Here is a 105,564-nt window from a genome sequence, read left to right on the forward strand (position 1 = left end):
CTCTGTAAACAAAATTCTGAGGATTTAATACCATTAACTACAACACATGCTATTGGTGTGACATATAACAATCTGACCATGTCTATAAAGCCCCTGCCCAAGCCAAATTTCTCCATCACAGCAAACATATAAAAAGCATCAAAAGCCTTTTCCGCATCAAGTGACACAACAAGTCATTGAGTTTTGTTTACACTGGAGTGTTTATAATATTCAGTAATTTTCTCATGTTTGCAAATGATACTCTGTTCTTAAAAAAGCCCGTCTGATCTGCCTTAATAAGCTTAGGTATATAATTCTCTAGTCTGTTAGACAGTATTTTGGACAAAATTTTGCTATCTACATTTATTAAACTAATTGGACAGTAGGAAGCACATTGATCAGCTGGTTTGTCCTTCTTATGGAATAGTGATATGCTTGCAGAGTACAGTGTATTGGGAACGACTTCCCCTTTTAATAGAATGCAGATACATGTTTAAGAGGGGTATAGCTACTTGATCCTGAAAGACTTTATAGAAGTCTGGAGCAAAGCCATCTGGCCAGGGGCTTTCCCTCCTTGAAGAGATTTAATTGCTGCCAGCACTTCTTCTTGTGTTATTTGTTCACCAAGAAGAACTCGATCGCCTTCAGACAAAGTTGGTAAATTAAGTTTATGTAAAATTGTTTGGGGCATTACTTAATGTGGTGTATTTTCAGATGTGTAAAATTGTTTGTAGAAATTTTCCATTAGTTTAACCAGCTTATTATTTTCATAAAGGTTCTGCCTTCTTTCATCTTTTAATGACATTATAGCATGGGATTCTAGTTTCCCAGCGGCCAGACGTGCCAATAGGCACCCAGGCTTATCTGCCATCTCAAACAGCCTATGCTTACCATAAAATATACTGGCCTCTGCTTTTTGAGTCAGAAGTTGATTCAGAGCTGATCTAGTGGCTTCTGTTTTTTTTTCAGTACGTCAGGTGAAAAATGTATTTTAAGTGAGTATTCTAAATTTGCTACTTTTTTTCTAGGTCCAATTGTTGTTTTAAAGATTCTTTCTTTTTCGCTATACAATATGAAATTATAACACCACCTAAGTATGCCTTCATTGTCTCCCAGAGGGTAGAAGGATTTGTGTTTTCATTATCATTTGTCCGTAAAAAAGTTCAAACATAGAATTATTTAACAATGATGGATTTAATCGCCAATTACGTGTAGTTGCGTGAGCTTGAGGCGGTGAGATATTTAAATGAACATCTGCATGATCAGACAGTATGCGCATGCCTATATCACAAACTCTAACTCTATCAAGGACCTCCCTCGAGACAAGGAAATAATCAATACAGGAGAAACTATTATGTGGATTTGAATAAAAAATATAATCTTTTTCACCTGGATGGAGAGTTCTCCATATATCTACCAGCTGCAAGTCAGAACACATCCCCTTGATAGCTTCCCGCATTCTGGATACTGAGTTTTTGGGTGGTGGATTTTGATCCATTTCTGGGTCTAAGGTGCAATTGAAATCATCACAAGAACTCAATTCTGTGTGGACATTTTGTCCACACAGAAATCAGTACCAGGAAGACTGGATAACTGGACTACAAACTTTGTACAGATGTCCTTGAATGTAGCAAATTTATGCTCTAGTTTCTTGGTTGTCAAATGCCATCTGACAACCAAAATTGTTGTCAGAAATAGTTAGGTTGTTAGATGTTAATTGTCGGACTAGACTGCAATACAGTGATTACAAGTACTATCTCATGAAGAGATTAAATGAGACGGTGTGTCTTGGCATTCTTTGGATGAGCTTCATGAGGTAGTCACCTTAAATGATTTTCCAACAGTCTTGAAGGAGTTCCCAGAGATCCTGAGCACTTGTTATTAATCAACGAAAGACCAAGACAGACTTTTAATTCATTTGAAAGCCTGATGCTTAGCCTTGTCCACCCCAGCTGTGAAACTCAGAAACCAGTCTTACTTGTTATCATCTATCGTCCACCTGGGCCTAACACAGAGTTTCTCTCTGATTTCTCAGACTTTTTATCTGATTTAGTTCTCAGCTCAGATAAAATAATTATTGTGGGTGATTCTAACATCCATATAGATGCTAAAAATGACAGCCTCAACATGGCATTTAATCTGTTATTAGACTCAATTGGCTTCTCTCAAAATGTAAAAGAACCCACCACCACTTTAATCACACTCTAGATCTTGTTTTAACATATGGCATAGAAACTGAAAATTTAACAGTGTTTCCTGAAAACCCTCTCCTGCAAGAACACAGGAGAAGCCACGTTTCAAAATATGTAATAGCATTCACTCCTTCCACACCTTCCTTGACACCAAATATGCGGAGATCATCTCTTCTACTTCGAGCTTCTTGATCATCCAGCCGGTTCGAGAACGTGCGCATCTTACTTTCTATACGAGTCAGCCTGGCTTCCATGTCGGCAATTATATCCTCCGCATTCGATATACAGGTTTCGGCTTCATCACGCCTTGATGAAGCGTCTTGCCGTGTTGCCGTCAAGGGTTGCCTGAATAGCATCAATTTTGTTTTTAATAACATCCATCTTCCCTTCTACAATCACACCAACCACATCTGTTATTTTTGCAGTTAAGATATCATAATCGAAGGGGTAGCTTGGGTTAGCTTCAGCAATGCTTTTGTTAATAGCTTCAAGGTTAGCCTCCGGGCTGGCCTGGCTTCAAAGTTGCAAATTAGGCTTTGGAGGTCTTTTCTCTGCGTTCTCTATTTTATCTTTTTTAGCTGGCATAATGTCCGTTAGTCAGTGACCTGTTTTGCGCGCAATGGTGACACAATTTATAAGCAAAACATTAAAGTTCCGGAAGTCTTATCAAGAGCTCATGACCCTTGATCCTCTCAGTATGACGTCATCAGTTGGTAATCTTTAAGAGAACATTTTAAGAGCAGGAAAAGATTAAGACTGCTTTTCACATGAATAAAGACCTTTAAAGGAATTTAGGAATTTCTGGTTCGAGGGTGCAGGTTAGAAATATGTACAGGTTAAGTTTAGTGTCTAGGCTGTAAGAATGGGAATTGAGTTCTTGTAGAAAACTGGTTCCCAGTAGTCTAGTTCCTCTGAATTGTTAGTGTGCCTGCGTATCGATCTCCCTTGTTGGTTCTTGCACTCCCGCTATAATCAGCTAAGTTCAGTTAACATGTCAGAGGAGGAAAATAATGTAAAGTAATGTAATGAGTAGTGTAACAAATTACTTTTTTAGAGCAATTAAGTGATGTACTGCATTACTGAACTAACTGAAAATGTTTTATGTTATTATCTATGCTGTTAGAATTGGGACTGTCAGTGCTTACGTGGAACCAACACAGGCCCAAAAATGGAAATAGAAAGCATATTAGACACCAACCACTGGTGGGTAGATTCAATGAGAACATCTTATATGCATTTAGAATAAAACAGAATTCATAATTTTTATGGACAGGACTTCTAGGCGCAGCCAAGTGGCGGAGAGCTTTCACTTCGGTGGCCTCAGAATCTCGTCTCTGCTTTTCGCGGATGATGTGGTTCTGTTGGCTCATTGGGTGATGGCCTCCAGCTCTCACTGGAATGGTTCGCAGCCGAGTGTGAAGCAGCGGGAATGAGGATCAGTACCTCCAAATCTGAGACCATGGTTCTCAGCCGGAAAAGGGTGAAGTGCCCACTCCGGGTCGGGCGATGAGTTCCTGCCCCAAGTGGAGGAGTTCAAGTATTTCGGGGTCTTGTTCGCGAGTGATGGGAGAAGGGAGCTGGAGATCGACAGACGGATTGGTGCTGCGGCCGCAGTGATGCGGACGCTGCACCGGTCCGTTGTGGTGAAGAGCTGAGTGTAAAAGCAAAGCTCTCAATTTACCAGTTGATCTACGTCCCTGCCCTCACTTATGGCCTCAAGCTGTGGGTAGTGACCGAAAGAACGAGATCGCGGATACAAGTGGCGGAAATGAGCTTCCTCCGAAGGGCGACTGGCCTCTCCCTTAGAGATAGGGTGAGAGCAATCCGGGAGGGGCTCAGAGTAGAGCTGCTACTCCTCCACATCGAAAGGAGCCAGCTGAGGTGGTTCAGGCATCTGACAAGGATGCCTCCTGGGCACCTCCTGGGTGAGGTGTTCCGGGCATGTCCCACCGGGAGGAGGCCCCAGGGCAGACCCAGGACTCCCTGGAGAGATTATATCTCTCAGCTGGCCTGGGAATGCCTTGGTGTTCCCCTGGATAAGCTAGAGGAGGTGGCTGGGGAGAGGGAGGTCTGGGCTTCTCTGCTTGGGCTGCTGCCCCCGCGACCCAGCCCCAGATAAAGCGGAAGAAGATGGATGGATGGATGGATAGAATAAAACATGTAATATTTTAGGGTGAATAATGGTGCTACTGGTCGATGTGTCCATTTCAAACTGTCTCCTTCCACTGCTTATGATGTTATTCCCACTTCTGATTCCAAGAAAATAAAATATCCGCTTAAATTATCTGAAAATTATTACCTGCCATTTAACCTGTTCGTTTTTCTCCGGTTGGTGCCATTACATTTAACCCATCAGCCCTCATCCTCATTGTCATCATCCTCCTCCTGCTCTTTGCGGCCACCCACCCTTCCTTCCATCCCCATTTTCACCTCGCCTCACCTCTGCCTTTGCGGTTCCCATAGATTTAACTTCCTGCATCGATTAACTGGTAACAATAAATGTGATGTGTTTCCCCTTTCATATTTTAACCATGAGCCAATCAATACAGCAAGGCCTCACAGCAAGGACACACACTCACCTACAGGCAAAGGGCCCAGGCTGTGTGTGGTTAAGACTGTGTAATGCATGGACCACTACTAATATGAGCCTACATGTGCAGAAATACAATCACACACGGCTTGATATTTAAAAAGTCCAATATTCTTTTAATAACATCTACTTATAAAATTGAGTTACTGAACCCTTAACTGACAAAATAATCCTACATTTTGTCCACACAGAAATCAGTACCAGGAAGACTGGATAACTGGACTACAAACTTTGTACAGATGTCCTTGAATGTAGCAAATTTATGCTCTAGTTTCTTGGTTGTCAAATGCCATCTGACAACCAAAATTGTTGTCAGAAATAGTTAGGTTGTTAGATGTTAATTGTCGGACTAGACTGCAATACAGTGATTACAAGTACTATCTCATGAAGAGATTAAATGAGACGGTGTGTCTTGGCATTCTTTGGATGAGCTTCATGAGGTAGTCACCTTAAATGATTTTCCAACAGTCTTGAAGGAGTTCCCAGAGATCCTGAGCACTTGTTATTAATCAACGAAAGACCAAGACAGACTTTTAATTCATTTGAAAGCCTGATGCTTAGCCTTGTCCACCCCAGCTGTGAAACTCAGAAACCAGTCTTACTTGTTATCATCTATCGTCCACCTGGGCCTAACACAGAGTTTCTCTCTGATTTCTCAGACTTTTTATCTGATTTAGTTCTCAGCTCAGATAAAATAATTATTGTGGGTGATTCTAACATCCATATAGATGCTAAAAATGACAGCCTCAACATGGCATTTAATCTGTTATTAGACTCAATTGGCTTCTCTCAAAATGTAAAAGAACCCACCCACCACTTTAATCACACTCTAGATCTTGTTTTAACATATGGCATAGAAACTGAACATTTAACAGTGTTTCCTGAAAACCCTCTCCTGTCTGATCATTTCCTGATAACATTTACATTTACAATAATTGATTACGCAGCAGTGGAGAGTAGACTTTATCACAGTAGATGTCTTTCTGAAACTGCTGTAACTAAATTTAAGAATATAATCCACCCACTGTTATCATCTTCAATGCCCTGTACCAACATAGAGCAGAGCAGTTACCTGAACGCTACTCCAACAGAGGTCGATTATCTTGTTAATAATTACCTCCTCACTACGTGTGACTCTGGATACTGTAGCTCCGGTGAAGACTAAGGTCTCAAATCAGAAGTACCTGACTCCGTGGTATAATTCTCAAACATGTAGCCTAAAGCAGATGACTCGTAATCTGGAGAGGAAATGGCGTGTCACAAATTTAGAGGATCATCATTTAGCCTGGAGAAATAGTTTGTTGCTTTATAAGAAAGCCCTCCGCAAAGCCAGAACATCTTACTATTCATCACTGATTGAAGAAAATAAGAACAACCCCAGGTTTCTCTTCAGCACTGTAGCCAGGCTGACAAAAAGTCAGAGCTCTGTTGAGCCAACCATCCCTTTAACGTTAACTAGTAATGACTTCATGAACTTCTTCACAAATAAAATTTTAATTATTAGAGAAGAAATTAACAATAATCATCTCACAGATGTAATATTATCTACAGCTACTCTTAGTACCATTGATGTTAAGTTAGACTATTTTTCTCCAATTGATCTTTCTGAGTTAACTTCAATAATTACTTCCTCCAAACCATCAACGTGTCTTTTAGACCCCATCCTGAAAAGTCTTCAGTTAATCCAAAATGCTGCAGCAAGAGTCCTGACAGGGACTAGAAAGAGAGAGCAGATTTCTCCTGTTTTGGCTTCCTGTTAAATCCAGAATTGAATTCAAAATCCTGCTCCTCACATACAAGGTCTTAAATAATCAGGCCCCATCTTATCTTAATGACCTTGTAGTACCATATCACCCTATTAGAGCACTTCGCTCTCACACTGCAGAACTACTTGTTGTTCCTAGAGTATTTAAAAGTAGAATGGGAGGCAGAGCCTTCAGTTTTCAGGCCCCTCTTCTGTGGAACCAGCTTCCAGTTTGGATTTGGGAGACAGACACTATCTCTACTTTCAAGATTAGGCTTCAAACTTTCCTTTTTGCTAAAGCATATAGTTAGGGCTGGACCAGGTGACCCTGAATCCTCCCTTAGTTATGCTGCAATAGATGTAGGCTGCCGGGGGATTCCCATGATGCATTGAGTTTTTCCTTTCCAGTCAAATTTCTCGCTCACTATGTATTAACAGACCTCTCTGCATTGAATCATATCTGTTATTAATCTCTGTCTCTCTTCCACAGCATGTCTTTATCCTGTCTTCCTTCTCTCACCCCAACTGGTCGCAGCAGATGGCCCCGCCCCTCCCTGAGCCTGGTTCTGCCGGAGGTTTCTTCCTGTTAAAAGGGAGATTTTCCTTCCCACTGTCGCCAAAGTGCTTGCTCATAGGGGGTCATATGATTGTTGGGTTTTTCTCTGTACTGTCCAATATAAAGCACCTTGAGGCCACTGTTGTTGTGATTTGACGTTATATATAAATAAAAAATTGAATTGAATTGAATTGAATTGAATTACTGGCTCTTTTGCTTTCACTCTGTGGTCCATCTCATCCCAAACTATCTCCATTGGGTTTAGGTCAGGTGACTGTGGAGGCCAGGCCTCCATCACTCTCTTTCTTGGTCAAATAGTTCTTACACAGCCTGGAGGTGTGTTTGGAATCATTGTCCTGTTGAAGAATAATTGATGGTCCAACTAAACCCAAACTGGATGAGATGGCATGCCGCTGCAGGATGCTGTGGTAGCCATGCTGGTTCAGTGTGTCTTCAATTTTGAATAAATCACCCAACAGTGTCACTAGCAAAGCAGCCCCAAAACCATCACATCTCCTCCCCCATGCTTCACGGTGGGAACCATGCATGTAGAGACCATCCTTTCACCTTTTCTGTGTCGCACAAAGACACGGCAGGTGGAACCAAAGATCCCACATTTGGACTCGTCAGACCAAAACAGATTTCCACTGGTCTAATGTTCATTCCATGTTTTTCTTGGCCCAAACAAATCTCTTCTGATTGTTGCTTTTTCTTAGTTGTGGTTTCTTAACAGCTATTCGACATAAAGGTCTGATTCACACAGTCTCCTCTGAGCAGTTGTTGTGGAGATATGTCTGCTACTGGAACTCTGTGTGACATTTATCTGGGCTGATCTGAGGTGCTGTTAACTTGAGATTTCTGAGGCTGTTGACTCGGACAAATTTATCCTCAGTAGCAGAGGTGACTCTTGGTCTTCCTTTCCTGGGGCGGTCTTCGTGTGATCCAGTTTCATTGTAGCGCTTGATGGTTTTTGCAACTGCAGTCAGGACACATTCAAAGTTTTTGCAATTTTCCAGACTGTCTGACCTTCAATTCTTAAAGTAACAATGGAGTGTCATTTTTCTTTACTTAGAATTCATATTATGGCAAGATGCTAACAGGTTTCAAATGTGTACCAACCTGACTTCTGCCCAACACAACTGATGGTCTCAACCCCATTAAGAAGGCAAGAAATTCCACAAATGAACCCTGACAGTGCACAGCTGTGAAGTGAAACCATTTCAGGTAACTTTTGTCATGTAATGCTGTGGCAGGCAGGATGAGGTCCCAAAAGCCGCACTCACAGACACAGATGGATGAACTTAAGGAGGTAGCTTTATTGCTGTATATCCATACAAAAACCTCAAGAAAGCTATAAACTAAAAACACAGAACTCAAACTAGGAAACTAAACTGGAACTAGGACATTATCAGGAGCACGGAAGAAACACACAGCAAAGAGGATACAACATCACAACAGACAGAGGAAAACACAGGGCTTAAATACACAAAGGGATAATGAGGGAATGAGACACAGGTGAAAACACAGCTGGGAGAAATCACACATAACGAGATGTGGAGGAAGCAAAACTGAAAACAATGAGCACGGGACACAAGACTTTCAAAGTAAAACGGGAACTAAGAGACATTTACAAAGCCGAGACTTGACACTGAGACATGGAGACATAACTGACTGAGGAGACAGAGGGAACATGGAGACAAGAGTGATTAGATAGTAACAAAGTAACAGAAACCTAATGCCTAGGAACTAAGAATATAACACCAGCAGAAAAACAATAAAAAGAACAAAAACCATGAAGAACAACAAATCCAAGACTTTAACTAGAATTACACCTACTGGGTCTCAAACCCAGTACTGTGACAACTACATGATGAAGCTCACTGAGAAAAGGCCAAGGGTTTGCAGTGCTGTCAACAAAGCAAAGTGTGGCTACTTTCAGGAATCTAGAATATAAAACATATTTAGAGTTATTTTTTTATTTTTTCTTTGCTACATAATTCCATATATCTTGCTGCATATATTTGACATGTTCAGTATCTATCTACAAAATAAAGAAAAAATGTTAAATGAGAAGCTGTGTCCAAACTTTTTCCAATATCCTTGTCACAGCACCATCTGTTGTTACCTCCTACACAGTCCAAAAGTCCATTTACTGCTCTTTATCTTTATGAAGTTGCTTTTAAGCAACTACTTCATATTTTTCAGTATATTCAGCACATAGACTCTTTATTCTTGACAGTATTTATTTATTTTTTTATGTATTTGTTGCCATTTATAATGTAAAAACGTAATATGCTCAAGTCCTTACACAATAATTTAATATTGTAGTTGAGATATGTGTTAAATTTATTTTTCTGAGTCAAATAGCATAAAACATTTTATTTATTAACCTTGTTTTTTGTGATGGTTAGCAGCTGCTTTTCTGCTTTTCTGCTGACAGATACTGCAAATGTAAGTTGACAGAATAATGGATAGACAGAGGCTTAACATTAAGGTTTAATGTAAGTGTGCACGCTCAATAAAATCCAGCATTTATGAAAGCATATTTTTTTGTCAGCTGTATTCTATATGCGTTGATGTCACTGTCGAAGCTGTCTCATAACCCTACAAAAATGGATTATAGCTCAGAACATAGGCATCAAATATTTGAACAGTGTAAAATAAAAGTTTGGTGCACACAGACCATTTATAGTTTATGGTCCCACACTGCTCGCTTGCGTCAGTTGACCAGCAGGTTTTAGTGCCTGTTGTTCTAGACTGGACAGGCTTTCTCAGTTGTAGCTCCTAAACTCTGGAACGGCGTCCCTCAACAGATCTGGTCACCTACCTGACAACAGCACCACCCCGCTGAAAACACAGCACCCCTGCTTGGCCTTTTCAGGTTAGGATTTGGTGCAAAACACAGATATATCCAAGACTTACCCAAGTGTATCTTTGAAAAAATATGTTTGTTTGTTTTTTTACAATGATTTTTCATTTTTACTATAATGCTTTAATGGCCTCTCAGGTCAACATTTGACTATGCTGAATACTTACAGCAGATTTTACAGTATCTTGATACTGAATTCCGTTAAAATGGAGCTTACATGATTCATTGTCCCCTCATTTGTTGAGCCTGAGTAAATACACTTTGGATGTAGAACATTAGTTTATCTGACAATTCTCTTGGAATTAAAAGTGCAATATATATTATAGCTGAAAATGTTGTGCAAGTAGAAACTTAAACTATCACAAAATGTAAACTGCATCTCAAAACTAAGTATTGGCTCTGATACATGCCCTACATATCCCCACATTCAAATAATAAAATCTAAACTGAAATGAGAAAACCATTCTGGAAACTCATTGAAACTTAAATGAATTAAAAAAAGGTTAAAACTTAATTTAAAAATTAGAATATACAAAACTAGAATAACCGAGTGGTAGAAAAAAGGTCTTTCTCACACACTCATTTCTTTTAAGATAATCTAGTAAAGGGAAGTTAGGGAATGGCAGTGGGCCAAACCGCTGTAAGTGAATTGTTCAGTGATTAAAATGTACTGTTTAAATTTACTCCATTACCAAACTGTTATGGGACAGGCAAATCTCCGAAAGCCCTTATATGGGGGCAAGGGAAGCCACGATTAAAATCATTTCCTTTAACTCTATACCCTCCTCCTGGTGGAAGGAGGCTCGCGCATGACAAGTAGGGGGAGCTCGTGCGCAGCTGGTGTCTCTCACCAACCAGAAAGAGAGCGAGAGAGAGAGGAGAGAGAGAGGCCGTCGGGTACAGAGTGGGGGTTACCACAGGACACTCGTGTACCGCTGCTGGACCTCAGCTACTAGCAACAAGCAGCGCTCCTGACTGACTCGGATTATCTCTCCAGCTTTCCTCACCTCTGGATATTCTGCTCTTTGCATATACAGCAGCAACTTCAAAGTCCCACACCGCTCACATTTGCAGAATTAATGTGTCGGCTCTGGGCTTTTTTTTTGCGTATTTTTGCTTTTAATGCGTGCACTCTCTGAACCGGAGCGAGCGAAGCACCAACCGACCGGACCGATTTACTTTAAGGCTTTGGTTACATTCATTGACAGCGTGCGTGGATTTAAGGACAGAGTGTACTGGCTGTGACATTACGGAGCACAATGTCGGTGAAAAAGACTTCACCTGGGTGGCTTCAGGGGCAAGTTGTATGACACGATATATTTAGCCGATTAGAAAATAGGAGCTGTGGATCAGCGGACGCAGGCGGCAGCCCACACTCACTATGAAGTAAAACATGACACACGACTGTGTGACGGTGCGAGAGGTGACTGGAGCGACAGTGTTTCTCTCCCATGGTTTTTAGTCTTTTCGTCTTTTCAGGGCTTCGAGGTAGCAGCGGCACTTGGGTTGTTAGCACTTGTAGCATTTGGACTGTAGCGATGTTTAATTTGTGAAGGAGACACAAAAGAATAAATGAATAACATCACAAAAGACTGCAAAGTTTGACTGTTAACTGCGTTTGTCCGAAGCCTGAAAGGTCACCGGGAATCCGCCTCCTCCTCCTCTGGCTCCTATCAGTCTGTTATGAAGATGTGAACTCTTCCTTCCCTCCGCTCCTCTTTCTCTCATCGCCGTCCAGGACGCTTTGATCTTCCCCCCTCCCTCTATTTACCACACAGAGACCACATCCCGACTCCCGCCTCTCGGAGATGTACGAAAGCGTGGATGTTGTGGGTTTAAGCCCAAGCCCCAGCAGCCCAAGCACGGGCTCTTTTCTAAGCATGGACTACTACCACAGACCCCCAGGGCTCGGGCCGGAGAAGGGACTCTTGTCCGTTGTAGGAGGACTCCAGCGCCCCTTTGGAGGGTCTCTGCTGACCGGCAGGCACTGGAGCGGATCCAGCCACTGTGAGTGAGACAAAGATTATTTGTCATGTTGGAGTTTTACACAGAGCGCTGCATCATCGGCCATAGATCTGTAGTAGTACTTAAATGAGTTAAAACAAGTACCAGGGGAGCGCAGGATAATCCAGCGCTCATGCTGGAGTATTCTTGTCAGCTGAAGGGAATGAGTACATCCGTTAGCTGAGGCCAGCTGGGACACATGCCAGCATCCTCTTCGAGCTGCCACGGTTTGTTTTTAGCCTGCTGAATGACAAGTGAGGACACAGCTACACCATTTAGCTGTTTTTAGCTAGTGTCCTTAATTAATAACGCGCTTTAAAGTCTTTACAGCTTTTGTGAGCTTTTGGTTACAGTAGCCACCTCTGTGTCAGGAGGGTTTGGACAACAATATAAAGACATATAAACTGGTCCCAGCTGTTTCACTTTGTCATCGCGTTTCCTCTTTTTCAATTGTAATTGACACATGCTGTGTGTCATCTTGGGCTTTAGCTAATTTTGATCAGTACATTTTCACCACTTTCAGACATTTCGTAAGCCAAACTTTGAGTTATGAATTAAGAATGCGTTTAATCTACCGATTAAAATTGTGGTTTGTCGCAAGTGTCCATATTATAAACTTACATTTCTCTAAAGTGTTCATATAATCGTACATTTATTTATTTAGTTACCAATGAACTATTGGACCCACACACCTGAAACTGAAACAAACGCAGGTTGTAAATAAAACTGGGATTAATGTTTCCGGTAACAACTAAGGCCCGTAGAGATCTTTTATTGGTATTATTTGTTCATTTTGGTTATATTGTTTTTTTTTTTTTTCCCTTTTCAGCCCAGGACAAAATCTTTGTTATTGAAGTTAAAAGTCTTTAGTGATTTAAAGTCTTTCAGCCCATTGTCACAAAATTGCTACATTGATCTGACACAACAGACAAACCATGGTAACTGACATCATTACGTGACTGATATTTGCGTTCATGGTGCCATCAGCCAGTTAACCTCGGTGTGTCTGAACTGTAAAGATATGAATGACTGATAAAGAATATTCCAGTTTATGATAATGACTATCCTCTGAGTTTGAGTATCATGATGACGGCGTCATTTTGGTGCATAATGGCAAAACCACACATGTATGAGATGTGAGTGTGCATGAATGTCTCTGTGTGTTAGCCCTGTGACAGACCAGCGACCTGTCCAGGGTGTACCCTGCCTCTCACCCTAAGCTATCAGTGTGTATGTATATATATATCTACATGTGTGTATATATATGTACACACACATACATAGTATGCATAAGAATTTTGCTTTAAAAAGTAATCGGGGGAGGTGATGGCGCACTGTTTGGCCTCAGTTGTGGAATAATCTTTGCTTCTTACCTTATAAGGTGCATAAATTTACCATCCAGACACTTTGATGCTTCGATGAGGTATGATATGTATGCAGAATATCAGTTTCAGCCATTATGTGCCCTGCTGACTGATCTCAGGGAATAAGATGTGATTTACAGTGGCCAGTATTCATCTGTTGTGTCACCTCTGTTTTGCACTGGTTATATGTTCAGTGATGTTTGATATTAATAGCGCTGCTGCTTTCACTTCCTCCTTGGTACAAAAAGGGGGACGAAAAACAAACTCAAACTGTAGAGACATCCGCTGTTGGCCAAATATTGACCGCAAATGGGTCAGGTAATTGAAACAGATTGGCAAGTAAATAGCAACAACAACTAGAAATAAAATCTCGGTATCTACTATCTACTAATGCAAATTGTTGATTTGAAACACTGTTATTTACCCAGAATTTCACAACTGGTGCATCCCAGTTGTGGGAGGGTTGTTAAAGCCCGCTAAAGGTCGGATTCACTCGGGATGGGCTGCGCATGTGTCACAGGACTAACACGAGAATATATTAATACATAACTTCATTGATATGATTCGACAGTGTCGCCCCACCCCACTGTGACATGGCTGAAGCACTAAGCCTGAGAGTCAGACTGTAACCCTGTGGTGATGCGGCAGTGATGTCACAGCTTGCACAACTGAGTAAAAGCAATAAAGAGGAAAAGTGCAAAGTGGACTCTGGTCAGCTGGTGAGAGGAGAGGGGGGGCATATAGGAACAAGAGAGGAGCGCTCGTAAATCCAGGCTGTAAAGATGGGGATGGTTGCCGTGTGTGTGTGTGTGTGTGTGTGTGTGTGTGTGTGTGTGTGTGTGTGTGTCTTTGCGTGACTGGAATGAAGAGTGTCAAACAAGTTCAAAGGCCAAAGGCTATACACAGACCCAGGCACACATATTCAGCAACAACACAGAAGCTGTGTGTGTGTGTTTGTGTGTGTGTGTGTCCCTCTTCTTGAATGTTTGTTGGGTGTGATCCAGAGCAATGACTCACTGACAATTGGGAAGTGACCTACATCTCTCCCTCCCTTTATTCCTGCTTCTATCTAACTCTTTCTTTCCTGTGTCAGCTGCCCAGTCATCATTTCTCTGCACTGGATGACCTCTCTTTCTGTCTGTTGGAGACAGTGATACACACACACACACACACACACACACACACACACACACACACACACACACACACACACACACACAGTCACATTCACAGTTTGTCTGGGAATGCAAGGGTATGCTGGCCAAGTTTAACTGAAGTGTGCAAAAAAAGAGAAAAGAAAAAAAAGAAGGTGTTTTTTGTATTCCTGTGTGTCGGTGTGTATCCTATCATACAAATGTTAAAGAGTAGTCATGGAAACCTACTTATTAATTGATTTGCTTGAGACACAGTCCTCTGCTATACAAAATCTTGGTGTACAGTTCACATCTTCATGTCCTGGTCTCATCACTGGATGCATGAGAAAGAATGAAATGTAAACCAGCCACAGGATTAATCAAACAAACACTTTGTTGTTGTTTCATATTTGTAACATGCTAATTATCGCTCATATCCACTGACTGTATATCAAAGATGGACATGGCTACTGATTTTGGACTCTGCATTTTTAAGCCTGAAGGTCAGTGCTTTAGAGCTGCGACTACAGTCGAGGCCAAAATGTTGGCGAAACTTTGACTTGTATAGTTTCCAAATGCCTTGCATTTGGAAACTATACAAGTTTAGTTTAGTTTTAGTTTAGTTTTAGTTTAAACTATACACTGCATTCATGCATTTCATGCCAAAAGATTGTCACTTGCTGAAATTTAGTCATTGCAAACTGTTGAGTAAGTTTTAAAAATGTAAACTAGATAAGCTTTCATTTAGTCATTTATTTCTATTTTTTGTTTTTCTGAGAAAATGTTAACTGCCAACAAGTTAAGTTTCTGTTGTGGCGATTAGGGCTGCCACGATTAGTCAACTAGTCACGATTACCTCGACTATCAGAATCGTCGACGACTGATTTAATAGTCGACGCGTCGTTTGAAGCTTTGTAAGATCACAAATGACGCAGGAATACGTAGTAGGATTTAAGAGTGTAATAACGGACTGAAACAGAAGATGGCAGCACTGCATGTACAAGGATGCCAGCTGCCGTTAAACCCCGAAGAAGAAGAAGCTGTCCCAGAATTCATAGCGCAGCCCAGCTCAGTTTCCAACAATGGCGGCAGCTAGTTAGTTTTAATATTACTTTTATTATTCTTTCTGGGTCACAAAATAAACGTTTAACATATTTTCAGGCGAGAATGTAGCTGTGTAAACCTCAAATATCTGCTCAGTTTATCAAGACACCACATATTTTCAAAAGTGCTCCGACGTTTTCAGAGACGTCTGTTACCCACTAGCTCGATAGTTAGCCGGGGGCGAGGCTCACTAGAGCCGTGAGAACACCGGACTCCCGGCTAATCATTTTCAAACCCACCACCGTCTTTCGCTACTCAGGTTAAACATGATATATAAGTCACTTAGATAACTTAAAAATGTTATTGTTTGGCTTTTTGTAGTATTTTATTTGTTCCTGAGTAAATCGGTTTGGCTGAGATTAAAGTTATAGTTTTTACACAGCTGAATAAACGTCAAGCAGACAACTGATTATCAGAAGTGTGAGATGCTCGAGAATATACTCCAGTGTCCTGTTATATTTTAGATAGCAAGGAGTTTATTAAACTTCACCGAAACAATCTGCAAATTTCATTAAAATTTAATAAACTATCATCTTGTCTTTATTTTTAGTTAGCACTTACCTTAAACACTTAAAGCTGTAAGCTAATGATAGTTATATAAGAGCAGATGCATGCTGGTGCAATAAGCTGTACGCTGTACATCCAGTGGATGATGATCTGATTAGTCGACTAATCACAAAAATAATCGGTGACTAGTCGACTATCAAAATAATCGTTTGTGGCAGCCCTAGTGGCGATCCACAGCTGGATCCTTGCAGAGGATCTCCTGAAGGACATAGTTGAGCTTGGACCGCACCTGGAGACAGAAGTCCTTGTTCCGCTCTGGAGAACTACTGCGAGCTGTGTCACTCTAACCTGGATCTGCAGAAAGAGGAGAACTGGTTGACGTGCTGCCACAGCTCATTGGAGCTGCAGTGCAAGACATTGGAGCAAGAGTTCATTCACAGAGCCAGCAGAGAAGAAGTTGTTAGTGCTGTTACGCCTGAAAGTAGTGCCTGTGCCAGCCTCCGTACATATTTCAGGATGTCAGTGGGACAGTTTGAGCTCTTGTTGGCAGAGTTGGGGCCACATTTGAGGAGCCACATAGATCATGTCAGAGATCCGATTGACCGGGATATGTTCAATACCGCTGAGCGTACCGCAAGCTACAAACGCACTTGTTGCTAAATGCAGTGTTCTGATTGGTCAGTCTGTCCTTTGATCTGTTATTTACATTAAAAAAAATAATAATAAATGCAGCATAAAATCAGCTTAACAAACTATGAAATATGAATCTTACGCATAAAATTCAACCGTAAGGCCTTTTATAGTTCAATGTGGCAAGTGTGTGTAATACAAGCTGTCCTTGTGGTTGCGTTATGTTATTAGGTCAGAGTGAGCACATCATTGTGTAGTCACTGCTTTTTGGCAATACTGGATTTACAGGATTGTTGATAGTTATGAAATAACTTGATTTTATCATTATTACACAATGTAATAAGCCAAACACGAACATCCTCATCCCATTCAATGCAGTACTTTCAGCTGCTGCCTTACAGCAGGTAGTTCTGCATGTTTGGTTGATGCCTTCCTGAAGCAGCCCCCGACGGGTTTGTCTCTCATTCAGGAATCAAACCAGGGAGCGTTCACTTGTTAGACAATCGTGTAAGCCAGCGGTCCCCAAGCTTTTTTGCACCACGGACCGGTCAGAAAATGCGAGACAATATTTTCACCGGCCTTTAAGGTGTGGCAGATAAATGCAACAAAATAAAATGACAGGACCAAGACAAAAACTGTTGTATTTTGTAAATATAATAATAAACGCAAATTCACTGTGTAATTGTGTAACTTTAACCTCCTCTCTGCCCCTTAACGCTCTCTGGTCACTATAGTAACACGTAAATATTTCTTTCAAAATAAAACACACAAGTTAATGCTAAAAACCCTGAAAACCATAAATTTCACCCCAAACCTCAAGTCTCGCGGCTCTGTACCAAACGACTCACAAACCGGTATCGGTCCGTGGCCCCGGGGGTTTGGGACCGCTGGTGTAAGCCACGTCACTGCTGATTTCAGCTGCAATGAGCTTTTCAGTACAGCTCATTATCATTGTGATATGGAACAAGATGATGGGGGGAATTTCATCCATATTGCTCGATTAGAGGTGAAACGAGCTAGTGTCTAACCAAGAAAATTCTTCTAACGTAATAAAGATGGTATGAAAGTCAAGGTTAAGAACTTCCTGGTTGTCGTCTCTCTGTGTTTCTGGTCTCTAAGCTGGCAGACCACACTCTCTATTCAGCAGAGGCTTGCTGGCACCATGCCATGACTGCCTGGGGCTCCCATTTAACAATATTTTACATCAGATTGGTTAAACGGCTCAGCCCAGCACTGGCTAACATTTCATGCTGCTGCTGCTGGTCGTGAGCTAAGCTGACCCCAGGACACAGTTTGGCTGAGCACACCAGACTCTGAAGGCTTTAACCATTTGTTGACCTGAGTAAACCTCAAGGCTCAAATTAATACGGGCTTTACTAGGTAGCTGCAGGTGTTAAACTAACTTTTGGATAAAGTTTTATTTCGTATGTGTGCACAGTGCAGCTAGAAAAGCATTTCATTGTGTGCCTCTGTACTGCATCGGGACAGTAAAGCTGGTTCAGGTTGGAAAAACTTAACCAGAGGATCCTGATAAGAAACAGAAGAGGTGATGACTAACTAAAGGGCTGATAAACTGAACACACAGCCCAGCTGGCCTCTCTCATCTTATTGAGACAAAAGCTCTTATCTCATGACCATAGACTTTAAAAGACGATCTTTTCTCTTCCTTAAAGGTACAACTTTAGTTTGTGCCTTTTTAAAGCAAACCAAATGTATACTGATACTCCACCCAAATCACTCCAGCTGAAACCACCGATCTATTTTTGCAGCAACCGTTAAAGGAAACTAAATAATCCTATTTATAGGAATCATTTCAAAAAGTAAAAGAGGAAAAAAATGTGTACTTTATAGCTTCTCAATGGAAAGATTTTTGTCTGTCTGTCATGATCACTTATGAAAGTATTTGTAATGTAGTGCCATGTGTGGTTACAGGGCCATAACCTCACTTCAGATTGTACTTGAGAGGCCACCTGATTCTATTTTGCAGGTCATTTGAACATTTATTATTTTTCACATTGGTTGAATAGATGGATACTAAAAAGTCAAAAAGTCACAAAACAAAACAATCAAATTTACACTGTATGTATATCAAAGTGCCATTTTAAGCCTTTATTCACATTTCTTATTAAATACATCATATTTAAAGTGTTTATGAAACACTGACGAAGGTCACACAGGCTGAAACGTTGTAACTGAATAAAATATTATGGTAAGCAGGACTGTCTGCCGAGGTGCTACTGTATATTTTCCTCTCTGCACCTGTCACTGACTCAGTTGTGCAGAGTTTCCTAAAAAGAAAGTATTTATAAAATGAAACGAGGCACTTGGTGACATATTGCATGCGAGATGTCAGATCAGATTGCCGTGTGCGGCTAACGCTGGCGGCAGCAGTCTTCATGTAGGTTAAAGTCCACATGCTGGTGCAGAATGTGGTCACTCTCTGGTCGAGTGGTTATTCTTCAGCTCTCTGTGACACGTACATTCTGCTGTTCGTTTTCTACATCAAAGCCGTGCAGGTTTGCTGGTTAGCACAGCTTACTTTGCACCCACAGCTCTGAGGGCGAGGGCAGCAGCTTTTCCACGTCTGGCCGTCCAAGTCACGCATATCCCCAAACAATGTGCCTGATAGGAAAAACTCATTTCACTTCTCTTTATAGAGGAACTTGAGAGTGTTTGATACAATCGGGTCTTTAGAAAGAGTTCTCGAGTTTTTGCACATGGGTGGCAAAATGACGCAGTGATTACCTCACTGCATGAAGGTACTGTGTCCAAGTTTCCTCTCAGCTTTTTTATAAGCCTCCTATAGTCACAGGCTTAAAAGGAGTGAAAAACTGTGATTAGTTGTAATTATTGGGATTATTCTTTGTAAAAATGAGCTAAAAATCCTTTGCGGTCAGTAAGTGTGTGAAGACAGTATCCATGGAGGTCACCAGATGCTGAAGTTTCCCTTCTTGAGAAACTTGGCCCAACATTTACGGCAGCTGTCTCCAGTTGTTGGTTCCAAAATTCCTAAAGTTTTGATTTCAGGAAATTAAAAGTCTTTAATATGTTTAATAAGTTTATTTTTTAAATTGAAATCCAAACCCCCAAAACACCATGACATAAAAAGATCTGTTTACTTAAATCTTTGTCTTATTGTTTGTTTGCTTTTTTGTAGAATTATTTCAAAGGAATAACTGTAGATGTGCTCAAAACTGATCAAAACACTAGCATCTGTTCCTAAATCAAGTTGTCTTTGGAGATGCCCTCTTACTCGCTTATACAGTAAAGACCTTTGCCCTCGTTTGGAGCCACAGCTCCAGCGCTGCAGTGTGTGTGTGTGTGTGTGTGTGTGTGTGTGTGGACACACTGCTGCCTGTGGCCGTCATGTCCGACACACTGAAGCAGAAGTGGAAAGCAATAGGAAGAGATTAACAAACACAAAGATGAAAACAGAAAAACAGGCACTTGGTAAGCAGAGGGGAGGGAACGCATGGCGAGGGGCGGGTCTGAGTGAGAAGTTTAAAAGAGGTCAGACGGTGCTTCAGGGAACGCATGGCTAGAGTGTCAGTGAGAAGAGACAAAGGCAAATAGAGGAAAGATGAAGTGAGGAGAAGATGGAGGAATGGTATGATTCGGCAGAGGAGGAGGATCTCTTCCTTCTCTCTGTGTAAACAGAAGCACAGCAGAGTGGAGGGGAGTTGAATCTCCTCCATAGAGGAATGTCTGGTATGGCTACTAAAGGGGGAGGGTGGACGTGTGTGTGTGTGTGTGTGTGTGTGTGTGTGTGTGTGTGTGTGTGCGAGAGAGAGAGAATGTGTTAGGTCAGAGGAGGCAAAGTGGGAGAGGGAGTAGGGTTTGTTAATCTGAAGGGCCGAGACCTCCAAAGTAAATCACCGTCGAAGTTTACCTTTGAACAAAACAAGGCGTCAGCTTTGACAGAGACTCAGGAGCAGAGCAGCACTTAGTGCTAACACACAGCAGCTCTGATCAGCAGGCTGATGTGATCCAGCTTTGTCGGGCCAAGTGTGTCCGGTGCTGGATGGTGTGATGGTTGAGCTGATTACTGTGAGTTTGCTCGGCTAACATCATCTCAGAAGTTCCCTTAAATATAAATTATAATAAATATTAGGGGTGCAACGATACACAAAATTCATGGTTCGGTTCAGTTCGATACTTTGGTGTCACGGTTTGATATTTTTTTCTATACAACAAAAATGTTCATGCCTTTTTAATTTGTCATTTATTAAAATTATATATATATTTTTTAACTCAAACGCACATTTTTTAAATTTAATGTTGCTGAAACAACAAAGTAATAAAAAAATTAATCTATCTGATCGAGAAATCACTCATCTTTGGAAAAGAGAGTTTATTACAGAGAAATGGCTCTTTCCAAAATAAAAGCTATACTATACGCTTCTTCTGGGCTATATTCTCAGCAGTTTGTACTGTTTTACTTTAGTCCATGACACGCTTACCTTCAGGGTCATACGTCACATGAAAACCAAAATAGTTCCAAACGCCAGATCTGAATGAGGGTGGGGGAGGTTCAGTTTGCCATGTTGCAACGACAGCTTAACTTCTGTCTGCTAGCTTGCCCTGCGCTCAGTGAATCTGCGTTCGACTACTCCGCCTAGGCTGCACTGTCGAGCGCAGATCCACTGAGCGCTCAACACAGACAGCATCGTCAGAAGGAAAGTTGATAAAATAAATAAAAAAATTTGTTCGATACATATGCGTACCGAACCGAAAGCACTGTATCGAACAGTTCAATATCGATACGAATATTGTTGCACCCCTAATAAATATCCATATTAGTTTGTTTTGTTTTTTGTTTTTTCTGTTATTTGTTTGCCCACACCAACCAGATACCCATGGCCTTTCACTATCTCACATTTAGGGGTGAGGAATGTACCTCAAAACGTTTTCTGTAATACCGATGCTGATATAGAAAAAGGAAAAACTACTGAACACATTTTCTTGGTGATTGCAGCAGCTGCTGTTGTGGCAGCAACAACAGCATTACAGTGCGAGACTACAGTGATAGCCAATAACTGAGGGAAGTTATCCCTGTAACTGTTCAGGGCATGCACAATGTCGTCGCATTGAAATGAAATATTATTTCGTACCTTTAAGCCCTCCTCTAACACTGCATCAGTAATTTCCATCCACAGGTAGAGTATGACTAGCGAGTACTCCAGTGATATCTCCTCCTCACTTGCTTTCATAGCCTGATTGTACTTGACGATGTATTTTTGAGTGTCCAAAAAGGAACCAGGTGAGGGATGAGTTACTATCCCAGTTGAGTAGTTTTTAGCCATGAGCTCTGGGGAATCCCCGAAAGAACGAGATGTTTCCTTCAAAGGGTGGCTGAGCTCTCCCTTAGAGATAGCGTGAGGAGCTCGGTCATTCGAGAGGAAGCTGGTTGAGTTGAATTAGGCGTCTGACTAGGATGCCTTTAGGACACCTTGTAGGCGAGGTGTTCCGAGCAAAACCTACTGGGAGGAGGTCCCGGATCAGACCCGGGACCTGCTGGAGGGAGCATATATGTTGGCCGGTTTGGGAACAACTCAGTGTGCTCCCAGCCCTGGATGAGCTGGAAGAGGTGACAAAGGAGAAGGAAGTTTGGGCTGCTGCCCTGTGATCTGAACCCAGACAAGGAACATTGGATGAAAAACACTGATGGATGATGGACGGGGTGGCTGTAGCTCAGGAGGTAGAGCAAGTCATCTGCAGATCAGAAGGTGGTTTGATTCCTGGCTCCCTCAGTCTCCATGCCAAATATCCTTGAGCAAGATAGTAACCCCCACTTGCTCTCTGATGCATACATCAGAGTATGTATGTTAGCTAAAGCACTGACAAAGCATAGAGTGCTTGTGTGTATGGGTGAATGAGGCATGTTGTATACAGCACTTTGAGTCCTCCAGGAGAGTAGAAAAGCACTATATAAGAATAAAAATCAGTCCAAAAAGGCCACATTGTCAATAATAAATACATGTGTGTCATAAACGAGTCCACTCAGTCACTTGAAGGTTAAAGAAAAGTCTCCTTTCAAACAGGCAGAGCTCCAGGATGACATAAATGAGGATTATTTGCTCTTTGTAAATTGTAGCCTGATTGCATGTAAATCTCTCTTGCAGCCATAGAGACCGAGAGCACGAGCTCAGGGGAGGACCTGCTTGTCCCCAGTCCTCCCTCACCTCCTCCACCACCTCGTATCTACAAACCCTGCTTTGTCTGCCAGGACAAATCATCAGGATACCATTATGGAGTCAGCGCCTGCGAAGGCTGCAAGGTAGGCAGCGAAACATAAGCACTTGAGTTTGGAAAACATGCACACTAAGCCACAGTGCTCCTTCTGGACCATAAAACTTCAGCTACAGTTTGAAAGCCGACTTAAAAGGGCAGCATGTAGAGCAAGAGACCTCGGAGTATTTGCAGAAAGTGTCAGCAAAGAGGTCACGACCTTTATGCCACCCGAGGATCTCTAAGCTTCTTGGCTTCATCTAATCCTGTAGAGACACACAAAGGATCTGTCTGTGCAATTAGTGTCTGCTTTGATATAGCTGTGTGTGTGCTTTGATGTGCTTGTGGTCAGACTCATGTTCTGTTAGACCTCCGCCCAGCAGCCCATCAGCTGAATGAGTCACTTCAGGATTACACTTGTTACAGTTGAAATAATTCTGCACTTTTCATTCCAGTTCCAGCTCCTGCACACGCTCACAGCGCTTTCTGTTACCCTTTTTCTCAACATCTGTTTCTCTCTGTCAGGGTTTCTTTCGGAGGAGCATCCAGAAGAACATGGTGTACACGTGCCACCGGGACAAAGTCTGTGTCATCAACAAAGTGACGAGGAACCGGTGTCAGTCATGTCGACTGCAGAAGTGCCTGGATGTGGGCATGTCTAAAGAGCGTGAGTACGGGCGCAGGTTGATTTTTGTGGGTGTGTGGAAGAAAGGGAGCTTCTTAAGCAGGCAAATGCTTTAAGTTGCTTAGAGGTCTTGTAGTTTTACTCTTTGGGGTGGCTGTGACTGATGAGGTAGAGTTGGTCAGCTACTAATCAGAAGGTCGGTGCTTCAATCCCTGCATTTCAGACTTATGTGAATATTAGATAGGAAGCACTTACACAGGGTACAGGGGAGGTTGTGTTTATGGGGAAAGACTTTTCCTGACTTCTGGGCCTCAGTGCTGTATTCTAACCTTGTTGTTTGTCTCCCTCTGGTGGTCGTTCCTAGTTAACACATGCTTTAGTGCTCCTGCATGTCTATGCTGGCTGCTTTTTCATATCATTTCATAATGCACAGCCTGTGAACCAAGAATCAAGTCAGTATGAATGTAGTAGATGTGATTATACTCATTTATTTCATGAAGAGGAAAACTTTCCCTTACCCTGGTCTGGAACAGATGCTGTTTGGCAGATTTTGCTTCCTGTTAAAAAAGAGAGTGGTATTAACTGTAAGCAGCAGTTTGAGACATGAACCCCCGTTTAGTGTTGAGTCAATCTGCAAATAAAAATAAACTTAATACTTTAGGACTTTTAGGGCTAATTCGTGAAACAGTCTCCAGGCTAGTTGTTTCCAGTCCATGTGCTAAGTGAAGTGGCTGCAGGCTTCAGTCTTATATTAAACGGGGAAGGATTTCAGATGTCCGATGTCTCACGGGTGATTGCAGATTCTTCATGGGGCTGAATGTTCTCAGTTAAATCCTCTCATCTTCATTTCCATTCCAAGTGGTGCGAAATGACCGAACAAAGAAGAAGAAGGAAGAGAAGAAGCAGCCCGACACAGAGCTCTACGTCCTGTCAGCAGACACGGAGCAGATGATCGAACGAGTTCGCCGGGCCCATCAGGATACATTCCCCTCCCTCTGTCAGCTGGGAAAATACACCACGGTACTCACACACACACACACACACAGACACACACAGACGAGCGTATGTGAGTTCAAAAACTGAAGGTCAAAAACTGATTTTTATTCAATCGGCCTTTGGTTTCTCTTCTATCCTGCAGAGCAACAGCTCGGAGCAGCGCGTGGCTCTGGATGTGAGTCTCTGGGACAAGTTCAGCGAACTGTCTACCAAATGCATTATTAAGACAGTGGAGTTTGCTAAGCAGCTCCCAGGCTTCACCACCCTAACCATCGCTGATCAGATCACGCTGCTCAAAGCCGCATGCCTCGACATACTGGTGAGGATTTCCTGCAAGCTGCAATAAACAATTTCTCACAAACAGACGTGGCGGATGGAAACCGAACGCCTCTGACACGTCGGCCTCCGTTATAACAAAGAGTTACTAAACAGATAATGAATCCTTTTCCTAGATTCTGAGGATCTGCACCCGCTACACTCCAGACCAGGACACCATGACCTTCTCCGACGGCCTCACCCTCAATCGTACTCAGATGCACAACGCCGGGTTCGGACCGCTCACAGACCTGGTGTTCGCCTTTGCTAACCAGCTGCTCCCGCTGGAAATGGACGATGCAGAAACGGGGTTACTCAGTGCCATCTGCCTGCTCTGTGGAGGTACTGCACTGTGTGTCGCAGCAGTATGAGTGAAAGGAAAGACAAAGGAGACATACTGACACTGAAGCGATGCTTTGTCTTTGTTATTTGTTTTTCACAGATCGTCAGGATCTGGAGGAATCAGAGAAGGTGGATATTCTTCAGGAGCCGATGCTCGAAGCTTTGAAGGTTAGACACAAGTTATTACTCGACTTCCATTCTTGAGCATAAACTTTGCTGTACAAAACTAACGTGTGCAGTTGAACAGATGTGCGTATCTGTGTCTCTGTGCTCTAAGCACAGTACGTCTTTACTGAAGGCACAAAGCTTTAAAAGGAGTTATCTTAATAAAGTGACATTTGGCGCTCATGTTCATGTTAATCAGGACACACGCCACTTCACGCGGCAGTGTGACTCACTGATGCGCACTGATGGAGGAGGAGGAGGGAGAGAGTGTGTTCAGCTGACAGGATAGAGATTAGTAGCTGCCCACGTTAATGACATCTAACATCAGGTGGCTTCCTCCTGCTTGTGTTGGAACGTGTGTTGAACTAGTTTTAGTGGAGAACAATGATTGGTCATGAAGAGCAAGAGAGGAATCCTGGATTTTACTTGTTGTAGTCAAGTAATCAGTTACTTCAATGCTACTGTATAACCCTAAATAACATTCTTTCCATTTATTTAAATACTTATTCCATCGATGGATGAATATTTTACTCCATGAAGACTTGTCCGTAGTGTAAACTGCTCTTTGCATTTCTTGTGTTTGGAGAGTTTTAAGCGTACATCAGTGTTCATTAGAAAACAGTTGATGGTTAACTGCTGATGCACATTCTTAAACACTAATCTCAGGAGTGCTCTGACCGGCATCATTCAAGCAGCTCCTGTTTGAATATCAAAGAAAATGTTGAGATGCTGCTTATATTCAATTCAATTCAATACAATTCAATTTTATTTATATAGCGACAAATCACTACAAAAGTCGCCTCAAGGCGCTTCATAGATACAGAGAAAAACCCAACAATCATATGACCCCCTATGAGCAAGCACTTTGGCAACAGTGGGAAGGAAAAACTCCCTTTTAACAGGAAGAAACCTCCAGCAGAACCAGGCTCAGGGAGGGGCGGGGCCATCTGCTGCGACCGGTTGGGGTGAAAGAAGGAAGACAGGATAAAGACATGCTGTGGAAGAGAGACAGAGGTTAATAACAGATATGATTCAATGCAGAGAGGTCTGTTAACACATAGTGAGTGAGGAAGGTGTCTGGAAAGGAAAAACTCAATGCATCATGGGAATCCCCCGGCAGCCTACGTCTATTGCAGCATAACTAAGGAAGGATTCAGGGTCACCTGGTCCAGCCCTAACTATATGCTTTAGCAAAAAGGAAAGTTTTAGTTATTCAGTTCACTTCATTTCAATTCAGTTCAGCTGTGTTTCTATTGCACCGAATCACCACAACAGTTACCAGTGAAAATAAAGATGCAACACTAACCCCACCAATCAGAGACCGGGCCTATCCTGATGTGCACATTGGTTCGCCGTTCTGGGTTATGGGGCATTACGGTTAATCGGTTGTATGTAAATACTTCAGTGTGTTACAGCGTGTATGAGTTTCATTCAATTGTTCCTACTAAACGTGGTGATATAGCCTCAAAATGATGTCTCAGTATTTGAAGAATATATCGACAACACAAAATACTGAAAAACATTTTCTTGATACTTGGAGTCTGCAGGCATCAGCAGTAAAGCTAAACGAAGGGCTTTTTCCAGTCAATCGCTCACTGTCATTGATGATGTGCTGGCAGCAGCAGCATTATAGTAGAAGTGTAGTGACACATACGTAAGCACAAATAGAGCTAAAATGTGTTTTCCACGGAAAGTCACTAAAAACGTGTAGAGTGGTCCCTCGCTACAACGCGGTTCACCTTTTGCGGCCTCGCTGTTTCGCTGATTTTTTTTGTGCCATTTTGCTTTTCTTTTTTCTCTTTTTTTTAACAGCACATTGTGTTCTGCGTCCTGATTGGCTGTCAATCACTCTCGTGCTGTCTCCTGTCCAGTACAGAATGCGTTCAGCTGTCAAATGTACATAAATCTTTCATTGCTAGCATTGAAGTCCTGCACTGTATGTTTGTAAGTTTCCCCCCCCAAAAAAACAGCAATGTCAACTAAACATTTTGCACCATCAAAGGCACCTGCGGGTTTGGTTTCATTCTATAATACTGGGCTTATTTTTCTACGAAGGTTTGAGTGTTAAACAAGAGAGAAAAGTGTGAATGTGTGAGGAGTTTTACAGCCTTAAAACATCTATAATAATTGTAAGAAATAAAGCTGACTACTTCACGGATTTATTTTTAGAACGTAACTCCCGCGATAAACGAGGGACCACTGTACATGGGTATTATCGTGGATGATAACACCTCTTCCTAAAAACACGCGAGCTTTCAGTAACTGTTATGAAAAACGGCGTCATAAAAGAATATGTTCATCACCTGTGTCTGTAGCTCTATGTGAGGAGGAGGCGGCCTGACAAACCCTGCATGTTCCCCAAGATACTGATGAAGATTACTGACCTCAGGAGCATCAGTGTTAAAGGTAACACATTTACGCACACACACATTAACTGGCAAATACTAATCACTTGTGTTTGAAACAAACATTGTTAGAGCTACAGCTGGACTCATAAACTTTCTTATCTAAAATGTAATGGTGGTTTCCCAGCAGTGCATTATCCTTCATTAATATCTAAATTAAAAGTAAATGAATTTTAAAGTTTAAGAATTCATTCCTCCTGTGATGTTTTATTCCACCAAAGCCGTTATGCTGACCGTCTCTCTGAAACGTTTTCTCTTAGGAGCAGAGCGAGTGATCACACTGAAAATGGAGATCCCTGGCTCCATGCCTCCTCTCATTCAGGAGATGCTGGAGAACTCTGAGGGACTGGAGGGGCACGGAGCAGGGGGAGGAAAAGGAAGAGGAGGAGCCAGGAGGGAGGTGGAAGAAGAACCGGGAAGCTGCCGTTCGAGTCCGATGCACAAACCGGTCAATTTTCCCAGCCCGAGCCCCGTTCCCCGCTCCCCCTCCTCTCCTTCCCCTCCCTCCACCTGAGGCGCCACACTCTGCAAACAGCAATAGGGGAACTTGAGCAGAGCATCTTGCTCCATGAACTTTCTGAGTGACCTGCTTGGACTGCTTGTGTTGACAAATCATGGTTCTTGATGTTAAATGCAAAAAAAGCCAACACATTTCTTTTTAATGATGTATAAAAAGCAGATGACATGGACAGACCGAACAGAATTCCTCGTGAATCAGATTTCCTTCAGTGCAAAAAGTCACGTGCTGTATAGTTGGGAGAATTATTGTGTGTAATATAGTGTATATATCAAAGGCTGTGAAAAAAGAAGAAGCTGAGACTGAGACAGGCTGATACAAGAGGTTATTTTCCTAACTGTACATATGTAAATACTGTATTTTTCCCAGCACAGCTAACCAGCCTTCACCTCACCAACACAAATACACTTCACCATCATCATCAACTTTGGATTATTTTCAGATTCAAGTCCAGCAACTTAAAGTAGCTTCAACAAACTGTGAAACACATGAAATTAGTTTTATATAATAATAACCTGTCTTCCCTGTTGGTGGACATTATCAACCAAAGCAGAGTTGATAGACGTGTCATCAGTGACATCACTAACATCTAAATGTTCAAGCTGTGTTTTGAGGCTGCAGTGGTGCCCTTGAAACATTGTTACAACTGAATTCATTTTCAGTGGTCACCGTATGTACAGAATCACCAGTCAGATTAACTGTTTAAGAGGGTTACCATCTTTATGACAAAATAAAGCTTTAATTTAATTTAGTTTTTCCCCTGGGAAGCTCTGCTTCGAACACCATGTTTGCCACTGCAGAATTCCCCCTATCTGCAGCTGGAGTCTGTGGCAGCATGTGGAAATATGGTATACAAAAAGCTGCCAAACAAATGTTCCATGTATGTAGGGAGGGCACTGGCCACTCTGTAAAATTTGCTGCCCCCCCCCCTCCCCCCCAGTGGCCCCTCCCCCTGGCAAGAGTGTGTTATGTTGGTAATAATTCTAAAAAATGTGAGCACAAGAGAGGAAGACACCCTACAGTGGGTTTAAACATTAACTCAGGCGCTCCTGGTTTGTATGCCAAACTTTGTTCATGGACTTTCTGGAACCTATCAAAAGAAAATATCATTTGTTCTGTAGAGGGCACTGCAGTAGAAACATGTTTCTGTCTATCAGTGCCCGGCTCCCTCACTGCTTTTTGCTCAGTTGTTTTTTTTTTATTGTGTGCACCTCTTGATGCCACCGTCTGTTTACACAGTGTTACTGCCTCAATACAACTTCCCTGCTGTCAGGTACAATTCATCTCTATTTCAGTGTTGTCCCCTTTACTGTCTGGTGAGGCAACACTGGAAAGTCTCACATACAGAGCGTTCAATAAAGAAGCGTCACTCTCTTATAAATTGTGAAAATATGTGTTTTTGTGGTGCAAAATGCTAGCAGGCAGGGTGTAGATGGAACGCTATAACCAAGTGGCCGGCATAGCATACACTGTGCTTAGTTTGGCCTGAAAGTCCTCAGGTCAAAATGGGCGCCGCCCCCTAGGATTGGTCAAGAATGATGAAGCTAAGATACTGTGGGACTTAGAGATACAGACAGGCAAACTGGTGATGGCTAACCAACCTGACAGTAGTGATGGATAAGCAGAGGAAGCTGTATTGATAGATGTAGCTATACCAAGTGATAGCAACATCAGGAAGAAGGAACATGAAGCTGGAGAAATACCAAGGGCCGAAAGAGGAGCTCAAGAAGATGTGAAGGCAACAGTGGTCCCAGTGCAATTGGAGCACTCAGGGCAGTGACTCCAAACTGGGCGAGTGGCTCCAGCATATTGCAGGAACAACATCCGAGGTCTCTGTCCAGAAGAGCTCAGGCTGTGGCTCAGGCGGTAGAGCAGATCAGCTACTGGAAGGTTGGTGGTTCGATTCCTGGCTTCCCCAGTCTGCATGCCAAATGTCTTTGGGCAAGATATTAACCCCAAATTACCCTCCGATGCGTTCATCGGAGTGTGAATGTGTGTGAATGTTTATTAGTTGTACTTGAGTTTAGAAGTGCTTGTATGAGTGCGTGTGAATGAGGCATGTTGTATAGAGCGCTTTGAGTACTCCGGGAGAGTAGAAAAGCGCTATATAAGAATCAGTCCATTTACCATTTACCAAAATCTAATTAGTTCCCAGAACTCAAAATTGAGGAAACTCATCGCCTCAAAAAAATTGAGTAAAGCTTAGCTAAAAATGACTAAATTAGGACAACTTATTTATTTTGAGTACTCCGTACAAGCTCATTTGTTCCCAGAACTCAAAAAAAATTGGATCAAGTTTACGTAAGATGACCAAGTTAGGGCAACTTACTCATTTTGAGTACACAGTACAGCCTTGTTAGTTCCCAGAACTCAAAAAAATTAAGGAAACTCGTTGCCTCAAAAAAACTAAGTAAAGTTTACTTAAGATGACTGTTAGGACAACGTATTCATTGCAAGTCTGCAGTATTAAGAATAACTTGATATTTCTGACTGCACAATACTAATTGTTTACCTACTGACAAACATTTCAAGTTCAACTAAATGAAAAAACTATTTGTGGTAACCTGAATATGATTAAAAATAATTAACAACACTTTTTGTAATGATGTTAAAATCAGCCCAACTTTTATTTTCAAACACAACAAAGTATAACAGCCAACATACTGGACACTGTTCTGCTGAACAATTATATTGCCATCACTGTTATAATCTCACAATGAAACAAAGTCTCAGATGTAATTATTCTGAAAATAAGTTTAGGCCTACCACAAGTTTGTTTTGTACTTACATTACTTATATAATCAAAATAAAATATTTGTTGTTCTGTCACAAGTGCAGTCTCTGATTTAAACAACACATTTGTTTTTCATTACAACACATGAGCTGGAATGTTGTATTATTTTAAGGATGGCTTGTTTTCAGTCCAGGCATTACTGCCTGAATGACTGTCATGGATCGAGGTGATCCAAATGTAGGTGCAGAAGAAAGTCTTTAACTTCCCTTAAGTACAGTGGCAGTGGATGTGGGTTGGAGATGCAATGAGCTTGAACCTGCAGGCGACCATCTTCACTGACCACACCATCTGTGATGGAGGACTCATCTCTCCTGTTGTCCTGCAAGCAAACAAATATTTTTTGGAACATGAACTTAATTGCTTTCTTCAAACATTTTTTTCTGCATTTGGTATAAAACAGACTCCAATTTAGACAATCTCAGGCTCCCTCCCCACCGAGAGGTGACATTCAATGTCCCAATTGTCAGTCTGGATAGCCGTGACCACCACCCAACATACAATAATGTCATGAAAGCATCATTTTAAAAAAGGGCTATGCAAACATGGCCAATAACTTTCATTCTAATGATGTGCAAAATGATTTTGGCACAAAACAAATTTTACTGTTTGAAAACTTGCAGACTTCACTATATACAGTGTGTGAATGGGTGAATGACTGAATGTAGTGTGAAGCGCTTTGGGGTCCTTAGGGACTCAAAGACAGTAAGAAGCAAGCAGAGGGAGAAAAAGCAGAACATTTTTCAGAAACTGATTTGATCCTTAATGGCTGTGCAATCATTGTGACATAGAGTTTGCTTATGTTGTTAAATAAAGGCTAGATTTGACATTAATAGATGCCACAGATGTTCAAAAGCTGCCACAAAGCATGAAAAAAAGGACGTCTCTGAAAACTTCGGTGCATTTTTGCAAATATGTGATGTCTTGATAAATCGAGCAGATATCTGAACTTTACACAGCTACATTCTCGCCTGAAAATATCTTAAAAGTTTATTTTGTGACCCAGAAAAAGTAATAACTTTTTTTAGCCGCGCTCCTCCGCCATTGCCGCGCTTACAAGTAGCACAGGCTCCGACAACCTGTCGACAAATGCATCCTCCTTTTCCCCAGACTACCCTTTCTGGGTCACAAAATAACCTTTTAAGATATTTTCAGCCGAGAATGTAGCTGTGTAATGCTCAAATATCTACTTAATTTATCAAAATATCACATATTTGCAAAAGTGCTTCCACGTTTTTAGAGAGCTCTGTTATCCACCAGCGCCATAGCTGACCGGGAGGTCAAGGCTCGATAGAGTCCGGGAGCACAGCTAACTCCTGGCTTATTGTTTTCATCCCCCCCTGCGGTCTTTTGCTACTCAGGTTAAACATGATATATATATAATTAGTTAGTTAGTTAGTTATGACTGTGGATTGAAAATACCCCCCATACCCCACCCCTAACGGCTGCACCTCCCGAAGATTTTCGTCTGGGCTCTTATTTCACTTTTTTATTTCAAACAATCAACAGAAACTTTCACAGACATAGTTTTATGTAAGGTTTTTAAGGCTGTGGTGTTAATTTTTAAGTAACATGAGCCCAGCGGCAGCAGCAACGCTAGGCTAACATTAACTAGCTAGCAAGATTATAAACCTGGTGCTAAACTAAGAGAAGCCACAAAATCAGTTTGAATAAGAGTAAACATTTACTCACCAAGTCAGTGTATCAGGTAAAGATTCACAGCAATGACAACAATAATATCTTGAGCTTTTCCAGGTTTGCTCAACATATTCCATAACAAATGCACCATGAACATGCGGACTGATCCGAGAGGGAGGAGGACGGTAGTGACGGGGCTTTTTCAAAACACATCTTTCTTCCTTCCGCACTGAGAAGCTAAGAGAACTTCCATCTTACTTAGTTTTTCTAAGTTAAGACAACTCAAATAAATTGAGTTTATCAGCGTTTTGCATAAAAAGTACTGGTAACTTATTTAAATCACTCAGGACCTGTCATGGTCCTGCCACATCAACACCCTGGTTAAGAAAGCCCATCAGTGTCTCTTCTTCCTCAGAAGACTTAGAGACTTCCATCTGCCACTGAAGGTGCTCAAGAACCTCTACTGCTGCACCATCGAGAGCGTCCTGACGGCAAACATCTGCACCTGGTTTGGGAACAGCACCAAGCAGGACAGACGAGATCTGCAAAGAGTGGTGCGCTCAGCCGAACGCATCATTCAATCAGAGCTCCCTGACCTGCTGTCCATCTACACCAAGCGGTGCAAGTCCAAAGCCAGGAAGATTATGATGGACCCCTCCCATCCCAACAATGGACTCTTCTCACTGTTGAGGTCTGGGAAGTGCATCCGCTCCCTTAAGGCCAAAACAGAGAGAATGAGGAGGAGCTTCTTCCCCCAGGCTATTCGGGCCCTGAACCAGGTGTAGGACTGGACTCTCCCACACACATCACCACACGCACCACCACACATTTCCTATAATCCTATAATTCCTATAATTTATAATCTTGATAATCTCTTTCTGCTATTTGCACATTTTTTACTTTAAATTCCTAAGTTAATTTGTAAATTTTATAGTAACCTGTAAATTGTAAATACTGTAAAACTTTTTTTGTCTGTCATTTAATGGTCGGGCATTGTACAGCTACAAACATTTCACCCCTATGTCATACTGTGTATGGTTGTGTGTGTGTGACAAATAAAATTTGAATTTGAATTTGAATTTGAATTTGAAAATCGAGTTCTAATAACAAATTGATAAAAAACTGAGTTCAGCCTATTTAATATTTTTAATTAAACACAATATTAAATTTTACAGTGCTCAAGCTCCCAAGCCTCTGGTAGAGGACCCGAGTTTGCAAGATAAAGACTGGCCACAACTCGAGTGGGAAATTTATTAGACTAAATAACATCACTGCTTCTTTAAATAAATAAAATAAAATAAATCTCAACATAATAAATAATTTATAAGCAACATGGAGTCGTGTCGTGTTCATGTCTGAACTTTGTCTGAGGCACAATTTAAAAACTTATATTCGTATTAATAAATATTTTAGAAAAAGAGGATAGGAAATTGGTATATCTGTCAAGATTAAATTCAGAGGTTTTTTAAAATTTAAAAAACAAACATCAGTCAATTTTAACAGAAGGGGGCAGCATTTCATCACAGTGCCTATCTAAACGTTTTCAGGTTTTCTGACTTTTAATGTTTCTTTTTAGCGCCATTTTATAGCCAGTATAAATAAAAATGTCAATTTAAGTCAGTTTTATTTATGTAGCACAATATAATAATAGGAGATGACCAAACATGCTTCCAAAGTAAACACATTTACATTGCAGGTCTACAAAAACCCAATTTCAGACCACAACAGTCACAAGAGAACCGGTTCTCTACAAGAACTAGTTCTCAATTCTCATCTCTACTAGTAAGAAATTAATAAGACAAATGTTCACAGTAGACGTAACAAAACCATGAAGCCTCAGATGTGAATAAAAGCAAGTGAAAACAGGTAACGGGTCTTTATAAAGCTATTTCTCAGTTGTTTGACAAGTTTTTATTGGTATTGCAGTCAATTCTAGACACTGGGGGCAATAACAGCAAAGGACAAGGTGCCTTTAGCTTTTAGGTGAGAATGGGAAACTGTTAGAAGATGCTACGAGGATGGTCTGAGTTATCTGAGGCAAAAATCTGTAGTTAAAAAATTGTGATAAATTGTATAGCTGAACCATAGAGGGGGTCTATAAACAAATTATATAATTTTGAATTCAATCGAAATTTCACAGGTAGCCAGTGCAATTGAGCTTAAATGGGAGTGGTGTGTTTTACTTTGTACCACGCAACGGGGTTTCGAACCATCTTCAATCAAAAAAGAGTGAAACTGGGCAATCCTGAGTTATAGTAGAGGTAACAAAGGTATGGATCATTTTTATAATGCCTTTAGTGCTAAAGTTTACTTTAATTTAGTGATGGTTTCAGATTGGGGGCAGCAACCCTCCACAAAACTACTGGTTTAATTGTTAAAAAGCAAGTAACTGTCCAAAAAAACTCCAACATTTTCTTGTTTTGCTGTCTGGGTGGTTAACATTATTGTCTCACAGCAAGAAGGATATAAACCATACTGCCATCTAAGGTCATCTGGGTGCTTCAGCTTCCTCCCACTGTCCACAAATATGCATGTTAGATCAACTGGTGGTTGTCTGCCCTGTGTGTAAGATCAGTGCTTTGTTCAATGAGGTGCTCTGCCTGTTGCAGGGCCCATGCCTGACAGGGGCTCCAGACAAGAGTAGAAGATTCAGTTTTGTTTTTTGTGTGAATATTATTGCCCTGTCAGCATAAAATAATGTTTACATTAAAACGTGTTTGTTTTCTAGCATTTTTCGTTTGTTTTTGGAAACAAAGAATAAAATCCAGTCAGCCTCTGACCCCACCCTTCCTTATTTCATGTTTTGGTTTGGTCCACGTGCCGATTCAGAGCACTAGAGCAGATAAAGCTGTTTGACTTTCCCACTATTAGAAAAGAAAATAACGTGTTTATGTTTTTTAGCGAACATGTAATTGATCACAGATCAAACCTCTGGCTCAGGGCTAGATGTGCCACTGCCATCACCCCACACCCACACTCTTGACAGTTAACCAGCCGCACCGATATCTGAAGATGTAGGCGAGTTCTTTTCTGTCTAAAATCTGACTGATTGCTGGATGCCCTGTGGGAAGTTTTCATTTGTCTTCTATGCACATAATATATTATCATTATAACCCACATAAACAAAGAATTTTTGGACAAGTGTGTATTTCACAATGTAATACTTTTAGGCTTTAGGTATGTCTTTCAATATTAAAGTGGTCGTGCCCACGGTGATATTTTTCACACAGAATAATAGTGAACAACATGTATCAGGTAAAGACAGGTAGAGTTATCTGGTTGGTGAGAGTGGGTTCTAACTTTGTAATAGAGAAAATAGTGGAAAATTTGACCCTGCAAACCAACTTCGTGCTCCAGACAGGATGTGTTCTGTTGGTTAAATAAAGGTTAAACTGAATACTTTATTAATGCCTAAGGAAATTATGTGGTTACAGTTGCTCCAAGACATTAATAGTAACAGACTGAACTAAATTAAATAATTCAATATACTACAAAGCTCAGAGAACACAAAAGAAATAGCTCTAATATATACAAATAGCTCAATTACACTTAAATACTATATTTTGGGGGGAAAACATTGCGCTGTTGTATTTACATTGTACTGTTCTTCATAAAACCACATCCACTCTCACATAGTCCGAGTTCAGAAAGTTCTGGGAACCTTATAGTAATGCTCATCTCAGATCACTCCCTGGAAGTGCTGTTCTACCCACTTGCACATCTGCAGTGTGGGTTGGATCTCAAACACTGAATTATAAAACTGCACTTGAATTTGAATTTCACTTCACTGTAGGAAGGGAAAGGGGAGAAGTTAAAAGGAGCCGAATCTGGCGAGCAGAGCCGGTGGTGAGCAATAATAACACTGGTGTGGTGTATTAGTGTCTGCCATGATGATGGTGATATATTTGAATTCGACATTAGTCAAAAAATATTTTCATTTAGGCTTGTTTAATTTTTTTCCCTGTTTAGTGTCAATTTCTGGAGTGAGTATCTTTTCAGTTTGAAAATGGGGAACGTCATCTCAGTTTTTATAGGTTTCATATTTAATTTTGTTTTTATTGTAATATTTATGGAATTATGTTTTTGTACACAAAGTACACAAAGTACATAAAGCACCCAAAAGCACCTTGCTTGATGTGCATCACTGTATCACATGTCTGAAAATGACTGAATAAGTCAAACATGAATGGAGCATTTCTTCATCAAGTTAGAACGACAGTAGCATGATGAACCATTTCTTAAAGCAATATGCAGATGAGTTCTTTGCTGACTTTTCAAGCTTTCATCTAGAAAGAAGAAGTTGATCTCTACAAGCAGCTTATTTTGCACATTTGTCTTCTTGATAATTAGCTGTTCTGCATTTTTTGACAGAATTGCAGAACAGAAAGAAAAACTGATGACCCTGCTGCTGATGCCCCATTTAAGATGGTACTTTTTCAGTACTATTAGGGTATTGTTGACTATGCTAAACTCATAAACTGAACTGATGAAGTTGTCATTGTCATGGTCCTGAGTCTGCCGACTCAGTGTTTTGTGTTTCTTTGTGCTTTTGTTATTCTGAGTATGTATTCTGTTATGATTTGCCATTTGTTAGGGTTCTGTTCTGTGCCTGCCCTGGTCCCACTTCTTTGTTCTGTCTGTCTATGGTGTCACACTGTCTGCGTGTGAATCTGTCTAAGTTCAGTGTCTCGTCTAGTTTTCTGTGTCTGTGAGTTTCCTGTGTTATTCTGAAGGTCCCCGTCTCATGTGAGTGTGTTCAGTTTCGTTTCCCCTGTCCCGTCGGTTCTGATTTCTCCCAGGTGTGTTGCCCTCCTGTCTCTCATCTCCTAATTACCTGGTGTGTATTTATACTGCGTGTCTGCCTGTGGTCCTGGTCGCGTCGTCTGTGTTTCTCTGTGAACCTCCCGTGTAGTCTACATTATTCCATGTTTCTTCGTGTCTCTCTGCTCCTCGCTCCATGTCCTCCATTTTGTATTAGTTTTCCCAGTTTAGGTTTATGTTCGGTTCTGCCCACACCTTGGTTTTGTGCACTGTAAATAAAACCCACTTGCACCTCCGCCATTTTCTACTATTGGATCCTCCTTTCTCACCCTCCACACGACTGCCGCCCCAGCCGTAACAATCATTATCTTCAGTAATCAGTTATCATTGTGGGTTTTGTTGATTTAAAAAGAAATGGATTATATTATGGATTACTTGTTACTTTTAAGGGGGGGAAATGTCCCAGCTGGCCAAAAATAAATAGATAGAAATTTAGGAGTAACATGGCCTTACAAACCCAGCAGTGTGATCTTAAGAGATCCACAGCCTACGGCTCTTCAATGGGGTGTCACAGGGTCCCCGGGGAAAAAAATTGTAAATGTAAAATAATAAAATAAATATTCTTCTGTAGCAATAACAAAGTATAACATAAATTATTCTGAAGCAATTACACAAGAATATCCAGTAATGTCCCTGCCTACAATTAAACACATTCACTTACCGAAAATCGGGGGCATCTGCTGTGGCAAACGGGTGCAAGCCTTTTACCACAAACTTAGTCACTGCTCGGTGACATTCGTCTATCCTGGCCTGAGACGCTACCGGTAGACTGCAGCGACAACTGCCAGCATCTGAGCCAGCCAGACTCTGTCTGTCTCTCTCTTCATGGTCACCTAAATGCACAGTAATGGCAGGTTTTGTAATAAGGCAGATCGCGCTAACATAATATGTACTGTTAGTTGATTATTTACCTGCCGCATTGACGGGAGAGGACGTGCAAACATTACCGCTGCTGCTGGGTTAAGATTCACGAGTCCGGAGCGGAATTAAAATCACGACATTCATTTAAGGTTATCACGTGTTCTGTGAGCAAATGCTTTTGCATATTTGTAGTGTTTCCTCCCTTAAATGAAATATCTACTTTGCAAGTATTGCAAGTTGCCCTGTTGTCATCCGTTCTCGTAAAGTATAATCAAACTTTTTAGTGTTTGAGCCGCTTAGGCGCCGTGTTTCCTGCCAGGTAGATGACGCTCTGCAACGTGGTGACGTCATTCGGGGCGACTGGAATCGATAAGGGAATCGTTTGCAAAAATGGCAAACAATTCCAAGGAATTGAAACAGTGGGGACCGGTTCTCAACAAGAACCGGTTTTCGATACCCATCCCTACTCATGAAATAGGCTACTAGTAGCTGCTAGCACTGTAAGACAGTTTTTAGCCTGTTTTGTTTACACTGTGGCATATTGGAAATAGCAGCTATTGGCGGATTCTGTTATATATTCATCAACCTAAAATATCCTTGTGTTACTTTGATACTGAAGAAAATATTAAAGCTGTCCAATATTCAGGTAAGTATCTGTTTTACATTGAGCTTATTTAAGTTTATTTTGGACCGATGATTCATAAGACATACCATTATCTTTTGAGTGAGTCAATATGACCCTCTGTCTCACTCTAATATTGGTATATGTTGTATACTATGGTAGCTTTACTGTTTCTCCTGATGTTCATCACTGCTCATGGAGCTTCAGATTGGTGATTGGTCATGTCTAAAGAAGCAGCAGCTACTTTCAGCTGCTCACTTATCCACAAAGGGTCACCACAGCAGGTAGCTCAGCGTATTTATGAACTGGATCCCCCTTTTTGCACAGCACCAAAAGGAATTTTTTTAGATAACGCTTCTGGAAACGTGGAGAAATTGTGAAAGTGAAACTGAAATTCTTTTTTTTTTTTAAACCATTTCTAATGTAGAATTTTACATGGACAAAATAGAAATGCAGTCATGGTCTCAGTCATTCATTGCAAAACAATTGTAACTATTTATTGCTTTACGGTGTGTTCACACCGAACGCGATAGAGGCGGACAGAGCATCAGGTTTACATGTAAAGTCAATGGAAAAGCGCGATGACACGCGATTGCGGCTCCCGCGAAAATTCGGAAGCAGATTTGCGTCGCCAAAACGCCAAAACGCGTGAAACGCGCGAAACGCGCATCAGTGTAGCACGTCTGGCACGTTTGACTCGCGAAAAAAAAAACGCGCGTGAGTTTTTGTGTTGCATTTTGTGCATACACGCATTTCGCGTCAACCGCTCGAGTTGGAAAAATCTGAACTCCAGCGTCAAATCGCGCCGCGACAACCAATCAGGAGCCTGGTGACGTGGCTGTGACCTAGGTCAAAGGGGCAGATCCAGCCAAATAGTGATGGGTCGGTCGCGAACAAACGCGAGCCGGCTCCTTATCGCGAGCCGTGGTTTTTTTTTTTTCTTTCTCTCACCCTCTCTCTCGCACTTTTTTCCGCTTCACTCCGCATGCGAGCCTTGTGCTTTACGCTGGGAAGAGGGAGGAGGGGTGGTAGTTACATTCAGTAGCACAGGAACAGAGCAGGAGGGAGAGAGAGAGAGAAAGAGAGCCAGGGACAACAACCCACATTAAAAAGGTATAGTAATCATCCACAACTATTTTCAGTTGCAGATGATAAAGGATTCAGAAAGTTTATTCATGCAGGTCAATATGACAGAGAATATGCATGTTCTTTTTGTTTTCATATTATAATTTATATTTAATTGTGTTGTGGTTTGCAGTGTTTTGTGTTGTTTCACTTTAAATTTGTAAAAGGAAAAAGCTGAAAATGTAAATAGTTAAAAGTTGAAATGTGAATCGTTAATTTTTGTATTATATGATTTATTTATTACATTTTATGTGGAGTGAATAAATAAAAGTATATTTACGGTGGCCCCTAGAGACAAAGCACATACAAACTTCAAATCACGTACGAACCCTGAAGCACGTACAAGCCCTGAAGCACGTACAAACTCCAAAACACGTACAAACTCCAAAACACGTAAAAACACGTAAAAACTCCACCCTGCGGTGGGGAGAAGCAGACCGCCCCGACTCCGCAGCAGCAGGGAGGCCCCACATTTCAGACCCCAGTCGGATGGCCAACTCCTTCTCCTAGCCCCCCCGCTCCAGCAGGCCGCAGAGAACGGGGGTGAGAGAAGACTCCAAGCCTCCCTCCACTCGCTCATTGTAGTGTTGATGTATGTGTGTTCTAAGGTGCATTTAAAACCCAGGAGGGCATGGAGCTACCTGCCAGAGAGCAGCAGGTAAGCACATAGCCCTCAATGTCTACGTGTATTTAAAATTGAGAGGTGGGCAACGACGCCAGGGGTGAGCTGTACACCCTGATGGTAATTTCGATTCCGTGTAGCGTGCCCACCCCCAAGATCCTATATGTATGTGTAATGAGAGTGTGAGTAATGTGAATGTCTAAGTTGTGGGATAAAATTGAGGCAGAGGCAGCCAGAAGGGGAAAGGGGGGTGCCTCCTCTGCACCCTGGTGACACACCCCTACTCCAAGGCCCTGCATGTGTGGGTGGTTGTGGTGGAACGGGAAGAGGGAGGCAGCTGGAGATGGGGAGGGAAGGAAGGGAGGGGCAAGTGACCCCTCCCTGGGGCCAGCTCCCCCGCTGACCCCAGTAGGCACCCCCATACTCCGCGATCCGCCAGGGAAAGGGGGCCCAGGCCCATCCAGACTGGGGCCCAGTGCAGCAGCGCCACCCGGCCCCACAGAGCCCGGGACAGTCCACCCAACCCCACCAGAGAAAACTGCACCCACCCCATCATCCACTCATCTTCCAGACTACACAAGACAATAGACGCCCAGGCTGAGATCTTCCTCCACCTCTCCTGTATCTCCCCCTCCTGCAGAGAGAGTTCCTGAAGAGAGGAAAGCTCCTGCAAGATGTGACACCCATCAGTTGAAGAGCCTCCCAGGTGGCTCGATGCACCGGCGGCACCCTGCGCTAGGGCTGGGCCCCCATACACCCACCCGCCCAAAACCCCGGCAACACACCAACCAGGACTCAAGCCCCCGAGGCCTGGCCAGGGCCCCAGCCCAGAGCCGGAGCGCCCCCAGAACCTCACGCCCGTCCCGGACCAACCCAGGGGCAGCCAGGCTACCATGTCAGTAACCCACGTCCGTCAGCACAGACCCTCCCCTAGCCCCGCTGCACGCAGCCACGAGGAAACCGTCACCTAACAGCCAACAGAGCCCTTAATAGGCCATGACCGCTACCCCGGGTTGACCCCCCCAAGGAAGATGCTCCTGGGGAACCCCCCGACACCCTAAGCATGTCCCTACCCCCACACCAATCACAACAGTGAAGGTGGGACCAAACTTTGACCCCCCACCCCCACTAGGTGATGGAGCCGATCAAATGAGCCCAGAGCAATTGATCTGATGTGGTGGCAGAGGCTGTATTGAGACTAATGTAATCTAATAGATAATTTCTATATTGGTCAGAATTAAGATTATTTTTATTTTTCCAGTTCATGAGGACTGTTTTCTTGGCTATGCATAGGGCAGTGAAAACCATATGGGTTATATTCTTTTCTGAAGTGACATTATCTAAGCTGCTCAACAAACACACTAAGAGGGAAGTTGGAATGTTACATTTCAGACACTTTGATAAGTCTTCACATATCTCGCGCCAAAACTTCTGAACTGGTGGACAGAACCAAAGAGCGTGGGTATAATTGTCCGGTGAATTGGTTTGGCAGTGTGAGCAGTTGTTGGTAGACATAAAGCCCATCTTGAACATCCGATGACCTGTATAGTGCACTCTATGTAGTATTTTGTATTGAATTAATTGAAGACCGGGATTTCTAATTAAATTAAAGGTTTTTAAGCAAATCTGAGACCAGAAGTTTTGGTCTAAGTTAACTGATAAATCCGCTTCCCATTTGGCAATAGGAAGTGATATTGATTCATCTGTTTTAGAAAGCATTCTGTATATTTTGGATAGTAATTTGGGGGTTTTAAGAGTAAGAAATTGAACCACACTTGTTGGTGTTTGTAGTTCAACTTGACCCGGTTTAAATTTCTTTTTTTATTGTGGATTTAATTTGTTGATATTCTAAAAATCTTTTCTTGTTGATCCCATATTGTGTAACTAGTCTGTCAAATGAAATAAATTCTGTTCCTTCTAGTATATGTTCTACATATTTGATTCCTTTACCACTCCGATCTGAAAAGTTTATCATATTATTGTTTTGTAATATGTCAGGGTTGTTCCAGATAGGTGTACGTTTGCATGGGATTAATGAAGACTCTGTCAACTTCAGAAACTCCCACCATGCTGTCAGAGAAGAGCTGATGTTGACGCTTTTGAAGCATTCATGTCGTTGGATGTTTGAGCTGATAAATGGTAGATCTGAAATCTCTAGATTATTGCAAAGTGCTTGTTCTACATCTAGCCAAGGTTCATCTAAGAGGGTATGTTTTAGCCATCCTGAGATAAACTGAAGCCTGTTGGCTAAGAAGTAGTGCTGAAAGTTAGGTAGTTCTAATCCTCCTTTATCCTTGGTCTTTTGTAGTGTTTTTAAGCTTATACGTGGGGGCTTATTTTTCCAAAGGAATTTGGACATATATGAATCTAGAGATCTGAACCAATCTTGTGGCGGTTTAGTTGGGATCATTGAGAATAAATAATTTATTTTTGGTAATACCATCATTTTTATAGCAGCAACCCTTCCCATGAGTGATATGGGTAGACATTTCCACCTAGCCAGATCACCTTCTACTTTCTTTAAAAGTGGGATATGGTTTAATTTAGTTAGATCTGCAAGCTTGGGAGAAATATTAACACCTAAATATTTTATATTTCCCGATTGCAGTTGAGTAGAAGAGGAATTATGGAAGGAGCAATTAATCGGAAGGACTGTAGATTTTGACCAGTTAATTGAGTAATCTGATATTCTTGCAAAAGAGTTTATCAATTCAATCACCCCAGAGATATTGGTTTGTGAATTTTGGAGAAAGAGTAACACATCATCCGCATAAAGGCTGATTTTATGTTCCACGTTCTTGCATTTTATGCCCTTAATTGCTGAATTCTGTCTAATTGCTGCTGCTAGTGGTTCAATAAAAATTGCAAACAGTGAAGGGGAGAGTGGGCATCCCTGCCTGGTGCCCCTCAGGAGACAGAAGCTGGAGGATGTCTGGTCATTTGTTCTGACACAAGCTGTTGGGGAATTATATAATATTTTTAACCAGTTGATGAAAGAAGATCCAAAACCAAATTTGTGTAGTTGCAAATAGAAATGTCCAGTTAACTCTGTCAAACGCTTTTTCTGCATCTAAAGAAAATATTGTAGTTTCAAGGTTTTTACTGTATGAGTAGTCTATCAAATTAAGTAATCTACGTGTATTTGTTGATGAGTGCCTACCTTTCATGAAACCAGTTTGGTCAGGATGAATTAAGAGGGGGGTTATTTTCCTCTAGTCTCTTTGAGAGAGCTTTGCAGATTATTTTGAGGTCTACATTTATAAGGGATATTGGACGATAGCTTGAGGGATATACAGGGTCTTTGCCTGGTTTTAGCAGGAGATTAATGTTTGCAGAATTCATATTTGATGGAAGTCTGCCCTTTTCTTTGATTTCTAACAGCGTTCTGTAAAAAACTGGTGCTAGAATCGTCCAGAATTCTTTGTTGAATTCTGCAGGAAAGCTGTCTGGACCTGGAGCCTTATTATTGGGCATACTTATCAGGGCTTCCTGGAGTTCACCTGATGTCAGTGGCGAATCCAGTGCCATTGCTTGAGAGTCTAATAATTTTGGGAGAGTTATGTTGTCTAAAAACTGATCAATTTTCTTTTTAGATGGGTTTATTTGTGGTGAATACAACGTTTTATAGAAATCCCTGCAAATGTTGTTTATTTGTTTCGGTTCATATATTGTGTTCCCAGATTAATCTTGAACAGCACATATAGTTGTTTTTTCTTTCTTTATTTTTAGCTGGTTTGCTAGAAATTGACCGGATTTATTACTATGTTCATAATTTTGTAAGTGTAGTCTTTGTACTAAGAATTTTGTTTTTTGTTTTTTTTATCAATTATCTCATTTAATTCTAGTTTTGTTTTGCGTATTTTGTTCAAGGTTTCTTGATCTTGGTGGGACGCGTATGCTTCTTCTAGTGATTTGATGGTTTTTTCTAATTCCTGAATATTTTTGTTTTCTTTTTATGTGATGAGAAAGAAATTATTTTACCTCTCATCACAGCTTTCCCTGCTTCCCATAAAACAGAAGCTGATGTTCCAGGAGTGTCATTAAAGTCTAAATATGAAGTCCACTCTTTTTTAAAATATTTAATAAAGTCTTCATCTTTAAGCAGTGATGTATTAAATCTCCAGTTTTTACTTACGTAGTATTATTCTTGTGCATTAGTGTTAAAGATACAGGAGCATGATCGCTGACAACTATAGGGTGAATCTCAGTGTCTGAAATGTCACTCAGAAGTGAGCTGCTGACCAAAAAATAATTCAGACGAGAGTAGGAGTGATGGACATGTGAGAAAAAAGTATATTCCTTACTGGTGGGGTGAAGGGAGCGCCATGCATCGCAAAGACCAAAGTCGCTCATATACTGTTTGATTATATTTGGGGACTGCCAATTACGCTGAGTTTCTGCTGTATTGAGCCTATCCATTTCTTCATTTAGTCCAAGGTTGAGGTCGCCTCCAAGAACAAGTGTGCCATCTAAGTGTTCAGAGAGTGCACTGAAAAAACCGTGAAAGAATGAGGGATCATCAACATTTGGACCATATACACTTACAATACATAGCTTTTTATCAAGTATAGATATTTTAATGATTAAGAATCTGCCCTCTGGATCTATAACTGTATCGAGTACTGTAAAATTATTTTTTTTATGGATTAAAATTGCTACTCCCCTTTGTCTAGAATTATAACAAGCTGAGAACACATTAGGAAACTCAGGTGTTTTAAGTTCATTCGAACCTCTAAGAGGTCTGTGGGTCTCTTGTAAAAGGACAACATCTGCCTGTAGTTTTTTGAGTTGGTTAAATATTTTTAACCTCTTTTCTCTGGAGCCAGCTCCATTTATATTCCATGTAACAAACCTTAGTGCACCCATAGATGTCTGTGCATAACTAGGGGTGTACTCTGTGTGTGTCGCTTAGACAGGTGGAGAGAATACATCACTTGTTCATAAATAAAGACAGGGAGAGAGAGAAAAAATGTGTGGCGAGATGCTCCCTGAGTCTGACTATGTGTTTGCATATTTACTAATATGAGTACGCTTGGCTTAAGTGTGTGTATCCTGTAGGTCTGTGTGCGCTGTCTGACTGATGTAAATGTGCTGCCGTTGAGCGCATGATTGTGCGTGATCATGCTGTGCCTATGTGTCAAAATAAAGGATGATGTTTGTGGATGAGTGTGGAAGCAGGTGATCGAAGTAGTGAACAAAAATAAAGAAAGAAACCAAGGACAAGGGTGAGCAGCATAAAAACAAGAGGGGGAAAAGAGAGAAGAAAAAACGAGAAGAAAAAAAACAAACAAAAAAAACCCCCGGAAACATTCCAATCAAACCACTGACGGAGAGTGACAGTATTAATTCTGCTATGATATCACACTTAAGATGCGATTTGATACTAGTGAGTTAAACAGATGTTAATGCAAGTTAGTGTGAGTGGATGGGGAAAGGGTGTAGCGGATTCCTATCTGGTGTGAAGTTAATACAGCCACAGAGTGATGTTGGGGTCGCGGTGGAGCTGTCCGTCCATGTACAGCCGGTCCACAGCGATGACAGTGCGGGAGCCCTTCTGGATGAAGCCGCATCGGATTGGGAAGAGGACCCTGCGCCGTTCCAGGATCTCTTTGGGGAACTGGTCGTTCACGCTGAAGTCCGTTCCTTTTAATTCCCTGCCGCGGCTTTTCACATGTTCCTTTTGTTTGAAGTGGCCGAATTTGGCCACGATAGGACGTGGTCTCCCGGCCGCAGCCCGCATGGGGCCGAGGCGATGCACCCTATCGAAGACGATGTTCTTCACCGTGTCCTCCGGCAGCTTCAGGTGGGTTTTGATGAAGCTTTTTACTGTAGTCTCCGCGTCCTCTCCAGCGGCTTCTGGAATACCAGAAAATACCAGATTATCACGCATGCTACGAACTTGTAGATCAATAACTGTTTCTTTTATTTTTTTATTTTCTCTATTGAGCTGGGTAACATTTTCTGTGAGACATTTCACCGACTCCCTTAGCGTGGCATTTTCAGCAGCGAGCGTTTCCACCTGCTGCTGGCTGAACTCCAGGGATTCTCGCAAGCATTTAAATTCCCGGTGAAGAATCTCCACCAAGGACAGCCTTGCGTCGTAACTGGACAATCGCTTGTCGATTGACTCCAGTATGTCGGCAATATCTTTGCCAGCTGGCGATGTTGTGACGGGGGAATCTGCCTGTCAACATCTTTTCGACAACGGCGTCTCAGATTTGGCCGGGCAAGCTGCACACTGGGCCTTCTTCATCACGAGATCCTGAAAGCACTGATCAATATAATCTTGGAGAGCCTCTAAACTCTCCCCGTTGTTCTCCAGGGTGTTGGAGATTATTTAGACAAATATTGTTAGTTATAAGACAATTGATAAGTGTATTTGGTAATACTGAAGCTTAAAGGAATTTGTTCAAATCTAAACTACCATTTGCTTTAACTTTCCGCCAAAATCTCCGGCGTCTGACATCAGTTACAACATGAGTCGCTTACCTTGTCCGTCACTTCCGCTTACCTGTCTCCTCCAGGTATGTAATTGTAGCATCAGATGTACAGCAAGCACTGATAGCTTTTTACTCTGTGGGATTCCCTTGTGATCACCTTTACTAAATATCTACAACCAATCTGATTAGATCCTGTTTTTGTTTGTTTTTTCGATGTTGAAATTAAAATCTAGTAGCAGCCTTCTCATTTCTTTGTGTTTTGTGCTGTTTTACAGGCCCACAGAGGAGGACAGCTCCAAGGCAGATGAGGGACGGGTCCCAGGACGGTCCATCGGCGGTGGAGCTGGCCATCCTGGTGTCCCTGAAGAGGCCACACCAGTCTCCAATGGAGCATTTCTGCCTCAGCCTTGTTCCTGCTCTGGAGAGCAGCTGGGTCCTTTTTATTCCTGTCTCTCTGTAAATACCTATATTTTATATATTTATGTTTAATGTTTTTCTGTTTGAGAATTTTAATATTATTTCAAATAAATTTTTATAATGACTAATGTCTCAGTTCTACTACACAGCAAATGTTGGCACACGACTTGACACATGTAGAATTTATTTCATATTATACTAATAACAAAATATACTGATACAGTGGGATGCAAAAGTTTGGGCAACCTTGTTAATAGCCACTATTTTCCTTTATAAATCGTTGGTTGTTACAATAAAAAATGTCAGTTAAATATATCATATAGGAGACACACAGTGATACTTGAGAAGTAAAAAGAAGTTTACTGGATTTACTGAAAGTGTGCAATAATTGTTTAAACAAAGTCAAGCAGGTGTATAAATTTGGGCACCACAAAAAAAAGAAATGGAATAAATATTTATTGTATATCAATGTGTGTGTCTCCTATATGATATATGGGGTGCCTTTATCTGTACGTGCTTCCCATCCAGAGCTCCACAGCAGAGAGGGAAGTTTCAGCGCTCCTGGAATCCCTCTGTGATGGACCGCCAGTCTCCAGGTGAAGGCACAGCCATGGAGTCGTCCACTAGACAGTCCCAGATGACCTGGGGGGTGATCTGGCACACCGTGGACACACTGACTCTGAAACTGAACACGATGGTCCTGAAGGAGTCCCCGGTGGCAAGGAACCTGGACAAAATTGTTCAAAATTAGTATTATGTGTACTGCAGTTACAAAATACATTATTCAAATTCCAAAATACTTTTGTGATGTCAGATTTAAATTACAAAACATAAATCTTACATAAAACATTTTGTAATTATAAGGATAATTACATAATATATATTAGATATAATATAAAACAGTCAGTTGTGTTTTGTTTTAACTTTAACATATCATAATTTGATTGGTAGCAACTTTTACCCCTACAGTGAGCCAATCACTCATAATTCCTAAACATGTCAATCAGGTAGGAATGAAGTAAGACATTAATAGAAATAAAAAGTTGTATGTTGACATGTAGCCCTTTCCTTGCTTAAATCATTGTTAATATTTTTGAAATAGTAACCTGTGATAAGACAGCTTATCAAGATAGAATATGCTAGATAGAACCATATAACTAAAGATGAACCAAACTGTTCACAATTTTATCTAACTCTCAGTTTTAAGAAAGGCTCGTGACTTGATGAGACCTTTCGAGTATCACTAGAAATATTATAAACAGTCGTCTCCATACCACAGTTTGATATCAGTAAACACCGACGGCATTCACTGATAGCATAGCACATCCATGTTAGCAATCTATAAACGATAGTTTAGCATATATTAGCACAGGTATCAATAAAGGACTACCGTATTAAACACTTTTACTAACCTCAGGCAGACGGACAGGCGCTCTGCAGGTGGGATTGAGCGCCTGTAGTTGGTATCTAGGCGGGCGATGGTTGGACCAACGCGGGACAGCAGGTCCTCAAACTGGGCGAGGGAAAGACGACGATATCGCTGTCCAGGCGCAGCTCCTGGAGCAAGTGTTGAAACTCACCAAACTGCTCACGCGTCTGGAGGACCTGATGGACCCAGGTACGGCGAGGACGGCCTTAACGCCGCTGCTCTGCTCTCCACAGTAAATAGAGAAGGGAGACTCTCTCGACTAGCTCGACAGCTGCCATCTAGCAAAGATACCAGTCTGGCACAACTTCCTCCCACATCCCTCCCACATTTCCGGTTCACGCGCGTCAAAATATGCAATTTTGAGGCGCGATGGATTTTTCTTGGACAGAAAAAGGTGCGAATGTGCACGGGTCAAATTAGGGGCGTTTGGGGCATTTTCGCTCGCGTCTATTGCGTTCGGTGTGAACACACCGTTACACTGAAAACAACATGTGCTTTAATACATTCTCTGTTAACACACTGATGCATAGTTTTGATTCTTCCCTCTAGTCTCTTTTCTCTTCATGACATCTTCACCTGTTGCAGGTTGATCCATTCTCCCATGTAGCAAATTCCTGTTTTTGTTCTGTGGGAAATATTTGGATTTTGAATCTTTGTTATATCTCTCTGACAGATAGTCTGTTCAGACTAGCTGCGTCTGGGTCAATAATGTGGCCTGTTCAGGAACTGAAAGCTCTCTAACCGAGTGTCGACACAGAGCATTTAGGACACATAACTGTGGACATGGTGAAGATGCTGGTGTCACATGTTCAAGTAAGACAACCCACCATGAAGCATTAGCATCTCCTAAATAACTTGTTTAGCTTGTTATGTAATTTTCTTCCTTCCCCAACAGGCTTACATAAGCCAATGAATCAGACTTATTACAAGCCAAACCAATACAAAGGTGTACTACGATGTCAGGTGGTCAGCTTATGACCGCTTGTTCAATCTCAACAGGTGGAACATTGACTCTGCAGCAGACCTGAGGCTCATCCAGGAAAAAACAAATATCGACTACAAACTCTGTTACCTTTAATATCCCTCAAGTGATTTTGTCACTTGAGGGATATTAATGAGGAGGATATTAATGAGAAGGAGCCTGCAACCTTGCTGCTCCGGCCACAGGCTCCTTCTCATCACTCACCCAACATGGAAACACACTGAAATGAACGCAGTACACACAATTTATAACCCAGCACGAGCACCCCAGGAGAGGGAATCTGCCCCAAGACCCAGGAGATGGTTTAAAAAGTTAGTAAAAAGTTAGTGTTTAAAAAGTTTACCATCTTTATGATAAAATAAAACTTCAGTTCTGCTTCTAACACCATGTTTGCTACTGCAGAATTCTTCCTATCTGCAGCTGGAGTCTATGGCAGCACGTGGAAATATGCTATACAAAAAGCTGCCAAACAGGAAGCAAATGTTCCACAGACTCAGCATCATTTTGTGGGACTGTTCTAAAGAAAATAATATCATTTGTCCTGTAGAGGGCACTGCAGTAAGTAGAAACATGTCTATCAGTGCTCCTTTCTGCTCAGTTGTTTTTTATTGTGTGCACCTCTTGATGTCACCATCTGTTTACACAGTGTTACTGCCTCACTACAACTTCCCTGCTGTCAGGTACAATTCATCTCTATTTCAGTGTTGTCCCCTTTACTGTCTGGTGAGGCAACACTGGAAAGTCTCAAATACAGGATGTTCAATAAAGAAGCGTCGCTCTCTTATACATTGTGAAAATATGTGTTTTTGTCTTTGGTAAATTCTGCTTTTCACAGTGATTTTATAAATATCTTTAGGCTGATACCAGTACAGGGCTTTCAAAATCAGTACTGGGTGGTGGTCAGAGGTGTAGGAGAAGAAAATCTTTAAGTGGAAATAAACCAAATTCATTTAAGGTATGTTTTGGATTTATGGAAGGACTACCATTTTACTGATTTGCAGTAATTACTGATAGGTGTAAAGAGACCAGTTTTTAGTCATTCAGCAGTATGTTGTGTGAGCTTAGTTTGTATGGAGCATCAGCCTTTTCCATCTATCCAACCAGTTTCTTCCATTTATCCAGTTCAGGGTAGGTGGTTGGAATCTATCCCGGCTGTCATAGTGTGAGAGGTGGGGTACCCCTTGTTTACTCTTTGGGCAAACAGGGTCAACTATAACCACAGCAACAAAAGAAGTTGAAGTATGAAAATTTTCTTCAGTTCATTGAACTGAACTGAATTTAAGAAGCTTCTCGGATGAGATGTGAAACATCTTCAAGAAACTTGAAGAAGTCAAGACACTTTTCTTTCCAAGCTCCTTAGAATATGATGACCTGTTGAAGTTGAAGTACATTTATTTGACATTTAAATGCAAAGTATGATCACAAGTATGGGAAGCTAAAAACTCAAAAACTTTAACTGAGTTAAATTTGGTGCATTCAACCTCATCTCTTCTCGGAGAGGTACTAGTACAGCTTTAACCTCACTTCATCCAAGACATGTAGTGCCCTTTTGTACGTTGTTCAACTATGACCTCTCCCTGGAAGTCCACTTCTGACCACTTGCACTTTTTCAGTGTGGGATGGGTCTTGAACACAGCAATAAAAAGCTGAATCTTCAACTTAAATTTCACTTCACTGCAGAAAGAAGAAGAGGAAAACCTCACATCAAGGGAACTTAATCTGGGGAGTAAAACTGGTGGTAAGCAATAATAATACTATTAATAACCCTGTTAATGCCTACCATGGTTATTATAGCATTTAATCTTACATTAAAAACATCATTTAGACGTCCTTAATTAGATTTTTGTGTTAGTGTCAGTTACTAGAGCGAGCTCGCTTTTTTCATTTTAGTTCTTAGTTGTTAGGTTTTAGTTTTAGAATATTTATGATATTAAAAAAGGTCCAAACAGATATTACAACTTTCAAACAACACACACGGACAAAGACATTTCAGTGTCAGTAAACATATGCGAGGAAGCCTGTTTATTTTTGTTATGTTAAAAATTGGCCAAAATGACTAAAGATGTGCACAAGATGTGCCCAGATCAGTAGGAGAAGTGTTCCAAATAACAGGACCACAGAAACTGAGGCACACTTGGGTCTCAATCTACGATCAGTTGAAAGATCTGCAGCTGATGACTTGAGTGATCTGACTGATTTGAACAATTGGGCAAGTCAAAGATGTAGTAGGAGGTCAAACCATAGAGTGCTTTGGGAACTAATACAATCATTTTATATTGCACTGGAAGCCAATGAAGTGATCCTGATACTGGGGTAATATAGTCAGATCTCTGCGTAAGCACTCTGACTGGTACATTTTGAATGTGCTGAAGTCGTCTTACTGATGATTTGGAGTGTACAGAAAATAGAGCATATAATGATCTAACCTGCTTGATATGGAAGCATAGTCTATGCTTTGATATCAAGCAAATTGTTTAAAGTTAATAATGTGTACTTTATTAATCCTGTAGGAAATTGCTTAGTCCTCTGCATTTAACCCACTAACTCAGTGGGCAGCTAACAATTCAACGTCTGGAAAGTGTGTAGGTATCTTAGGAGAGCTATTCGATGGATTTGAACCTCCAACTTTCTGATCATGGGGCGAACACTCTACCTACTGAGCTATCTCTGCCCTTCTTCACTGAACCCACTTCATTTTAGAAAAGGCAATGATAAATATTCTGTCTCTGACTTTTTTGCACCAACAGCAAATGTTTCTGTCTTCAATCTGTTTAGTTCTAAAAAGTTGTGAATCATTCAGTGATTAATGCCATCAGTGTAGCTCATTAGTTTCTGAATAGAGGTCAGATCATCAGAGGAAAACTGATAAGTATTATGTGCACAAGAAGAGTAGGATATGTTATGATTCTTTCTGACAGTACCAAGTGGGAGCATGTAAATGTTAAAGAGTAATGGACCCAAAGGATCGAGCCTTGAGGAACACCGGATTGAATTTTTATTTGTGCAAATATTAAACCGCTATTAGACACACAAAAGCCCCTCAAGTCGACCATCAACCCACCTGTTAAACCAACAGAGCCATGAAGCCTTTGAATTAAAATGTCCCGCTCCATAGTGTCAAAAGCAGCACTGAGACTGAGCAGGACTCAGTCTGCTGTTTCTGTGCTGTGATTGGATCTGAAACCTCCCTGGAAAAGGAAAGACTGCAACATGTAAGATATTCATTTAGTTACTTGTAATAAAATGTTTCAAATTTTTAATGAGGAATAAAAGATTAGAAATAAGTCTATAATTATTAAACACCAATGAGTCCAAGTTATTTTTTGTGATTAGTTGTGTGATTACAGCACATTCAAGAGAAACAGGGAGAATGTTCTCCAAGTCCATGTGTTGGTTTCCTCCAGTATCCTATCCTATAAAGTTTGACAGGAACCTTTGGTTAAAATATGACTTTTTGTCTAAACTGCTTTGATTGGTCAGTGAGAGTTGCAAAGTGTGCAAACATGACTGCATTACATTAATAAAAGCACTGATACAGTGTTAAAGCCTGTATCAGTGCTTTTATTAAGCACTGATACAGGCTTAATAAAATCAATAAATCCTAGGATATCCTGTGAGCCCTGAACTCAGGTCAGGGTTCAGACTGGGGCAGTATACATGAAAAACTTTCTATTTCAAAGAAAGAAGAAGTCGATCTCTACAAACAGCTTATTTTGCAAATTTGCCTCCTCAAAATTCAGCAGTTCTTTCATTCTTGAGAATGCAAAGTTCTCAAAACAAAAACTGATGACCCTTCTGCTGATGCCCAATTTAACACAGTAGTATTATTAATATCATTAGGGTATGGGTGATGATGCTGACCTTAGAAACTGAAGTTATACATTTAGCTACAATCATTGTGAGGTCTATTTACACAATAATGGATTACATGTTACATAATGTTACTTTTGAGGGGGGAAAATGTCCCAGCTGGCCAGAACTAAGACCAACATGTAGAATAACAGAGGTAAAGCCTGCACTACCATTACACACACAATGCTATCCAAGTAATATGATTATTGCTTAGACATAACTTTTCAGGAACAGAACAGAAGAAATCATGTCCCAAACACCACAGAGAGACTGTGTTGATTTTTGAGATCAAAGAAGAAAATGTTTATATCAGCTGAAGTGTTTAACTCTTCAACATATGTGGCAACATGATTCGACTGTATCACATGCAGAGTAATCTGTTAAATTCACCAAATCTCCCCAGGCCACTGCGGCTCCAGCATTCAAACGGAGCATCTTCTGAAGCTAGCAAGAATTTGTAAACCCTCATGAAATAGGCCATTCAGGTAAGTATCTTTTTTACATTAAGCTAATTTAAGTTCATTTTGGACTGATCATTCATAAGAGATGTAGTCTGCCCCAGGGCAGCTGTGGCTACATCTGTAGCTGCCTCCACCAGTGTGTGAATGTGAGAGTGAATGAATAGTGGAATTGTAAAGCGCTTTGAGGGTCTCGAAAAGCGCTATATAAATGCAATCCATTATCATTATTATTATTATTATTATTATTATTATTATTATTATTATTATTATTATTATTATTATAACATTATGCTTTGAGTGAGTCAATATGACCCTCTGTCTCACTCTAATATTGGTATAATAGTTGTACATTATGGCAGCTGTACTATTTCTCCTGATGTGCATCACTGCACATGAAGCTTCAGAAAAATGTTGAGTTTTAAAACATTAACACTCTGATGCTGTTACTGGTGGAGAAGCAGCAAACCTCACTGCTGTGCTATCTTACAGTTTCTGTCTAACTGCTGAGCTGGAAAACCTTCATTGACCAGGATGTGCGGTCATGTAGAGAGACTGGTTTTAGGTGAGTTAAAAGGGGGGGGGGGGTGTTTGTGTGTGAAAGAGGTCTGTGTGACTGGTCATGTCTAAAGAAGCTGCAGCTACTTTCAGCTTATTCACAAAAGGTCACCACAGCGGGTAGTTTGGTGTATTTATGCACTGGATCCCCTCTTTGCACAGCCCCAAAGGAATTTGTGTCTCCTTTCAAGATCAAAGGAAAATTATTAGTGCTTTATTCCAACAAATTTAGTTTTTGGATCATTACCAAAACATAAAATAATACATTAAAAAACTATAAAATAAAGTTTTGTAAACTACAAACATGTAGAGTCACGGGTGGAAAAGAAAATCCCACTGCTGTTATGTCTTTTATCAATGAAGGGTAACAGCGTTGAACACAGAATAAAACATGATGATTTATGAAATTAAGATATAGAAATTAACAAAAAATAATTCAATGTCAAAATGGCTGTGGTAGTGTTAGAGTGACGATTCGGGAGCAGTTTACATTGTTGAAAATCTTTAAATGGCCAACATCATCAGATATGAAAGTTTTGCATGTAGTCATTGATTTAAGAACAAAGCTGTAAGTAGCCTGATGTATTTATTTTTCTTTGTTCACCGTGAAACACTGAAAAAGCAAAAATACATCAGAAATCAATTTAACTCCTGTTGGGTTGAGATGGCTGAGATGTGAAATTTATGTTTTTAAAATATTTCATATTCAGCACATGGGTAGCACCGATCATATTCTTTCTACATATAGAGAAAAATAATTACAGAGAAATTGGAAAAAATCTGTTCTTCACTGAAATTCTTGTTTTCTCAAGTTGAATGAGCAACAGTTTTACCATTTATGATGTAGAATTTTACATGGACACACTGATGCATAGTTTTGATTCTTCCCTCTAGTCTCTTTTCTCTTCGTGACATCTTCACCTGTTGCAGGTTGGTCCATTCTCCCATGTAACAAATTCCTGTTTTTGTTCTGTGGGAAATATTTGGATTTTGAATCTTTGTTATATCTCTCTGACAGATAGTCAGCTCAGACTAGCTGGGTCTGGGTCCACTCAGTGCTCTGGAAGAGTTGAAGTCTATCACAGTGGCTCCTGGGGAACAGTCTGTGATGATGACTGGGACTTAAATGATGCTGAAGTGGTCTGCAGGCAGCTGGGCTGTGGGGCAGCAGTAAATGCCTATGAATCAGCTCACTTTGGTGAAGGTACAGGACAAATCTGGCTTGATGATGTGGCCTGTTCAGGAACTGAAAGTTCTCTAACCGCATGTCAACACAGAGGATTTGGGACACATAACTGTGGACATGGTGAAGATGCTGGTGTCACATGTTCAGGTGAGACGACTCTTTCTTAAATTTCGTGGTTGGTTCAAGCTTAACACATGAATATGTATCTTTGGACATTTCTTTGAAGCTACTTTAGTCATTGATGCTACAAAATGTCCTAACTCTTCTGTTTTGGTAAATCCAAATCACATTTTCTGACAATCTGATATTATGATTCTAATTATTTTTGGCTTAAAAACAAAATAGACAAAAAAGCAGAGCTCATCTCCAAATGATACAAGTAAACAACTCACCTAGACTCTTTTTCATTGCCGAGTCCCAAAGATTTTGTTTTTACTGGTAGAATGTCTGAAACCATGCATGCAGTGGTTAAGACTGTTGCTTCACAGCTTGAAGATCCTAGTCTGGGTCCTCTCTGTGTGGAGTTTGCATGTTCTCTCCAAGTATTCTAGCTTCCCCAGTCCAAGGTTAAGACATCCATGTGGTCAGATTAATTGGTGATTCTAAATTGACCATGTGTGTAAATGTGTGAATGGTTGGATGTGTTAGCCTCGCAACAGACTGGTGACCTGTCGAGGTTGCTGCCTGGCTCCTTTTCTATGATAGCTTGTATAGGATAGAGCCCCACTGCAACTCAGAAGTGAAAGAAAATCGATTGATGTTTTACCTGCATATGTTACATTTGAGTTTGAATGTTTTTATTCTTAGTTGAGACAGGTTGTAGCAACATTTACTGTATATTCAGTTTGTGATACTGTCAGTATGTTGTTCCATGGCTCTGACTGTTACACCTGCTAACTCGGAATTTCTCTCTTAATATGCAACAAAGGACCACCTGTTCGTTTTGCGTTTGTTTTAGTTGAGCAAATTCTGCAGGCCTCTCCTGTACATATAGATTTGATGATAATTTCCATGTGTTTTGTGTGTAAAGCATTGAAACTCTGTTAATCTTCTCTAATTTTTTCATAGTTGGACAGATAAGATTAGTTGGATCAACTCAGTGTTCTGGAAGAGTCGAAATCTATCACAGAGGCTCCTGGGGAACAGTGTGTGATGACAGGTGGGACTTAAATGATGCAAAAGTGGTCTGCAGACAGCTGGGCTGTGGGGCAGCAGTAAATGCCTATGAATCAGCTCACTTTGGTCAAGGTACAGGACAGATTTGGCTTGACGATGTGGCCTGTTCAGGAACTGAAAGCTTTCTAACTGCATGTCAGCACAATGGTTTTGAGAATCATAACTGTGGACATGGCGAGGATGCTGGCGTTGCCTGTTTAGGTGAGAAAAAAAGATTCATTTATAAATACTTTATAAGGCATAGATGGTCATCACTTTAGATGTCACACAAAATACTGAAGTAACGACTAATCACTGCTTGAATTAACCATGAACTAAAGATATTAGATATCAGATATTAAACATTGTAATCATTCAATCTTTCTAGAAGAAAATCCAAGCCAAAGGTGTGCGTGAGAGTCTGCATACTTTCTCTAAATGTTCAAAAACTGTCATTTCTTACATTATTTAAAAAAAATGCAGTTTTCTGCTTATTATGACTATATGCTCACTATTTGCCTCTTTTAATTTTAAAACTGAAAATGAAGATGTTATACATTCAACTCTATGTTGTTTTGCTTTTCAACAGACAAACCAAAACCCAGGATCTCCATTAATCCTTCTGGTCAAGTTACCTGGGGTCAGAATGTCGCCATCACGTGTTCGATCACAGCTGATCAGTTAAGTGGAGCATTTATCTTCACAAAGACCTCAGGCTCATTCAGCAGGAGAATAACATCAAGCAGAAACTCTGCTACCCTCAGTATCTCTAATGTTAATCTTGACAATGAGGGATCCTACCAGTGTCGGTTTCAGAGGGATTTGACTCCAGACTCCAACGCCCCTCTAAGTGATTCTGTGAGACTCTCAGTGACAGGTAATTTTTAATATAATTTATACAATTTAATTTAATATAATTTAATGTAATCCCTAATGACAAGTTCCTTCTTTAGTTTAAAGGAAATATGAACTTTTCACATATATTATTTTTCAGTCAACCTCCCAAAGCCCAGAATCACCAAGAATATTATTGGTGCAGTCACCTGGGGTCAAGACGTTAGCATCACTTGTTCAATCTCAACTCAGCATTTAGGTGGAACATTCACTCTGCAGCAGACCTCAGGCTCATTCAGGAAAAGCCAAACATCGAGCACAAACTCTGTTACCTTTAATATCCCTCAAGTGACCTTCAGTAATGAGGGATCGTACCAGTGTCAGTATCAGACAAGAGTTTCAAGTCGAGACTTCAGATCCCCACAGAGTGATTCTGTCAGAGTTTCTGTTAATGGTAAGAGACAAATATCTTTCCTTTTTTTGTTTTCTGTTAACTTTAAATAAAAGTTCAGTTGAAACCAAGTTGGGATGTGAACTCATACCTTTCCTGAAAGGAAACACTCACTATGTTATTTATTTATTCTTCAGTGATCCTCCCAAAGCCCAGCATCTCTAAGAGTCCAGCTGGAGAGTTGACCTGGGGTCAAGATGTTACTGTCACTTGTTCAATCTCAACTCAGCATTTAGGTGGAACATTCACTCTGCAGCAGAGCTCAGGCTCATTCAGGAAAAGCCAAACATCGAGCACAAACTCTGTTACCTTTAATATCCCTCAAGTGACCTTCAGTAATGAGGGATCGTACCAGTGTCAGTATCAGACAAGGATTTCAAGCCGAGACTTCAGGTCCCCACAAAGTGATTCTGTTAGAATCTCTGCTACTGGTAAGAACTGAAATGTGAAATTTTCTATTTGGGCAGACTGCTGATGAAATGTTAAAGAAGTTGTAAGTCAGCTTCTATCAGCCTACAAGACTATAAGTGCACTTGATCCACTCATTTGTCAGAATGGTTTGTAAGGTTTCAATTAGTTGGATTTTCTGAAAGAAAACAATAGCATGGAGTTTGGCTGAATACAGGGTAAATTTACATTTAACAACATTGGCTGGACGGTCGAAAGGGAAAATTTATTTTCCAAGCATTGTTTCAATGTGTATTCATGTAGTTCACAAAGGCAATGAAAGAAGCTAGGAAGAAATCACTTTTCTCACAGACCACTATTCGGTTATTTTTCAGTGATCCTCCCCAAGCCCAGCATCTCCATGATTCCTGTGGGGAATGTGACCTGGGGCCAAACTGTGAGGATCACTTGTTCAATCTCAACTCAGCATTTAGGTGGAACATTCACTCTGCAGCAGAGCTCAGGCTCATTCAGGAAAAGCCAAACATCGAGCACAAACTCTGTTACCTTTAATATCCCTCAAGTGACCTTCAGTAATGAGGGATCGTACCAGTGTCAGTATCAGACAAGAGTTTCAAGTCGAGACTTCAGCTCCCCTCAAAGTGATTCAATCAGACTCTCTGTTACTGGTAAGGAGGAACTTTAGTTTGTCTTTTTCTTTTCAAAATCTCAAATAGATTAATTAAAGCAACAACAATTTGAAATATAGAGCTAAACCTCAGAAAGTCAAATATATGATTTTGTGTTTTTGTGTTTTGTGTTTCAGTGATCCTCCCCAAGCCCAGCATCTCTAAGAGTCCAGCTGGAGAGTTGACCTGGGGTCAAGATGTTAGTGTCACTTGTTCAATCTCAACTCAGCATTTAGGTGGAACATTCACTCTGCAGCAGAGCTCAGGCTCATTCAGGAAAAGCCAAACATCGAGCACAAACTCTGTTACCTTTAATATCCCTCAAGTGACCTTCAGTAATGAGGGATCGTACCAGTGTCAGTATCAGACAAGAGTTTCAAGTCGAGACTTCAGATCCCCACAGAGTGACCCTGTCAGAGTTTCTGTTAATGGTAAGAGACAAACATATGTCTTTTTTTTAAAACTAGGTTTTAATTACTTTTTTTAAATTACTATGTTATTTATTTATTCTTCAGTGATCCTCCCAAAGCCCAGCGTCTCTAAGAGTCCAGCTGGAGAGTTGACCTGGGGTCAAGATGTTAGTGTCACTTGTTCAATCTCAACTCAGCATTTAGGTGGAACATTCACTCTGCAGCAGAGCTCAGGTTCATTCAGGAAAAGCCAGACATCGAGCACAAACTCTGTTACCTTTAATATCCCTCAAGTGACCTTCAGTAATGAGGGATCGTACCAGTGTCAGTATCAGACAAGAGTTTCAAGTCGAGACTTCAGATCCCCACAGAGTGATTCTGTCAGAGTTTCTGTTAATGGTAAGATACAAATATCTTTCCTTTTTTTGTTTTCTGTTAACTTTAAATAAAAGTTCAGTTGAAACCACGTTGGGATGTGAACTCATACCTTTCCTGAAAGGAAACACTCACTATGTTATTTATTTATTCTTCAGTGATCCTCCCAAAGCCCAGCATCTCTAAGAGTCCAGCTGGAGAGTTGACCTGGGGTCAAGATGTTAGCATCACTTGTTCAATCTCCACTCAGCATTTAGGTGGAACATTCACTCTGCAGCAGAGCTCAGGCTCATTCAGGAAAAGCCAAACATCAAGTAGAAACTCTGTTACCTTCAACATCCCTCAAGTGACCTTCAGTAAAGAGGGATCGTACCAGTGTCAGTATCAGACAAGGATTTCAAGCCGAGACTTCAGGTCCCCACAAAGTGATTCTGTTAGAATCTCTGCTACTGGTAAGAACTGAAATGTGAAATTTTCTATTTTGGGCAGACTGCTGATGAAATGTTAAAGAAGTTGTAAGTCAGCTTCTATCAGCCTACAAGACTATAAGTGCACTTGATCCACTCATTTGTCAGAATGGTTTGTAAGGTTTCAATTAGTTGAATTTTCTGAAAGAAAACAATAGCATGGAGTTTGGCTGAATACAGGGTAAATTTACATTTAACAACATTGGCTGGACGGTCGAAAGGGAAAATTTATTTTCCAAGCATTGTTTCAATGTGTATTCATGTAGTTCACAAAGGCAATGAAAGAAGCTAGGAAGAAATCACTTTTCTCACAGACCACTATTCGGTTATTTCTCAGTGATCCTCCCCAAGCCCAGCATCTCCATGATTCCTGTGGGGAATGTGACCTGGGGCCAAACTGTTAGCATCACCTGTTCAATCTCAACTCAGCATTTTGGTGGAACATTCACTCTGCAGCAGAGCTCAGCCTCATTCAGGAAAAGCCAAACATCGAGCACAAACTCTGTTACCTTTAATATCCCTCAAGTGACCTTCAGTAATGAGGGATCGTACCAGTGTCAGTATCAGACAAGAGTTTCAAGTCGAGACTTCAGATCCCCACAGAGTGACCCTGTCAGAGTTTCTGTTAATGGTAAGAGACAAACATATGTCTTTTTTTTAAAACTAGGTTTTAATTACTTTTTTTTAATTACTATGTTATTTATTTATTCTTCAGTGATCCTCCCAAAGCCCAGCGTCTCTAAGAGTCCAGCTGGAGAGTTGACCTGGGGTCAAGATGTTAGTGTCACTTGTTCAATCTCCACTCAGCATTTAGGTGGAACATTCACTCTGCAGCAGAGCTCAGGCTCATTCAGGAAAAGCCAAACATCGAGCACAAACTCTGTTACCTTTAATATCCCTCAAGTGACCTTCAGTAATGAGGGATCGTACCAGTGTCAGTATCAGACAAGAGTTTCAAGCAGAGACTTCAGCTCCCCTCAAAGTGATTCAATCAGACTCTCTGTTACAGGTAAGGAGGAACTTTAGTTTGTCTTTTTCTTTTCATCATCTCAAATAGATTAATTAAGACAACAACAATTTGAAATATAGAGCTAAACCTCAGAAAGTCAAATATTTGATTTTGTGTTTTTGTGTTTTGTGTTTCAGTGATCCTCCCCAAGCCCAGCCTCTCCATGATTCCTGTGGGGAATGTGACCTGGGGTCAAGATGTTAGTGTCACTTGTTCGATCTCCACTCAGCATTTAGGTGGAACATTCACTCTGCAGCAGAGCTCAGGCTCATTCAGGAAAAGCCAAACATCGAGCACAAACTCTGTTACCTTTAATATCCCTCAAGTGACCTTCAGTAATGAGGGATCGTACCAGTGTCAGTATCAGACAAGGATTTCAAGCCGAGACTTCAGGTCCCCACAAAGTGATTCTGTTAGAATCTCTGCTACTGGTAAGAACTGAAATGTGAAATTTTCTATTTGGGCAGACTGCTAATGAAATGTTAAAGAAGTTGTAAGTCAGCTTCTATCAGCCTACAAGACTATAAGTGCACTCGATCCACTCATTTGTCAGAATGGTTTGTAAGGTTTCAATTAGTTGGATTTTCTGAAAGAAAACAATAGCATGGAGTTTGGCTAAATACAGGGTAAATTTACATTTAACAACATTGGCTGGACGGTCGAAAGGGAAAATCTATTTTCCAAGCATTGTTTCAATGTGTATTCATGTAGTTCACAAAGGCAATGAAAGAAGCTAGGAAGAAATCACTTTTCTCACAGACCACTATTCGGTTATTTCTCAGTGATCCTCCCCAAGCCCAGCATCTCCATGATTCCTGTGGGGAATGTGACCTGGGGCCAAACTGTGAGGATCACTTGTTCAATCTCAACTCAGCATTTAGGTGGAACATTCACTCTGCAGCAGAGCTCAGGCTCATTCAGGAAAAGCCAAACATCGAGCACAAACTCTGTTACCTTTAATATCCCTCAAGTGACCTTCAGTAATGAGGGATCGTACCAGTGTCAGTATCAGACAAGAGTTTCAAGTCGAGACTTCAGATCCCCACAGAGTGACCCTGTCAGAGTTTCTGTTAATGGTAAGAGACAAACATATGTCTTTTTTTTTAAACTAGGTTTTAATTACTTTTTTTTAATTACTATGTTATTTATTTATTCTTCAGTGATCCTCCCAAAGCCCAGCGTCTCTAAGAGTCCAGCTGGAGAGTTGACCTGGGGTCAAGATGTTAGTGTCACTTGTTCAATCTCCACTCAGCATTTAGGTGGAACATTCACTCTGCAGCAGAGCTCAGGCTCATTCAGGAAAAGCCAAACATCGAGCACAAACTCTGTTACCTTTAATATCCCTCAAGTGACCTTCAGTAATGAGGGATCGTACCAGTGTCAGTATCAGACAAGAGTTTCAAGTCGAGACTTCAGCTCCCCTCAAAGTGATTCAATCAGACTCTCTGTTACAGGTAAGTAGGAACTTTAGTTTGTCTTTTTCTTTTCATCATCTCAAATAGATTAATTAAGACAACAACAATTTGAAATATAGAGCTAAACCTCAGAAAGTCAAATATTTGATTTTGTGTTTTTGTGTTTTGTGTTTCAGTGATCCTCCCCAAGCCCAGCCTCTCCATGATTCCTGTGGGGAATGTGACCTGGGGCCAAACTGTTAGCATCACCTGTTCAATCTCAACTCAGCATTTAGGTGGAACATTCACTCTGCAGCAGAGCTCAGGTTCATTCAGGAAAAGCCAAACATCGAGTACAAATTCTGTTACCTTCAACATCCCTCAAGTGACCTTCAGTAATGAGGGATCGTACCAGTGTCAGTATCAGACAAGGATTTCAAGCCGAGACTTCAGGTCCCCACAAAGTGATTCTGTTAGAATCTCTGCTACTGGTAAGAACTGAAATGTGAAATTTTCTATTTGGGCAGACTGCTGATGAAATGTTAAAGAAGTTGTAAGTCAGCTTCTATCAGCCTACAAGACTATAAGTGCACTTGATCCACTCATTTGTCAGAATGGTTTGTAAGGTTTCAATTAGTTGGATTTTCTGAAAGAAAACAATAGCATGGAGTTTGGCTAAATACAGGGTAAATTTACATTTAACAACATTGGCTGGACGGTCGAAAGGGAAAATTTATTTTCCAAGCATTGTTTCAATGTGTATTCATGTAGTTCACAAAGGCAATGAAAGAAGCTAGGAAGAAATCACTTTTCTCACAGACCACTATTCGGTTATTTCTCAGTGATCCTCCCCAAGCCCAGCATCTCCATGATTCCTGTGGGGAATGTGACCTGGGGCCAAACTGTGAGGATCACTTGTTCAATCTCAACTCAGCATTTAGGTGAACATTCACTCTGCAGCAGAGCTCAGCCTCATTCAGGAAAAGCCAAACATCGAGTACAAACTCTGCTTCCTTCAACATCCCTCAAGTGACCTTCAGTAATGAGGGATCGTACCAGTGTCAGTATCAGATAAGGATTTCAAGCCGAGATTTTAGTTCACCCCAGAGCGACCCTGTCAGAGTTTCTGTTACTGGTAAGAGACAAGGATATTTCCTTTTTTGTTACCTTTAAATAAACGTTAAATTGAAAGCAAGCTCAAATATAAACTCATACCTTTCCTCAAAGGAAACACTCACTAAGTTATTTATTTATTTTTCAGTAATCCTTCCAAAGCCCACCATCTCCAAGAGTCCAGTTGGAGTGTTGACCTGGGGTCAAGATGTTAGCATCACTTGTTCAATCTCAACTCAGCATTTAGGTGGAACATTCACTCTGCAGCAGAGCTCAGGCTCATTCAGCAAAAGCCAAACATCGAGTACAAACTCTGTTACCTTTAATATCCCTCAAGTGACCTTCAGTAATGAGGGATCGTACCAGTGTCAGTATCAGACAAGAGTTTCAAGTCGAGACTTCAGATCCCCACAAAGTTATTCCGTCAGAGTTTCTGTTACTGGTAAGAACTGAAATGTAAAATTTTGTGTTTCGGCTGATTGCTGATGAAAGGTTAAAGAACTGTAAGTCTCCATTTCTCAACCGAAAGTTATCCTTTCAGCCTCTGTGACACTGTCACCTTACTTGAAATGGAATTGAGTTGACAGGAAGCTAAAGTGAAATGAAACTCATACCTTTTCTAAGATGAAACACCCACTACGTTATTTACTTATTTTTCAGTGATCCTGCCAAATCCCACCATCTCATCAAACACTGGTGGTGCAGTCACCTGGGGTCAAGATGTTAGCATCACGTGTTCAATCCCAACTCAGCATTTAGGTGGAACATTCACTCTGCAGCAGACCTCAGGCTCATTCAGGAAAACCCAAACATCAAGCACAAACTCTGCTGTCTTCAGAATCCCTGAAGTGAATTTCAATAATGAGGGATTGTATCAGTGCCAGTATCAGACAAGGGTTTCAGGGCGAGAATTCAGCTCCCCTCAAAGCAGTTCTGTCAGAATATCTGTTACATGTAAGAAAAAAGATTTGCCTATTATGATTTAACATTTATGTAGATTAATACTGAAATTCAATTTAGTGAGTTATTCCTCACCAAAAAGAAAATAAACTAATAATGTGTTATAATTCTTCAGTGATCCTCCCAAAGCCCAGTGTCTTCGTGATTCCTGTGGGGAAGGTGACTTGGGGACATCACGTTAGCATCACTTGTTCAATATCAACTCAGCACTTAGGTGGAACATTCACTCTGCAGCAGACCTCAGGCTCATTCAGGAAAAGCCAAACATCGAGTACAAACTCTGCTTCCTTCAATATCACTCAAGTGAACTTCAGTAATGAGGGATCGTACCAGTGTCAGTATCAGACAAGAGTTTCAAGTCAAGACTTCAGCTCTCCAAAAAGTGACCCTGTCGGATTGTCTGTTGCTGGTAAGAGAAACATATTTTCTTTAACTCAAAATGAAAGTTGAGATGTTAAGTAAGATAAGTAATTTCATAGACCTTTTCTTTACTGTTACAGAAGAAATCTGATTAGCAACCTTAACGGTGACTTGAGCAAAGATGGCAAGTTAAAAATACAAAAACAACATCATCAGTAGATTATGCTGATGAGATAGAGCAAAATACTTGAGTTTCCAGACTCTGAGAAAGAACTTTAGTTAAATTGCTGGGGTTTTCTCAGTTGTATTATTGAGTGTCTACCTTACAATATAAAGCGCCCTGAGGCACAGTATAAAGTAAATTTATTTATAAGTAAATAAAGCCTAATTGAATGGCTAGATAAAGCTGGGTATTATGTGCATAGCATTGAAAATGTATGCTAAGCCTTGTAATGATACCACGTAAGTGAAGCATGTATAATGCAAACAGAATTGGTCCTAGCAAGGAACCATCTGGAACTCCATAATTAAACTTAGTGTTTGAAGAAGACTGTCCATTTACATGAACAAACTGGAATCTATTAATCAGATATAATGCAAACTACTGCATTGCAGTACCTTTATTTCCAGCCCGTTCTCACTCCCGAGGCGTAACATGCCGACATTTTGTCACGTCCCACGGCGTTCCTGAGGAACGCAAAAGGAGACATTCGGCGTTCTTATGGTACGCGGCGGGTTATGGCCGAAATCCAGTGCAATGACGCTCCCGCGGTAATAGACGTTCCAGCCCTGTATTCCAGCCCTAAACCTAACCTTATCCCTAGCCCTAACCATAACCTTTTTCCTGATCTTAACCAGGACTTTAATGATGTTAAATAGCGTGTTTCTAAGCGATTTGAAGAAAAAGAGCGAACATGTGTAGATTGAGTCCATACGGTTCTCATATTTTCTCATATTTCCTCATTTTTCCGAGGTCGTCATTTAGGAACGTGGTGGGTAGCCGAAAACGTAATATGTTGACGATTTGTCACCTAGCGTAAAATGTTACGCTTTGGGAGTGAGAACGTGTTGTTATTTCGTATAGCATGCTCTAAGCATTGTATTGGAGATTATATATCGGAATTTCAGGAGCAGGACGTTACCTCCAAACCAGAGGTGGGTAGTAACGAGTTACATTTACTCTGTTACATTTACTTGAGTAAGTTTTTGAAAACAATTTACTTTTAAAGTACCTTTTTTGCACGATACTTTTTACTTTTACTTGAGTACATTTCTGAAGAAGAAACCGTACTTTTACTCCGTTACATTTGCAAAATTCGACTCGTTGCTCTTAAAAAAATAATTAGTTTAACACATTAGATAATATGCCGCCAGTGGCGTTTCCGGTAACTTTTTTACTAATCAGATATGGCCATGGAGTCACATGACCAGTTTGAAACTGTGGCGGGCAGAGCCGCCCAAGTGTTTCAAAGTAGCGGCCACACGGAAAGAAGAAAGACATGAAAACATGGCAGAGCCAATTGTCAACGCTAGAGCTGAAGAGGATGAACTCCCTTGACCTCACATACAAAGAATGTTTCGCTTAAAAGCAGTACAAAAGAACAGCTATGTCTTCAGTGTCGGTGTCTTCAGTGAGAGCCAAAACAAAACTTTGCAGCGTGAAACAACTCAGCTCGTGTAACCTGAGGAAACGGTAAGTTTTCTCTAAATATCTTTTTAGCTGTGGTTAGCTGAATGTCAGTCTTATGTTACAGCAGCTGTGTCGAGATCGAGCTGTGAGTCATATTTTCGGCGCTACGTTGTAGTGAGATAAGTTTGTGGGTGTTTTGTGCAGCTTCGGCTGTCCTTTTAACTGCTCGCTGGTTATCTAGCGTGAGCTATAAGCTAACAGCTAGCCTGGTTAAACAAGCTAAAGTTCCACGCACATGTAAACAGCTCATCTCTACTGCTTTAACTGTTAAAACAGAAGGCAATACTGCGGGCGACAGGGTTTATTATGTGAAACAGCAGCTTGTTTAGTTTAAACAGTCTGCATTAAGCTGGGCAAACACTGCGATCTTTTTTCAGTCGCGTTATTCAGCTCCTGCTCAAACTGTACAATTGAATCTCAGGGGTTAGAAGTTCATAGGTCACAATGCAGGGTCTCACACTATACGGCCTGATGCTCTGATGCGACCTGAGTGCTCAAACTGTGCGTTTATAACATGAAGCTTATCATACAAAATCTGTCTCTCGCTTTCCCTCTCTCTGCCTTTCACTCACACAGACACACACACACACCATCAACTTTGCTAAATTACTAATGAAAAACATTGACCAGGCAGCTGTGATTGAGCAGGAATGTCCATCCAACTCTTTTCATGGTTGTTGTAGTCGTAATAATTTTGTGAGGCCACACTGAAAAGCCTCGGATACGGAAGCATAGAGCTGCCACCAAGGCTTTGAGATTTGAACTATATAATATCATGTTATTACAATATACGTAATTCTCACGTTCATACAATATAAATATTATATTGTACAAACGAATAATTGAGATTAGAGGCTATGTCTGTGAAGGTTCTCAGTCATCCAGGTCATCGTAGTCAAAGGAGCTTGCAAAGAAAAGCGTCTGGACTTCTTTAAGTTACTTGAAGACGTTTCACCTCTCATCCGAGAAGCTTCTTCAGTTCTAAGGTCAAATGGTGGAGAGTCCCAGAGTTAAACCTAGTGGGAGCATCCCCCCACAGAGGGACAAAAGGACCCCCTGATGATCCTCTAATCGCCTAAGCCAAGGTGTGAAACTGGGTGTGGGTCCCAATGAGCCAGAGTTTCGGGTGAGCTCATTGTGAAACCTGGCTCCACCTTATCATGCGAATTCCTGAGGTCAGATGGCCCAGGATGTGAGTGGGCGTTAAAGCGTCTAGGGAGGAAACTCAAAACTGGATTATAGATGGCAGACAGTTGGTGTCGTAAACCACCGCCTCTGTTCAAAGATGGCCGCTCACAGTGGACATAGATGGCTTCTTTCACTCCTCTTTCAAACCATCTGTCCTCTCTGTCCAAAATGTAAACATTGGCATCCTCGAAAGAGTGACCTTTATCCTTAAGATGCAGATGGACAGCTGAGTCTTGTCCTGTGGAGGTGGCTCTTCTGTGTTGTGCGCATGGCACAACACAGGAAAGATGGTTTGAAAGAGGAGTGAAAGAAGCCATCTATGTCCACTGTGAGCGACCATCTTTGAACAGAGGCGGTGGTTTATGACACCAACTGTCTGCCATCTATAATCCAGTTTTGAGTTCCCTCCCCAGACGCCTTAACGCCCACTCACATCCTGGGCCATCTGACCTCAGGAATTCGCATGATAAGGTGGGGCCAGGTTTCACAATGAGCTCACCCGAAACTCTGGCTGATTGGGACCCACACCCAGTTTCACACCTTGGCTCAGGCGATTAGAGGATCATCAGGGGGTCCTTTTGTCCCTCTGTGGGGGGACACTCCCACTAGGTTTAAATCTGGGACTCCCCACCATTTGACCTTAGAACTGAAGAAGCTTCTCGGATGAGAGGTGAAACGTCTTCAAGTAACTTAAAGAAGTCCAGACGCTTTTCTTTGCAAGCTCCTTAGATTAGAGGCTACATCACAGCTTCCATCACTGTGTTTTCCCGTCTTTTCCCAGAGTAACAGCCAAACAGGAGGATCTATTGGCTAGCACTGCTTAGCCTTGCATGCGTTCTTATTTTAAACGTAATCTGGAATTCATTGCAAACTGTTTGTGCGGGATATGAATGACAAGATTTTGTTTTTCAACAAGAGTTAGTAAAAACATCTCCAGTGTGATCAAATTTTCTTGCCTAATATCCGCAGCTTGGCAGTGTATACAGCACTATAATGACCAGACCTAATTATTTTGAAAACCATACATCTTTCCACAGGTCTCAACTTCATCAGACATCACCTAGACACAGAGCTGGATGAAGCCAGCACAAACAGCAGCCTAACCGAACCATCAACCGAAGATGATGGATCCATGGGGTCAGGAAAGCCAGAAGCAGGGGAGCTGGAGAGGTACCTTTCATGTCCATTCACTGGAGGTGTGGATCTATTGCATGGCTGTCCTCACATCAAGAAGCTGTCGATCAAAATCAATACAGCTCTTCCTGCATCTGGAGCTTGTGAAGGACTTCTTAGTCATGCAGGACTCATGTTCACTGCTAAACAGTCACAGCTTCACAGAAAGAACCTTGAGCGCAAACTGCTGCTAAAGCTTAACCATCACTTCACTGAGTGATGAAATGGCACATTTTTGCTAAATATGCAGAGATAAATGCACACCCATACAACTTATGGTAAACTGAGCTGCCTTGTATGAACATATGTTGAAGATGCCTCGTACTAATGTTTTCTCTGAGGCTGTTGTGCCATTTGGAGCAAAAATGAATATGAATGAAAAATGAAAAGTTTACAGCATATCTTGTCACTGGAAATTGTTTGCACTGTTTATATATTTATATTATTTACTGTAGGTATTGGTGAAAAAAGCTTTATGTTGTGAAAAACTGAAATCTGGAAATTAGAATTGTTGTGCCTTATTTTGTTGATGTTTTTACATATATTCCTTTTGAAAATACTAAAATTTGTATATTTATTTATTTTTGTTTGTCTGATAGCATTTATTTATAAAATAAATCGGATATTTCAAACAGTTACTCACTACTTGAGTAGTCTTTTCGCCAAGTACTTTTTTACTCTTACTTGAGTAACTTTTTTGACGATTACTTTTCACTTTTACTTGAGTAATAATATTTTAAAGTAATGCTACTCTTACTTGAGCACAATTTTTAGATACTCAACCCACCTCTGCTCCAAACATGCTCCTTCCGGTCATCATGTATGTAGGTTCCCCCATTTTTGCAAGCTGTTCATTCTCGTTTACGTCAGGGTCCGGTCTCTGCGAATACCTTTAAACACAGCTTATCTCACAGGAGTAATATATTTTACTCACCCTTCCATTTTCTACAATCGCCCTCTCATCCATCAGCGCATCAGATGAACAACTACTCAATCTCTGCGTTCATCGCTTTTCCTCCGGCAATCCAAGAAACACTCCGAATGTCACGGCGGCGCTTCCGAGAGACCATATGCTGACGACCTTCTAGCAGTTTTCTCGCCACCTGACATACGGTCTGTTATGTCGATCCATCCAGTCTTCTTATCTCCACTAAATCCAGTTATGAAGTAACTCTGGATGCCAGCCACTTCAGCAAAATCCAGCGGGGTCACCCACCAGCAGAACCCACAGCTCCTCTCACGGCCCTCAGGCTGGGCGAGTTAGCCACACCTTACCCACGCTTCCAAGCAAATCGCAGCTCCAACAGCTACAGCGTACTTCATAGCTCCACCCACCTGCCAATGCCATGTAGCAGGGACAACTCAGCTCTGTGCTCCTTCCGCCAAACACCATGCAAGCTGGAAATATGTCGCTAGCTCCATGCTCTACTGTTTCTCCATCGCTTTGACGTTTTCTATCCCTCCTTTCTCTAAATGCTCAAGCAAGTTGGCACTGGGATGCCCGATTCTTCCCTATCCTCCATTCGCAAACGCAGCAGCAAGCTCCTACCACCGAACTGCCAGTTTCTCCTAGTTCCCAGTTTCCCAGCCGCTCATCCCTCTTCAGCTAAACTCTGCAGCAAACTTTGGCACTGGGTTGCCAGGTTCCTTTATCTCTCATTCGCAAAAGCAGCAAGCTTTTGTACCATCGGGTTGCCAGTTTTTCAGCATAGACAAAATAAATAAATAAACAGAATTAAAAGGCACAGGGTTGCCAGGTTTTCCTTCATCCCCCATTTGCTACGCAGCATCTAGCTTCCTTACTACCAAATTTAAAAAGCAGCAATAAATCCTTCTAGCCCCGGATACCAAGTTCTCATCTCTCATTTGCAAACGGCCAGTTTCTCTGCATGAAAAAGGGGAAAAAAAGGTACCGGGTTGCCAGGTTTTCCTTTATCCCTCATTTATAAAAGCAGCATCAAGCCTTCTACCAATGCGTTGCCAGTTTCCCTTCCCTCTATCCGTCCTCAGCAACATGCTTTCATGGCACCAGGATGCTAGGTCCTTCCCTTATATCCAATCATAGCAGCAAGCTTTTCTATGAATGAGTCGCCCTTTCCCTTTCCCATATCCCATATTGGCAAATCCAGTAGCAATGTTTTTGGCACCAGGATGCCAGGTTTTCTTGCTCTGTTTGTATGCAAATGCAGTAGCAGCATTGGCACCGGGATACCAGCTTCTCTTCCTCTATCACTCCTATACAAATACAAAAGCAAGCTTTGGCACCGGGATGCCAGCTTCTCTTCCTCTATCACTCCTATGCAAATACAGTAGCAAGCTTTGGCACCAGGATGCCAGCTTCTCTTCCTCTATCCCTCCTATCCTAATACAAAAGCAAGCTTTGGCACCGGGATGCCAGCTTCACTGCCTCTATCCCTCCTATGCAAATACCGTAGCAAGCTTTGGCACCGGGATGCCAGCTTCTCTTCCTCTATCCCTCCTTTACAAATGCAATAGCAAACTTGGCACCAAGATGCTGGTTCTTCTTTATCCCTCATTCACAAACTCAGCAGCAAGCTTTCAAATATAGAGTTGCCAGTTTCTCTACATTTATCACTGCAAAAGCAGCAGTGAATCCTTCCACTGCTGGGATGCCAGCTTCTCCGCCCTTCTTGCCCTCATATCCTAAGCAGCAGATGTTGCTTTTGGCACCAAAACGCCAGTTTCTCTATTTACATTCCTCATTTGCAAATGCAGAAAAGCTCTTTGCACCGAGATGCATTCCTCTCTCCAGGATGCCACTTTCTCCGTTTCATTCAGTCTTCCAGAAGGTGTAACAGCAAACCGTTCTGGCACCAAGAAGCCAGTTTCTCTGCCATCTTTCTTGCCTTTGCAAACCACCGGCAAACCTTTGTGGCACTGGGATGCCAGGTTCTGTCCTCTATCGCTCCTTTTCAGACATCCAAACTGCGCCGTGCCCATAATTCTTCACGGCGTCCCTTCACTTCTCATGTGCTTTCACTAGCATCATCTAGCATCCACCCTCAACACAATCATTCGAGACCACTCTCTAAGCCGACTCACTGTTCCAACTACATCTAAACAGCTTATCATCTCCCATGAAGATCAGTGGACTCGCCATAATTATAGAAGACAACTCCAATCAGTCTTTCAATTCAACAACCCTTCCCAATCTGCTGTCACTTCTGTTAATTTCAGAAATAAGCACAGTAGCTATTGCTACCTTATCTGAAGTAATTAACCAGCTAAACACCCCCTCTCCATCTTCTACTTAAGGACAAGCTCACACAAGCTTTACAAGCCATCAAGCCTTACCAGACCGACGGTTCCCCTCATTCATCTATTATGATTTCTGTTGTTCGCAATTTCCTTTGATCTCTTCTCCTGCCATTCCTTCCTAATTGTCCGAGCTCATCCACTCCACTCCATGGAATCCTCGACTACCTTATTGCGAGCTGTTCAGCTTCGCTAGCCTGCCACCAATTATTTTCCTCTTCTTTGGGTGGTGATGTAACTCGGTGTTCCTGCACTTGTCTTTGTCCTGTTCTCCTTCTCTCACCCCAACCGGTTGCAGCAGATAGCCACCCCTCCCTGACCCTGGTTCTGCAGGAGGTTTCTTCCTGTTCAAACAGAGTTTTTCCTTCCCACTGTTGCCAAAGTGCTTGCTCATAGGGGGTCATATGATTGTTGGGTTATTCCTCTAGACATGATTGTAGGATCTTGAGGCATCTGTCACTGTGGTTTGATGCCGTATAAATAAGTTGAATTGAAAATCGAATTATTACCCTGAGGTCGTCGAGCTTTGTAATGCACAGTTATTACTGCTTTCAGGGGATGCTTTCTTTGGTGATTTGCCAGGCCCAGGAGCGGTCACCAGTCCCCTTCGAGGCCTTCGCCAAACCGCAGATCAATTTATGTCAAAGCATCCACTTTTACCTACTAAAATGCTGTCAAACCTAAAATGAGGACATGGGCCCAGCTAGTGAATTGGAAATTATATATCGGAATTTCAGGAGCAGGACCATGCCTCCAAACAACCTCCTTCCGGTTGTCATCTATATAGGTTCCCCCAGTTCTTCAAGCTGTTCATTCTCGTTTACGTGCCCCACCATCCCTCCCTCCTTGTTTTCAATCCTTTAACTTCTTCATTTCTATTTAGTGCACGGAGATCTGGCCGGACCAGGAGCTGTCGCCAGTCCCCTTCGAGGCCTTCCCCAAACCGCAGATCAATTCATGTCAAAGCATTCAGTTTTACCTACTAAAATGCTGTCAAACCTAAAATGAGGACGTGGACCCAGCTAGTAAAATTAAATATTATGGTCGACAGTATGCAACGCTGCACTGAGGTCTAGCAGGACAAGCACAGAGATGAGTCCACTGTCAGACGCCATAAGAAGATCATTTGTAACCTTCACTAAAGGTGTTTCTGTGCTGTGATGAGCTCTGAAATATGACGGAAACAGTTCTTCTGCAGATAATCTGTTAGCTGTTTTAAAACTACTCGTTCAAGATATTCTGAGATAAAAGGAACGTCAGAGATTGGCCTGTAATTAGCTAAGAAAGCTGGGTCTGGAGATGGCTTTTTAAGTAAAGGTTTAACTACTGCCAGCTTGAAGGCCTTTGGTACATTATTGCCTAATAATCATTACATGATTATTAGAGATAGGTTAATCATATTTAAGATTGAAGCATTAATCAATGGCAGGACTTCTTTGAGCACTCTTTTTCTCCAGTTGATCTTTCTAAATGAATATTAGTGGTACTGAAAGTAGCTGTATATAATGTTACATCTGTGAGATGATTATTAGTAATTTCTTCTCCAATGGTTGAAATTTTATTCGTGAAGAAATTCATGAAGTCATACCTAGTTAATGTTAAAGGAATGGTTGGCTCAACAAGGCTCTGAAGAGAAACCTAGAGTTCTTATTTTCTTCAGTAAGATGTTCTGGCTTTCCAGAGGGCTTTCTTATAAAACAACAAACTATTTTCTCAGACTAAATGATGATCTTCTAAATTTGTGATATGCCATTTCCTCTCCAGTTTCTGAATTATCTGCTTTAAGGTGAACGTTTGAGAATTATACCACAGAGTCAAATACTCCTGATTTGAGGCTCTCTTTTTCACAGGAGCTACAGTATCCAGAGTCATTCGTAGTGATAAGTAAAATTATTAACAAGATAATCGACCTCTGTTGGAGTAGTGTTCAGGTAGATGCTCTGCTCTGTGTTGGTACAGGGCATTGAAGATGATAACAGTGGGTGGATTACATTCTTAACCCTCTGGGGTCCAGGGTATAATTGGCCGTTTTTGACTACTTTTGATTTTACCCCTATATTTCACCTTTAAAATATGTTTTTCTTGCCTTCTTTGGTATCATTATTTTCAGCACAACCTCAAATATCTGAAATTTGAGTGATTTTTTTCTTCATTTTGGTATACTATATTAGCACAGTTGATCTAAATTCAGACAGAAAATCCAAAATCCGAGTAGAAAAAAGTTATATTTTTTTACTGTAAAACTCACAAACATGTTTAATGAATCATGTTCATAACGTGAAATGCAAATAGAAATTGTACATTTCTAAAGATTATGCACAAGTTTTATGGTACTATTTACCTAAAAATGCAGCCAAGGCCTCAGGCGTTTTTTATATAACCATTTAAATCTATTTACAGAACAATCAGGTGTGCTGCATCAAATAAGAAGGCACACAAATTATTTGTGCCAGTCCAAAAAATGTAGTTTGTGTTCAGTATAAGACAGAGGAGAACACCAAAGGCCTAAGCCCAGCAGGTCTGACAGCAGGAGGTGCATCAGTCCAGTTTTAATAATAATAATAATAAACTTTATTTATAAAGCACACTTCTTCACAAATAAAATTTTTATCGTTAGAGAAAAAATTACCAATAATCATCCCACAGATGTAATATTATCTACAGCTACTCTTAGTACCATTGATGTTAAGTTAGACTCTTTTTCTCCAATCGATCTTTCTGAGTTAACTTCAATAATTACTTCCTCCAAACCATCAACGTGTCTTTTAGACCCCATTCCTACAAAACTGCTCAAAGAAGTCCTGCCATTGATTAATTCTTCGATCTTATATATGATCAACCTATCTCTAATAATCGGCTATGTACCACAGGCCTTCAAGGTGGCTGCAGTTAAACCTTTACTCAAAAAGCCATCTCTAGACCCAGCAGTCTTAGCTAATTATAGGCCAATCTCCAACCTTCCTTTCATATCAAAAATCCTTGAAAGAGTAGTTGTCAAACAGCTAACAGATCATCTGCAGAGGAATGGTTTATTTGAAGAGTTTCAGTCAGGTTTCAGAGTTCATCACAGCACAGAAAAAGCTTTAGTGAAGGTTACAAATGATCTTCTTATGGCCTCTGACAGTGGACTCATCTCTGTGCTTGTCCTTCTTGACCTTAGTGCAGCATTCGATACTGTTGACCATAATATCCTATTAGAGCGATTAGAACATGCTGTAGGTATTACAGGTATTGCACTGCAGTGGTTTGTATCATATCTATCTAATAGACTCCAATTTGTGCATGTAAATGGAGAGTCCTCTTCACACACTGAGGTTAATTATGGAGTTCCACAGGGTTCAGTGCTAGGACCAATTCTGTTTACATTATACATGCTTCCCCTAGGCAGCATCATTAGAAGACATAGCATACATTTTCACTGCTATGCAGATGACACCCAGCTTTATCTGTCCATGAAGCCAGATAACACACACCAATTAGTTAAACTGCAGGAATGTCTTAAAGACATAAAGACTTGGATGGCCACTAACTTTCTGCTTCTTAACTCAGATAAAACTGAGGTCATTGTACTCGGCGCTGAAAAGCTTAGAAATATGGTATCTAACCAGATTCTTACTCTGGATGGCATTACCTTGGCCTCCAGTAACACTGTGAGGAACCTTGGAGTCATTTTTGACCAGGATATGTCCTTCAACGCACATATTAAACAAATATGTAAGACTGCGTTCTTCCATTTGCGCAACATCTCTAAAATGAGAAATATCCTGTCTCAGAGTGACGCTGAAAAACTAGTTCATGCATTTATTACTTCCAGGCTGGACTACTGCAATTCATTATTATCAGGATGTCCAAAAAACTCACTGAAAAGCCTTCAGTTAATCCAAAATGCTGCAGCAAGAGTACTGACAGGGACTAGAAAGAGAGAGCATATTTCTCCTGTTTTGGCTTCCCTTCATTGGCTTCCTGTTAAATCCAGAATTGAATTCAAAATCCTGCTCCTCACATACAAGGTCTTAAATAATCAGGCCCCATCTTATCTTAATGACCTTGTAGTGCCATATCACCCTATTAGAGCACTTCGCTCTCGCTCTGCAGGTCTACTTGTTGTTCCTAGAGTATTTAAAAGTAGAATGGGAGGGAGAGCCTTCAGTTTTCAGGCCCCTCTTCTGTGGAACCAGCTTCCAGTTTGGATTCGGGAGACAGACACTATCTCTACTTTTAAGATTAGGCTTAAAACTTTCCTTTTTGCTAAGGCATATAGTTAGGGCTGGACCAGGTGACCCTGAATCCTTCCTTAGTTATGCTGCAATAGATGTAGGCTGCCGGGGGATTCCCATGATGCATTGAGTTTTTCCTTTCCAGTCACCTTTCTCACTCACTATGTGTTAACAGACCTCTCTGTATTGAATCGTATCTGTTATTAATCTCTGTCTCTCTTCCACAGCATGTCTTTTATCCTGTCTTCCTTCTCTCACCCCAACCGGTCGCAGCAGATGGCCGCCCCTCCCTGAGCCTGGTTCTGCCGGAGGTTTCTTCCTGTTAAAAGGGAGTTTTTCCTTCCCACTGTCGCCAAAGTGCTTGCTCATAGGGGGTCATATGATTGTTGGGTTTTTCTCTGTATCTATGAAGCGCCTTGAGGCGACTTTTGTTGTGATTTGGCGCTATATAAATAAAATTGAATTGAATTGAATTGAATTAAAAACCAAGGGTATGCCAAGGTGCTTAACAAGTAAGATAGAGAATAGGAGGAGGATAATAGAAATAGGACCAAAGCAAGTACTAAGTATGGAAGCAGGTAGCTGTCACTGATACATAGGAAAGCAACAGGTACAGAGCAAACAAGAATTTAAATGAGCATAAAAGTGCATGATATAAAATCATAAAAGAAATATTAACTAGAGGGAAAGGCAAGAATAAGTGGGGTTTTAGTCGTGATTTGAACAGTGCAATGGAATCAGATGCACGGAGGTCGAGAGGAAGGGTATTCCACAGCTGCATTTTGGACTGTTTGCAGTCTAAGAAGAAGAGAAGAGGGAAGACCGTAGTACAAGGAGTTACAATAATCCAACCTGGAGGTCACAAAAGCGTGAATAAGCTTCTCCAGGTCCTCATGCGGAACATAATGCCTAGCCTTAGAGATAAGGCGCAGTTGGTTGAAGCTAGATCTCACTACAGCAGACACGTGCTTATCGAGTTTGAGCGAGCTATCCAGCAGTACACCCAAGTTACTGACATAGTCACAAGAAAAGCTAGCAAAGGAACCCAGGGCAGCACAGAGTTGGGCACGAGGGATTTTACCGTTGAACACCACAATCTCAGTCTTCTTATCGTTTAAAACGAGGGAATTACTCAGGAACCATTCACTCAGGGCCTAAAACTGATCCTTGAGGCACACCACAACAGACCGGAGCGGAGGAAGAGGAGAAGGTGCCTAAGTTAACTGATAAGAATCTATCAGCAAGATATGATTTAAACCAGTCGAGGGCAGTGCCTCTAATACCCACAGTGTGCTCAAGTCTTAGTAATAAAATGTTATGGTCCACCAGTTTTCCATGTGGGAACAGCGTTTACACTGGAATCTGCCTTTGATGGCTTTTGTTTGGAGAAAATGTAAAATTCAGCAGTCTAATTGACACACAATACAAAACAATAACTACACAACACACTAACTATAGCCTCCAAACACGCTAAACGTCACTAATGTCTCACATATGAAAACTCGCTGTCTCTCTTTCTTTTGCTCGTCCACTTTCCATCGCGGGTGTCACTCCTAAAAACTTCCCCTTCTCCCTAAACAACTAAGTGCCACATGTTGCCATATCTTTTTTTTGATTGGCTGACATGGTAAACTCTAACACCAATAGGGAAGGGGTGTTTTTTCTTTTTGTTTTTTTGCTTGCAAAGGGAGAGTGTTTGCTAGCGCTGTCTGTAGAAAACGCCGTTTTACCGTTCTTCCCGCTCTTCCTGCTGTAAACACCAGTGTTTTGTTCAGAAAAAAACATCGCGTATATTTTTTATCATAACTCTGGTTTTACGTGGCCCATCGACACAATTCAAAACCTGGTATGTAGTTTGAAGTCCGCACTTTCGACAAGTTAAAATGGAGACTCTGACTCGCTGCATCTTGTAGCTGTGTCGTCTTAATTCGGTCGTGTGATTTTGACATGCCGGCACGTCCGGCGATCCCAGAGAGTTAAAGTCAGTTACAGCACTTTCAGAAAGACGTCTACTGTGATGAAGTCTAATCATCACAGTTTCTATGCCATATGTTAGAACAAGATCTAAAGTGTTACTAAAGCGGTGGGTGGGTTCTTTTAGATTTTGAGCGAAGCCTAATGAAATAATAAATGCCATGTTGAGGCTGTCATTTTTAGCCTCTACATGGATGTTAAAATCAGCCACAATACTTTTTTTTATCTGAATTGAGCAATAAATCAGATAAAACATCTGACGTCTGTGTAAGGTCCAGGTGGACGATAGATGATAACGAATAAGACTGGTTTTTGAGTTTCCAACTAGGGTGGACAAGGCTAAGCATCAAGCTTTCAAATGAATTCAAATACTCTCTGGGTCTTTGGTTGATTGATAAGCTGGTGTGGAAAATTGCTGCCATACTGCCCCTCAGCCTGTGCTTCGAGGATTCTGAAGGAGGCATTGATTCATTTAAGCTAGCGTAATCAATCTGCTGCAACCAGGTTTCTGTAAGCAGTCTAAAGTGATTTGTTGATCAGTTATTCATACATTTACCAACAAGGACTTGGAAGAGAGAGACCTAATTTTTAATAATCTGCATTTCACTGTTCTACTCTTTGGTGTGAAAGGGGATATTGCATTATTCTTTCTTTGTGATTTTTCATGTTTAAGTGATTTTTTTCTCCGATTTTCAGTTTGTTTTGAGACAGTCTCTAAGGGGATGGGATTTTAGGGAGACAACAGGTGGAGAGAAGTTGCAGAGCCATGTTTGACTGCAACTCTGCTTCTCTGGATAGTCACATTTTGTGGGGTTTGGCCAAACAGATTTCCATGAGACGAGAGAGCTGCTCCATTCGAAGTGGGATGGATGTCATCTCTCCTGACAAAACAGGGTTAGGGTTAAAAATCCTCCAGTACGTTTGCATAAAAAAGATGGTAGTGCTATACTAATATGATAATAAAATAATTTTTTAAAAGCTCTATTTTCTGTTGTCTATAATGTAGAGGGTAACTTTGCCTCCACAACTAAACAGGAAAATCAGTAGAGTGAAGGGTTAAAGCAGGATTCGCCAGTGCGAATGGTGGCGAAACCCTAAGATCAGTTGTAGTGGCTCAGCGTGAGGAAAAGAATCATAACTCATAATAACTGAATAATAATTAACGTGAGGTCCAGTAGATTTTCTTAATGTGGAGGCGGCTCTTTGTGGATTTGCACAACTGCATTCAACAAGATATGAGCAGATCTTTCACATCTACCTTACAATATAAAGCACCTTGTTGTTGTGATTTGGTGCTGTATAAATACATTGAAAATGAAAATGAAAATTGAACACCATCTCTTTCCTAAACTAACCGTATACTGTATATTGTTTTTATACTAGGCTGTATACAATTGGTGCAAAGGTAGAATTTAGTGAATTAATCTATGCATCATCAGCTTTAATGCAGATTAATTTCCTTTACTTCATGTAACCTAACACTAACCATGAGCACCACCACTCAAGCAGAATTCCACTGTAGACTATTTTGAGAGCAGTGCTTAAAAGTGGACTTTTTATGTTTTTATAGCTCCACCTACAATAACCCCTGTTCCCTGCTGGAAAATCTCACCTTGCAAAGTCTGTACATTTTGTTACAGCACTTGAATCCAAAAGAATATCGATTACAAATGGCAGTGGAACTTTTCAATTAGTTTTTCCTACAGAATATAACCCAGAAATATCAGCTTCACTTCAGCTTGTTTAATAGTTTCAATGCATCTTCAGAATCCTTAATCGACCCTAAATTGTGTTTACTCTGTCTCACTTTTACCCAGTGACACTGCAGCAGCCCAGCATCTGCCTGACATCTACTAATACTGGGCTGGTCTGGGGTCCTGAAGGTGCAGAGGTCATCAGAGGTGACGACTTTGTCTTCACCTGCTCCATTTCCTCCCACTTTCCTGGAGGGGTTTTCTCCCTCATCTTCTCGGACTCCAACATCACAGAGACCAAGCCAGCTGTCAATAACTCAGCCTCCTTTACTTTTCCTGAAGCTGACTATGAACACCAGGGCAACTACAGCTGTGTGTATGAGGTTGTAGTTGTCTCGAGGAAATTCACCTCAACCTTCACAGCAATGAGTGTCACCATTAAGAAGGCTGGATTGAAGCTGTACTTAAGTAAGACCTATAATTGATTTGAAAATTACCCTGAAAAACAAATATATTCTCTGGGTGTCCAATGAGCTCAGGGCATCCTCAGAAAACCATTATTATTAATGACACCGGTGGCTGTTAGGTGAAGTGCCACCTAACATGCATTTTTATGAGAACTCCCAAAACAGGGATGAGACATACACAAGGCATTCCTCACTATTATATTGCTTGGTGACATGTACTTGATGTTATATAAACCGGTGGGATTGACTGTATTGGTTAGTAACAGTTAAACATGGGGTAATAAAAAGAAAAGTTAACTTGGATGTTACGAAGCAGCTAATGCTATATACATGCTGCATATGTCAGTAAAATGGAGGTAGCTAAGCTAACCTTTTGCTAAAGTTAGCAAAAAATGTGATTAGCTGGCCAACTCATCAGCACCACAAAAATCTGCTTAGTTGTTACTTCATCTGCTAAAATGAATTGAAAATGGCCAGTTAAGTTACCAGACCAATCTTTGTTGGACCGTCTTTCTTCTGGCTAGTACTGACTTATCTGTTCATGGCCTTGGTTTACTTACCTTAATGTGGTTATTTGGTAAATGGTAAATGGACTGGTTCTTATATAGCGCTTTTCTACTCATCTGAGCACTCAAAGCGCTTTACACAACTTGTGCATTCACCCATTCACACCCATTCGCACAAGCACATTTCTCTAAGTGCTTTATAGCTAACATTCACACACATTCATACTCCGATGGATGCATCGGAGAGCAATTTGGGGTTAGTATCTTGCCCAAGGATATTTGGCATGCAGACTAGGCGAAGCCAGGAATCGAACCACCAACCTTCCGATCAGTAGATGACCTGCTCTACCACCTGAGCTACAGTAGTTTACAGTAGTTTACAAGTTTATAAAAGTTTACTTTTATAAACTTGTCTCAGTCAATAATTTTTTGCTTTTTTTGCTTTGTCATTTGTTTTGTGCTAACAGCCAGTTGTTTGTGTTCTGTGTACTATGGTTACTCATTGTTGACCCTGAAACTACAAGAGAGTCACTTAGGCAAGGCAAATGGGAGCAAGTGTTTTAAATCATATCCTGTGGCCTGACCAATCCTTCACATAGAAATCAGTGTAGAGACTGTGAGAGGCAACTGCTGTTAGGGAAGACAAGAGAAGTTAGGATACACTCCACTCAGACAGTGGCAATATAAAACATTTAATATCTGAGAAAAACATTTCTACTGTATGTTAAATAACACAAATTTCATGTTTTTCTCATGTTTTTCTGTTGTAGTGAGTATGATCACGATCGTCTCAGTCTCAGCACCCCTATTGCTGCTTCTGCTGGTCCTGCCTGTGGTCTTTCTGGTCTACAGGAGAAGGAAACAAGCTAAGAAGTCTGAAGACCTGGTCCATTTTCAAAGTGTGTGCGCACAGAGTTACAGTACATTACAATAACAGATGAACTGAGAAAGTATTTCAATTTGCTGACGTATGATATTCTAATGTTTGTGTTGCAGTTATTTCAAACAATTACACCATTGATGGTGAGGAAGAGCCGCATTATATCAGTTTTAAGCAGAACGACACAACGAAGAAGGTGGATCAAGGACAGTGTATGGAGAGAGTTGTGTGTGAAGAGGATCATGATCATGAGTGAAAAAGGAAATGAAAGGGCAGCCAACTTTTAATTTTCAGTTGGAGTAGAAGTGGGGGAGCTGAAAGGTCCCTTTAAATAGTTTATAAGTGTGACTGTGTGTTCAAAAACAGAATAAATACCACAGCATGATAACACTTTTAATAATTCAGTCATTATCAGCCCAAATATGCTCTCTGTGTTGCTTAGAAAAAGATTTCTTAGTTTATAAATAATTATGAAACACTCAGCAAATACTGAGACTTAAAGTCTCAGTATTTGCATTATTAATCATTATCGCAGGTCAAGGTCATAGGCCACTGTTCTATCATAGGACTCAGTGTTTAAATGTAATGATATTTGATTATTCTTTCTAAAGGAAAATGCTAATGAGACATGTGTACCAAATATTGATAGAATTATCAAAAATACAAATTCTGAATTTTAGGCAAAAAGTGAACAACTATAAAAATAAACTTACAAATAATCAAAGTTATAGTAACTACAGTTTAGGTGTTTGATTTGTCAGAGAGATCTGTGTGCCTCATGGTCTGATGAATCATCAGTAGGATATAGATTTGTGTTGGTTGCTTCCAGCTGTTTGAATTTAACACCAGATTCAGACAGTCGACATATGTGTACATTTGTGAGCTGTGTACATTTTGGTATGTAACACAGTAACGCTAAATTTATTAATTATTCAGTTATTCCAGTCAAAACACAGAGGATAGTTCCAGCAAATCACACTTTACTTTTATATAACTAAGTGAGGTGAGTGGTCACACTCAGTTACATTAGTTACATTCAGTAGCTATCCTCAGGTTAAAGAGTCCTGAGCTCCATGTAGCTATTATCTATTTTATACTGTATTCTAATAACAAGTGATGTGTAAGTTGATGCACTTATTATAGCAAATAATAATCATTTTCATCATCATCATTATTGCTAAATTTAAATGTAACCTCATCATTTGTGGTTTTAATCATTGTGTCATTACTGTGCACATGGATGTTGTTCAGCTTTACTCCACATTTAAATAAAGGCTGCTGCTAAAATATCGAAATGCTTAAATCTCATTACACACATAAAGAATTTCAACTATTTAGGAAATTATTAATAAAGTAATGAAACAATTGTGTTTAGATTTCTATTTGGCTGATAGTTTTTTTTAAAGACGGGGTGGGGGGTATTATTTTCATGTTGGACTTTTTTTGCTCTAAATAAGTGTAAACTGCATTTAAAGGGTCACTTTACCCAAACCGGCTAAAAAGCAACCCGAACATTCTAACCTTACTAATAATTTTAATTACACATAATTACACATTCGAGTAACACACAACAGGTCGTTTGTGCGTGCATATGTTTGTGTGTGTCTGTGTGTGGGGACGTGTCATGTTTTCATTTCTAAGAAAGGAGAAGTGTTAGGAGATTTTTATTATTAAGACATTTTATTATTCATTATTGCTGATATACTAAAGCTATAGGTGTTCATATTTCTGTTTATACTGCTCAACTAACTGTCTGCATTTTGCATTTATAGGAAATTGCTTACTGTTAGACTATCTGACAGAAACAGGAAATCGCCGTTTAAGAATAGATGTCGCTTGCGCACCGTTATTCTGAGAACAGAGTATTCTAAGAAGTCAGCGCAGCTTGCTTGACTAGATAAGAATGTTACTTCCTCATTTGTATGTTTTCATGCTATGTATAAATAAATGCAGAAGACTGCTGCAGGGTGTGAGTCTCCTTTGAGCTCTCACCCGTGCACGTTGAACTGTTATTGGTGTCTGAGTGATCTCTATTGCATCTACATATTATTAAAGAAAACTTTTTACAAGAAGTTAGCAGACATTAATATGTATATCTGGTCATATAGATACGTAGGTTCATACAGCCGCATGTACTGAGATGAGTATGAAAGAATTAAAAAATTTCAGTAAATAGCACTTAAAGTTTTCATTCATGTCACACAAAATGTAAAAAATTGATTGCCTCAATCTAATAGAGTACAGCTAAATTTAAAAGCTTAAGTAAATTTCCTCAGTTCAAAAGAATAATATTGGCCTCCACCAATAACACTCTCTAAGTTGGGAACAGTCTACCAGCTTCCAGACTGGTCTACTCTGAATGAATACCATGTTGTTCAGAGTCCTTTGGATGATTGTTGTAGTAGGTGTAGTGCATAGATCACTCCAAACATTACCAAGAACTTCCTCAGCAACTCTTGGGAGACCTCCACAAAGTGACTCTGAAAGATGACAGCGCTGTCCCATCTCAGATCTGGCTCATCAGAATCATCCTGAATAATTGATGTGTGTAGGAGTTATGTTTGAAAGCTATGTATTCTTTTAGTTGCAACTCTGTATTTTTCCAGTTGTTTTGAGAACAGACTACTACCTATGGATGGGTCAAAACTTAAACACGCTGGGCATGCTCTGTTTGAACTTCTCTGAAGGCTGGAACAGACAAACCTACAGTCCTGCAGGGCTGAGGAGGCTTTCTTTGTACATGAATTTATTAATGGATAGTCTCTGGCCCTGATCCCACCATAGAAGCCATTTGAGCCACTATTGGCAGAGACAAATGATCTCTGAATCCCAAATGTGGCAGAGAGTTTGCTTTTCAGAAGTGTGATCTTTTGCAGTAGATTTGATATAAAAGGTCCTTTTGTCTTGTTCAAGAACACTTGTGGTATTTTGGTACAACAGACTTCAGGTTAGCATGATTAAAGCCTTCTGTTACTGCAACGGTATGATGGATTGATTTATCTTGGCCAGCTTGCAGTGGTACATAAACAGCTGTTATAATGAATAATGTAAACTCTGTAAAGTCTCTGTAATGTCTGCAATGAGACATTAGGTACTTGATATAGGGGAAACTATGAGGATCATGGCCAGCGCCACTGTCACATTTGTACACTCGCTATTGACAGCTACAGGTACCAGGTGTTCATCTGAACAACAAACTGGACTGGTTTCATAATTCAGACGCCCTCTACAGGAAAGTGCAGAGCAGGCTGTACCTGCTGCGGAGACTCAGGTCTTTTGGAGTGGAGGGCCCACTCCTGAAGACCTTCTATGACTCTGTGGTGGCCTCAGCCATCTTTTACGGTGTGGTCTGCTGGGGCGGCAGCATCTCTGCTGGGGACAGGAAGAGACTGAACAGGCTGATCCGAAGGGCCAGCTCTGTTCTAGGATGCCCTCTGGACCCAGTGGAGGTGGTGAGTGACAGGAGAATGGCGGCTAAGCTGTCATCCCTGTTGGACAACAGCTCCCACCCCATGCAGGAGACTCTGACAGCACTGAGCAGCTCCTTCAGTGGGAGACTGCGCCACCCACGGTGTTGGACGGAGAGATTTCGCAGGTCTTTCCTCCCCACTGCTGTCAGACTCCACAACAAAGACTTTGCAGCTGATCAAACCCTCACATGTGCAATAAGACTGCTATATGTACAATTCTATATGCTATATGTGCAATTCTTGTACAATTCTTCTTCTGACGAAGTTGTACTTTTGTATTTTCTTACTCAGTTGTATATAGCATTTGTATTTCCATTTTATTCTATTGTATATAGTATTTTATTTCATTGCATTCCAGTGTTTTCTAATTTCTGCTACATAACTTTGCACTTTTGCTGTAACAAAACAAATTTCCCACCTGTGGGACTAATAAAGGTCATCTTATCTTATCTTATCTAGTGTGCAATAGCTGTTGTTTAAATACAGAGTCCCCCTCCTCTTTTCTTGTGAACAGTCCTATCCTCTCTGAGGAGCTAGCTCAACAGCCACATCCACAATGTTATTATTCTGGCACAGTGTCACGGTCCTAGGTGTTTAACCCAGCATTTGTGTTTGGACTAGAGCTGTCAATGTTAACTCATTGACGCGGATTAATCCGTCATCAGGATTTACACGATTTAAATTTTAAACGCAATTAACCCATCTGGAATGCAGAATGACTCAAAATCACTGAAATGTCTCTGTCAAAGCATATCAGGCAGTTTGTTAGTTCTGCGCTCCAGATGGGTTAAATGCGCTAAAATTTTTAATTGCGTTAATCGCATTAATGTTTACAGCCCTAGTTTGGACTTTTAAATCTAGTTTGTTTGAAATTCTGAGGTCAGGATTTTGTTCCTAGTTTTGGTTTATAGTTGTTATCCCTCTGTTTATATATGTATTCTGTGTGTGCCCTGCACAGCCTGGTCCTGCTCCTTCTCTGCCACAGATCTCTGCACCTCCTAGTCCTGTTCCACCAGCACCAGGTTTCTGCACCGCCTTGTCCTGTTCTGTTCAAGGGTCCCCATTTCCACTGGTGTCGGCCTCCAGTCCTGTCGGAGTCTTCGTCTGAACTCCTCCGTCTGAACTCCTCCGTCTGAACTCCTCCGTCTAGACTGCCGGCCACACAGTCAGCCCCCTGAACTGCTAGTTGTTTGTTTTGGACTCTTATGCTACTGTTTTTCATCATGTTCCGAGTCGTTCACATTTGTAGCTCATTCATGTTAATAACCGGGTTTTGGTGAAGATAAAACTTGCGATGGCCTGCTTAGCTTCTAGCTTTACTTGTGACCTCCTCTTTCTCTCAGTAAGGGGATGATTAAACCTTCTCTCTTGTGCAGGTGCCAGATCTCTGTAGGATTGTAGTTATTATTGTCCAATTTGTAGTGAATGTTATGTGGAACTATAAGCTGCTCGGGTGTACTGTGTGCATGCAACTGCTAATGCACGCACAAAAATCTTCATAAATATAAAACAGCTGCCAAAGTTTATAGAGCACTCTGCTATGCTTGGGCCCCAACTATTCTGCAGAGTACACCCAGCTCCCTCCATAACAAGGAAAGGTAGAGGTTTGCAGAGTTAATGTATTTCTGCTTCGACTGCTGCCCCTTTTTCTTTGCCTAGAAAGGTGGTAGAAAATGAATGGATTTTGGAGGCAGATTTCTTTTCTCTTTTATTAATCAAATATTTAATTATATCACATTAGTTATAGTAATATCACTTTCTCACTTTACTATAATAAGAGCTCTCCTGTCACCAGTTGCATGAGGAATGTTAACACAGTGAGGCCATTGTAATGGGAGACGTTAAACAGATAGTGGGACTCCTTGTCCTTATCAGGGATGTAAATCCTTAGATGACGGCCAAGCAGAAAACAAGGTCATAATTCTCTCTGTGAGGGAGGAGGTATAGCCCCCCTATGAGCAGTGGCGTGTCTAGAATATTTTTGTTGGGGGGGGCCAGGTAGGGGCACAGATTTGCAGAAGGGTGGCAGATGTAATTGGCAGATAATGTTAAAAAAAAAAGATTCTACCAACTGCACCATAACCCTATAAACCTAATAAGCGAATGCGCTTTTAACTCTTATTAGAATGAGATTTTAACCACTACAGTGCGAAGTTTTTTAGATACTGTGTTGTTGAAGTACAAGAGATACAATCAGTGCTTTGTCAGTGTTTATTCAGCATTTAAGGACAGCAATATTTGCATAGTATTTTTACTAGCATATAGTGCACATATGTTTTGGGCAAAGACATTTTTGAATATTAAAATACGAATTTTTTAACATACAATTGGCAAATTAGCCAATGCCAATGCAAAACTTTATCTGTCTATTAAAAAAAGAAGATAATCTTCTCACAAACTGGTGTTTGATTTTGAAACAGGAAAAAAGAATCTCTCTGCTTCTGGTTGTATTTTAGCCTTCTTAAGGAAGAAATTCTCAATATTTTGAGATCTTTTTTATTCTTTTATCTCTACTGGTTGGCCCTGAAGTAATAAATCAAAAACTTATGTCACAAACAACAACTTTCCTGATGTATAACCTTGACTAGAAGTCAGGGGTGTCAAATTCTGGCCCTCATGGACCCCTATTCTGCACGTTTTAGATGTTACCTATACCTGTCATGGTGCTGGGTCGTTTTATGATTATTTTCCTCTGTTCTAGTTATTCTGATTTTGGTTTCCTGTGTCCTCCCCCCTTGTGTCCAGTTCGTGTTCTAGATTTCCTGTTTTATTCTGAAGGTCTCTGTCTGTTGTCATTGTGTTCAGCTTGTGTCCTCCAGTCATCATGTGTATTCGGATCAGCTGTTCTTCCCTCCTGTGTGTGATTACCCGATTACCTTGTGTTGTGTATATATAGTGGGTGTCGGTCTGTGTTCGTTGTTGGCTCGTCTGCGTTCTGTGGTGTTTCGTTCCTGTCTCTGCGTCTCTCTGCCCCGCACCCCTTTGGTATGCTCTCAGGTTTGTTTAGTTCTCCCAGTTTAGGTTTCTTCAGTTATTTGTCATGCCTCACTGCTTGCTTGCCACTATCCCACCTTGTAAATAAACGTCACACTCTTCATCAGTCAGTTGCCTGCATTTTGGGTCCTTTTCATTCCACTACACGACTGCTGCCCCAGCCATGACAGTACGAGCCGACCAAACATGGATCCCAGCAGCATCCGCACCTCCCGAGGAGCTTCAGGAGGAACTAATTGACTCTGTTTCGAGGTTGGTTAACCTGTGGCTCGAACGTGAGGGAGAGGAATTTCACCGCGCTGTAGAAGACAGGCTACAACAGTTACTTTCTGCTCACCCCTGGCTACTGGACTCTCTTCACCTGCTCGCACAGGACTTCATTCTGAAAGAACTGCACCTTCACCCTCCAGCCGCTACTGCTTCCCGACCTAGCCCGGCGGTGAATGTTTTGCACTGCCCACCGGGGAATCTGCGGCCCGGACCACCGGATGTGGAATTATCCGGCCGGTCGGAGCTATCTCCGAGAAGGAAGCGGCGTTCACGCTGCCGACACCCATCGCCACAGCCGGGCCCCAAGAGTTCTGAGTTGCCGGCTGTGGTGAGTGGAAAAGAAACTCTTTCTGTTTTGCCAGACCTTGTGACTGTTTATACCGGGGCTGTGTTTTTTGAGTCAGCTGCCCAGCCAGTAGCTCAGTCAGCTGCCCAGCCAGTAGCTCAGTTAGCTGCCCAGCCGTCACCTCCACCCCATTCAGCCTCACTACCCATAGCTCAGTTACAGTCACAGCCAGACTTACTACAAACTATGTTACAGTCCATAGCCCAGTCAATAGCTCAGTTAGTAGAGGAATCATCAGCCTTATTGTCAGCTCAGTCTCTAACTTCACCACCATTATTTTCCCAACCTTTACTTCAGTCGCCCTCAGCTCGGCCACCTATTCAGCCATCATCTTCACCTACTCCTCCTGTACAACAAGCTAAGTCAATCCAACCCAAAAATAACTGTTTTTCATCTGTTCGTCCTAAGCAGAGAGACAAACCGCACAATATTGTAACCAGTCCTCAAAAGCTGGCCATTTCAGAGACTGTGATGCACTCCAGGGCCTCCCCAAAGGCTGAGTTTCAGCCCTCAGCCCACTCTGGACCCCTGGAGGCTAAGAACCCAGCTGAGGACTGCACCCGGCTGTCGCTGCCTGAGCAGGGTCAATGCTCCGCGCAGCTGCAGTCAGCCATGTGTGTGCCAGGGACCCCTGTGCCTGCTGGTTCTGTGACTATTTCTGCTGGGGGTTCTGGAAAGCCCGGCCAGCCCATCCTCGTCTCTGCTGGAGGGTCCGAGGGACCGCTCCGGCCTCCTGTCTCTGCTGGAGGGTCCGAGGGACTGCTCCAGCCTCCTGCCTTGTCAGCTGGGGGTCTTAGAGGACCCAGCCTGCACATCCTCATGCTTGCTGACGGTCCTGGGGGACCGTTCAGCCACCACCTGCTTCACCACCTGCGGCTCCGACGCCGCCGCCTGCAGCCGCAGCTTCACCCACGCCGTTGCCTGGTCCAGCTCCGGCTTCGTCCTCGCCTGGTCCTGCCTCAGAGTCGGCTTCGTCCTCGCCTGGTCCTGCCTCCGAGTCAGCTTCGTCCTCGCCTGGTCCTGCCTCCGAGTCAGCTTCGTCCTCGCCTGGTCCTGCCTCCGAGTCAGCTTCGTCCTCGCCTGGTCCTGCCTCCGCTTCCGCTTCGTCCTCGCCTGGTCCAGCCTCCGCTTCCGCTTCAGCCTCTGCCTTGCCTGGTGCTGCAGGGGCCACGCAGCCTTTGGGTCCCAAACTGCCGCCTCGACATCGACGGTCATCTGCCAGGCCACTTGTTGGGCGTCATCACCACTATGGATGACCTCCCGAATGCCGCCGCTACCTTCCGTGCGGCCGGCCTCCGATCTTGTGTCACCGCCGACGTTGCCGTCTGCACGGTCGGCCGCCTGAACTGTTTACCCGTTGCCGCCGTTGCCATCCGCACGGTCGGCCCCCGAGATGAACTGTTCTAGACTCCTGAGTTGTCAGCCTCCGGGCCGGCCTCCTGAACTATGTTTTGGGACCCTGTTCAGGGACTCCAGTGTGTGTGTGTTGTGTTTTGGACAGTTCATTTGGATCACTGGAGCTTGTTTTTTGTTTGGTTTTGGTAAGTGCTGCCTTATGGTAAACGTTGGTAATATTGATGTATAAAGAACAACACTGGCTGATGATGAAGTACAGTCAACTCTCCACATTGCAATGTGTTTATTAAACCCACTTAAACTCAAGCTCACTGGGTGTGTTGCAGGTTATTGTTAGATTCTCCACAACAGGATGCATGAAAAAATACCTACATTTTTAATATAGATATGTCAACATCAGCAAACAGACATAGGTGAATGCAAATCAAAGGATAGAAAAAATAATCCATCAGGACAGCAAGACCACATGAAAACTCATCTCAGGCTGTTACTAGTAGATACTAATATTCTGTTTTAAGCTTGGTGTCAAGCTTTTTTCACATTGTGGCAAAGCTGTCTTTGAAGGTTCTCAGTCATCCAGGTCATCGTAGTCTAAGGAGCTTGGAAAGAAAAGCGTCTGGACTTCTTTAAGTTGCTTGAAGATGTTTCACCTCTCATCCGAGAAGCTTCTTCAGTTCTAAGGGTCAAGTGGTGGAGGGTCCCAGATTTAAATCCAGTGGGAGTTTTCCCCCCAAAGAGGGACAAAATGATCCTCTACCTAATCACATGAGCCAAGGTGCGAAAATGGGTGTGGATCACAATCAGCCAGGGTTTCGGGTGAGCTCATTGTGAAACCTGGCCCCACCCTATCATGTGATTTCCTGAGGTCAGATGGCCCAGGGTGTGAGTGGGCATTAAGGGATCTCAAAACTGGATTATAGATGACAGACAGTTGGTGTCATAAGCCACCGCCTTTGTTCAAAGATGGTCGCTCACAGTGGACGTAAATGGCTTCTTTTACTCCTCTTTCAAACATCTGTCTTCTCTGTCCAAAATGTGAACATTAGCATCCTCGAAAGAGTGACCTTTGTCCTTTAGATGCAGATGGACTGCTGAGTCTTGTCCTGTGGAGGTGGCTCTTCTATGTTGTGCCATGCGCTTGTGAAGTGGCTGTTTGGTCTCTCCAATGCAAAGGTCTGGGCATTCCTCGCTGCATTGTACAGCATACACCACGTTGTTAAGTTTGTGTTTAGGAGTTTTGTCTTTCGGGGGAACCAGCTTTTGTCTGAGTATGCTATGGTTCCGATTGTGGCGAATCGGAACCATAGCTATTGTCAGTTCCTGCCCATATGGAAAAGAAATAGTATAAACTTATATGATTCACTCATGAAAGTGGCCACTTTCTCATTACTTTCATATATTGTTGTAGTAAGTATCCAAAACATACACATTTCATTTATATAATTTTTCAAGGGATCTTATATCTGTTTTCACTCTTGTATGCTTTTCATACAAGTTTCACACAAGACAGATACAAACTTTATAAGATTTATATATATCTTTTCCATATGGGTGCACACAACTAAATACAGAAACTAATCCCACATTAGTTTTATCTATCTATCTATCTAACTATCTATCTATCTATCTATCTATCTATCGATCGTTCGTCACGGATTCAAATATTGGGGATTGGGAACCAAAATAACAACACTGGTCCGGCCGGGTTGAGTCAAACGATGATTTAATGAATACACGCGTGGGAGATGGACACCATACAGCAGACAGCATCAGATCTCAAAATGGTGGAGCATTGATCAAACTCTTATAGCCTCTAGTGGCCCCCACCTAATCATAAAAGCCTAAACATTCACATTCTTTCTCTCACACGGCACCTAAGCTATGACCTTAGCTCCCTGTTTATCTGCTCCTGCTGAGATGGGGCAGTATGCTCTGTTCTCTTCTAATCAGACAAATAAGGCGATGACTTTCTGCAAACAGTATTTCTTCGCAGTATAATGCATCATAAAACAATATCATTCATTCACAATAAATCAGCAGTCTAATGTAATGCAAATCAGTTTAACAAATGTAATAGTTATCACCTTCTTCTAATTCAGGAGAATAATGCAAACTAAAACTACATAATAATTCACAATCTTTAATTAGGGGTCTAACATGGCATAAAATAATATTATAATCCAACACTATCTATCTATCTATCTATCTATCTATCTATCTATCTATCTATCTCAGTGGCTCCTGGGGAATAGTCAAAAAAAAAAGTATAATTATTTTGGTAATTAAATCAATTTTACTTCAGGACATACAAAACGGAAGTCAGTAGTACAAAACAAAAAAATAAACTGTCAAAAGCAAGGTGTGTGCAGGACAAAATACCTAAGAGGCTAATTATATTACAACTAATTATAGTTTACTGATGTTTTTGCAGAAATTTAAAAGTTAAGGTGCATACTCCGTGTATGAGTTCACTGCAAGCCAAGCTGATCTCTTAATCCTGTGTAGGACATAAAGTCTGATCTATTAATGGTGTCATCAACATTATATCATTTACTGAAACTGGGCCGAGTCACACTGATGTTTTCCTTCTGCAATGCTACATCCCCTTTAGCTCAGGCTAACAACTAGAGGCCACATCATGCAAAAAATCTTCTGCTCTCACTACTCAAGTAGGCTATCTTCTTTGTTGGAGTCCCAAACAAGAGTTTGTTTTACTTTTCACAGAAACGATTGTACTTTTATGTAAAATGTAAAATATGTAATCTGTTGTTGTTGACTGAAATAAAATAAATTCAATTCAATTCAATTCAAGAGCCAGTGTCCTGTTGATCAGTGTGTCATTTCAAGATGTTGTTGTGCCATTGGTTTGCCTATTGAAAATGAGCTTTGAATAGCTATATTTGTGTGACACAATGCCTATTTGGAACCACAAAGTAACAATAATGATCATGTCCCAAAAAGTATATTCTATTCATCTCGATGTGGCATTTTCAGTGTGGGAACATTTTTAGCACTTGGATAAGACTCCAGTTTTGATTTTATGTGTTTGCTAGCTTAAATTTACTTTTGACTTTGAAATGAACTTTTTTTTTTTAACTCTAAACTTTCAATTCAATTCAATTTTATTTATATAGCGCCAAATCACTACAAAAGTTGCCTCAAGGTGCTTCAGAAGAGAAAAACCCAACAATCAACCCCCTATGAGCAAGCACTTTGGCGACAATGGGAAGGAAAAACTCCCTTTTAAGTTACATTTTCTTATTCTTTTCTCAGTTATTATCTGATCATTAATTGATAGTGTTTTTTAAGCAAGACTGATGTATGGCGAGCCAGGTCTTAGCTGTCACAACAGGGTAAATGTGTGCCCTTTCAAAGCCGTTGAAGTCAGTGGATGCACTGAGAGAATAAGCCCCCATGTTATCAATAAGAAGCCAGTCCCCCACGTGCAACTCAGGAATCCAGCAGCTTTCGGTGACTTTGTCAGAGCTGTCGCAGGTTGGACCCCAGATAACAGAGTAGTATCTCGGTTCACTGTTGTCAACAGCCTGTAAAAAGGAAAGCAAATGAAATATAAAATCCTAATCGCACTCTCACAATCTAACCATGTGAATTCCATACAATACCAGGTTTAGTTGTAATGAGCTATAAGTAAAAAGTCTAGGTTCATCTTTTTTTCCAAGCAATGAGATTTAAATTTAACAATTCAAGATGTAGTAAGACCTTAGTCCCATTGAGTAACAAAAGAAAAATGCGTGATATCTGACTGATTCACAAGCTGTTGTTCGGTATAACCAAGTGAATTCATTTGCAGAGCTGATGATGCACCAAAAAATTCCCTGTGATTGTGTTGGATGTTGCAGTCAGTTGAGGATTACAATGATGATGCAAACTTGTCTGCAAAAACACACTCAACAGTGAGTAGTAGTGAAATGTTGTAAAGATGTAAATACAAACAGTTTGCCTTTCACAACTTGTTGGTTACAGTGATACGGTGCAATACTTACTTTGAATGCAAACAGTCTTCCATTTTTAGTTTGCATCACATTGTTCACAGTTTAACATCAACTGTATGGTTTGCAGAAAAATTTGTGTCTTCTGTATAAACGATGGGCCACTATGGCAACTGCTACTGACCTGTCCCTGGGACAGCAACCTCCCACAACCACTTCCCAACCCATCAGGGAATACTTTTTCCATTACAGTTGGTGGCTAAAAGTGGGACACTAAGCATCTCTAGGCCTAGGCATGACTAGAGCTTAAGTAATCAATTTCCCAGCAAACTCCAGTAGCTATTTGAAACCTGTTGAGGTACAGGTGATCGTGGTTGCCAGGCAGCCACCAACCAGTTTTTAAGGCCTTTGTGACTTAAGATTAAAAAGGAAGCTTATGGAGGTCTCATTCTGAGGTCTATTAGTAAGTTGTGCTGTTCATCAATATTGATCAACAGCACATCTTAAATGTCAGTAACATAAACATATATTAATTGCCTAACTGTAACCATGACTTCAATGTACATGATATGCTATAACCACAATCTTACCAACTTTACCACAAGAAACTGGATATAAACACACACTCAAAAGTATGGTGATTTTATATTATTTACCCTAAGAGGCCATGGTTCAACCTTGGTGTGGACAGGATCATTGGTAAGGCAGCTCAATGATCCGTGTAATCCATCATTAATGTAGTATATCATCATCTTCTCAGAGCTGTAGTCCTTCCGATCTGATAAACTTTTACCTTTATATTTGAAATTAAGTTCAATTTAAATACAAAGGCACATCATTATGGAGTATTTAGCTTGCTTTTAAACTGCATATCTGTACATTTACCACTGCGTTCATCTGTGTCTTCAACTCTTTTGGCAATGACATTTACTGCCAGTGTAAAGGCTGAGTCGACATAGAATCGGCCTGGTTCTGCGATCATCTCCAACCCATTGGCAGGTGGGAATAATTCATCCAGTGCTTTATTAATGACTTCTGAAAACTAAGAATGCAAAACACATTAGGTTAATGGATATTGCTGAGCTATTAATACTTCTGACATTTTCTTGACACTTTAAGATGTTCTGTAGAGATCAGTACCTCTGACCTCAAAGACAGTACCTCTGCCTTTGAGGTCTCTACCTGTGCTTCTATGAAGTACAAGAGATTGGTGATTCTAAATTGTGGTAGATAAACATTCAGAATGAAAAATACTAAGGATAGAGTTTGTGTGATATTCTAGACAACAACAAAAAACAAATGCATATACAAAATATGCCGTCTTTATGCTGCTGATGAATTACTTTTCCTTGGGAACTCACCTCTCTTCTCAAGACAGTAACACGTATAGGTAGTTCCAATCTATATCACACTACTCTATAAGCTGTAGTAATCAGTAGTTTTACATTAAAATGATTGATTTTAGGCCGAACCAACAAGGTCCCCTTCGCAAACAAGAGAAAAGATGAAGGAAAGCGATAATGTGAACAGCATCTGAACAGAATGATGTCTGTCACCAGGGCAGTCAGGGCTCTAACACATAACTAAATGTGCATATGCTTATTTATTCCAGATATTATCACAATTAAAAGGAACAACTCATTGTAAGTTAAAATTCTGCCAACCAATGTTATGTTTGAATGTCCTAAACACGTTCCCTCTGTCTTGTACAGTGTTTTTATTAATAATACCTCCTCAAATTTCACTTCAATGAAGTCTTCTGTCCCAGAAAAGCCTCCACCAATATCCAAGAGGCGCATCTGGAAGCCCGCTGAATTCTGCAAAGATATAATCTGTTTAAACTTGAGACTTTGCCACGTAGGGTTTAGCTGAGAAGGCTTCGTCTTTGTATATATTAATACCATTGTTTCAATAGTTTCCTGATTAGTTTGTGGGCTCAGTCACTCATTTCAGGTCATACTGAATACAACATTAAGTCCATTTTATAAACTTGGGTCATTTTAAATTACAGAAATGAGGAGTGTGTGCAGTGTCACAGTTACATTCTCGCCTTGCATCATCACATTGGTCTTTACTTTAGCATTAATATGAGCACTTGATCACAATAAGATAAAACTTTCAGTAATATTTCATAATTTAAATCAGATCCTTAAAGCAATACTGAATGAGTCATTAATAAAGATATTAAAAAATACCTTGAAAGTGGTCAATTTAACAACTCATCATCACAACCAATCCATATTAGTGGCAGTTATTCGAAATTAAATGTACAGTACAGTATTCTTATAAAGGTTTGTTTGTGCAACAATAACTTACTGCTATATCAAAAGCATATCGAGCATCTGTGATAGCCTGCTTGAAGGCCAAACTTCCAGTGCACCCACTGCCTACGTGGAAGCTGACCCCAATCACCTCCAAGTTCAGCCGTCTGGCACATTCCAGCAGTTTACTAACTGAGGACAGTCTGACTCCAAACTTTGCATTGAGTCTTAGGAGAGATTTGGAGTCGTCCACCGCAATTCGCATTACTAGCCTACAAAATGCGTCCAGACATTAATAGTCAATACTCTCAAAAGACATTGCATAAAATGCTGAAACATATTAGCAGTTGTTTACTTACTTGGCTTGAGGATGGATAAGAGAGATTTTTAAGAGTTCCTCCTCATTATCAAAAGTCATTAAGTTCACTCTGTGAGTGCGGGCATATCTGATGTGGGACCGTGGTTTGGTAGTATGGGCATAAATGATCTTATCAGGGGTAACTCCAAGAGACAGGGCCTGCTCGATCTCAGCCTGCGTCAGACAAAGATGTGTTTCACACGAACAAACTCACAATAACATAAACAGAATCCCCAAATCATCTTTGAAACACCGGTACCTTGCTGGCACAGTCAAAACCTGTGTCCAGAGCGATGAGCATCTTGATAACTGCTGGTGTGTTGTTGCACTTTACTGCATAGAAAGGTTTGACCCGAGGCAACCTAGTGATCCACCTGTTGTGCTTTTCTAATATATCATCAAGATTTAACACATGGAATGGCTCATCTTTGCCCTGAAAAAAGAAACATTTTATTTCAAAGATGTCGAAAATCTATGGTTTGTTAACACGATCAGAATGCGATATAAGCGGCGGAAATGGTAGATTAAGTGACATGATTCATTATTAAAGAATGTGATTAATGGTTTCAAATGCCTTTGTTTAATGAGTTTTTGACACAAAACAGATCAAAAGTTTAACATTTTAGACCCTTTTAGACTCGTTAATTAGTCCAATTTTTTACTTTAGTCAAAATTAGAAATTAATCACCAGGAACATCCCTAGCGATAACCCTTGTCTTGCATGTGTTAATTGTTTAGGCACAAACAACCTTGATGTTTGAAGGCTTTTAGTGACTTAAAATTATGCCCCTGAAGTATGGTAACAAAGTATTTGTACATCGTTAATTCTCATATCGTATCATAATCATCATTGCCTCGGTATGAGGAATAATAATTTCTGAAATATAAGGTTTAACAGAGGTCAGGGACATTGCTAAAACTATCAGAATGGGCTTAAGTTAGTGGTAAAAGAAGTGGAAAAACTTGATGCACAAATATTCTTGCATGATGCCTCTGATACTCACCTGTGAACCAAGCTCTTTCACCTTTGTGTCCATCACATCAGTTATGCTCCTTCCACTGTCCAGGATTTCAATGTCATCATTTTCAGGGGAAAAAACACGCACCATTGATTCATTTATGGTAGCTGCAGGTGTCAAGAGCAAAGGCACGTATAAACAAAAATTGTTACACAATGTGAGATGTCGGAAAGTATGAGAAAGAGAGAAGGGAAAAGGTGATGCATTTGAGAAATAAGTATAAACAGAGCTGTTCAGGAAGGTTCAGTTTTTTCCTCTAGTTTCCTGCGAATGGGAAAACAGTGACTTTGGAAGACGGAATTTTGTCATTCACAGTCAAAAAATTCAGGGAGAAGTGGATTAACCACTGTGCAAGTACTGTGGACTTGTAATTTGGGGTATTTTCTGTACTCATTTTTGCAGTGTTGGAGGACTTTGGAATAAATCATTGCTGCCCGATTCGGACTTCATCAGGTGCAGCCGGGAGAGGACTGCACGACTGGCCAACGTGTACTTTATTTTCCCTCTGTCATTCATCTCAGGACCGGTATCAGAAGTCAGTATTAACATACAGTTAAAAACATAAAACTCATGTCATTATTTTTTTATTTGATTGCGTCTTTACTGGTCATAACATAGTCATATGTACTGTCTAGTCTTCTGCTGTGTTTAGTCAGCCTTGTCTTCATGTTTGTTTATCTCTTGTCTCCGTGTTTGGTGCCCCCTTTCTATCCCCTCTTGCAGACCAATATTTGGGAATTTTGTCCCTGGGCTGATGTACTTGGAGAAAATTCTCCTGAGTTTCTCCAATAAACCTGCTACATAATGGATGACAGTATTTTCTGTTCTCCGACCTCCTTTCCTACCTTTAGGTGAAACATCTTAAAGAAACTCCAGTCACCTTCATTCCAAGCTCTTTAGACTACCATGATCTGGATGACAGAGAATCTACACAGACAAACAGCAATGTTCATGTTCACACATCAGGTCATAAAGTTTTTGGCTTACCTTCCTTTGTAGTGTCCATGTTCTCCAGTGTGAAGATCTTGCAGAGAACTTCCAGAAGTTCAAAGTAAAACAACAGAGAATGGCTTGATCGGCTGGTTTTGTTAGTGGCATTTCCCCACCTTCCCCACTTTGTTACGTAAAGTTGACTTTTCATTAACTTTCATACAAATAATGTTGAACTTTAACTCATTTTAACTTGGATTCTTTTATTAACTTGTAGGTCCCTTATTGCCTATAAATTGAGGTTTAGGTTAGTGGAGACCCTTACACTAACCTAAGCATAAGCTTTTACTCTCTAAAAAAAGTAATAATTTGCATTACTAGAGACTTTTTGCCTGTGTAACTGCATGAATACATTTATATGTATGACCTCATGAACACATCTATTTAATTATTACCCAGAGTAATGGTGGCAGAACACTAAGATCAGCAGTAGTAGTACAGCATGGAGAAAAGAATCAATTAGAAATAAGTCACATAATAATTTCTGTTGTGAGAGTTAGATTTTAATTTGTAAGCAAGTTTTGATCAGCTGACTGCCACGATCAGGGAAACACACACCAATTATTCTTAATAAATTGGCGTGCCCATGTAGCGTGCTGGCTAGAAAGAAAGAACAATACAGTATCCACATCTGAACCAAAGAGTAAAACAGTGAAATGTGGATTATTAAATATTAGGTCTCTCTCCTCCAAGTCTCTTTTAGTACATGACTTAATAATTGATCAACAAATCGATTTACTCTGCCTTACAGAAACCTGGTTGCAGCAGGATGATTATGTTAGTTTAAATACCCTAACTACCAGAAATCTCAAAGCACAGGCCGAGGGGGAGGTGTGGCAGCAATTTTTCACACCAGTCTATTAATTAATGAAAGACCAAGACAGACGTTTAATTCATTTGAAAGCCTGATGCTTAGCCTCGTCCACCCCAGCTGTGAAACTCAGAAACCAGTCTTACTTGTTATCATCTATCGTCCACCTGGGCCTTACACAGAGTTTCTGTCTGATTTCTCAGACTTTATATCTAATTTAGTTCTGAGCTCAGATAAAATAATTATTGTGGGTGATTTTAACATCCATGTAGATGCTAAAAATGACAACCTCAACATGGCATTTAATCTGTTATTAGACTCAATTGGTTTCTCTCAAAATCTAAAAGAACCCACCCACCACTTTAACCACACTCTAGATCTTGTTTTAACATATGGCATAGAAACTGAACATTTAACAGTGTTTCCTGAAAACCCTCTCCTGTCTGATCATTTCCTGATAACATTTACATTTACAATAATTGATTACACAGCAGTGGAGAGTAGACTTTATCAAAGTAGATGTCTTTCTGAAAGCGCTGTAACTAAGTTTAAGAATATAATCCACCCACTGTTATCATCGTCAATGCCCTGTACCAACACAGAGCAGAGCAGCTATCTGAACGCTACCCCAACAGAGGTCGATTATCTTGTTAATAATTTCACCTCCTCACTACGTATGACTCTGGAGACTGTAGCTCAAGTGAAAACTAAGGTCTCTAATCAGAAGTACCTGACTCCGTGGTATAATTCTTATACACGTACCCTAAAGCAGATGACTCGTAATCTGGAGAGGAAATGGCGTGTCACAAATTTAGAGGATCATCATTTAGCCTGGAGAAATAGTTTGTTGCTTTATAAGAAAGCCCTCCGCAAAGCCAGAACATCTTACTATTCGTCAATGATTGAAGAAAATAAGAACAACCCCAGGTTTCTCTTCAGCACTGTAGCCAGGCTGACAAACAGTCAGAGCTCTTTTGAGCCAACCATCCCTTTAACGTTAACTAGTAATGACTTCATGAACTTCTTCACAAATAAAATTTTTATCATTAGAGAAAAAATTACCAATAATCATCCCACAGATGTAATATTATCTACAGCTACTCTTAGTACCATTGATGTTAAGTTAGACTCTTTTTCTCCAATTGATCTTTCTGAGTTAACTTCAATAATTACTTCCTCCAAACCATCAACGTGTCTTTTAGACCCCATTCCTACAAAACTGCTCAAAGAAGTCCTGCCATTGATTAATTCTTCGATCTTAAATATGATCAACCTATCTCTAATAATCGGCTATGTACCACAGGCCTTCAAGCTGGCTGTAGTTAAACCTTTACTCAAAAAGCCATCTCTAGACCCAGCAGTCTTAGCTAATTATAGGCCAATCTCCAACCTTCCTTTCATATCAAAAATCCTTGAAAGAGTAGTTGTCAAACAGCTAACAGATCATCTGCAGAGGAATGGTTTATTTGAAGAGTTTCAGTCAGGTTTCAGAGTTCATCGCAGCACAGAAACAGCTTTAGTGAAGGTTACAAATGATCTTCTTATGGCCTCTGACAGTGGAATCATCTCTGTGCTTGTCCTGCTAGACCTTAGTGGAGCATTCGATACTGTTGACCATAATATCCTATTAGAGCGATTAGAACATGCTGTAGGTATTACAGGTACTGCACTGCAGTGGTTTGTATCATATCTATCTAATAGACTCCAATTTGTGCATGTAAATGGAGAGTCCTCTTCACACACTGAGGTTAATTATGGAGTTCCACACGGTTCAGTGCTAGGACCAATTCTGTTTACATTATACATGCTTCCCTTAGGCAGTATCATTAGAAGACATAGCATACATTTTCAATGCTATGCAGATGACACCCAGCTCTATCTGTCCATGAAGCCAGATAACACACACCAATTAGTTAAACTGCAGGAATGTCTTAAAGACATAAAGACCTGGATGGCCGCTAACTTTCTGCTTCTTAACTCAGATAAAACTGAGGTTATTGTACTCAGCGCTGAAAAGCTTGGAAATATGGTATCTAACCAGATTCTTACTCTGGATGGCATTACCTTGGCCTCCAGTAACACTGTGAGGAACCTTGGAGTCATTTTTGACCAGGACATGTCCTTCAACGCACATATTAAACAAATATGTAAGACTGCGTTCTTCCATTTGCGCAACATCTCTAAAATTAGAAATATCCTGTCTCAGAGTGACGCTGAAAAACTAGTTCATGCATTAATTACTTCCAGGCTGGACGACTGTAATTCATTATTATCAGGATGTCCAAAAACTCCCTGAAAAGCCTTCAGCTAATCGAAAATGCTGCAGCAAGAGTACTGACAGGGACTAGAAAGAGAGAGCATATTTCTCCTGTTTTGGCTTCCCTTCATTGGCTTCCTGTTAAATCCAGAATTGAATTCAAAATCCTGCTCCTCACATACAAGGTCTTAAATAATCAGGCCCCATCTTATCTTAATGACCTTGTAGTACCATATCACCCTATTAGAGCACTTCGCTCTCGCTCTGCAGGCCTACTTGTTGTTCCTAGAGTATTTAAAAGTAGAATGGGAGGGAGAGCCTTCACTTTTCAGGCCCCTCTTCTGTGGAACCAGCTTCCAGTTTGGATTCAGGAGACAGACACTATCTCTACTTTTAAGATTAGGCTTAAAACTTTCCTTTTTGCTAAAGCATATAGTTAGGGCTGGACCAGGTGACCCTGAATCCTCCCTTAGTTATGCTGCAATAGACGTAGGCTGCCGGGGGATTCCCATGATGCATGAGTTTTTCCTTTCCAGTCAACTTTCTCACTCACTATGTATTAACAGACCTCTCTGCATTGAATCATATCTGTTAATAACCTCTGTCTCTCTTCCACAGCATGTCTTTTATCCTGTCTTTCTTCTCTCACCCCAACCGGTCGCAGCAGATGGCCGCCCCTCCCTGAGCCTGGTTCTGCCGGAGGTTTCTTCCTGTTAAAAGGGAGTTTTTCCTTCCCACTGTCGCCAAAGTGCTTGCTCATAGGGGGTCATATGATTGTTGGGTTTTTCTCTGTATCTATGAAGCAGCTTGAGGCGACTTTTGTTGTGATTTGGCGCTATATAAATAAAATTGAATTGAATTGAATTGAATAGACCAAAATGCGGCAAAGGCTAGTGATGGGATGGAAGAGGCATGTACTTACTTTAGTAACACCTGGTGCGCTGACCGCGGCTTCGGAACCGGTGTTACGGCTGGTCCGCAGGCTGAACCAGGATGGCAGCATGAACAAATCTGGATGAGTAAAATACTCATGGCCCCTGAGGCGAGCGGTGGCTGACGGAAGCAAAGTTTTCGATGCTCCTGACATGAAGGAACCAATGTTTGAGTGCAGAACAGGTGATTCATCTCCCTTTTAAACCCAATGTCTGTGGTCACTTGACCACTACCTGACACTGACCTGTGCTTCTCTAAGATTTAATGATCTTTCTGGATTTAGTTAACAGAATTCAACAAAATATAAGCAGATTTTTCACGAACTACACGGCCGAGTTCCAACTCCTAGACGCCATCAAGCTTATAGCTAATTTGGTTGACTGAACATTAAGAGCATCAGCCCTTTGAATTGAATTTGATGTCTCCACACTTGTAACTTCACACTGACCATGAACACAAGAGCCTACTGTCCATCAGTTCAGCATTGCTGTGCATTACTGTAAACTTAGCCACTATACCAATTCAGCCTGTAAGCATACTAAACTCCCCAGTTTTCATGCAACCTGTAATTAACACTTAATTATGTTACTTCAAATTTGTTTTTCAGACACTTCATAAAATCACAATCTAGAAACAAATAATTTTTGGGGATATTATGAGTAAGCTGTAAATTGTCCATTGATGAGCAGTGTTTACCTTTGAAAATAATTTGTCATTGGCTTCTCCTATTCTTCTTACATCTTTCTCCATCACGGAGTGTCACACTTTAACTTATATTTTCTCGCTCTGTGAAATGTGACTTTATAGTACCATATTATCCCAACAGAGTACTTATTGGTGACACTCTGGTGTCAGTGGCAGAGAAAAGGACACTAAAGAAACTGCTGGACATTATGGACAATGCTGGGCATCCTCTGCACACGGCCATAAACAACCAGAAGAGTCTGTTCAGTGACAGGTTGCTTCTCCCAAAGACAAGAACCAACAGACTTAAAAACTCCTTTGTCCCACACGCCATCAGACTGTTTAACTCCTCTCTGGAGGGGAGAGGGAGGGGAAACAGGTGGACAAAGGAGGGGGGAACAATTAAGCTGTAGTGCCTCTTCACTTCACTGTGCAATTACCTTTTGTGCAATACTTTTTGTTAATAGTCAACGGTGCAATAGACTCCATACTTGAAATGTGCAATTCACTTGTATTTTTATTTTTATTCCTATTTATTCTATCTATCCCCTTTGTATATTTTATCTATATATGTCTTTGTATTTATATATGTGTGTACATATATATTTATATAATATTCTGTAACTCTGTAACTTCTGTCGGTGCTGTGCTTTTTTGGAAACCAAATTTCCTAGAGGAACCAACCCGAGGGATTAATAAAGTTTTTATCTTATTGTTATTAAAGAACAACCACTGTGATTACACAAATGGTGATATATATAAATAAAATAGAACTTAACCTAAGTCCAAAATGATGTCTAGTCTAGAAAACATGGACATTACCAGATGCTGTTTTCTCCACCATGAGTAGCTGCTTGTGTGTGACGCTTTCTGAGTTAAGTTTTTTTTTTAATTCATAACTGAAAAGCTTGCTTGATTATGTTAAGATCAGATGGGTGGTTTGGCCATTGAAAAATGGCTAAAGTTCCTTTAACCCTCAAGGCACCCAATGTTTATTCAACTAAGCTCGGACATCAGGGACAGTATTGTTTCTTTTATTGTTGCAATTATCATTTTTAATTAAAATGACAGTACAATCTACAGGCCCCATCTTATCTTAATGACCTTGTAGTACCAAATTACCCTATTA

The 105,564-nt window shown here is 41.0% G+C and overlaps 3 protein-coding genes and 2 long non-coding RNA genes across 14 annotated transcripts; 3 read left to right on the forward strand and 2 right to left on the reverse strand.

Moving 5' to 3' along the window:
- The first annotated feature begins 10,795 nt into the window (after positions 1-10,795).
- On the forward strand, positions 10,796-48,916 carry LOC146520742 (retinoic acid receptor alpha-B-like). Of its 2 annotated transcripts, XM_085156836.1 has the most exons (10): positions 10,796-11,937; positions 22,795-22,949; positions 23,426-23,567; positions 24,385-24,545; positions 24,664-24,840; positions 24,974-25,178; positions 25,279-25,346; positions 27,659-27,749; positions 47,461-47,641; positions 48,131-48,916. In XM_085156836.1, the coding sequence occupies exons 1-10, from the start codon at positions 11,739-11,741 to the stop codon at positions 48,351-48,353; spliced, it is 1,602 nt and encodes a 533-aa protein (XP_085012962.1). In that variant the 5' UTR covers positions 10,796-11,738; the 3' UTR covers positions 48,354-48,916. The 2 variants fall into 2 exon arrangements, with proteins under 2 accessions (XP_085012962.1, XP_085012963.1); XM_085156837.1 differs by lacking the exons at positions 47,461-47,641; positions 48,131-48,916 and adding an exon at positions 28,009-29,646 and having other exon boundaries at positions 10,803-11,937.
- Positions 25,353-26,317, forward strand: LOC146520743 (uncharacterized). Its single transcript, XR_014873693.1, has 2 exons — positions 25,353-25,614; positions 25,930-26,317. It is a non-coding gene; the product is annotated as an uncharacterized LOC146520743 (long non-coding RNA).
- Positions 30,535-33,805, reverse strand: LOC146520744 (uncharacterized). The gene is made up of 2 exons (XR_014873694.1): positions 32,749-33,805; positions 30,535-31,378 (listed from the first exon to the last, which is right to left on the reverse strand). It is a non-coding gene; the product is annotated as an uncharacterized LOC146520744 (long non-coding RNA).
- Positions 48,917-50,843: 1,927 nt separating the features above from the next.
- LOC146520745 (uncharacterized) lies at positions 50,844-84,031 on the forward strand. 6 transcript variants are annotated; one of them, XM_085156830.1, is made up of 26 exons: positions 50,852-51,751; positions 54,269-54,350; positions 54,816-54,888; positions 55,776-55,811; positions 55,900-56,214; positions 57,136-57,444; positions 57,812-58,099; positions 58,217-58,510; positions 58,645-58,938; positions 59,290-59,583; positions 59,721-60,014; positions 60,099-60,392; positions 60,527-60,820; positions 61,173-61,466; positions 61,551-61,844; positions 61,982-62,275; positions 62,627-62,920; positions 63,005-63,298; positions 63,436-63,729; positions 64,081-64,179; positions 64,599-64,793; positions 65,012-65,305; positions 65,427-65,720; positions 81,007-81,351; positions 82,627-82,755; positions 82,853-84,031. In XM_085156830.1, exons 3-26 carry the CDS (start codon positions 54,858-54,860, stop codon positions 82,990-82,992), a joined length of 6,003 nt encoding a protein of 2,000 aa, XP_085012956.1. In that variant the 5' UTR covers positions 50,852-51,751; positions 54,269-54,350; positions 54,816-54,857; the 3' UTR covers positions 82,993-84,031. The 6 variants fall into 6 exon arrangements, with proteins under 6 accessions (XP_085012959.1, XP_085012958.1, XP_085012960.1 ...); XM_085156833.1 differs by lacking the exon at positions 63,436-63,729 and having other exon boundaries at positions 50,844-51,751; XM_085156832.1 differs by lacking the exon at positions 61,982-62,275 and having other exon boundaries at positions 50,850-51,751.
- An 8,847-nt stretch (positions 84,032-92,878) lies between these two features.
- On the reverse strand, positions 92,879-101,251 carry LOC146520746 (ornithine decarboxylase-like). Of its 4 annotated transcripts, none has more exons than XM_085157767.1 (9): positions 99,748-101,251; positions 98,746-98,867; positions 98,001-98,174; positions 97,743-97,915; positions 97,439-97,655; positions 96,853-96,939; positions 96,008-96,164; positions 95,779-95,900; positions 92,879-94,717 (listed from the first exon to the last, which is right to left on the reverse strand). In XM_085157767.1, the coding sequence occupies exons 1-9, from the start codon at positions 99,899-99,901 to the stop codon at positions 94,460-94,462; spliced, it is 1,464 nt and encodes a 487-aa protein (XP_085013893.1). In that variant the 5' UTR covers positions 99,902-101,251; the 3' UTR covers positions 92,879-94,459. The 4 variants fall into 4 exon arrangements, with proteins under 4 accessions (XP_085013893.1, XP_085013891.1, XP_085013892.1 ...); XM_085157765.1 differs by having other exon boundaries at positions 95,779-95,915; XM_085157766.1 differs by having other exon boundaries at positions 96,002-96,164.
- Between the last annotated feature and the right edge of the window lie 4,313 nt (positions 101,252-105,564).

The sequence above is a fragment of the Neolamprologus multifasciatus genome, chromosome 4, assembly GCF_963576455.1.
Source record: "Neolamprologus multifasciatus chromosome 4, fNeoMul1.2, whole genome shotgun sequence".
Taxonomy (NCBI): Eukaryota; Metazoa; Chordata; class Actinopteri; order Cichliformes; family Cichlidae; genus Neolamprologus; species Neolamprologus multifasciatus.

What these genes read in the sequence shown, in the direction of transcription:
- LOC146520746 (XM_085157764.1), bottom strand. Translation starts at nt 99,901, where the DNA reads ATGAAAAGTCAACTTTACGTAACAAAGTGGGGAAGGTGGGGAAATGCC. An exon ending in GATATGCTTTTGATATAGCA is followed by an intron (nt 96,940 to 97,438) that starts GTAAGTTATTGT and finishes ATATCTTTGCAG; the next exon opens with AATTCAGCGGGCTTCCAGAT. An exon ending in TTGAACCATGGCCTCTTAGG is followed by an intron (nt 94,718 to 95,778) that starts GTAAATAATATA and finishes TCCTTTTTACAG; the next exon opens with GCTGTTGACAACAGTGAACC.
- LOC146520745 (XM_085156830.1), top strand. Translation starts at nt 54,858, where the DNA reads ATGTGCGGTCATGTAGAGAGACTGGTTTTAG. An exon ending in GACATCTTCACCTGTTGCAG is followed by an intron (nt 55,812 to 55,899) that starts GTTGGTCCATTC and finishes TCTCTCTGACAG; the next exon opens with ATAGTCAGCTCAGACTAGCT. An exon ending in TGTTAGAATCTCTGCTACTG is followed by an intron (nt 63,730 to 64,080) that starts GTAAGAACTGAA and finishes GTTATTTCTCAG; the next exon opens with TGATCCTCCCCAAGCCCAGC.
- LOC146520742 (XM_085156836.1), top strand. Translation starts at nt 11,739, where the DNA reads ATGTACGAAAGCGTGGATGTTGTGGGTTTAAGCCCAAGCCCCAGCAGC. An exon ending in TGTGGGCATGTCTAAAGAGC is followed by an intron (nt 23,568 to 24,384) that starts GTGAGTACGGGC and finishes TTCCATTCCAAG; the next exon opens with TGGTGCGAAATGACCGAACA. An exon ending in CTTTTTATTCCTGTCTCTCT is followed by an intron (nt 47,642 to 48,130) that starts GTAAATACCTAT and finishes CTTCCCATCCAG; the next exon opens with AGCTCCACAGCAGAGAGGGA.